Source organism: Biomphalaria glabrata, chromosome 7 (genome assembly GCF_947242115.1).
Source record: "Biomphalaria glabrata chromosome 7, xgBioGlab47.1, whole genome shotgun sequence".
NCBI lineage: Eukaryota > Metazoa > Mollusca > Gastropoda > Planorbidae > Biomphalaria > Biomphalaria glabrata.
The window spans coordinates 1,958,210-2,075,244 of record NC_074717.1 but is presented as its reverse complement, the minus strand read 5'-3'; the positions used below and the strand labels follow the sequence as shown (position 1 = coordinate 2,075,244).

Here is a 117,035-nt window from a genome sequence, read left to right as displayed (position 1 = left end):
TAAACTTACATTAATTTAGGGAACACAGAGAATCTCGCAAAAACAGATGACAACACTTGGATTTCTGGTAATGTCACAAATTTATTCCATTAGATCCTACGTTACGAGTAAATATGAGACGCAATAGTGATAAAAACAATGTGTAGCCTAGGCCACGAAATACGAAATGAAATGATCACTTTGATGGCCGAAAACAATTACCGATCAAGTGATTTTTAGGTTAAAAGAGTGGACAGTGGAATTAAAATTCCACCCCCATTCCGTAAATGTCAGGTCCATTGGGCCGGTGCACGCAATTTTGGCGCCGCCGTTAAGTTTTGGCGCTAGCCATTCATCATCATCACTCCTTTGAGTTCCTCATGGAACATAGGGCCTCGACAAAAAAACACGCCACTCTCCACGGTCTCTTGCTAGTTTTTTGATGGTTTCCCAGCTCTTCCCGGTCTTCTCTGTTTCTTCAAGTACACTGCGTCGCCATGTTCTTTTTGGTCTTCCTCTGCGTCTTGTTCCCAGGGGGTTCCACTCTAAGCCCTGCCTAGCTCTGTTGCTGGTATCTTTTCTAAGGGTGTGACCAATCCACCTCCACTTCCTCTCTAAGATCTGCACTTCTATATTTTTCGCTAGCCATTAAGGCGCTATAATTTCTGGTGATGATTCATAAAATAGTCATAACTATAATACTCAAACATTTTACTCAATACAAAAAAAAAAGGATATGAATATTTCAAAAAAAAAGCAACCACAAGAATTGATAAATAAAGGTGAACTTGAGTGAACTATAGCGTGCCAGATTCATATCTGAGAACACGATGAATAGACTAACCTCAACTCTGAAGGAACATCCGAAACATGTAAAACATTTTACAAACATTTTACAAGCTTCTTCCCTCATCGGGCACCGGGCAGGATGTTTTGGTGACGCCGTTTTGACGCCTTGGTCGTTGTGGCGCTGAATGTTTTAGATACTTTATATATGCTTATTTCATCGACCACCTGCAGACAATGGTTGTGCTTGCCCTGGATGTGGCAAAATATGTAGGTCACAGCTAGGGCTGCGTATCCACGGGAAATACTGCATTCATCATTAATCTTCGGACTCGAAGACAAGCCTTATTATAAATAGGTAGATAGATAGATAGATAGATAGATAGATAGATAGACAGACAGACAGACAGACAGACAGACAGACAGACAGACAGACAGACAGACAGATAGATAGATAGATAGATAGATAGATAGATAGATAGATAGATAGATAGATAGATAGATAAATACATAAGTAGTAACTAACCCTAACCCAGGCTCTATACAGTAAGCATAGCCAGGCCATCACTTCGGAGATTTAAGAATAAATCGTATTTCTTAGCTTATAAATAAGTTCCATTTCATAATGAAAACTTTACGTGGCTACGCTGCCCCAGCTGCGACCTACATATTTTGTAGCATCCAGTTCAGACATAACCATTGTCATTCGGAGGTCGATTTAGATTTTCCTTTCGCCGTCTACGTCTGTCCTCGGCTAGGATTTTCTTTTGGTTCAAATGTGTGTCCCGAGGCCACTGGCGTATCCAGGGGGGGGGGGGCGGTAGGGGCGATCGCCCCCCCCCCCCACTCGGCCGACCCTCCCCCCGAAGGGGGGGGCGGACGAACTTTAGTATAGGATTCACACAATTTGTATACGAATTTATTACTTATGTTAAAAATATATACTAATTATTTATATTTCAACCTATTTTTAGATTATTTCGCCCCCCCCCTCTAGTATGTTGGCCGATTTGGTGGGGTCGGGAGGGGGCGATGGTATCAATCCCGCCCCCCCCCCTTACACTTTCGAGTGGGGGGGGCGGTCCAATTTATTGGTAGAAATCACAGCCTGCTAACAAATCAATCAAATATCTATATCCTTGTAACTTGTTATTGATATTTTAACCGATCTTTATATTATGTCGTTCCCTGTTTGCCGATTGGTGGTGGGGGGGGGGGGGAGGGACGAATACCTCTTCTGCCTTTCCCACCTAAACCCTTTGAGTGGGGGGGGGGCTGTCCGTTTTTATGGAGAAATCATAGTTTGTGAACAAAATTAGTCGAATTAATATATACATTTTATATTATGTCGCTCCCTTTCTGGTGGGGTGACGGGGGGGGGGGCGATTGCATGTACTGCCCTCCCCACTCTAGCCCTCTGAGTGCTGGGGGGGGGGCGGTCCTATTTTTGTGGAGAATCATAGTTTGTGAATAAAATTAGTTGAATATCTATATAATATAAACTACGTATTGATATGTGACCCATTGTAAATATGTCGTACCACACTCTAATCTCAAATTGTATCATTAATAAATTTAAATGAAAAAGGGTTGTACCAGGTGGGAGGGGCGATACATGCAATCGCATTTCCCTCATCGGACAAACCAATGCTTTTTCTTTTTGAATTATAGTTAAGAAATTACAAAATTTAAAAAATCTGTCACTAATATAATTTATATATACTATAAATTAAATTCTTATATCGAGTCGCCCCATACCTATTCTTTAATGCCAAATGCAATCTTTAGCAGAAAGGAGCGAGGATTAATCGTTTTCACTCTACCGCCATTCCCATTTCCAGACAGAGTTTTTGTAATTTCACATGAAGTTATCATAAGTATTTTAAGAAAGACTTTGCATTGGAAATGTTAGAATTCAAACGAAATTTTTCAGTATAAGAGTCATGATTGAGATGAGTTCTAAACTCAAATAACGTTTTCATAGTCACCTTTTCCCAACCTTTACTCAATCTGATATTTTTCTAGCTAAAAAAATTTGGGAATATAACTCACAATTTATACTAGGGTTTTCTTGAATACTATTTATCGAATAAGTTTATTTTCGGCGGCGATCCTCAAAGCAAAAATCTAAATACGTGGGGTATCCTATCTTTTCAAGGAACAAATCGGTTTTATTTGCAATGTTTTATGGGCCTATAAATTCAAATTAGAATATTTTTCAAGTACAATATTATTCAAAAGGTCGTTTATTAATAGTATGAATAATGAGCTTCAGGTCAGGAGAATGCGTTTCTGCAATGAAGAATGTAAGAAAACGCTTTTGGCGTCGGGGCTTCGCCCCGAACTTCATTTATGGGTAATGAGTTGTAGATGTCAGGAGAATGCGTTTCTGCAGTGAAAAAAGCAAGAAAACGCTTATGGCGTAGGGGCTTCGCCCCGAACTTCATCAGAGAACCTTATAGCGCTGCCCCAGTTGTTTTGGTTTTCGCCGAAGGTTGAGAAATGCTGCTTTTTTTTATTCTCATATTTATATATATATATATATATATATATGTGTGTGTGTGCGCGCGTGTGTGTGTGTGTGTCTGCGCGCACGCGCGCGCTGTATGCACGTTTATGCGTAGGGTTAGGGTTTACTGGGCGTTAGGGTTAGGGTTTGGAAAAAAATCGCCCCCCCCCCCCACTCCAAAGTTCTGGATCCGCTAGTGCCCGAGGCTCTCGTAAGTGATCACTAAGATACCATTTAATAAAAGGCATATTTCCTTTGCATTCCTCATGGAACATAAGCCTCAGTAAAAACACGCCACTCTCCACGGTCTCCTGCTAGTTTGGCTTCCCTGCTCTTTCAGCTTCATCGAGTATGGCTGACTGGTCGTGCGGTTTGCGCGCTGGACTGTCGTTCAGATTTATCGATGGTCCAGAGTTCAAACCCTGCCCGCTCCCATCCCCCGTCGTCCTGCGGGAGGTTTGGACTAGGAAGTAATTATCTTCAACTCTGAATGAACATCTGAAACATGTAAAACAGTACACTAAGTCGCCATGTTATTTTGGGTCTTCCTCTACGTCTTGTGCCCTGGGGGTTCCACTCTAAGGCCTGCCTAGCTCTGTTATTTGTATCTTATCTTCTTGTATTATATTATCACAGACGTTACTTCAACAAAAGAAGATAATTAGGCCCTACGCATTTCATGTGAACATCTAGTCATGCATGTAAATCAATGACTTAAACTCTGCTAAGTCGTTGGTTTTCTTGGCTGAGTCAGGCAACCCATTCCATTCTCTAATGGCACTAGGGAAGAAGGAGCAGTTGTATGATTTTTTTTCCTACGCATTGAATAAGAAATATGTCTCTATCTTTGTGTCTTTCTTAGTATTTCATTAGGTTTTGTTTTTCTATTTGTAAATTATGGTTTAGTAGGTTTTATGTAGCTACTTTACTTTCTATTCTTCTGTTCTGTAGTGTCTCTAAGTTTAGTGATTTTACTAATGGTGTTACTTTAATCAAACTGGAATATTCGTTTGTTATAAATCTACTGCTCTCTTTTGTATTTGTTCTAGTTTCTTAATGTTTCCTTGAGTTGAGGCATCCCAAACAGAGGAAGCATATTCTAATATTGGCCGAACTAAAGTTAAATAGCATTTTAGTTTTATGTTCTTGTTGGATTTGTAAAAAAATTCTTTTAATAAGCCCTAATGTTTTGCTTCATTTTTTTAAAATAATGTCCTCAATATGGAGACTCCAAGATATTGATTTCTGTGTGACCAATGCATCTCCACTTTCTCTCTAAAATCGGCACCTCTATATTTCTTTTTCACAACCCATCTCCCACAGTTTGGTGTTTTCTATTTCTATGCAGTCAGAGAGAAAAAGAAGAGAAAGCAATATGAAAAAATATGGTGGCGATATAAAGAAAAACGCAAGAAAAGGAAAACGGGAAATTGAAACAGACTTTTCAGAGAGAGAGACTAAACAAACAATTTTAACGACTCCATATTGAGAGATCAGTGTTGCCAACTAACTATTTAAAATTACTTTTTGTTACAAGCTAAGCAGCTTAGAAATTTGTTTCTACGTTGCTGAAAAGTGAAAAAAAAAATCTTCTGGTGTATAAAAATACTTCGCTTATCAATGCTTCCGTGTATTTATATATTTGCCTTTATGTAAAAGCAACCAACACTGTGTCTCTACAAATCTTGGAGAGGCAAAAAAGACTGGCCAGTCTTGAGTCCAATCTCAATTCAGACTTCACTAATCTCTACCAGCTCACTCGCTAATCCTATTTCTTACCATCTGTGTGTCTATGACCTTACGTGAAGGAAGCTTTAGCTAGGTTTGTAAAGAATTAAATTCAGATCGATAAGGGGACGGACTTTGGATGTCGTAAACTTGTCGATTGTTGAGAAAAAAAAATTGTGAAAGATGTTGACTTTGTTTTGGAACAAACCACTTGACTCTTTCTAAAACAGACTCAGGTTCCCTATTGTAGATGGAAATGAAACGATCATCTCTTGGGGATTGAAGAATATATCATAAAGCTCTAAAAAAATATGTAAATTTAATACTATTTATGTATTTCTGTTTATTATTGTATCATATAATATTAGAATTTATATGATATAACCTAATGTGAAAAAAAAATCAATACAAAGAAATAGAATGTTTGTCTTACTTAGAATCAAGAATGACCTATATTGTAAAAAGTGTTATTTGGTAGCTCAAATGTCATCATTAACAAGGAAGTATTTTAAAATAGAGTTATATACACATTATAGCCACATGAAAATATGGATGGCTGCCTGGTCGTGAGGTTTGCGTGCTGGACTGTCGTTCGGATTTATCGACGGTCGAGGGTTCAAACCCTGCCCGCTCCCATCCCCCGTCGTCCTGCGGGAGGTTTGGACTAGGAAGTAAACTATCTTCAACTCTGAAGGAACATCCGAAACATGTAAAACATTTTACAAAATAGTAGGCCTAATCTACATTGAAAGTTTTCACGATAAACTAAACAATATCAGGAAGCTAAATTGAAGTTCAAAATTGCCAAAGATGAAGTGACCAGGTATGAATGACCGAGAACCCATATAGATAGGCCTAGTAGGCGTACTATCATCGCTGCTTTAAGATATTATTACAAAAAGTTACGATAGAGCCAATTGAGGCCTACTTTTCATTGTCTAGCTAGTCTAGACTCTAGAGCCAGCTGTATCAATATAAAAAAAAAAACCCGCTGTGAAAAACTGTGGCCATTTGTCAGCTGATTTATGGCAGCACGGTTAAACTATCCACTTCACGATAATCTGAAGTAAAACGGTTAGGAGCAGGGTCTAACTCCGCCCGCCCCCGCAGATTACATGCTGAGAAGTTTTATAGTCACCTTAGAATTCACACACACACATAGGCTACTAACGCGTTAGTCGGCTGTTGGTTTCAGAGCAGAAGATGAAACAACACAGTTGTTGTAATCAATACAAATAAATATGGAAAGTAACGGCTTATACATGAACACTGACATCAAGCGCAGAGAAAGATCAAATCCAATGGTTTATAGTTTTAGGAGTCTAGGACTCTGTGGCTCAAACACTGCGTCGTAAACGTGCTGTATAGATGCACTGCTTATGTTCTCCTGTCTTTTTGGTCAGTAAATGAAGAAAGAGATATGTCCTGACGTCCAGCCAAGGCCGACCGTAGGCATATGCAAACTTTTAGGGCCTCCGATTGCTGGAGGCCTCTCATAGGACTAAAAATATTTTTTTATAGAAAAAAACAACAAAAAAACATGAATCAAAGCTCAAGCATAGCAATAGCTCTATTGCTGTCCGTCTGCCAGAGTAGCTCTAAGTTTTTTACCACGACTCTGGGTTTTTGTTTAAAACAAAAATTAAGATTTACTTGCTAGACCAATAATATTATTTCCGAAGATCTTTTTGGTGAAAATGTCAAGACGTTATTTCGAGTCTGGTGCATCAAAAGGCAAGCGAAAAGCGGGGTGGCTTTACAAGAAGTGGTCAACGAATTGGCTAATTTGCTGGAAACATTCATGAACACGGTCAAGGACGCTAACAGGTTCAAGGAAAGAAGAGGAGAGTCAGCAGATTGGCTTCGATTGGAAACATCTAGGCTTAAGGTCATCTTTAATTAGCAATAAAGAACGTGTCAAAACATATTGATTGATTTGGATCTAGATACAGATGATTTTAATAAATTGCGTGATTTTATTTTCGTTCTTTTAAATTTTCATTTGGGGCTATATCAAATTCACTTCGCTTAGGGCCTCCAATTACCTGAGGCCGGCCCAGCCCTGGTACAACTTTGCTTATTATATCTTCTTATCTTATGAAAATTGTTGGCCTCCTTCAGTCTAGATTTACCATGGCTCATCTCATAGAAGCGAGATAAAAGTCTGGATATTATTTATGGTCGGAACGATGTCACCCACACAGCTCCTCCCTCTCTACGCAGATGATGTGCCCAAGTGCCGATACTGTTTAGAATCAGCGGCGTCGCAGGTTCTGACAGGTTGTAGCACAGTGTGCCGCATGCTGCCTTAGGGTCACCAGCTCCAGCCTCCTGCACTAAAGCTCCGTGCTGGGATTAATCCCTTACAGCACGGTCCAGGTATCTGGCAGTGTTCTGTAGGGTCTGTCTGTCTGCGTACAGGGCGAGACGCCCGCGTGTACCAGTTCTATCTGCTCCAAAACTAGCCGTATCTTCGATTTTGTTTCTGAGCAGCCAGCAATCGTATAGGATGTAGTCTACTATCTCGTCTTCAGTGTGACATGTTTCGACATCTGGGATCGTGATTCTCTTGGATCCTAGCGAAGTAGGCTCCTATCGGACAGTGTCCCGTACAAACTCTTGCCCAAATTGCTTGATCCTTTCTGTACAGCGGCCACCATTGAATCACCATTCATCCTTTCTGTTTGGACGTTTGAGAACTTTCCAAACTACCCGTCCAGTGCTACAATGGTCCCAGCTATCGTACCACTTGGACTTGATCCATTCACAAATCTTTTGCACTCTCGTATGTTTGCGGCTCATCTGGTGGGTCTAAAAGCGTTCCTAGCAACGCCCAAACTGTCGGCCTTCTCGTTTCCTTTGATTGCATAATTGTCAGGGAATCCATTGCATCACCATACGTACCTGATATTTCCTTTCGAAACACGCCATTGTTTTAGCCGGTTGGGTAACTCTCTATCACCATCACCTTTGAACTCTCGAGAGCTTGCAGGCAGGAGAGTGAGTCTGTAAAGAGGATTACATTGGCCGGTGCGCAGTTCCTTCCTCAATACGCTGTTCAATTTGACTCTAGGGCGCTTTTGATTCTTCCATTTCCGCAGCATAGTTGCTTTCTCCTGCTATGAACCTACCAGTTCGTCGCTTTCTGTTGCACCGGGGAAATTGAGTACCGCTCTATAGCCCGAATTCATTCTGCCTAGGACTTCTCTCATGGATCCGTCCGTTTAGACCTTGATGGTATCTTTCGGGAACTGGGCTATGGTTCCTCTCGCAGTGCTGTTTAATAGCACTACCTATAGGCCTTAAAAACCTCAGGAAAAATCAGCAGCTGGTGAGTTTAACAATACATTAGTCGAGAAAATGTAAAAAAAATAATAGAAAAAAAACGAAATCCAAACAACTTTGTCTCATTGTCTTGTCTTTATGATTATATAATAAACTTGACAGAACCAAATGCGCGTCCATTATAGACGTTCTCTTATGTACTAGCTGGCCTTCACATTTATTTACCAAACAAGACCCTGACGAAAAAAATCTGGCATATATGAACTAAAAGTAATACGGCATGTCTTAATTTATATAAAAGGCATTAATAAAAGAAAAAGAGTCTCAGTAAATTGTAAACTTAAAGACACTTCAGGACAGAAGACTACAAAGTAAACTAGCACAGTAACTATAATACATAAAACGCTGAACCCTAATTACAAATACTAAACCTAATACTTAGGCCTATAGGGCCTACAATACTCAGATTCAAAGATAAAGGCACGTTTCATATTCCTTATGCTAGGACAAATTCGCACAAGTCCTTCTTTTTCCATGGTGGTATTAGACCATGGAATGCATTGCCTGAATCAGTTAGGAAAACCAGATAATTAGGAGAGTTGACGTCTTTAATTAGCATGTGTAGGGCATAATTCTATTCTGTTTGAAAGGAAGGTCTGTACTAAGAAGTTAAGTAAAGTTTCCCTTTCAGACCTTGTGGTCTATAGGGAAGATGATGTAAAGGTCATCTGTTTCTGTGGCCTACGGTTAACGAGGGTGTCATGTGGCCTGTACAATGACCACCTTTACTTTTCCCCAACTAATGTCAGGAACCCATTAGAGCTTGGTGGACTCAGAGGTGTCCAAAGATCGCTGAAATTCAAACCCAGCACCCCTGGTTTGGGAGCCAAGTGCTTTATCGCTCAGCCACCTCCCCTCCTACTTTATAAGAAGTGATCAATGAATAATCTTGATAAAAACAGCTTGTTCTTTAGGAAGACAAACAAATAATTAATTATTTTTTAGGATTATGTAAAAATAGTAAAAACTCTGAAACAAAATATTATTTAAAGTTTTCTTTATTCCTTTGACAGTCTGGTTGTGTAAAAATTACATTTATATTTAATATTATGCTGAAATGTGAAATAGAAATAAAACATTGGCAATAATGTAAAGTTATTTGATTAAGAATATTCAACATGTAACTCACAGCTTTAGAAACATAAAAGTGTTAAACATAAAGGAAATATTTGGGGAATGATTATCATAATAGACAGAGAACAACAAGCAATAGAAAAAAATAATACTTTTAATAAACAAAGCTTATCTAAGGCAAAGAACTGTTAAATACTATAATTTATCTAAAAATTATGAGGGGGTTTATCTCCCTTTCTGCTATATAAAAACAAAATTAATTGATTAGTACTAAATGATTAACTAATTGGTTAATTTAAGATTGATTTGTGTATTGTTATCAACCAAATAATTATGTAAAATTTCAACTTGGTCGGAGGATGGGATGTGAGAAAAAAAAATGTGTCAAAACCTAATATGGGGAACTAAATCCATATATATTTATATCCACAGTTGTCATTAAAAAGCATTCATTTCCCTCAGGTTTAATTAATAATTGTGCAAAGTTTTAACTTGATCCGAGAATGGGAAACAGGAGAAAAACATGTTCAAACTTTTTACCAGACAGAGAGAGTGAGTTGATATAAGCTTTGTAAAAAAAAAAAGATACAAAATTAAAATTGTAACATTATAGTATATGCCTCCTACATGTCACATGTGATCCAATTGAAATAGTTTCTGTTAATGCAAATTATTACGGTGAAGGAATATATTAATACATTATTATTATTTTGAATTCAACAATATTGTAAAAACATTTACTTTTCATCAACAAACAACAAAAGAACAGTACATACATTTAGTTCTGTATAACTGCAAGGGAGATTAGCACCAACAATACACAACTGTCCCTTGGTATTCACAGACATAAAGTGCATTCTTTTCACAAGGGAATTCTCAATTTCCAGATCATGAACTAATGAAAAAAAAAAAAAGATCTCAAAGCTACAAAATGGTTGCTTTTGGCATTGACCTCAGAAGGTCATGATTTGGAAAGTGAAGGTTGCAATACAACAAGAATTTCCATTTCTTACAGAATGAATCACTGCAGATTACAGTTGGATTCAGATGAAGAGTTGGTTAGTTTGACTCCAGCTCTTATTTTAAGTCACAGATTTACATGCTAGCAGTGGCATAGCTAGGGATTTAGGGACCCCCTGCATTTTGGCATTCAACATCATGACATGACATAATGGATTAATATTTAATGTAAAAACAAATTTTGGACACTCATTTGGGGCCAACCTTCAGGTGGGGGATTTTTAAACTTGGCCCCCCCCCCCTCTCCTTATTTTAAGTCACAGATTTACATGCTAGCAGTGGCATAGCTAGGGATTTAGGGACCCCCTGCATTTTGGCATTCGACATCATAACATGACATAATGGACTAATATTTAACGTAAAAACAAATTTTGAACACTCATTTGGGGCCCAACTTCAAGTGGGGGATATTCAAATTAGGCCCCCCCCCCTCTCCATCACCCTAGCTAAGCCACTGCACGCTAGACTAGATTGACACATGAAATGCTTAAGATGCAATTATCTTCTCTTTTGAAGTAAGGTCGCTGTACCAAACTGTTTCAATGGCGGATAGTTGATAAGGGTGTCATGTGTCCAGCACAATGACCAATTTCCCCCGCCCCTCTCTAATGCCAGGTACCCATTAGAGTTGGGTGCAATCATACCTCACCACAATTCCAATTTTAGACCCGACCCCAATTCAGCCCTGTTCAAAGCCAAGTGTGTTACCACTCGGCCGCCATGCCCCTGAAATCAAGTGCCATTTTTTTCCCTTTGACCACACCTCTTGTTAAAGCAATTAAGGCCCACAATAATAATCTTGATAATATTGGCTAAGCAGTTTTTAAATGCCTTGTTATTTTGTTATGTGAAGTGTTTGTAGAAGAAGCTACATAAGCATTGCCATATTCTTGAAGGTCTGTGATGATGTATGACAGGTTGAACCAATCTGCAACAATTTGATGATGAGTAGATCTCCACACAAAGTATTTATTGTTGAAAAAACTCTTTATCATTGTAGCCAACCTATAGGGCAAATATACAGGAACAAAGGCAAAAATAACCTTAAAAGTTATTGTCATAATAGCTGAAGTTAATTTTTGTGTAAAAATCATTGGTAAAATATAATTAAAAAGTAACTCAACTGAAAACAATGACCAAATAATAATAATAATAATAAAATCACTGTAAAAAAAGAGAAGTTGAACATGAAGCAACAAAATCCTTACAATATAACATTGTCCTGTAAGATGAATTAAGGAAATAAAAATTAAAGATCTAGAAAATGAAAAAAAAAAAAAACATAAAAAAAAAAGCATAGCATTTAATTTTTAAATACCTGCACCTATAAGATTAAATCGAGGTGAAACCATATTTGCATATTTCTACTATCTGCGATACTTTGAAAGCATTAACCTGACACTTATTTACCAATCAATTACAGCCCATAGCAATTTAGATAGTTAATTAATCCTCTGCTGTCTATCATATAAGTGATATCTAAATTTTATTATGTAATGACTTAAGACTAATTGAATGACCTTATTATATAATCCATTTATAGATTCATTTTTAACCTGCAAGACCAATGGTTAAATTTTGAGCTGCAGCACTGACCATGTACTACATTCAGTGATCAATACATCTCAATTCTTTCCTTTTCCTCAATAACCATTGAATTGAAAAGAAGTATTTTTTAAATGCAACTGTGACTAGAAAACTCAAATTGGTCTTAATAGTTACATGAATGTAGAGATCTAGTAATCCTAATTTTGTCTAACACATTAAAACTATATGCTAAAGAAGCAATGATGTCAGACTTTAAAAAAACCTAAATAAGATGTGGAAAAACAAAAGTGTAACTCCTCTAAATGAGGAAACAAAAAAATAATTACTTAAGTAAATCCACATTAAGTTAAATTACTTGGTATTATATCACTTAGGGGTATTTTTTTCAATGCAAATGCTCCGAGAGTCTGTGTCACTCTTAACAAAGAAAGTGCTGTGAGAAAAATCAAACTCTTTAAACTGCCAAACGTTTGTCGATTCAACAAACCTTAATAAAAAACAAGTAAAGATTTAAAAAAAAAAACATACACAGAATATTCTAGAAAAAAAAAACAAGAAAAACACAGCAAAATATAAAAAAATCCTTTAAAAAAAAACAACAAAGCTTATCTAAAGGGGAGGTATTCTGTCTTTAAAACTATATCTAACAATAATGTACAAGATATTTCCCTAATTCAACATCAATCAAAATAATAAATTAACAATAATTAATTCACTAATTGAGTATTTTTGTTTATTGATTCATGTTTTGTTAGGTATAATAAATACTTGTTTAAAGTATCAACTTGATCAGAGAATGTGTGAGGGAGAAATAGCATAAATAATTATTTAAGGGGACTAAACCCAACTAATTTACCCATTTAAGTGAAAACTGAAGCAATAGTTTCCCTTGCTGCTATTAAAAAAAAATTACCAGTAATTAATTGTCTAATTAATTAGTTTTTTTCTATTAATTTATGTCTTATCTATGTCTATGAATAATTTTGCAAAGTTTCAACTTGATCTGAGAATGGGTGTGGGAGAAATAACGTGTACACACTTTTTACCAGACAGACAAACAAAGTGAGTTGATATAAGCTTTGTAAAAACAACAATTAAACCAATAAAAACCCAAACTTGTTCATCTTTTGATTTAAAGTAGAAACAAAAAGGAAACCTCTTTTTTATGAAAAAAAAAAACTAGCTTAGATTTAATTCTTGACCTCTCGTACATTTCCCAGCAGTCAGTTCAGAGCTCTTTCCCAGTAAATTAACCATCTTTAACCCACAGTATGTAGCCAGCCATTGGTTAGTATATGTTGAATGGACATAACTATGTCTGTTATAAGTCATAATAAGTTGTAAACTTTTAAAAAAAATCTAATGATGAAGTCTTTTGTTGATCTGATTTTTCTTATCACAGAGATTTACAACACTTTCGGCTGACAAAATAATCCACAAGAAATGTGTCTAACTGCAGCAACTAGGGCTATCGGGCATTTCAGTCTCCGCTGACTTTTTCTGGATCTGGTCATCAGTCACACTACTTTCATTTTCCAAACTATCAGATGACGGCAAGTTCAGATAACTCCTGTCTTCTGAGTAATCAAATATAGGCAACAACGAGTTATCTCCCATAGGAGTCAAGAGCTCATCGTTGTTATTGTTACTGTTCCCTACAACGTGGTCCATGCTCTTGGATTTAAAGAGCGAGTACACGTGAAGGGGGTCTGCTTTGTCTACAGATCGAACCTTCCGCAGGGTATTTTTGTTGAAAGACAAAATGGAATGCTTTCTGACCAGCCCGTCAAGGCGTGGGAGGCTGTGGTCATGGGTCACTGTCTTACGAAGCTTGGATTTGCGATCAAAAGTCCGAATGGATGCTGCGAGAGATTGGAGAGTATGAAGGTCTTTCTCCTCAAAAGCAGCAAACAATTCTTTAATACTGATGTGGCCATTCTCTGGGGAATGCAAGCAAACAATATTATTCACTAGTGACTATTTAGTAGTTCATTAAAAAAAATGTTCAGATTTGAACTTATAAATTACAGACGTTACTTCAAAAGAGAAGATAATTACGCCTATGTGTATCCCTGTGTGTCAATCTAATCATGCATTTTAATCAGTGACTTAAACTCTGCTAAGTCAATGGTTTTACTGGCTGATTCAGGCAACCCATTTCATATTCTAATAGCATGAAGATGGAGTATTTGTATAAATTTGTCCTAGCATATGAAACAAGAAATGTGCCTCTATCTTTGTGTCTTTCTGTTTTGTTTTTGTAAATTATGGTTCAGTAGTCTATGTATAATCTTTACTTTTTAGTCTCCTGTCCTGAAGTGTCTCTAAGTTTAGTGATTTTACTAATGGTGTTGCTCTAATCAAATGTGAATATTCATTTGTTATAAATCTAAGTTTCTAGTACTAACCAGTAATAATTCACTGAACAAAGTAATGCAACAAACTCTCGGATATATAAAGATTTTGATTATTTCAAAATCACAAATCTCTTTTGTGGACATGTGAGGAAGGGGATAGCAAGGAAAAGGTTTCCATGAGGCCTTAAGGTACACATAAATCAACTCGAGTTAAGGCCAACAAAGTACAAATCTAATCTCATGTAATACAGACGTTACTTCAAAAAAGATGATGATTATGTCCTACACGTGTTCCTAGGTCGATCTACTCATGCATATTAACCAATGACTTAAAATCTGCCAAGTTATTGGTTTCCTGGCTAGCTCAGGCAACCCATTCCATGCTCTAATAGCACTAGGGAAGAAGGAGCATTTGTACAAATTTTTCCTAGCACATGGTACGAGGAATGTGCCTTTATCTTTGTGTCTCTCTGAGTATTTCTTTAGGTTTTGTAGGTTATGGTTATGAATAATTGGTTAGGTTATGAATAATTGATACTTTAGAGTCTTTTCTCCTGAAGGCTTTCAAAATTTAGTGATGTTACTCTAGTAAAATGTAAAGATTCGTTTGTAATGAATCTCACTGCTCTATTTTGTGTCTGTTCCAGTTTATTAATGTTTTCTTGAGTTAAGGGGTTCGAAACAGAGGATGCATATTCTATCAGCTTGAATAAAAGCTAGACAAACACAAATCAACTCAAGTTAAGTTTTTCAAGTTTTTCATTAAAAAAATTCTCTTAGTCTTCACCGAGATTCTGACTAGAGCTACCTAAGTATTTACAAAAATATCTCCACCTACCAGGTTTGAAGTCAGTCAAGATCTGTTTGTTAGCGTTAGTATTCTGTTGGGCTTTAGTTTCTTCTTCCAGTCTAAAGCTGGCCGCCACAACAAGGCCTCTCATAACAGGATCCTGTTTTTTATTGAAATTAAACATAAAACATCAAACATTTGTTATATAGGGGGGGGGGGGGGGGAGGGAATAAGCTGGACATTGGTCAAAGCTATAAGTAATTCTACAGAAAGAGCCTAGGTATCACAAACAAAGATCGCATCACAAACCAAGAGATCAGAGACAGGATTAGTACCTCAATTAGACCCCATGATAACCTGCTTACTACTGTAAAAAACACAAACTAAAACTCTATGGCCACAACACAAGGTCTTCAGGGAACAGTACCAGGAAAAAGAAGAAGAAGCAGGCAGAGAAAAAGATGAGAAGACAACAGAGAGGTGGGTCTGCCAATGAAAGAAATTCTATCCAAGGCAAAAGACAGAGACAAATAAAGAAAGACATCAACAGATCTTGTGTGGTGCCCCAATGGTCAAACAGACTAAATGACAGGAGAAGGTGATAAGTGATAGCCCTTGGAGTAGCAGTACAGACCTGTTTTTACAAGTGCTTTCATCAACTGATTATAGCTTTGTAAACCTTGGTTTAACAAACTTTGAAGTTATACAATAACAATAGACAAAAATATAAAGGGCTGCAGAACTAAAAGTTGGACAGCAAAAAGACAAGGAACTAATTATTAAAAAAGACAACTAAAGGCTGATTGTTAAAAGACAAGAGAATTAGCTAAAGATTAATTATCCATTAAAAAAAAATAGGACCGATAACTGATTGCTAAAATAGAAAAGAAGGTTGACTTATCAGGAACACATTTTCAAACTTTGAAAGAGTATATATATTCTAAAGCTCAATAGGAAAAGTCAATTTGAAATAATTAAGACATCTCAACCCTTACATTAGTCTCGTCTAAGGGAAGTTTTCCTTGGGAGTTCTTCATCCTAGGGTCAGCTCCGGCAGCAAGTAAACAATTAGCAGTCTGGAAATGCTTCCTGCGTAAAGCTTCGTGAAGTGCTGTGTTACCTTTCATGTTGGTCATATTTAGATCAGCTCCGCCCTGTGGACACATGAGACAGATATGAACAAACTCAAGAATGTTAACCATAGAAAAACCCAAATAATTGTAAAGATGCACACAAATTTTATTCTCATGTACAAACTGTGGTATATAACTCAAGAATGTTAACCATAAAAAAGCCCTAATAATTTGAAAAACATTTCATTCTTATGCACAAACTGCGGTGAAGTTTGTTGCACTAGAATAGGCTTGTCAAAACTGATTCATGGAGACGCAATCAATAACAATTACTCATGTGGACACATAGAGGGCATGGTGGCTGAATGGTTAAGCGCTTGGCTTTTGAACAACGGGTCCTGGGTTCGAATCTTGTTAAAAACTGGGATTTTGAATTTAGGGATTTTTTGGGCGCCCCCGAGTTCACCCAACTCTAATGGGTACCTGACTTTAGTTGGGAAAAGTAAAGGCGGTTGGTCATTGTGCTGGCCACATGACACCCTGCTCATTAACCATTGGCCAAAAAACAAATGACCTTAACATAATCTGCCCTATAGAAGGTAAGGTCTGAAAGGGAGACTTTACTGTGTGGACACATCTATTGTCTCAAGAAGGCAGGAGATATAAAAAAAACAAAACAAAGTTCAGTCCCCTACCTACAACTGTTTCTCTTTTAAATACATCAACGATTTGTTACTCAAAATAGATTCTTTTACGCATGGCACAGAAAGTATAAGGATATTTAAAAAAAAAACAAGGGAGGATAGAGGCCTGACCTTGATAAGAATCTGTACTCCGTTCAGGAAGCCATTGGATGCTGCGATGATTAATGCTGTGTCGCTGTTCATGTCCTTGACATCTGTTTTCGCCCCGGCTTTGACCAACATATCTGTTATCTGTGAGGAGAAAATGTCCTTACACAAATGCTCAACAATGATTATCTCATGGTATGTCTTTTCAAATCAGATCAAAAGAGGTCGTGCAAGTTTAACAACAGACAAAAAAAATGTTTTAAGATTGCGTCTTGCAAGGACTTTGCCTTAATATTTGTCTGACTAATTAGGCGCGGCGACTGAGCGGTAAAGCGCTTGACTCCCAAACCAAAGGTCCCGGGTTCGAATCCTGGTGAAGCCTGGGATTTTCATTTCGGGATCTTTGGGTACCTGACATTAGTTGGGGAAAAGTAAAGGCGGTTGGTTGTTGTGCTGGCCACATGACACCCTTGCTAACCATAGGCCACAGAAACAGATGACCTTTACATCATCTGCCCTATAGACTACAAGGTCTGAAAGGGGAACTTTACTTTTTTTTTTTAATGATGCAAACAGGTGCCACAGGAGTAAAAAACTGTTGACATTAAATCCTCTTTATATTAAGGTCTCGTAGACTCGTAACCTCTACCTGAGTGGCTGTAGTTATAACAATGCATCATGACTGGTGTGTAGGAAAATTAAGAGGTCATTTCCATAAGAGATTTAAAGAGGGTAATTAAGTTAGTACTTTTATCCTCTAACTTACTGGACTGATTCTTTTTAAAAGCTATATTGTCAAAGTCTCTATAGATCATTATGGTTGCTGAGTAATAACATTCAAGGCTTCAGAACCAATGGGTTGAAATCTCAGTTAAAAATGCGTTTGTTTAAGATATCTCTAGACTACCCAACTCTACTGAGAAAAGTGGTTGGTCAACGTGCTAGCCACATGACACCTTTGTTAAATGTTAGCCATACAAACAGATGAGCTTTTCATCACCTGCCTAATGGTCAAAAAATGGTTGCTACAGATGAGCTAAGAAGTCAAATATTGTTAGAAATTCTTTCATTCACCAAAGAAATTCTTTCATTCACCAAAGAAATTCTTTCATTCACCAAAGAAATTCTTTCATTCACCAAAGAAATTCTTTCATTCACCAAAGAAATTCTTTCATTCACCAAAAAAATTCTTTCATTCACCAAAGAAATTATTTCATTCAGCAAAGAAATTCTTTCATTCACCAAAGAAATTCTTTCATTCACCAAAGAAATGCTGGATTCAGTTTCAAGGCTCAGCGACGTCACTTACCAGACTGCTGCGGACACAACATGCCAGATGGAGAGGAGTCATGCCTTTGTGGTTCTGGAGGCTGACATTGGCCTTCAGGAGGATCAGCAGCTCCACGATGTCACTGTGGTTGTGTAGCACTGCCATGTGGATGGGGCTGTAGCCAGTGTTGGTCTTGACGTCCACACTCATTTTGTCACTGGACTTGCGGGTAGCCTGTGAGTAAGCATCAGACATTATAGGATGACATTGTGCTGTTTGTAGGATTACCAAATAAGACAGATGATTCAGTAATGAAACCAGTCTCTTACCAACTCAAACTTAAAATTCATTCTTTCAAATGGGGGAAGACAAAGTGACTTGAACTTCTCTTAGGGTTAATGATGATAACGCAAAGTGAGATATCAACAAAAATGTAATAATTTAATAGTAAGACGTGTAGAAGTTTGGGTTTAATTGGGTTTTTCCTTAGTGACACAACAGTACATTTAAAAGTTAGAACGGAAATAGGTTAGAAAAATTAACAGACGAGAGACAAAGAGACTGCTTGTAGTGAATCTTGACGATGTCGACTGTGCCCTAATTTTTTTTTTATAAATTGGTGTTTGTTTAAAAGGCTGGATTATTTCATTCTATACTGTTTGTTCTGTGGTGAGTTGAAAGCTACTTAAGAAACTCACAGGTAACATTCCAAGTAAATAGATGAATCAACATCATCTACACTCCACTCAACTAGATCTAACAACCACCAGCAAGAAAGTAACACAAATGCTGTTAAAATTGTTTAAAACTCTCCCTAAACTAAAAGAAATGTAAAAACTGAATACACAATCTAAAGCTAACCAATCCTTACCACTTAACCTTGAACCAACAGCTTTGAAATAAGCTATTTTTTTTGCTCTAGTACCAGCATTCTGTTGTTTCAAGAACAACTGTGTGGCAAAGTTATTTATGTTGCTATTAGCAACCATTGACTTATTTTTATTATGTGACAGATCGGTTGGCTCAGTCCCATATTTTCGTAACCCTAACCCTGGTGCTGCTATTCATTTATGTCTAATATATGCTTGTATCACATTTGTTTCAGCACCTAGCTTCAACTCTAAATCTATAAGATAAGATAAGATTAGTAATCAATGGGCGTGATAATGAGAAGGTCAGCTGTTTCAAAGGCCAATGGTTTATAAGAGAAGCCTTCACTTTTCCCACTATATCCAGGTAGGATCCATTAGATCTAGGTAGACTCAAGCACTTGATTAAAACCTCAAATAAAAGATTTAATCAATATTCAAACTTGAAAAACTGTTCAGAAACTGAAAGTTTCATTCCCCAGCCACCAATATTTTTTTTTCTGGGAAAACTTTTTGTTTTTCTCAACTGACACTCAAATAACAACACAGTAACTACACAGCTACTGCTGACACCACATGTAGAGCATCTTTTACCTTTTGAACGGCAGCACACTTGTCACACTGACAAAGGGGGTGACACATCCCTGAGGATGAGGTCACAACCGCTGAACCAGGCAGGTCATCGTCATCATCTATATCACCCGAGTCAGACTGGAGGCCAAAATAAAACTTCACCTGAAAAGTACATGTATTTGTAGCAAAATAAATAACAATAAAAATACAATATTGTCAGAAATAAGTAATTTTCACAAAAAAAAACACTATAAGCTCAATCTTCACTTAAATCTAATAAGAAATTGTTTATTCAAAGTTCATCTGCCGAGTGTTTTTAAATAAATGTACAGTAAAACCACGTCAAACTTAACACAATTATATAAAACAATTTATAAAGTTCTTTTAGAATCCCACTAGAGCTCTAAGATAAATCAATTCCAAATACTAGGTGGATATATTAATCTTGGAGAAGTTAAAAGATGTCAGGAGTTCAAAGGTCATTTTAACTGAAACTCATCAGTTCTTTCATGTTACATTATTAGGTTCAAATTAACTTAAAAATATTGTTGTAACTCTGACCCCGCGCTGATATAAATGGTGCGCACTAGCACACTGTTCCACACGAAAGATAAGAAAAAATAGATCTAAGAAAACCTGACATCCTGTTAGCTTGGTGTGTGTTATTTGTTTTATTTATTAAATCACTACCACTGTTATTCTTCCTCTGTTGTGATTGACTTGAATTTACAACAATATTTAACCTTACAGATGTGGTTAAGAAAAACCCAGTTTTTAAAGAAACATTTAGACTTTCAGAAACTGCTGTGACATCTTTACTTAATTAGACATAAATGAAAGTTAAAAGATGTCAAGAGTTCAAAGGTCATTTTAATTGAAACTCATCATCTCTTTATGTTTCAACATTAGTTTCAAATGAATTTAAGATTAAGATATTTTAATGTTTTCTTTCACACCTCCATTGCATTCAGGTCAATCTTGTGACATCTTGAATTAACTAGGCAGAAATGAAGGATTATGGATTTCCAAATACAAAATATTTAACCTTAGAGATGTGGTTAAGAAAAAACCCAGCTTTTAAAGAAACATTTAAACTTAGCAGAAACTGCTGTGACATCTCTGCTTAATAAGACAGAAATGAATGAATATGGATTTCTAAATAAAAATATTTAACCTTAGAGATGTGGGTAAGAAAAAACACTACTTTTAAAGAAACATTTAGACTTTGCAGAAACTGCTGTGACATTTTTGCTGAATAAGACAGAAATGAATGAATATGGATTTCTAAATAAAAATATTTAATCTTAGAGATGTGGGTAAGAAAAAAAAACAGCTTTTAAAGCAACATTTAGTCTTTGCAGAAACTGGTGTATATACCAGTAGTCTTCAAAAGCCTAAGCTTAGAGATATGGCTGAGAAAAAAAAACAGCTTCTAAAGAAACATTTAGACTTTGCAGAAACTGATATATAAACTAACCAGCTGTATATCTCCCTCAATGATGGCCTTGAACAGTCTCTCTTTCTTTCTCCTCCTCTCTGCCTCTGAAGGGTCCTCCAGTGAGACCGAGACTGTGCTGAAGCAGGCTGCCTCCTGGTTGAACGCCTCAACTTCCTTAGAGTGGCTGTCAGAGTGTGAGTTTGACAAAGATCCTGCAGATGCAATGGATGATGACCTTGACCTGGCTCCGGACTTTGGACTGACAAACTGAAACAAAAACAAAATTTAAAAAAAAAGTTGATTACACTGTACTGAAAGTGTTTGTTTTTCACATCAACCAAATAGATGCTGATATTAGATGTGTGATTTAATGAAATCTATAGTAACACAAGATTAGTCTTGGGGTAACTGAACTAGCACATAGTAAAGTAAAAGAAAAGTTTGCCTTTCAAACCTTGCAATCTATTTCTTTGGACAACTGTTTAACAATCAGGGTGTCATGTGGCCAGCACAATGAACAATCGTCTTTACTTTTCCCCAACGTAAGTCAGGTACCCATTAGAGTTGGGTGGACTCAGGAGTGCCCTAAAAATCACGAAATTCAAAATCCCAGTCTTCACCAAGATTTGAACCCCATGACCCCAAGTTTGGTAGCCAAGCGCTTACCACTCAGCTACCACATCCCCTAAACTATCGTATACGGACTGGTAATGTACATTACATGTGGTGAAATAGGATGAAAGTCCAGGCCTTCAGCGGCCACTTGAAGCCATCTCTGCACTACCACATTCTGCGCCAAGGAAACAGGAGTTTGTTGCTTTTTATTACGTATATTAGCACCAGCCCCATTCTCTAGTAAAGTCTTCACGATATTATCTGCAAACAATACACTTTATATGTTATGCATTGATTTTAAGAATTCATCATTCTGATATGTAAAAATAAAATATATTTCCATCATAAGTATTTAGAACCTAATTAATGTATTCATTTTAACTTCTCATCATTCTGAATACAACAACAATAAAAATTATTTCCATCATAAGTATTTAGAACCTAAGTTATGTTATTAATTTTAACTTCTAATCATTCTGAATGAAACAAAAAATAAAAATATTTCCATTATAAGTATTGAGAACATAAACTTTTATTTTTAGTTTAAAATAATATTTTCCAAAAAAGTGTTGCCAATTAGGCTACTAATCACATACCATAACCCCATTTGGCTGCAAGATGCAAGGGGGTGTTGCCCAGCTCATTGGTTGCATTGATGTTGAGCTTCTTTGTGTAGGCATCATAAAAAACCAAAGCCTTCACACACTGGACAAAACAAAACATCATTAGAGAATACATGATCATCTGGCTGCAAACAGCCTAATATAATTGTCACAATTATCTATTTGACATTGAAACAGAGAGACATTGAAAAAAAAAATTAGAAAATAAATTTAAAAAAAAACAACAAATATACAAATACAATGACTAATACAAATATAAAATGTTTCAGGACTTTTGGTGTCAGCAGCGAAATGCATAAAAATTATGATTTTATCCTAACAACCAATGCATAGGGAACAATCAATAATGCAAAATACAAACTTGAGAGCATAAACATTTTTTTTTTACAGCTAGTCAAGATATTCAATTTTAAGACAAAGTTATGTTATTAAGATTATATGGCCTAGCACAGACCTGTCAAGTTACACTTAGATGTTTCTATAAGATGCAGTCAAGACTAAGTTGTGGTCTTCTAGCTTTGAAGTGGGGCATATGAGTGGGAGGAATGGTCAAGGTTGTTTGGTATTTTTGGGGGCTGGAATGTTTTTGTGACACATGGTTAGTCAGCCAGCAATTTTTGTGAGTGAAGCAGAAACCGGAGAGTATTGTTTTATCTTGCTGTTTAGAGGACTTTTTCATTATTGATGTTTTGAGTCCCGTATGATTACAAATGGACTTAATCATTCTTGTACGTAAATAAACTGTTTTGACGCAAACTGGAGTTCAAAGTTTGTAGTTTGGAAGTAGTCAGAATGATAGAACAAGAGACCTCTAAAAGCAATAAGTTCTAGTTGAATGTAAAAGAAGCAGGTAAAAAAAAACCCACCAATGCTGAGACATTTTAATCATTTCAATGGTTGGCAGGTCTATCAGGACCACTATCAATTTAACTGGCAGACTATCAATTAAACTGGCAGACGAAATATGTTTTTAGTGTTAATTCAATGACCCCACAATGAATCTACAATTTTGGTAGGTAGAAACAAAATAAAAACAAATTTGCCAACTCACATCTTCATGCCCATTAGCACAGCTCAGATGTAAGGGTGTGTTGCCTTCATTGTCTGTTACTGTGATGTCAGCACCAAAGTGAAGGAGAAGAAGCTGAGATAGGAAATTAAAACATAGGTAAGTGATTTCATAAATCAAAGATGGTTCAGACTTTTATGCACTTTACAAAGCTCAATCAGAATTTTACACTAGACTTTTATGCACAATTTAAAATTTGGTCAAAATGTGACATTAGACTCCAATGTGCTTTAAATAATTTGATGGTTATCTGACTTTAGTTGGGGAAAGAAAAGGTGGTCTTGCTGGCCTCAGGACACCCTGTTTGTTAACCATTAACATTATCTGCCCTATAGACCCCTAGGTCTGAAAGGAGATGCCTCATGACACCCTGTTTGTTAACCATTAACATTATCTGCCCTATAGACTCCAAAGTCTGAAAGGTGCTGACCTCATGACACCCTGTTTGTTAACCATTAACATTATCTGCCCTATAGACTCCAAAGTCTGAAAGTTGAACTTTTTTTTTTTAGACTTATATAAGATAAGCATTTGATAAGAATGTTTCAATAGATTATTATGTGCTGCTCAATATTTAATCAGAATGTTTTACAAGAATTATATGCGCTTCACAAAGTTAAAATAGACTCTTTCACAAGACTTCTATGTTAAATCTGTTTTACTAGACTCCTAGCAAATTTTGATAACAATGTTTTACTAGACTCCTATGCATCTTACAAAGTTTGATCAGAATTTTTCATTTGACTCCTAAGCACTTTACAAAGTTTGATAAGAATGTTTCACTAGAATGTTCACTAAACAATGTTTAATCAGAACAACTTTTCTCGGTTTACTCAAAATTCAAGACTTTTTACAACTCTGAAACTAAAATAAAGTCTTATTGTTTACCATGACATTTTGATATCCTCTCTGGCAAGCCAAATGTAGAGGAGTAAGTCCCAGATAGTCGGTAGCATCCACCACAGCATGGTTCTTGACCAGGAGATCAATCAACAAACCCTGGCCATAATAGGCAGCGATGTGTAAAGCTGAAATAAAGAATCACAAAGTTAGCTTATAATATTAAAATATGTATCTCTTATTCCTAAAGCACTCTGCGTGTTCGAATCCTACAGAAGACTGGGATTTTTAATTTTGGGATCGTTAGGGCACCTCTTGAGTCCACCCAGCTACAATGGGTAACTGATAATAGCTGGGGGGAAAGTAAAGACGGTTGGTTGTTATGCTGGCCACATGACACCCTAGCTAACTGTGGGCTACAGAAACAGATGACCTTTACATCATCTGCTCTATAGATCGCAAGGTCTGAAAGGGGAACTTTATTTTTTTTTTACTTAGTATCATTTAGTTCTAAATTTTAAAAAATTATTTTTTCCTTAAACCCATATAAATGGTAAACACCTTTAATGATCTCGAGCATCTTATAAGATAAACAATATATAATTCTAGAAAATCTTTAGGATCGCAGGACCAAAGTTGATACTCCAGCAAAAAAAAAATGTATTTGTTACCTGTGTATCCTTTGTTGTCCCTCGTATAGGCGGTCACCAGTTTAGAATTGGTGCGCAGCTCAGACACCAACTTGTCGCACCGGTCACAGGAGCACAAGGGATGGCACATTTTCATGGTTATCTCCTCACTGCTCTTCTGCGGCTGCTCTAACATCTGGATGACGGCTCTCTCATCCCCTTCTTGAACATACTAGTTGAATAAACAACAAGATGATGTCAACAGGAGGTGTGGTGTATGAACGGTGACATGCTTGGCTTCTGAACCAGGGGTTTGAATCCTAGTGAAGACTGGGATTTTCAATTTCAGTATTCTTGGGCACCTCCCAGCTTTAATGGCTACCTGGTTGAGGAGCCCTAATATTGCAGAAATTTAAAATCTCGGTCTTCACAGTGATTTAAACCCAGCACCCTGGGTTTGGAAGCCAATCGCTTAACTCAGCCACCGCCTCCGTCATTTATACTTAAGCATTACAACAGATCATGGAAGTATCTCACTTAATTTTATAATGAGTTACACAGTGTCCTTTAGACATGAGAAACACAAACATCAGTCACACTATTTAGCCAGATCTAATTACCTTAAAGAATTCGTCTATAATTGAATTATAAGACTGAGTTGATGCAGAAGATGCTGGCGATGGTGGTGTGTTTGGTGTCTCCATGGACTCTGTCAGAATAACTGTGTTCCACCTATCTCTCTGTCCAAAAAAAAAAAAAAAGACATGCACACATTATGAGTTGAAGTTACATCCAATTTGTTCAAATACTCCTCAACCTTATAACCAGTCAGTGCAAGCTGAACTTCTATAAATATTACCAAAACACATTTCTATTATTATTAATATTGCTTTTATATAGCCCATCTTTCATGCTTATAGCATGCTCACAGTGAAATCTCTTTTGTGAACTGGCAGGGGTATCTGGGAGAAGGTTTCTGAGATGCCTTTAGGGGCTCAGCAAACACAACTCTGCTCGAGTCGGGATTCAAACTCAAAATTCTTTCTTGTTAGGTAGCCATAAAGTAAAAGTTTCCCTTTCAGACATTGTGGTCTAAAGGGCAGATGATGTAAAGGTTAGATGATGTTTATGGGGCCTACGGTTAACGAGTGTGACATGTGGCCAGCACAATGACCAACCTCCTTTACTTTTCACCAACTAATGTCAGGTACCCATTAGAGCTGCAAGGACTTAGAGGCCCCCAAAGATTCAAAAATTGAAAATCCCTGTCTTCACCAGGATTCAACCTGGGACCCCCGGTTCGGAAGCCAAGCACTTTGCCGCTCAACCACCGCACCTCCAGCAAGCCATAACCATAATGAAATGTTCATTAATAGATAGAATGCCAGAATTTTCCAAATTCCTCCATCATTTCAGCTATAAATTATATTTTATATAGATACTGATTGAGCTGCAACTGACCTTCAGTGGTTTGATATCTTCTTTGATGTTTCCAGTTTTGATGTGCTCTAAGGCTGCCTCTATGGAAGCTAGGTAGAATCTACAAAGTAAACACCAACAATGATTCAATGTCAAGCAAAAGGCAATTCAAATGGTTCAATAATTTTAAATGATGTAATCGTTTACATTCAGTGGATTTAATCTTATCTCATATATTAGAGACGCTACTTCAAAAAAGAAGATAATTAGGTCCTACGCATTTCATCAATCTAGTCATGCATGTTAATCAATGACTTAAAATCTGCTAAGTCGTTGGTTTTCCTGACTGATTCAGGCAACCCAGTCCATTCTCTAATGACACTAGGGAAGAAGGAGCACTAGTAAAATTGTTCTAGCGTATGAATATTGAGACAATTGTTAAAGTAAAAATTTTTAGAGCAGATTTAATGAGTTAATATGTATGTGTGCAGAGCAACATTAGCTGGCTTTTGTACAGTGTTTAGCTTGTATATAATATTAGTTTTAGCTCATAAAAGGTTATATGCATTTTATTAGCTACATTTTTTTGTGAATCATAAGAGTTGGCAAGAAAAGTTTTGTTTATTCTTCTAAAATTCTAATATAATTTTAGTAAATTGTACTTAAATCTATTCATAATCAATTTTATTATTACCTAACATGAGTGGGCTATTATCTGTGTCACAAGCCCATATCAAAGCATTATATAACTGATTTTTTAAACACGAAAAAAAAAGATTGTCCTAAAAAGAAAGTTTATTACCCGAATTCATCATCATCCGAAGACTTAGCAAAGTGAAAATGCTGCATGTAAACAAGATTGGCCATCCTGAAAGAAGAGAGCATTTAGTTTTAAAACTGTAGGGAAACAAATCCTTGTAGTTTTTTTTTTAACCTAACAACTAACAGTTAGGAACCTGAACAGTTATAAAACAATAATAAAACATTACGACATTTTTACAAAATTTAATTTTTATAGTACTATAATAATTTAAACAAAAGATTCCATCTTAATTGCAAAAACATTAAAGGAAAAAAAAAATTACCAGTTAGGAACTTCAGATTTGATAATCAGAAATATCAATATGGGTAACAAGTCATCACTGGTCATCATTGCGGTACCATCTAGAGTGATGTTAAACATTTAGGTAAAAGTAAAAGGTAGCCAATAAAAAAAAATCCTCAAGCATTTTTAAGACAGTAAATATAACAAACAGAGAACTTGCATAGGACATAATCATTTTTGAAGTAACATCTGTATTATGTAAGATAAGATAAAAAGTAAACTTCCCCTTTCAGAGCTTGTGATCATGGGGCAGATGATGTTAAGGCCATCTGTTTCTTTGGCCAATGGTTATGAGCAGGGCGTCATGAGGCCAGCACAGCGACCTACTGCCTTTACTTTCCCCAACTTAAGTCAGGTACCAATTAGAGTTGGGTGGACTCAGGGGCGCCCTAAAAATCCTGAATTTCAAAATTCCAGTCTTCCCCAAGATTCGAACCCAGGACCCCAGGTTGGGAAGCCAAGCGCTTAACCACAAAGCCATGTGCCTCCTTATAAGATAGAAAGAATTAATATATTGAAGATGAAATAGCAAGTTGAAACTACGCTGTGGAATCGAATATGAGAATAAAGTAAACCAGTAACCTGTGGAAGGGTTACAAATGAGACAAGTCAGCAAGTAGTAGCAGTTAACAGTACTAAGGGACTAGCAATGGACCCAAAGAACAGTGCGCTGGTGTGAACTAACCCTGTGTGAATCACCAGTGATATAGTCAAGGGATCATGTAGAAAGAGCTGGTGTTTTCTGTGATTTTTCAAGAAAGCCTTGAGGGTCCCAATATAAAGAGTCAAGATGATTCAGTCCGGTACTGTTAGTCCACAGTGAAATCAGTCTGGGACAGTTGAGTTCAGTTGTGAGACAGAGACAATGAGTGAAGTACAAGTTGAATACAATGGTTACAGTTCAATATTTAGTAATTGTACAGTATTTGCCTGTTATTAATTACATTCATTAAAATATTGTTATTTGGACCCTGTCAAGTTCTTGAGTTGGCTGTTGTGTTGAGCGGTGTTTGCAGAGATCCTAATAGAGAGAAGAGTAACTAATATAGTGAACTTTTCATTTACCTCTGGAAACCGAAGAAAGTCTCGGAGCCTTGGTCAAGGCAGCAACTACTCTTTTAATGCAGAACAATCGTCCGACAGGTGTACTGTACCGGTTAAGCTGGCTCAATTCTTTTTTAGCTGGGAGAATGTTTTCACTAGGGATCCAAATGTAAATGAACTTTTAATTGGAAGTTAACATCAACAGATTTACAAATAGAACAAACCAAGTGAGGAACATGAAAAATAGTTTTTAACATATTTAGAAGTTACTCTGAGTTAAGGCATTGAGGTTAAGAAATGAATGGAGGTCATTGGTTAAAAGTATTTGTAAGTCACTGCTATAGTCCTTTCATTAGCCGCTAGATCTGTTTCCAGATTGAATAATGTTCATAGCACCCTAAGCAAAGAGAGGTAACTTTAAATTAAAAATTCTAAAAACAAAAGTTCTGAAAATGTTTTTTTTAGATCTAATACTAATAAATAAATTAACAGCTTTAAAAAAAACAAAAAAAAACCAATGTGTCTTGTTTAAAAAATATATACTTACAATACCTTTAGAATTAAAAAAAACAAAAAAAAAACGTTCAATTAACAAGTACTTGCTTATACATGGGGGTATGGGCACTTTTGTTTCAAAAATTCTAATTAAAAAAAATATAGTAAAAAAAGCTATGCACATCTGATTGTCACTAAAAAAACAGCATCCACTAAAAACAGGAATTGGAATTCTCTGGAATTTCATTAAAAACCATCTTAAAAGCATTATAGAAAATCATATACCAACTAAATACACATCAAACAAAATAAATAAATGCTGGTTTAATAATAGACTAAAGAAGCTTTGTAAACAGAAGGAAAACCTATATAGAAAATTTAAAGAAACTAATACAGAAAGAGTTTACAAAAAGTATATAAAAATTAAACACTTAACCCAAAAAGTAAGCAGACAGCTGCAGAGTGAATACATAAACAATGTAATATCTAAAGATAACAACAAAAACCTATGGTCATACATTAAGTCTAAGAAAATGGAAACAACAGACATAGCGCCATTAAAAGATGAACATAACATAATACATAATGATAATGAAACTAAAGCAAACATCCTAAACAAATACTTTGCATTAGCATTCTCAGCCCCAGGAGACAAAGACATATTACTGAATTTGAACCAAGTAGACAACATAGAAGATATAGTAGTACAAGAAAATGGAATTCAAAAACTATTAGCCAACACCAAACCAAATAAAGCTTCTGGACCTTATGGTATTCCAGCTATATTACTCAAAGAACTAAGCAATGAGCTAGCCCCAAGGTTCAAAATACTCTTTCAGGCTTCACTTAACCATGGCAGAGTACAAAAGGACTGGAAAGAAGCTAATGTCACCCCCCTATTTAAAAAAGGAGAAAATCTGACCCAGGAAACTACAGACCAGTATCACTTACCAGCATCACATGTAAAATCCTAGAACACATAATATGTAGCAACATCATAAACCACTTAGACAAACATAATGTCCTCACACCATACCAACATGGCTTTAGGAAATATAGATCATGTGAAACACAACTAATAGGACTAATTGATGATTTTTCAAAAGGTTTAGATAATAGTGAACAAATAGATGCTATCTTACTAGATTTTTCTAAGGCTTTTGACAAAGTTCACCACCATAGTTTGCTTAAAAAATTAAAATATTTCGGCATTAATGGTCCACTGCATCAGTGGATTAAAGATTTTCTGATAGGGAGAGAACAAACTGTAATAAAAAATGGCTCTAAATCAACACCGATAACAGTAAACTCAGGTGTACCTCAAGGAACAGTCTTGGGTCCACTACTATTTTTAATTTACATAAATGATTTACCAAATTGCATTACTTCAGGAACAAAAGTCAGATTATTTGCAGACGATTGCATAATATATAGAACAATAAAAACAACACAAGACAAATATTTTACAAAGAGAATTAGATGAATTACAGAAATGGGAATCAAATTGGAGCATGTCTTTCCACCCAGAAAAATGTCAGTTGTTAAGAGTAACAAAAAAACTAAAACAAATTAATTCCACTTATCTTATTCATGGCAAACCAGTAACACAGACTAAAAATGCAAAATACCTAGGTGTTATAATAAATGAAAAACTGTCATGGAATCCACATATTGATGAAACTACAAAAAAATCAAACAAAGCATTAGGATTTATTAAAAGAAATTTCTATAAATCAAATAAGAACATAAAACTAAAATGTTATTTAACCTTGGTTGGGCAAATAATAGAATACGCATCCTCCGTTTGGGACCCCTCAACTCAAGAAAACATTAAGAAACTAGAACAGACACAAAATAGAGCAGTGAGATTCATAACAAACGAATATTCACATTTGACTAGAGTAACACCTTTAGTAAAATCACTAAATTTACAAAGCCTTCAGGACAGAAGGCTCAAAAGTAAAGTAGCAATCATACATAAAACACTGAACCATAATCTTCAAATACAAAAACAAAATTTAATAAAATACTCTGAAAGACACAAAGATAAAGGCACATTCCTCGTCCCATATGCTAGGACAAATTTGTACAAATACTCCTTCTTCCCTAGTGCTATTAGAGCATGGAATGGGTTGCCTGAGCTAGCCAGGAAAACCAGTGACTTGGCTGAATTTAAGTCATTGGTTAATATGCATGACTAAATGCATGACGCGTAGGACGTAATCATCTTCTTTTTTGAAGTAACGTCTGTATTATATAAGATAAGATAAGATAACAGTATCCACTAAAAACAGTATCCATTAAAAAAACAGTATCTACTAAAAAACAGTATCTACTAAAAAAAACAGTATCTACTAAAAAAAACAGTATCTACTAAAAAAAAACAGTATCCACTAAAAACAGTATCCACTAAAAAAACAGTATCCACAAAAAAAAAAAAACAAAAACAAACTCTTCTTATAAGAAAGTAAAAAAAAAACTGCTACTAGCATCCCAACACAAAATAATGCATCCTAACACATTATGAAATGTATCGTAAACAACGGATCTTACTGTGGTAGGAGCTAGTTGGGTAAATAAATAGCAAAGTGAATTTAATTCTTTCTAGTTAATATAATTTTTTTTGGTTTGTTTCAGTACCACAATGCCACCAACATTTTGCTGAAGCTTCTGCATGGAAATAAAACTATATTGTCTGATTCCTGCAACTGTTTTTAAAAAGGGAATATAACAGCAAAACCTTTCATAGTCTTAAAAGCTGAAAGCTCTATAAGGCCTATCAGGCACTACTTGGCTTCTAGTAAGATGTGTCTCCAATGACTGAAAGATTTTTAGAATGTGAATTATTCTCTTGGTCAGCTATTAGGTACACTAGCACTGCTGATCAACAGAAGTTTTCTCATGACAACCATTACTGTTTGTTTTTATAATTTAACTTTATACCTAGAAAATTAATTTTAAAATGTGAGAGATATATTTTGAATACAAGAATAAAATTCAAGTAAAGTTCCCCTTTCAGACCTTGTGGTCTGTAGGGCAGATGATTTAAGGGTCATCTTGTTTCTGTGGCCTACGGTTAACGAGGATGTCATGTGGCCAGCAAAACGACCTCTACTTTTCCCCAACTAATGTCAGAGCTTAGTGGACTCAGAGGTGCCCAAAGATCCCAAAATGAAAAAATCACAGTCTTTACCAGGATTTGAGCCCCGGACACCGGTTCGGAAACAAAGCACTTCTACTGCTCAGCTACCATGCCTCCAATACAAAAAATAGATTCAAGAAAAGTTAATGTAAATCAGCTTTATACAGAGAAAATTAATTTTAAAATGTGAGAGGTATATTTTCTTTACAAGAAAAGATTGAAGAAAAAGTGCACTCACTTAAATATTTTCCGAATGCCCAGGTCAGAAAGTTGAAGGTCCCTGAGGTTGCGTGTGATTTTGTTCAGCTCTGCATCTTGCGAGGCAACAGTTGCGATGATGACAGGAAACAGATGTTTGTGGACAGCGTTCATCATGTAGGTCTGTGACAAGAGTACGAGTATAAATATTTCTACAGATGCAATCAAGTTTAATTTTAAAAATACAATGGCATGATAGTATAGATTGTCAGGGGCAGGTATGGTGAGACTGAATATGTTACTTTGTTGGTATTTTGTTTGTGTACTGAGCTACTCCCAGGTTATGAATGTGAATAGTCTTGAATGTGATGTGAACTGAATGGTTTAGTCTTCCTTGAATGTGTGAGAAAGTGAGTTAGTCAGTGAGGTCTTGTTCCCAGTTCAGGAAGGTTGGATAGTTGTTTCCTGGATTGGTGTTTGTGCGATTAATATTTTCTGAGAGTGTTGCTGTTAGTGTGTATTTTTTTAGGCTATTAAAGTTATCATAATTTTCCTGGATAACTGAAGTTTCTTGTGGAGTTTATTTACAAAAAAAAGGAAAGTTCCCCTTTCAGACCTTGTGGTCTGAAGGGCATAGATAGGGTGGGGGAAGAGTGGTTCCAAATTTGAAAATCCCCCAGGGCCCCTAAATGTGTGTCCAAAATTAGTTTTTACATTAAATATTATGCCATTATCTCATGTCATGATGTCTAATGTCAAAATGCAGGGGCCCCTAAAGAGGTCAAGCCCCCCCCCCCCCCAGGCCCCCAAATCCTAGCTAGTCTCAGTGTAGGAAAGCATGACTCAGTAGACCATTGTGCTTGCTATACTTCACCCCCAAATACCACTGGCCATATATAGAGATTAAACTATTTTTCAGGTTACAACTTTAAGTCACAAACTATGTAGCTGTTTAGGTCAGTGACAAAGTAATTAAACTATTTTAATAAGTAATTTGATAAAATATAAATATCTTACTTCAACAGCAACTTTTAAATTCTCCATGTAATGATGATTATATCTTGCAGATTTACCCTGTGGGAAATCGGAAAACAAAAATTTACACATGCAAATACAATTCAAAGAAACAACTAAAGGGCAATAACCACAGAAACAAAATGTTAATTACAATATTTAGATTACATACATCTTTTTGATATTAAAAGGCACATTATATAAAAGAATTTAAATATAAAATAAGAATTCTAATAAAGAAAAAAGTAAAGGTTCCCCTTTCAGACCTTGCGATCTATAGGGCAGATGATATACAGGTCATCTGTTTCTGTGACCCACAGTTAACAAGGGCGTCATGTGGCCAGCACAACGACCAATCGTTAGAGCTGGGTGGACTGAGAAACGCCCAAAGATTACAAAATTTAAAAATCCCAGTTTTCACCAGGATTCAAACCCAGGACCCCTGGTTCAGAAGCCGAGCGTTTCTACCGCTCAGCCACATTAAAAAACACATTATATAAAGAAGTAAAATATAAAATAAGAATTCCAATAGCTAATCAATAAAAAAAAATTTCTGACATTAACTCAATGTAATAAGCTTACCACAACAGAGTCTTTAAGTAACAGCTGCATGGCCTTTGCAAAATGAGCATTAGCAGCATCCTATAATCAAACATCAACATTTATGTACAGTAAGATTCAAGATACAAACACATTTTAAGGTCAATATTAAAAGAACAATTTGTTTAATCTATAATAAATTTCCCTACAGCTAAGAAACTTTGAGACGGTTTCAAATGGTCATGTGTACCCAGCAAAAAAAATTCAATGTCCAACTAATTTTACGTTGAGTAATTTGGCATCAAAACAGACCCATCAGAACTGGCTGGAGATGTTCACGGAACAAAGATAAAGTTGAACTATGAGACCTTAGGACCACCGACAATGCACTGCACTACATAAGCACACATACCTTAACAAATACTGAGAGCTGAGACTTCATCAGTGGTGCTCAACTTATTTTGAATAGGGGTCATTTAAATTAACAACACAAGCGTCACAGGTCACAAACGGACAAAAAGAATATTGAGTTCAATGGAACCATTCCTGTGTGGCTTTATTATGCATTGAAATCAGAAATTTCGAGGAGCCCGATGTCATGGGTAGGATATCAGCATCAGTGTTGGACTTTATTTTTTTTGTGTTTTTTTTTTGCTTTGAAAGTTAAAATTTCCTGGCATAATTTCTAAGTTACTATAGGAAAGATAACTCCTTAATACTTACTACAATACTTCTGAGGCTTTCTCCTTCCAGCCTGTCATATGTTGCAGCAAATGTGTTTAGAATTTTATCTAGAGACTCTCTCATCTTTTGGCCACCTGTTCACATACACAAATACACTAAAATATTTTATTTAACTCTTTCTCTCCGAACTGACGATACCATTGTTGATTCCACCAAAATGTGGTAAATAATTACGGAGAGAAAGAGTTAAACAAGAAAAAAAAAAAAATAGAACCTGCCAATCATTTTGTAAGGGGTTGTATTGAAAGTAAAAAAAGCTATTTTAACTTATGTAAAATTCCCACAAAGACAATTAAACATAGTCTGTAAGGTTGAGTTGGTCCTTTTCTAAAGCATGTGGTATGCACTTTTAGACTGTCATCATGAAGGTTTTTAGTTCAAACCCTGCTCACTGCCACCCCTTGCCGTCCTGAAGGAGATTTGTGGTGGTTGTGAAAATCTGAAATTGTGTCCAAAACTGACAAGTCAAAGCATATGCTTGGCGAGACCTCTGACAACATTTAGTATGGCTAGCTCAATTTGTTTTTTTAATAAGTTTTTTTTACATTTCATAGCATGAATAAATATTTGTAAGTTAATAAAAAAAACACAAAAATATTGCAACTTTTAAAAAGAGAATTTTTTGTGTGTTGTGAACACAGAAGAATGAAGTGGTCTACCTGAGTGTGACCAAAGCATGTCCAGTACTTGCACGTAACTGGTGGGCGATACATTCTTGAGGGAACTTTGAACTTTGTCCTTTTCTGATGAGAGAATGAATAATTTGAACATTCTTGCAAGTTGGAACTTAAATGTTCATTAGTGAGACTGAGTGGTATGAAGAGCTTGGTTCTCTAACAAGGGGGCTCTAGTTTGAGTCTTGATGTGGGCCAGGAATTTTTATTGGGACTTGACTCGAGCTGAGATGTGTTTGCTGAGCACTTAAATGAAGCACAGAAACCTTCTTCCAGATACCTCCACATTGCTATGGCACGATAAAGAATTAGTTATTTGTTTCATAGAAAGGGAAAGTTTTGAGTCAGAGACAATGACGCGACTAGTAAAAACAAGAAAATGATTTTAGGAAGAATAGTGAAATATAAACAGACTACTTTGGATGGCTTTAAGAGAGGGCCAGGTTTTAGGAATGTAGAGATTTAGCTTGATGACATTTGATGGTTCCCTTCATTATTATTAAACTTCTTATTTGACATTTGCTATCAGTGTCAACTAATTTGTTAGCTTTTTGCCAGTGTTAATTGATTCAGTTGTTTTAGAGTTACCTCTATTTGACTTATCTGCATAAGACACAGTGAAGAAGTGCCTAACAAATGTTCTATTATTGTACGAAAAAAAGTAAGAAATTTAGTATTCTACAATATGAAGGACTCTTTTCACAAAAACAATTTAAAAGAAAAAAAAATGTATTTGATGAAATTATATTTCAATCTTCTACCAATGAACATAGAATCATAATAGCTTGTTTGTGTGTGTGTGTGTGTGTGTTAATAGTGTTTTAGGTCTTCTTCTTCTAGCCAGCTTTATTGCTGCTGAGCTGTGAGCTCTTTTGCAGACTGTGCCAAGGAAAAAAAGTGTGCTGTTTTCTTCAGTTGTTCAGCACTGCCGTACAGGGTGTTGGTTATGTTGGGCTGGAGTGGTAGTAGGGTAGGTCACAAACAGTAACAATAACTTATTAGAAGACTGACCAACTTCTCTGTTAATAAGTCCATCAATGCAAAAAACTCTGTAACTGCCGTTGACGTCACCATGAAATGTCTCCGCAAACAAAACAGAAATCTAGAGTTCAAGCAAAACAAATTAATTATTATTTCTTTTGTCAAACTTGTGCTTACTTTGTTAACATGTGGACACTAAACAACATTGGTTAGATCTACAAGACTGTATTGTAAACTAGTTTCAATTACCTCTGCTGAAATTTGAAATCCACTTTTTGTTGTTAGCTTGTCTTTGTCCACATGAACTAACTACATAAAAAAATATATAGTTTCAATAGTTACATTTATAAATAGCAAAGAATAGATCCATTTCAAAAACTAAAGAAAGTTGAACTAAAACAGCTTCCCTCAAAAGGATAACTTTTAATTTTCTGGTAGAGTATTACAAAGGAAGAGTAAGGGAGAGAACACAGGGATTATACTACCGTTATAAAAAAAAGGATTCTAGACATTTCCCAGACTAACATTTAAACCACAGAATTTATTTTTTTTTAAAGTAAAAAAGTCTATCATAAAACAGTGCTTTAATCTAAATAAATAAATTTATATCCACTAAATGCAATTTACAGAGGCCTTTCTAATTGTAGAATGAAACAGAATGACTAATATGGTAAGAGAATGTATTTTCCCAATGTTACAAGACATAGAAAAGTATCAAAAAATCACACAACAATGCTACCCTTATAAAGCCTTAACAAGCTACTGCCTTGATTTAATAATGAATGAAACATAGAACATTCTGGCATTCCTTTTTAATTCAGAATGTATCTTCCTGATTTCCTGCACTTTTAGAACAGTGTATTTTCATTTCTTTTCTGCCTCAATAGCCAACAACATCAGCCAGATAAGTTCACTATAAGCCTATTCCATCTTAAGTGTTTGTTTTTTTTATGTTTGTGGCAGGAGAGGGCTGTCATGAACATATTGAGTTCGTTCTTCATTCTGTATTTCTCTTTTATATGCACCACATTATTTTATGGGCTGTTTGCAAAGACGTGCTCTGTAAAAGTCATTGCTTCTTGTGTTTTGGCTTGGATGGCTCATTCTCTGTAGTAGCCTTTTTTTTTTGTTGGTCCAAGTATTGGCTAAGTTAAGTTTAATGTACTATGTTATGACATGATTAGAAATTAGTTATTTGTTTCGGGAATAGGGTAAAGTTTTACTTAGCGACGATGACGTAAAGTTGGTTAAAAAACAAGAACACTCTAAGTGACGCTACAAAGAAGACGCTTCGTGTAGAGCAGTACAATAGATATACGGATTTACGGACATGGCTGACATCGGACGATTCCCTTCTTGATTATTAAATATATTTGTAGAACAACATCAGCGTCGACTACATATTTGATTTGTTTCGGCCTTTCGCCAGTGTTACTGAAGTAGTTTGAGTTCAGTGTTACTTCCAGTCAGACGTAGATCTACACTAGTTAAATTTCAAAGAATCAACACCGCGCAGAGGCCTTAACAACTATCATCTTTATTTTGTTGCTTCAAATCGGTTCATCATTATAGTGATGGTGAGTAGCGGTCACAAGGAATTGGTCTTTTTCTTGTTTATATATATATATATATTTATTTATTTATTTATTAATATGTCTATTCTCTTTCTTCTATATAACAATGAGTCAAACAAAACATGCTATAGTCACCTTGCCAGATAGAGTTTTGAAGACCTCATTAGCTCCATCCTCTGAGCCTTCAGTAAAAGGTAATAAAATGTGGTCCTCTGCATCTTCTCTAGTCACAGTAGTGTGAGACGCAATAGAAATCTTTGGAACACAAACCTTTACAAATATGTTTAAAAAATTATGGTAAGATGTAATTACTGACGGATTCTTAAGAGTAATTCTACACTATCATTAGATTTGTGTTCACTCCCAAGGGCATATTTTTATACTAGTTCTTTTACCAGTTACCTCAGCCTAGTAAAATTAAAAAGCCACAAGCCTTGGTAAGGATAATTTTCATCAATTTTAAAGAGCACTAAAAACAAATCCAAGATCAGTAAATGTTAGACTTTGTATATAAATAATAAGCTAATAATAATATCTACCATATTTATACTATCATTTCTCTAGGTTTCAAATACAACAACCTTACAAGGAATCATGTGAGCTAAAGTAGTCATGCTTGAGTTTGTGTCTGATAATGAATCTTCAATCAGTATTTCAAGGCCACTAATATGGGACATAAAGCTGAAAAGGACATTTGGAGAAAGAAACATTTTTTAAGGGAAATCAAAAGAAAGGTGGCCAGAAGTTTGCAGTGAAAGAGAGAAAATTCTGTGTATAGTGCAATGAGTTGTTTCTTTTCTGTGTGCATCCAGTCTACTGCAAGGTCATGACTATTGTACTCGAGCCATCGGTCATGTGAGATGTGTGTTTGTTTTTTTCCGCCGAGATTAATCTTGTTGAAAAAAATAAATTTCAAAACTACAGCCTACAGGAAACAACTCAGCGAAAAACAACAGAACCCGAAATCAAACAAAGCAAATGAGTCTGGATTAGGCACACAATGCCAAGAACATCAGACAATATTGCAAGAAAGGATTGTAGACAGGAACCCATGGGGCAAGAGGAAGGCTGGAAGACCAAAGCAAAACATGGAGGAGATCAGTAGACCAAGAAGCAAAGATGGAAGGATGCACATGGACCCAACTGAAGGGGGTTCCCCAAGAACAGAGTCTGACGATGAAGTACTGTTGTGGCTCACTGGGAGTCAAAACAACTAAGTCAATCAGTCATGTGAGACGCATGTGTTTGTTATGACTGTTAAGATTAAATCTAGTTGAATAAAGATTGAATTGATTAAATACATTTTTTATGGAGTTATTCCATTGGACTCAACAAGCCTTATCATTATTATGATTATTATGAATGGTCCAAGGCAACACATTCTAGTTATTTTAAAAGTCTATGGGGGGGGGGGAAGAGAATGGTAAATATTGAAGCCCATAAACACTCTCTTATTTCATGTAAAGATAGGAGTCTGCTTATTACTATAGGTATAATAAGTTTACTTACAATGCCTTCTGCAACAGTCACTTTTTCAATAAGTTCTGCATGGCTGGACATCAGCTTCATAAAAAATGGGTTCTCCGACACATCTTCATCATACTTGCTAGACATAAACATCTTGAGGCTGACTCTAGGTCATTTTGACCTACCCAATTTCAAACTGGATTTTGATATGACTATTATACTGCAATGAAATGTGATATATATATATATATATAAATATATATAAAAAGAGTTTTAATTTTAGGGAAAAGGGGATTTTTTCACTTGGGATTGAAACAGTTCTTCATTTCACTCAATGCCAATGAATGACCACCAAATGCTGATTGAGTGGCTTGGGAGAAAAAGCAGTTAATTGTTGCACTTTCCAAAACAGTTGAATTATGAGCAATCTGTTTTGTGATTTAGAGTGAAAATAAAATTATACAAGAGCCACAGAATTCTCTTTTATTTTGAGCAGTATCTGTAATATTGAAAACTGTGCTGGTAAGCCATACCGGTGCGTGGACCATCACAAAAAAAGTACACACACACACACACATATATATATATATTATATTTCTAACATATAGATCTTATTAGATACTCAAATTCATTCAAGCTACAATTGTACTACTGTTATTGTGTAGTGTGACAAGTCAAAAACTCGCTGTCAGAGTCACTCAAATTTATCACAGCATTAATTATTATTTTTCATTATTTATTTATTTTATTTTAATTATTTCCCCATCCTACCCCTAAATTCTCCACCCGCACCACCTTTTCCCCTCCAGGCTAGACTTAGTTGACCACCTTGGAGATAGCTGAAAGGTAAACACACGATCTCTTTTGTCTTACCCGCCGGATGTCTGAAGGACGGTCGCGGTTGACACCACCTTGGTTGGAATGCAAACCAATCTTTCTCCCCCCCCACCCTTTCTCCCACGTCTCTCCTTGATCTAGGAGATCAATAGAGTCAACACACCGCGTGATACTCCAAGGTGCGACTCTTGTCGGACTTCACCCACATGTAAGATAATTCTTAGCCTAGGACATTTCCTGTTTCCGCCCACATTTTCCAGGCCTATATAAAGTAGATCCAAATCAAATCAGACCCTCTTATTTCTCTATCGCTGAGCAATTGAGTCTGGACTACTTCATTTATCCTTTCTCCTAGAGGAATACCTGGTGGTAAGCCGAACTTAATCACAAGTTCCATCTTAATTACTTTTGTGCATATTTCTCACTGGAGACTATTATGTGTATTTTATTATTTCATTTATATTTAATTAGTGCATTGTGTATTTCTCACTGGCGTAAGTAGAAAACATAAACATGCCTTATGTATTTATTTAGTATTGCATTAATCTATTAATGCTACGTTGCTCAATTGATCGTTGATGCGACCGTGTATATATTTGTACACCTTATTTTATTTCCTTTATCTCGGTTGGCGGCCTTGATAATTTTACTAGCGCACTGATACTGCGTCTAGAAAAGAGATATGAATTATCTCCCCTGTATTGAATTATCTCCCCTGTAGTCATTTCACTCTAATGAGAGTTGCGCCGCTTGAACGGACACCCTCTCCATTCAAGCGCGCTCCATTGTTCTCGACCTACGGTCATATGTAAACAAATCGTCTTGGTCGCTGATCACCGCCCAATTCAACCCCCCCCCCATTTCTTTCTCTATCCACCTGTGTTGTTTATTTGAGATTATTATTTCCCCTTCTATGTACATTTTTATATTGCTATTGTCAGCCATCTATTGTCCCAATCCCATTTGTCATCATCTCCCTATTGTGCTCTAAAGCAATTTCACCAATCTGACGAATGCACCTCAGTAGAGGGCATCGATAAGATGTATGAGAGACATGTCCTAACTTGTCTTTGTTTATCCGCAGCCTCCCTCAGGTGTCTGCCTATTGCCTATTTGCTATCAAGAATTATTTACCTGCCTATTTATTGGATCAACTATCTACTTACCTGCCTATTTATTTGCTATCGAGAATCACCTATTGCCTATTCATGTGCTGAGTGCTATTCAGCACTGCACTTTCCTACTGAGATCTGCCTATTTATTTGCTATTTGCCGCTTAGTGTCTACTCGACACTACTCAAGTATTTGCCATTTGCTGTTCAGTGTCTACACGACACTACTCAACTCTACTACTTGGCGCTATCGGCCTTGCCCGCCTATCCGACAGCCCACCTGTCAACTTGTTAGGTGCGACGTACCTATAGACCCAGATCTGTGTGAGACGTCATAGCTACGCCAACCCTCTGCAACTCACTGGACATATCCTGTCAACCACGCTGCCCACGGCAGATCAGCTCTGCCCGCAGTAACCTTGTGCCCACGGTAGCCGGCCACCCGCCCTACTGTGCCCACTACAGATATTAGAACTTGGGATTGAGACTCCACAAGAACTATATCACTGGCGTCCCTCTATCCGCTAGAGCGCCACCTCCAGCTGCAGAACCTCAAGCCAGGACACAGCCAGCTGCGACATCAACAGGACAACCAGCTAAGTCAGAGGACAAAGTGACATACTCTCTTATTAGGTGCAAGAGTGATGATTAAATCTAGTATTATTTAGAGATAGATGCAAACCCTCCCCCTTTTTATTCTTATATGTATATTTATGTGAATAAATATTCTTCATTTTTAACTTTTGTATCTATCTTTCATTGCTTGTCTCGTTGCGTGTCTGCTCCCGATTCATATGCTGATAGGTTGGGGTGTGATAGCTTTAAAAATAATCATCCCCTAGACATTAAACGCGCCAAACACACGTCACATTACCCCACCTGTCACATGTAGTTTTATAAGATACTGCCAATACTATATATATATATATATTCTAGTTACTGTGTTGTTGAAAATGCCTTACAAAAACAAGTAAAAGTACTTTACTTTTTTTAGTGACTCTCTGAATGAATGAAATTTATTTATAATATTGTTTTATAAGATACTGCCAATACTATTATATATATATTCTAGTTACTGTGTTGTTGGAAATGCCTTACAAAAACAAGTAAAAGTACTTTACTTTTTTTAGTGACTCTCTGAATGAATTAAATTTATTTATAAGATTGTTGGTGGCATTTATCATTATTTTAACATAATGCATACATTCCCTCATAAGTAAAGTTACTCTTTCAGACCTTGTGATCTATAGGGCAGATAATGTTAAGGTCATCTGTTTCTGTGGACCAGGTTTACAAAGGTGCCATGTGGCCAGCACAACGACCAACTGCCTTTACTTTTCCCCAACTAATGTGAGGTACCTATTACAGCTGGTTGGAGACAACCTAAAGACCCTGAAGTTAAAAATCCCAGTCTTCACCAGAATTCAAACCAGGGGCCCCCAGTTTAGAAGCCAACCATTCCACTTTACCACTCACCCACCGCACCACCTACATTCCCCCATAACTGGGGATTTATTGTGGTTAAATGATGTGATATGGACATGGTGCGAATGTTTTTACTTTTATAACATGTTCATGTTGACATCAAGAGAAGATTTCTATTTCAAAGAGATAGTATACTATTAGGCTCAGCAGACAATGAGACATCATCCATGAATGATGAATTTATTCTTGGTGTAGATCTAATTAATCTAGTTGTGTAGACCTTTAATTGTTATTAATATTAGTGACATTATTCTATATGTTCTATATATATTATATATTGACCTAGCCTAGTTATTAAACTACGTCTCAGTCTCAATTATCTCAGATCATGAGATTTCTAGCCTACACCTAGGCTAGACTGTCCTAGACTCAAGACAAGATTGAAGATCTATAATAATATATAAAATATATATCATTATATTTTATATTTATCTGCTAATCTTAAATCTAGAATAGTAGATCTACTCATCTCTAGAGTTAAAACTATTAAAAGCAGTTAGTTAAGTCTAACTTAAGACAGTTAACTTTTAGTCACCATTATAAAAATAAAAGTTACGAGTCTAGACTCTAGACTTAGCTTAGTAAGTCACTGTGACTGTAACTGAGTGTAAGCACTGTAATGAGTGTAAGTGTAAGTCTTAGACAAGTTAGACTCAAAAGACTGTCTTAGTCTTAGACTACTACTATCTTTTCTTAGAGTGAGAGACACTCTGAACTTTTGAGAGTAGACAGAGTCACAGTAGAGTAAGACTAGAGTTAGAGTAGAGTGAGTCTCAGACCAGTTAGTAATTAGGCAGTTACTAAAGTAAAGTAAAGTAAAGTTACTCAGGAGTCAGGTTACTCAACTGAGTTTATTCAGACTATTCAGAGTTCACTTCAGAGTTAGACTACCAAGACTAGAGTCTAGATCTAGAGTAGATAATATAGGCCTATTTAAATAGAAATAGATCTAGAAAAAAACTTTTCAGAACAATCATTGAATTAAAACCTAGATCTAATATCTGTTATATTCGATTAAAGAGATCTCTAGATCAACTTACATCGTAATTGCTGTAAAACAATGTTTACATCGCCATTTTGCATAAAGGAAATGTGACATACTTATTTATCTTTCAAAGAAGAAGAATATGTAAACAAAAGATAGGATTCCTACGTCACTAATGTTTCGGGAATTTTAGGTACAATCGGTTTTATTTGGTAACAAGATTCTGAAGATGGCCGACAATCGGTAATAATGATTTAGATCTAGATCGAGAATTAGATCTAGATCAGTAGATCTATTAGACTATTTGAAGCACTGTTGCTGAGTTAATATGTACCTTTACTTTTACTTAAGAGTTCTAGAATAAATCTAGATCTACTGACTACTCTACTTTAGGACGCTAGTAATATAGTAAAACCAGTAATACTAATAGTTAGTAATACTAGTAATAGTAATACTTACTTACCTAGATCTAAAAAAAAAAAGGGGGGGGGGGGAGAAAAACAGACACTGTATACTGTATTACTGTATCAAGACAAGAGTGAAGAGAGGAGACCATCAATAATTGATCGACCATTAAAATTTGACGTCAAAAAGAGACATCTACTAAAGTTACTAAACTAGATATTACTAGATCTAGATTAGTGACTAGTCTAGAGTAGTAAACTAGAATTTCTAGATCTACTAGTAGATCTACTGAATCTACTCATGATTTATTCAAATTATTGTCTCATAGGATCTACTCTACTAATCTAGATTCTAGAGAATCTACTATCTAGACTCTACTAGGACTCTAGACATTTAATATTAATAAAACATTAATTCTTCTATTGTCATTATACAGGTTGAATCAGATGTCAGGATTTGCTGGCAGTGGCTATCAAGTTGGTAAGTTTTTGAAAGGATTATAATTATGTAGAACAATTTTTGGTGGATGTTTGACTTAGAGACTTAAACTTTGAAAATAGAAATAGATCACTGATCAGTGTCTTCAACTCTGGTTTACTGTGTTTTCAAATTCATTTCACATTGTGATACTGTTGTGGTGTAGAAGCATGCTTAAAAATGTAACTATTTCACCTGCAACTGTTGATTTTTTTTATAAAAACGCTTTTGAAATAATTTTTTTCATGTGAAAATTCTTATGATTCATAAATTCATAAACTAAAAACGTTTACCCATAAGGTCATTAAAATGTGTATGTAGAATATGACAGTTATGTTACAATTGAATTAAAAGAAAGATCATTGTTACATTTTTTTAGATATAGGGTCAAAATTAAATGTAGTTATTAAAAATCAAAATAATACATAATGGTTATTTTAAAACTCTTTTTTTCCAAGCTTGAGTTTTTAACCTTAGTTACTTTAAAAAAACAACACTATTCATTTCTCCTTTTCATTATTACAAATGTCCTTTTGTATCTGCCAAAATATATATTAGCTTTTTATGTATATTATCTTTGTGGGTTTGGTCAAAACCACCTCAGAATACTTTATATCTGTGAGATTTAATGTTGTTTATTTCTAGAGAGATATTTTATTAAAGTACAGTAATGCTTATCTGATAGTAGCTGTTGTTGATTAAAATTGTCTAATTTAAGCCAATTTCTTTGTTTCAAGGCCAGCAAAACACTGCCATGAATGTTCCTGGAATGCAAGCTTATATGCCAGCTGGTATGCACATGACTCCCATGATGCAACAGCAAATGCTGATGAACCCTGTCATGAGATTTCCAATGCAAGTACGTTCAAATATTTTTTTCTATTCTGAACTCTGATCTAATTAGATTAATTTCTATCTAGATGTTGTGTTTAGTTGATTTGCTCGTAACATTATTATATGTAAACATTGAGGTATTTTAGAAGTATGAATTCTTGGAATATTACATGAGATAAAAATTTGTCCTTGTTTCTCTGTAGAGCCTGCATATGGGACCACCCAACACTGCACCGCCGCCTTACCCTGCTCATATGACCAGCAATATCAACACAGTCAACAACCAGCAAAGGTAGCTGTCTATTCTATAACAATAGTCTTAGATGAAAGTTGGTGTATAAAAGAGATATCAAATGTTCGTGTCATTCACACAGTGTCACCATGGCTAGGTTTAAAGTTGGTGTAGCACCATAAGTTAAAAAATATTACAATTTTTAGATTTCACTCTGACAGCTTCACCTTAGTTAATGTATTGGTTGTTCCAACAATTAGATTTTCATAAAGAACTATTAATTTGACTAAAATGTAACAATACACTTGAAGGAAATCAATCCATAAACAAAACAGCATGAGCTGAAGTTATTATAAATAATCATAGTTTTTTTTTTCTGAGTATGATATTCATACTTATGTATTCTTTCTTTCTTATATTTTTTGAGGAAAATTGTCAGTAAAATTTTTTGTGTTACATTTGCTTTCTTTAAAATAATTTTCCATAGAAATTTGTATTTATTTTAATAACTCATAATATATATTATGACAACATTGACAATGCACTTCACATTCATAACCAGAGCATCGCTGAGCAAATCAAAACAGAACGGCCCACAATCTGAAAAAGAAAAGTTTTTTGAGGAGCAGAGACGAAAGCTCAAAGAATTTGGAAAGCCAGGAGCCACCAAGGTCGACGAGGGGAAATTGATTGGCTCCATTTTTGCAGGAGAGACGAAACCTAAAAACATAAAGCGTAAGGAATCCAAAATAATTTTTCTTTTGTTAATAGTCCATATTTGTTCTGAAGTCCAATCAAAATAGTCAGGTTATTGGAAGATACCTTCTAGCTATAAGCATGGTAAAGGTAGTCCTCTGTCAAGTTGTTAAATTGAATATTTGCTTGGGCTGAGTGTAATTCCAATGTAGTAATAAATTCCTTTGGTTCCATGTCATTGACTGTATAATACAACTTGACTTCAAATTGAATAAAACATAAAAAAATCCAGGAATAAAAATTCAGAACTCTTTAATCCCATAGACCAATAAGAATAACTTCACAAATCTAAATAGCAACAATAGATACAATGAATATAATTGTTAATCCCATTCTTTTGGTTTATTTTTTGAACAAATGAACCATAACTCCCTAATAGTCTGTTTGAGACTTCTCCAATAGTATTTCCAAAACTCTTGAATGAACTAGTAAATACAAGGTTATAATGTGATCTAATAAGCTAATAATAGAATATGCATCCTCTGTTTGGGACCCCTCAACTCAAGAAAACATTAAGAAACTCGAACAGACACAAAATAAAGCAGTGATATTCATATCAAATGAATATTCACATTTGATTAGAGCAGTGATGCCCAAACTACGGCCCGCGGGCCATATCCGGCCCGCGACGTGGTTTCATCCGGCCCGCCGAAAAAAAAGGTTGAAAAATGTATTTTCCCTAAGTTAGAGATGAATGGATTTCATTGTGATGTAATGTATAATATTCATATTACTAATTTTTTACAGAACGTGTATGTTTGGCGAAAAAAGTTAAACAGATATTATTTTTTTTTGGACTATGCCACTGCTTTCAAGAGCTGGCCATGTCCTTGACATTTTGGGTGTGTAGCACAGGGCATCATTTCTGCATTCTTTTGGTTTGTGTTCTTTTGGTATCAGTGCAGAGTAAACTCTGAGTGTAGAAAATTGAAGAAACAGTGGACAGTTCTTAGAAGATATGGGTTCAAATCTCCAAAACTGAATGATACAACGCATGTTCCAACAGAGAAGCAGATTTCGAAATGTTTTTTTTTTTTTTACTGACTTACAAAGCCAGACGCCCCTGCTTGAGAAATTTTGAGCGATGCAGACAATTGTTTTCTACTCCAAGTTGCCGACTAGAGCCACGAGTTTGTAATAAACTATTTAAAATAGTTTATTCTCTATTTCATTTTTTTAAAAATCTTTTCATTAATGTGGCCCGCGACACGAGTGTCGGAAATTAAAATGGCCCGCAGACCGTATAAGGTTGGGCATCACTGGATTAGAGTAACACCTTTAGAAAAATCACTAAATTTAGAAACCCTTTAGGATAGAAGACTTAAAAGTAAAGTAGCAATTATACATAAAACACTGAACCATAATCTTCAAGTACAAAAACAAAACCTAATAAAATACTCAGAAATATACAAAGATTAAGGTACATTCCTTGTTTCATATGCTAGGACAAATTTGTACAAATACTCCTTCTTCCCTAGTGCTATTAGAACATGAAATGGGTTGCCTGAGCTAGTCTGTGTTTCATAAGAAAAGATCCAAGTTTTCAGTAGACAAATCTAGAATGGAAATTTCCCTTCTTCATTCACTCACCTATAGTAAAGTGCGAAGTTCGAGCACATTAAGCCCGCTGGCAGCAATTTTCAAGTTTCGATTTTTATAGCACTGTAACGGTCTGACCTATGAAAAAACTGATGGTATCTCTGAATTCCTCGTCCTTTTTTCTATAAAAATAGATTGGATTTAATGTATCACTAGGCTTAGTTAAAATTAAATACGAAGTCAAAGAGGTGTAGGGTAAGTATCGCCAAGCGTACTTTTCCTCGAGCGGATTTTTCCCCAGTTAGTTATCTCGATCGGGTTGGTGGAAGGTTCGAGCAGATCAAAGAAAATATATCTAAAAAAATGTTTTAATATTTAATTTTTACTATAAAGTCATTTTCTTTTTACTCCAGCGCAAGAACACCATCCATTGCACCATTTCTCACCCTCCACAACTTCAAATAGTCTCTTTGAGCTGATGAGCCATCAGACTTAAAAATAGCCTTAATCCCATTACCCATTTCCTTCACTACCGGGTAGTAAAAAAGAATAATTCCACACCTCCTGAGTTTGACCTCACCATGAACTTAGCCTTTACAAGGAAAAGGAAATAGTATGTGTCGGAAGTAAAGAAAAAAGGTGCATGCGCAGTAGCAATATAGTAGTAATTTGGTAAACATTCAAATAAAAAAGTTATAGCAATAAAAAGTGAACTGTTCGAACCTCTTGTCAAATCGGGACTGCTCGAACTTCTCACTTTACTCTATATAGGATGTCACTTGTCCCCTTTATTGTTTTTGGTTACAATTTTATTGCAATAGATTATTTCTCTTTGGATATAGCCGCACTGCTATGTTGACATCCGCATTGAGTTTATGTTTATAAAATGAAAATTATATATTATAAAATTATGGATGAAATGTTTATACTAACAAATTTAGAAATGGATTTTAACTTATTGTTATGTGGTAATGTTGATTTTTGGCTACTAGTCTTTTTTTTATTATTATTATTTCTTTACCTTATGATATACCTAGCATACATACATTATCATTATATGTATATATTACTAATCTAAAGATGTCCAGAAACCACTAACTTACTTAGACATTTTTTTTTAAATTTCTGAATTCCAAACTGTTGTGTCTTGTAATGCTTTCTGATTTTATTAATGACTTTATTTTTACATAGCATCAACAGCATTACCTGTCTCTGAAGACGACAGTTTCGGTGACTTCCTGCAAGGTCCATCCACAGCTGCCTCGGATCAAAAGCCAGAAGAGGTGAAAGTAACTCATCAGTCTGTTGAGATGTTGGCACCTGGACCTGAGCCCAAGCACCAGGAAGAAAGAAAAGGTTGAAAAATATTGAATCATTTTTTTTTTGTGTAAAACATCTTTGTTTGTTTATAAATATAATGGATTTGTATTAAAGTGTTCAGAGGCATGGTGGCTGAGTGGTAAAGCGCTTGACTTCCAAACCGGGGTCCGGGGTTCGAATCCTGGTAAAGAATGGGATTTTTAATTTCGGGATCTTCAGGCGACTCTGAGTCCACCCAGCTCTAATGGGTACCTGACATTAGTTGTGGAAAAGTAAAGGCGGTTGGTCGTTGTGCTGGCGACATGACACTCTCGTTAACCGTAGGCCACTGAATCTCATGACCTTTACATCATCTGCCCCAAGCTCTGAAAGGGGAACTATACTTTTTTTCTTTTTTACTAAAGTGTTCAAACCCAAAGATATATTATATAATGGAAAGATACAGCAGACGTCTCTTTGTAGCATTAAGTGCAATGTCTACTAAAAGTTACTAATTTGCTACTTGTAAATGTCAAAATAATTGGGACTATAATCTCTGTAAGAAAACATTTTTTTTAGTTCGCTTTAAAAAAAACAACACATTTTGTTTCTTGTCTATTGTAGATTTGAAATCTATCATGCTTGAATACTCTGACTTGAGTGCACCCAAAAAAGCCAAAGGTTTTCACAAACCTACTTTGAATGAGGTCCAGAAATCTGGCCATGACCAGCATAAGAACAAAGTGGCAAGTTTTCACGAAAGTGATCATGCTAGAAGGTGGAAAGGTCAAAGTGAAGACTTGGATGGACTTTTCCAGTTGCCAGGTAATAAATAAATTTTGTTGCTAATACCAAAAAAATGTTGTGTTTTTTTTTAAAATGAATTCTGTCTTTTGGTTTTCATGATTAACACCTAGTTGTCTGTTTTACTTTATATGATCTGTTTTAGTGAATCAAGTTTTTAGGTGGCATTGTCTTAACATTTTTTGGGTCTAAATTATATCACTGTAAATGAACAAATAAGGACAACTGAATATATTTAATCCCAGATCTAATGTGGGATCTTGAACCCAAGGAAGCAGACATGAACAAAACATAGTTTTTCCACAGATGCATTTTATTATAGGATGATCATTAGACTTCGTTAAAACCTGTAGAGGATTTAACATCTTTTGATTGCTTCCCTGGCAACAGATAAACTTAAAAAAAACAACAACTAAACATCCTAATAGTAATATAAATTATGATACTTAAATATATTACGAATTTTAAAAAACATAATGTAAAATTGCAGAATATTTTTTTTTTTGTAACAGTTTGAATATTAATTTGATTATTTTGATTTTATTTACAGTTGTTATGAAACCTGTCTTAAAGCCTGAAGCCTCCCCACCTTTGGTTAGTCACCAAGCCTACTCAACGCCATTTGTGACTCCTTATCCAGGTATGTCATTCGTAATTCTTATGAACTTTTATCAAATATATAAAGTTTACAAAATTAGCAAAATCAAGGATCATTAGATATCCATTCAATAGAGAATTATAGCAGCCATCTTTTGAGTTCTTAGGAAATGAGATTGTGGTCATCTGTGACCATGTAGGATGAGCCTTTTAAGTGGACTCAGATGAGAATGTATTGTATAGGAATCTTTTTTTGTTTTAAATAGCATTAAAAAGGGAAAAGGTTTAGTTTGCATTTAAAAGATAATAGTAAATACTTTTTTTGCAATTAGAAGTACTTATATGTAAACCATTCCATTAAAAAAGGAAGTAAATTCAGTTAAAAAAAATATAATTGAAGACTTAAGAACAGTATTAAAGACAAGACACATAATTGAAGATGAATAGAATTTTAGAGAAGACATAATTGAAGACATGAAATAAATTAAAGACAAGACACCTAAATATCAGACTGTAACAAATTCCTGTTTTATAAAAGGCCACTATATGAAATGCTCAATTAAAAAAAAAAGCGAAGTGAATAGAAGTTTCATTAAACTTTAAGTAACTAGTTGAAAGTATTTTTATAGGTATTAAACAACACACTGTACAACTCAACTGACAAATGTGTTTTGCATCATTGAAATTAAAAACCATTGTAAACATGTAGATCTAATTTTTAAGTTTTAATCGACACAATCAGGCCTGTAAATATTGTAATATTTAACGCCAATAATCCAAATAAGAAAGTAACTTGAGCTAAGTGTGGTGTGTTTTGAAATATTAGAAATAATGTGTTAACGTCTTCTATTCCCCAGCGATAAGCCCACCTGTAGGTCCACCCCCATCTTACACAGAAGTTGCTGGACATCCTACCTCTCCAGTCACCCAGAGTTTCCCTGCGATGGCAGGTGGTATGATGGCTGGTGCTCCTGTGGTCTGTAGCTCATCCGAGAATCTCTCCATGACTCTACCAGATTGGTGCACTTATAATGAAGACCAAATGCCTCCAGTGTACAAACAAGTCTGGGAGGCTTCACTAGTGTTAGTATTCCTTATGTAATGTTTACTTCTGGCAGATGTTTACCATATTTAGCTACCATATTTATCAGCATTAATAATAGTTGCATCTGTAGGTTGAACTTTAATGGTAGTTTTATTCATTATCTGACTTAGTACCTTAGTTCGTTCTATTTGCTTAACTGGACATTTTTGTGGTCTGCAAATACTAATCCTAGGAAAAGCTACCACCACATCTGTTGAACTTGGTTATATTTACATTATACTAGTGATCCTGGGGGCTTTAATTAAGTTAATCTATATCTGATAATTAATTATTTCTTTAGCTCTGAAATGACTTTTGACCTCTTGTGTATGTCTTACAAACTGTTACTTAGTTTAAATGGAATCTCTGGCGTCAGTTACTCATGCTGTATTTAATGTATATAAATTCCAGGCAAATTTCACCTTCATCTATCCCTTAGTTTTTTTGACCGTTGGGGCACCACACAAGATTTGTTAACCATCTTTCTCCATTCCTCTCTGTTTTAAATAGAACCTTTTTTTTTTAATGACAATGCTGTCCATTCTTTAATGTTGTTTCCCCAATGCTTTCTCTGTCTGCCTCTTCTTCTTTTTCCTGGTACTATTCCCTGAAGGAAGGTCTTTGCAAGCCCCATATTTAAAAAGCAACAACATAATGCTGTACTTAAAAGCCTCTTTGCATTGCTCCTGCCAAATTGCCATTCCTTTAATACTTGGAATTTCCATAGGTATAACTTTGTCTGGAATTTGGGACTGTCATTGCTGTATTACCTTGTAATGTGAAAATACCAGATTTCAATTTGATTTTTTAGCCATAGTTCATTAATACATTTTCTCTTGCTGGCTCTTTCTTTGATTACTTCCCCTTCATCTTTATTATAAATTGACAACTGGACTTCATAAACATATAATAAATAAAAATTAAATGATAAAATTCCTTTTCTTTTCTCTTAGTAATAATAAAATTACTACAGAGCGCTTGTATCCAATCTTGCTGATGAGTGGACTGGCCAGGGAGAAGCTGGCTGAGATATGGTCGCTGTGTAACACGGCCACGCCTGGTCAGCTGGTCAAACACGAACTGTGGCTCATGTTGGCACTGATAGCATTAACCCAGGTAAGAATGAGTGTTTGTTGGAAGGAGCTGCACCGAACACAGGGTAGTTAGTGGAACTAAATAAAAGCTAGTGGCCATTAGGTTTTGCTAAGAAACAAAATTGATTTTGGTTAGTTTTAAAAATATTTTATTGAAACTTTTATTATCACAGAATTTGTTGATAAGATTTGCAAAACATGGAATTATCCCTTCCCTTTTTTATTATCTTATCTTATAATATAATTAATCTTAGTTGGTGAGATTATTGAAGGAGTGGGTTACAGGGGAGGGGAGATACTGTAAACATTTTAAAGATCAGCTTACCCTTTCTGGCATAGAGAAAAACAGCCGACAGCAACAGGCTTCTGAAAGATACCTGTGAAGGTATTTCTTTGATATGTGAAGTATGTACATTTGAGATCCAGAGAAAAGCTGCAGCAGAAGACTGATGGAGATGGTAACAAGGAAACTTGAATAGACCCTGGCAAACAGTGGCTTTGTCAGTTGTTCACTGATATATTGGAAGTGAAGCATTCTTTCTTAATCTTCTATTTCTTAGTATTCAGTTGGTTACATACAAAACCTTACATTCTGATCATCCCTAAAGCATTATTTTAAAGGAGGCTTTACTTTGAAATATACAATCAGTAACTGTATATAATTTTGTGTTGATTTTTTTTTTCCCATTTTAAACTTTAAATGACACTTTTGAAATTTCCAAGATATTAATAACATATTATCATGGTTCAATGTTTATGTACAGACCTATATGAAATAACTTGATGTTTTTCTGGACTCATCCACATATTTATTCCTAAATCAATCTAATGTAAAAAAAATTTAAACACTGTTTGGAGTGCTGACCTGAATTCAAATAACATATATAAGTCTTTTTAGTCTAAGATAAAGTCTTATCTACTAAATTCTGTGACTTCCAAACTTTGTGAGAACCAGGATAAGATAACATTATCAGGAAAAGATCTGACCTTTGACATGATCAAACTTTTCCATTGAATCCTTCTATTATTCTATTGTGTGAGCCAAGAGGAAAGAAAGAGAAAGTTGTTTGAGACATGGGTAACCTATTTCTAAGTCATGTTTGTTTTCCAGCATAATTACAACACAAATACTTTGGACAATCTAGCGCGCTGCCCTGTGGCTCCTGTTCCGCAGTTTAACTACCCACAGACACAAGGTAAGTCTACAAACTTCTGGTCAACAAACTTCTGGTCTAAATCTTCTGTCTACATTCTTCTGGTCTACAATCTTCTGGTATACAAACTTCTGGTATACAAACTTCTGATCTACTAACTTCTGGTCTACAAACTTTTGGTCTACAAACTTCGGTCTACTAACTTCTGGTCTACAAACTTCTGTTCTAAAATCTTCTGGTATACAAACTTCCGGTCTACAAACTTTTTGTCTAAAATCCTCTAGTTTTATCATAATTATAGAATTAGAAGAAAATGAATATTTTTAAAAGAAAAACATTTTTCACTCATGAATATGTTAATCTTCCTTTAAAAAATATTTTTAGTTGCCAAAAAAAATGAGATCATGCCTTTTTTTTTTATTTTGGTAGATCTCGATGGTTTTGAAAAGTGTAATGTGAAAAAGTGCTAAAATTTCTTAATAATTTTCTCACACAGATTCCAACACTCCAGCCACCTTGCTGACAACTCCTATTCACCACCAAATCAGCACACCACACCTGACACTAGGCCAGCAGCTTGTCCCACCCCCTGGTGCCACGCATTCAATCGTTGCCCCAAGCGTTGGGGTAACCCCGCAAATCAGAGCCCCACAGCCACACATTGTGCAGTTTCCTAGGCCGCAAGCTCCGGGTAAAGGAACATCAGCGGCCCCTGGACCCGCACCGTCTTTGCCCCCTACCGAAGATAATGATTTTGCAGAGTTTCAAGCAGCAGCGCCCTCTGGGTCTGCAGGAGCTAAAGGTAAAACAACTCTGGATGAATCGTTGGCATTAGCACTTTGACTAACACAGGTCTCTACTAATCTTATGTATTTACCCAGCGATTATTTTGTCATCATATCCTTCTAACTGTGCATTCAGTATATAACCTTTGTGTGTCCAACAGATCTCTGTCTCATGTTCATTTAAATAGGCTTTATTGAAATATTTTTTGAAATACATTTGACCAATAGATTTTTATTTCAGTTAAAACTGATTGAAGAAAAACATTACCATCCCTTTTTTTTTTTTAAACTTAAGAAATGTTTAAAATGAATTCTATACTGAATATTTAATTTCTTTTCCAAATATATTTATAATCCTACTTTTAAAAACTTTTTTTTTTAAATAAAGTTTATTATTAATGTCAGTGTCTTCTTCAATTTGGAAGAGTATGTTGTAAACATAATTTTTAAAAATAATGTTAAATCTATGAAACACCATGACATTTTCTTTTCATATGTTTAAACCTAGAAAAGCAAAAACCCAAAACTAGTTCATTTATAATTATCAGAAATCAGCTCTTGTATATTTTCACTGATTCGTGCTCTGAGTCTTCTCTTTGATCCTTATTTGGTTTAGTGAAATCAATCCTTACAATAATTATTGTGCTAATAATTGGTTTTCTTAAGTTTTTTTTTATTTGTTTCTATTTGGTATGGAAGGGACATTTTTCTAAACTTTCCATCTTAATCCACCATTTTTGTTTGAAATGTAATAATTTGGATGACCTTTATTGTACTTATTGACTTACACCATTTAACTCATAACTGCCTGAAACCAGATGAAGGCTATGGAGAGTTTATTGGTGGCGGTGGCAGCAGCTTCACAGGAAGTGGTGGTTTTAACATGCCTGCTCACACGACCGGCTCGGGGCAGCTGGGCAATGGGTTTGTAAGCACTGGCGTCATCACTGCACAGCCCCAGCAGCAGCCTGCCTCACAGACGTCTAAGCCTGCGACTCTGTCTTTGGCTTCCCTGCCGGTGGACGATAAATATGGAACAAATGTGCGCTCTTTCTTCTGCAGCAGCGACTCGTCAACAGGCAAGAGCATTTGTAATCAAGATTTATTTGTAGTCCCAGTAGTTGAGTTGAAGATTTCTTTGTGATCAAACTACTCATACTAGTTCAATTCGTTAAGATTTTATAAACTAAGAACAGTGGCTTACATTTGGTTTCTATTATTTGCATGTTTTTTTTTGTTGTTTTGTTTTCATTTTTACATTTCTTTTCGCTTGTATTATTTCCCTCTACTCTCAAAAATGAATCTTTCAATTGCAAAATCTTTTTTTTTTAGATTTAAGATTTTTAAAAAGAATTTTCAACCACTAATTTTTACATAATTTAAACATTTGTTTTTTATTTGCAAAGATGTTTTTAAAAATTTCATCTCTACTTTGAAGAATAAAAAAAAAAAAGGATTTATACATACTATTAATGTAATATATTGTTGCACATCTCAAATGTGACCCAATGCTTTTCAAAAAAGGCACAAAATACTAAGCAGCATTTTACTAAATGCCCTAAATACATTGGGATAATGGCTCTGGGTCACGTTTATGCATGTTAACGAGCCGACTGTTATTTCAAGGTGTTTCTGTCGTGATCAAATTCACACGACCACCACCCAACATTGAAATGACAGTCCTCCACATAACATTGTCTAACACTAAGAATGTATGCTTATCCATTGTCATTGTTAAGTCCTAGATGTAACAAACAAATGATATATAAGATAAATAATATTTGTAAACACTTTAACGTTTAACTCTATCCGCTATATCTCTCCTCCCCCCCTTCCCCCTTCTTGTTTGACTATCAATTTCATTTGAGTAATGCTTTAGTAGCACATATTTGCCTCTTAGGATTATTAACTTATTTAGGTTTCAATAAGATCTTCCTTGTTACCTAGAGACTAACATATGTATTTCTTGATTGAAAGTAGTTTTTTTTTTTTTTTTTTTTTTTAAATTTCTCAACTGATTTTAAATATAAAAGAATGTCGGATAAACTAATCAATGTCAAGGATACTAATTTGAACTTCACAGTTGCCAACTAAATAAAAGCTACAAATTGTAAGAACTCAGAAAATTTGATTCTGCAGTGCTAAAAAGTGCACAAAATGATCATTTAACTTTAAAAAAAAAAAGCCTAGCTTAGCGACACTTCCTTTAGTCTGTACACCAGATACACCAAAACGCTTGCTATTTATGGATTTGCTTCCATTTATGAAACTCTCCAATTCAGATTTTTTCCTACTGAAGAATGTATTATTTCCCATTGGAAGATTAATCAGAGAATTCTAAACATTTATTCATAAGCTGTTTCTTTAGTGTTAGAATTTTTTTTTTTCTGAATAAGAATTTTGCGAGTTATAATTTGGATAATTAACATTAACATTTTTTTACTTAACAAACGCCTCTTAAAAAAAAAAATGAAAAGTGTGATTTAAAATCATGAAAAGAATATCTAGCATTAATTTATATTTCAATTATCCCGAATCTATTTTCCCCCTTTTTTTTTAGTGTATTTCAGTATTATTTCAGTATAAGTGCTATTTGTTTCAAATATTTGATGTACTTTCTAGATTTATGGTTGTAAAAAAAATGTATAATGTTGCTTGATGTTGCTGTAATCGTACTGTCCCTTTTCCTTTGGCTAAAATATCTTACGGGTGTTATAAAATAGCCCAGAACAATATGCTGCAGTGAAAGATTTTTCAATTTAAAAGTGTTTTTTGTTAAACTTTGAAAATCTTTGTTCTGGAAATCGGATGGACATCTTTTTTCTATTTAAATTAAAAAAGGAATAGTAAATAACAATATTTTATGAAGATATATTTTACCTGATTATGAGCGAGTCAAATCTTTTAGGACTAATTTTGATCTTTGACTCAAGTTTAGAGAGTGATTTATGAAATAAATTTTAAAAATTGTAAACCTTGTTAACTGAGATTATTGATTGCAAAGCTCTCTTCAGGCTATGAATATTAATAGATCTTTATGTATAATTTGTATTTTTAATCGTCTGTAAGATTACATACTATTAGGCTTTCATTGTTTTTATAAACTTTTTCTGCCACTTCTAGGTCAGACGTCGCCCAGCTTTGAAGATGACGATTTCACTGATGGCCGAGACAGCTTGAGTCAGGTCTCCACATCAGAGCAATCAGAGAATGACGACTTGCGGAATTTTGAGTCGTACGTGGAGGAGTTCCATCAGAAGAAAGAAAATCCAGATGGGAGTCCCTTGCACTGTCCCTTCCCCACTATGCAACAGAACCAAGCTTTGAAAGGGGTTCAAAATATGGCCCAACCTACATTAAAAAGTGTTGCTGCCACCACATCGCAAGGTGTCATTCCAAATATAAAAATGCCTCCAAACATAAACATACATGTGAACCCTGCCAACGCTTCAAGCTTCACAGCCAAGAATAATGCACAAGTGTCTTCCAGTCTCCTTGCAGGTACAACAACATTTCCCAAACCTGTTGTCAGCGAGGATGACTTCACAGATTTTAAATCAGCGTCCTTTCAATCCTCTCTGCCTGCGACTACAACCTCAGTGAATGATGGAAGTTCACTCATTGGTGAGGAGGATAAATATGGTGCTCTGAGAGTGATTCATCTTGAGAATGACTTGCCACAAAAGTCTATATTTGAGCAACCTCCCCCCGCAGCTCCAGATGATGATGAATGGGCTGATTTTTCTGCAGCCACACCAGTTAATGACATCTCCAAACCAGCAACCTCAGTGATTGGTCAGCCCGCATCAAGGGGTAATAAAGATGACATTCTACAACTGTATAACTCGACATCCAAACAGCCAGAGCCATCATACACTTTCGGCAGTTCTTCCAGTGTTAATAGTAGAGCAAGTAAAAATGGTATTTCATTTTTGTTGTTGTATGTAACATATCGTATAGTTTATGTATGTAACATATTGTATAGTTTATATATGTAACATATCGTATAGTTTTTGTGTAGTTACCTCTACCTTCATGTCATTGGTTAATTATATTCAATTCCTACTTTTAGATTGCACTCTTTTCATAAGAAAATTTTGGAAGTTGGTTTGGTGGGTGGAAGTCTGGAAATTCCTGAAACCGGCAGCGAAGCTAAAAATTTCATTAATAATGGGAATGTCATGGATTGGGAATATCCTGGATTTTTAAATTTTTTTTTTCAATCTTATCTGATCGAATCAAATCTATGGTCAGATATGATTTCATACAATCCTAATTGATCTGCTCTGCTCTGTATCCTACCATCTTCTCTCTATTCCCAATAGTGTATTCAATAAAAAAGGAGATAATTCTGATCCCTATATTTGGCTGCTGTAGCAAGTCTATCATACCCAACACAATAACAACAAAGTTCACTTTTATACTCAAATGTACCGAACATCTTTGTCATATCTAGGACATACCATTCTGCAACCCTTATCTTAGTAGAGCTCAAGTAGTAAATAATGCTGTCTAATGATCTACTAAGTGATATATTCAAGAAAATGTATAGTCTGCCTATAATGAAGCTTAGCAGCGATGCATGTATAATATTTTCTAATTGTAATAAACATGAAGATTGTATATTATAAGCAAACAAATTTTTTATTTTCCTAACACACTTCCGAACCTTCAAGGGAAGTAAATACTTGTTGATTTTCATTTTGGGTTCAGGTTCCTTGTCAGGAGATGATCAAAGTGCAGCATCCACTCCGTCAAAAACTAGGGGATCGGATCTTCACTCGTTTGCTGACCAGCTGTCCTCTGGTAGTTTCTCTGAACAGGATGCTACACTTGCAGGACCAACTTGGTTGCCTGAAGACTCCAAGTCATCGGAGAACTGGGCCAGTTTTGGTGGCGGCAGCAGCATCACCCTCAGCCAGTCTGCTGACCAGTTGTCCCTCGCAGTCAGCCCTAATGACAGCAGGGTGAACAAGCGAAGCAGTTCTGGCTCAGCTGTTAACATGCTGTCCTCAACAAAATCTGATACTTCCCTCGGCAGGGAATTTGGGAAGATGAAAGATGGCTGGGAAAGTGGGTCATGCAGCATCTCTGCCGCCAGCAGCAATGCATCCCTTAGCAGCTCTGGGGTCCAGAACTGGAAGAATGATTTGCAGCCGCCAGCATTTCCCAGTGTACCAGTGGGTGACTCTGAGGATGAATGGAGCCACTTCAGTGGTGTGAACCTGCCCAGCAACTCAGCGGTGGAGGAGTCGCCGACTCAGAGCGAGCCAAAGTTTGTAACCATTAAGAAGCAAAACTTGGGGACCAGTGAGATCATGGGGCTGTTCAAAGTGCGAGACGACCCAGCCACCCTGTCCAGCTATCAGCTATCTCCTCAGAAGCCAACACACATGCCCACAGCAAAGTAAGTACCCACTGATATTTCAGTTTGTCTATGCATGATTGATTGGTCTCATTAAACTGCGTTCTTGTTGCTAAGTAATGCTAACCTTTACCTTACCTTTACCTATACCTATCCCTTAGTCTGTTTGGGCACCAAGCAAGATTTGTCGACCGTCTTTCTCCATTCCTCCCTGTCTTTTGCCTTGTTTAGAACATCTCTCAATGGCAGGCCTGTCCATTCTTTTATGCTGTCCTCCCATCGCTTTTTCTGGCTGCTTCTTCTTCTTTTTCCTGGTACTGTTCCCTGAAGGAAGGTATTTGCGAGCCCCGAAGATCTTGTAATGTGGTCATAGATTTTAAGCATGCGTTGTTTTTTTTACGATAGTTAGCAGGTCATCCTGGGGTCCGATCGCTGCAGTAACCCTGTCTCTAATCTCTTGGTTTGTGATGAGGTCTTTGAATGTGATGTGCTAACAGTTTAGTTTAATTAACAAAGTTTAAAGTATTACAGTCCTCTTTACCATCCATTTGAACATGAAACATTGAGTTTGAACTTGGTTTTCTCTTTTCTATATTTTTAACCATCTTTAACCATCTTTAAGACATCTTCCTTCAGTCCCTTTTTATTTTGGTGTGTTTTGGTGGACTTTTACTGGTGACCTTTTACTGGATGGCTGCCTGGTCGTGCGGTTTGCGCGCTGGACTGTCGTTCGGATTAGTCGAGGGTTCAAACCCTGCCCGCTCCCATCCCCCGTCGTCCTGCGGGAGGTTTGGACTAGGAAGTAAACTATCTTCAACTCTGAAGGAACATCCGAAACATGTAAAACAAACAAACAAACACTAACCTACAAAAAAATGTGTTGAGATCTGCTAGTACACCAGACAAATGCCACCCTTCATTCACTTTGAGATACAGTTGTCCATGGGGAAGATTAGTACATGATGTGATTCTATCCTATGCTTGTCAGATCTAGGGTATTAGTTTCTTGTAATGTTTGCAACACTATATTGTTATGACCCTATTGGCGGCGCAAAAGGGTTAACTATAGGCTCAGCTGACACACACGTGAATCACTCAGGTCAGCAGGGCCATGGACAAGGGACAGTACTACGATTACATGCAAATATGACCAATGTTATGGTCATGTGATCGAAAGCCTGCGTGTATGAGTGAGACAGTGTGTAAGAAAGCGGCAGTTCAAGACCGGAGAGCGTTGCGAATGGGACTGTTAGTCAGCCATGAAGTCGGTCCTGGTGGAGTCCTGAAGTGAATGTACGAGTCCAGGAAGAAATAGAGACAGTAGAGTTTATTAGTTTAGTACGGTGATGTACAGTTTAACATTCGTAGTAGCTTATTGTGTTGCCAATTGTGTCATATTGGCTGTTTATTTGACCCTTATTAAAGTACCCGATATTGTGGAGCTCTTGTAGTCAGGTTCTTGATGTGTTGATGTATTGTATTGGGTTTAGCAGTGTTTACAGAAAGCCTGATTAGGAGAGAGGATCGAAACAATATTGTGGGCGCTCACACTTGTGTTGGATTTTATTCTCTTTATTTTTTAACATTCAGTTGTTCATTTACTTTTTTTATTACTTGAATTCTAATCTCTTAAATAAAATGATGATAATGTTCATTATAATATAAATACTTCTATTTTTTTATCTGCCCCTGCCTCCTAGGAAACCTGCACCCAAACATTCTAATGCAATACACAGCCCTTCTGATGGTCCACCACCTTTGGATTTTGGCCATGATGATGAGGAAGACGAGCATGCTTACTCCAGGGGTTATGATTTTGATGACCACATTCACAGAGGTCCCCCTGTCACTGTGTACCCGGCCTTTGGTGGGACACAATCCAACTACATCTACAGTACAGCTGGCGGTGGGAAGAAATGTAAGTGTGGTCTTGTTTTTAACATGAGCTAGTGAATAGGTTGTGAGTGGGCTGTGTGCAGGAGAGCAGTAGCAGAATCACCTCTTTTTTTTTTTGCGTAAGACTATCAGTGCACTGCTGTTTAACTTCGTCATTGGGTATAACTGCTAGCATAGCGTTGCTTGTTATGTAGAGAGAGAGTAGTCCTTAAGGGACTGCAGGCACGACATGGCCTAAATTGGGCCGATGTGCCTAAAATCAAAATCAATCAATCAAATCAACAGCAGTAGTCAAGGTGAGAGATGAATATGAGTATGGGAGGCGTGGTCAAGAGGCTAAGTACGCTTGAATTTGGCTTGGCTTGACTACCTATGAAGGGGGTTCGAGGTTCGACACCCGACTCGAGCAGAGTTGTGTTAACTGACCGCCGAAAGGCAGCATGAAAAAACCTTCTCCCAGATACCCTTACCCCCCTCTGGTCCACGATTGAGATTGGACCATAGCGCTTTGAGCATGCTATAAGCATGAAAGTAGCGCTATATAAAAGTTATAATTTTAATTTTATGAATTCCCTAGCTAGCAGCTCAGTGCACAGCTTTATTTCAGATGATGAAGCTCTCCATAAATTTTGTTATAAAGGGATGTTTTGTGGCTAGTATCTTGTTCCTGTCTCTTGTTAAGTTATGCAGCTTTAGTGTAAGTGAACAGCATTTTCTGGAGATGCTCCACTAGGGCATGTTTCGCTAGAGATAACTTTCAGCTTCCAGAACATCTGTTGTCTCTTTCTGCTGTGTCCTTCTCCGAGGCAAAAGATTATTTAGTGATCGTGTCAGATAGTTTGTAATATAAGTAAAAAAAGTTCCCCTTTCAGACCTTACAATCTATAGGGCAGATGATGTAAAGGTCCTGATGTTAACGAGGGTGTCATGTGGTCAGCACAAAGACCAACCGCTTTTACTTTTCCCTACTAATGTCAGGTACCCATTAGAGCTTGGTGGACTCAGAGAAGGCCCTAAAGATCCCAAAATTTAAAATCCCAGTCTTCACCAGGATTCGAACCCACACCCCCAGTTCAGAAGCCAAGTGCTTTACCACTCAGCCACCATGCCTCCTAGCTTGTATTATACATCATTTTAAAATCGATTAGCTTGTCCATCTGATTATATAAAGTATTTTCATTTACACCAAAGTTTCTTTATCAAAGTTGTGTATGATTACATTGTTGCTCATTTCATTGTTTGTGTAGATAAAGAGAACAAAGAAGACAGTGGCTCGGTGCACAGCTTGGATCTGCCCTCTGCAAGGCCAGTTGACACCTTTGGCAGTGACAATGTGTCCCTGTCCAGTGCTGACTACAATAACGGGGACACATTAGGGGGCAGCACTGGTGGTGCAGCCAGCTCAGAATCAAAGTCTCTGGAAAGCCTGGACTTGAGAAATGACCAGGGTGAGACAGACAATGGATATGTTACCAAAGATGGTAAGTTTGAATGATGTCTAATAATATAGAAGACTTTCCTTTTTTGAGTGCTGTTATAGAACTAGAGCCTCAGAGTTCTACCATTCTGGTCCTCACACACCATTCAAATTGGCTTTAGCCAAGTGAAGTTGAAAATGTTACCACACCAGCTGGTCACTGGCTATTTATAAAAAACAATTGTTTGTGGCTCTCTGTAATGTTGCTTGCAAACAAAGTTGAAATATGAATATAAAACATATAGAAATGTTTGCAGATTTAAGAGAGTAAAAACCTTTTTTGGGCTAGTAACTATTGTTGATTTAGTTGCTTGCCAGGAAGTCATTTTTTTTTAATCCTTCTTAGATTAATGGGAAAAAAAACTAGTCCATCTCTAAGACATTTCATGGAGAATTGTCTAATCAGAACACCATTGTCTAATCAGGACATCATTGTCTAATCAGGACTCCATTACCTAATTCATCTCAGATATGGAGATATTGATTTGGCCCCTCTAATGTGACAGATAAAAGAAATTATTTTTATGAGATGGGTAGCAGTGACAGCTTTGCTGCCTATCAAGGGGGCTAGAGTTAACACATCTTGGGCTGAGTTTTTGCTGAGTGCCTAAAGACAGTATGGTAACCTTCTCCCTGATACCCCACTCTCTCCCTCTCCCCACATGTCCATAATATCATTTTTTTTTCTACCGTATCTGTCATGTGACATTGAAATGCTGATTCTTTAAAGATATTAAAATATTAGCAGATGTATATAGTACACATACACATTCCAGAACCAAAAGCTAAGAGAGTCAATAGATGCATTGGTTGAGGGGATTTACACTATAATTGATGGGTCTGACTCAGTAGCAAGAGAGTTAACACAAGCATTGATTTATAATCTTAAACACACAACACAGAGTGAAGGGGTTAACACAAGCATTGATTTATAATCTTAAACACACAACACAGAGAAGGGGTTAACACAAGCGTTGATTTATAATCTTAAACACACAACACAGAGTGAAGGGGTTAACACAAGCATTGATTTATAATCTTAAACACACAACACAGAGAAGGGGTTAACACAAGCGTTGATTTATAATCTTAAACACACAACACAGAGTGAAGGGGTTAACACAAGCATTGATTTATAATCTTAAACACACAACACAGAGAAGGAGTTAACACAAGCGTTGATTTATAATCTTAAACACACAACGTAGCCAAGGGGTTAACACAAGCGTTGATTTATAATCTTAAACACACAATGTAGCCAAGGGGTTAACACAAGCATTGATTTATAATCTTAAACACACAACACAGAGTGAAGGGGTTAACACAAGCATTGATTTATAATCTTAAACACACAACACAGAGAAGGGGTTAACACAAGCATTGATTTATAATCTTAAACACACAACACAGAGTGAAGGGGTTAACACAAGCATTGATTTATAATCTTAAACACACAACACAGAGAAGGGGTTAACACAAGCATTGATTTATAATCTTAAACACACAACACAGAGAAGGGGTTAACACAAGCATTGATTTATAATCTTAAACACACAACACAGCCAAAGGGTTAACACAAGCATTGATTTATAATCTTAAACACACAACACAGAGAAGGGGTTAACACAAGCATTGATTGGTGTCTGGTAGCAGCTTGCTCTTGATCCAATGTTGACACTTGTTTTAGTTTCCTTGTCCAGTTGTTGATTGTTTCTCACCACTGAAAAGAGTTACATTATAATTTATTTGCTTGTAGTTGCCAAGCAAAATTTTTTTAATAATAGAAGTAAAGTTCCCCTTTTAGTCCTTGTGGTCTATAGGGCAGATGATGTAAAGGTCATCGTTTTCTGTGGCCTACGGTTAACGAGGGTGTCATGTGGCCAGAACAATGACCAGCTGCCTTTATAGGCTAGGCTAGGGTATAACTCTCTTGGGTTGTTTTCTACTAAATTAGTATAAATTAATATATCACCGAAAAATTGGTGTTTTTTGTTTGTTTAATTGTCAACCATGTTGATTGCAACCAAGTATGTGTATGCACTTTTTTGTTTGTTGTCTTGACAAAAAAACAATAGGTGAACATAATGTCAAAGGTCCTTGACCGTATCAGATGGGAAACTGGCTTATGACAGCGTTGGTTCTTGAGTAATAAATATAAAAGTAAAATCAGGAAGTAGTATCTATCATTGAAATAAAAATGGTTTTAGAAATTGTCATATTTTATGCTGAAAACAATTTATCTATTTAATGGATGGGCTCAGCTCAGTTTTCACTCCAGGTGCAGTTCAGAGTCTAGAGGACACACACACACACCAACCACTTTCTTGTCATCCATCCATGGTACATGAACATAGGACATAATTTATGCCTTTAGTTAAATTAAGTTGAGAGATCAAATCCATAAAGATGAAACTTGATATAAATAAAATTATAGCTTTTATATAGTGCTACTTTCATGCTTATAGCATGCTCAGAGCGCTGCGGTCCAATCTCATTTGTCGACCAGTGGGGGTAGGGGGTAGTGGCTTTAAGGCACTCAGTAAACACAACTCTGCTCGAGCCCCCTTTTTCATAGATAGCCAAGCCAAACCAAGTTCTAGCGCACTTAGCCTCTCGACCATGCTTCCCACTAATTAATGAAATCTTATACAGCGGGAGAGGATGTTGAATTGTGTTCTGTTCAGTTGTTCCTTATTTGAATGTTTACTAATGCTGATATTCTTCAGAAAATTGTTAGCATTGTGTTTGCACTTGTCTGTTTGTTGCCTTGGAAACAAAACAACAACATCTCATGAATTCAGACCTGTGTGTGTCTTACAATATGTAGTGTACAGGGATATAGTGTACAGAGATAGTTGTACAGGGATATAGCATAAGAAACTCATACAATGTGTAGCTCATTTAATGTGTTTTTCCTTTTTATGTGTATATCAGGGGACTGTTTTCATTGATCCCCTTTGTGTTTGCACTTGTGGACAGCTGAAGTCTTCTGTTGGTTTAGAAACATCTGGCATAAAATCTATAACTTTATTCTCTACACCAACGTCTGTACTATCAACAGGCTTATCTCACTGACCTACATAACAGTCTCTGTCATAGATCTTTTTGAACAGGACACAATGAAGCTATAAAATAAACAACAAAAAAAACAACAACTGCCAGCTGTTTGATCCATGGGTCAGCAGCTATTGTGAGATGTGTTGTGATTTTGAGCATGTATCAGATTGTCAAAATGTTCTTTTTGGACAAGAAATTCATGCGCCAAAAGAAAGGTTTTTTGTTTAGATTTGCTCTATTTTTGTTTTAAATGAATCAAGTTTTAGATCAATACTTGCTTATTCGTAAGATGTTTTTTATGAAACTAATAGTGTTATCAAAGTCTTCTCTTCATATTATTTCCTTGTTGCTCGCTGGTGTAGAACACTGCCTCCCTCTTTTTTTTCCCACCTCTCAGCTAAATGTTTAGGGGATGTGTGTCAGTTTTAGCACTTTCGTGCCATTGCTTGCTCATGTTGCTACAAGGCCTATCTAAGTGTTTTTACCAGGCCTGTCCATGCATCACTTTCAGGCCTATCAATGTGTGCTACCAGGCCTCTCATTGTTTTCAGGCCTGTCAATGTGTTGCCTCCAGGCCTGTCCATGCATAGCTTTCAGGCCTGTCAGTGTGTGCTACCAGGCCTCTCATTGCTTTCAGACCTGTCAATGTGTTGCTTCCAGGCCTGTCAATGCATCACTTTCAGGCCTATCAATGTGTGCTACCAGGTCTCTCATTGCTTTCAGGCCTGTCAATGTGTTGCTTCCAGGCCTGTCAATGCATCACTTTCAGGCCTATCAATGTGTGCTACCAGGCCTCTCATTGCTTTCAGACCTGTCCATGTGTTGCTACCAGGCCTGTCCATGTGCTGCTACCAGGCCTGTCCATGTGCTGCTACCAGGCCTGTCCATGTGCTGCTACCAGCCCTGTCCATGTGTTGCTACCAGGCCTGTCCATGTGTTGCTAGCAGCCCTGTCCATGTGTTGCTTCCAGGCCTGTCAATGCATCACTTTCAGGCCTATCAATGTGTGCTACCAGGTCTCTCATTGCTTTCAGGCCTGTCAATGTGTTGCTTCCAGGCCTGTCAATGCATCACTTTCAGGCCTATCAATGTGTGCTACCAGGCCTCTCATTGCTTTCAGACCTGTCCATGTGTTGCTACCAGGCCTGTCCATGTGCTGCTACCAGGCCTGTCCATGTGCTGCTACCAGGCCTGTCCATGTGTTGCTACCAGCCCTGTCCATGAGTTGCTACCAGCCCTGTCCATTTGTTGCTACCAGGCCTGTCCATGCATAGATGTTGAGTGATGGACTAGGGCTGAGGCTTGACATTATCTAACACACTTCTGCTCTGTTCTTGTTAACAAAGCTTATGCCAGTCACCAGGTGTCACTGTCAGAGAGATGCTCTAACTTTTTTGTTACTTAATCCCTGATTGTATGTTTATTACCATTGCTAAATATTTTGTTTGTTGTTTAAAATCTGTCAAACCATGGTTTTGTTTTACTTTCAGATGTGTCGCATCAAGCCCATCCCCACCCCATTCAGCCGCAGGAACTTCTGGACTCTATGCCAGATTTTGCAGACAAGTATAACATAGAACATGAGGCTCAGGTGAGTGTAACTGGCAGGAACTGAGGGTTATTCATTATTGTCACATTGTTTATAACTTTCCTGCTTCTACACTATATATTTAGTAATTTTTTTGGAATGGGCCTGTAGAACCAATTTTTTTTCTGGATTATAATGTTTATAAACATATAATTATTATTTTTATTGTCATTATAGTTCAGGAAAGACAGTTGTAGCTTCACTTGTGGGACAAAAAAATTACATGCAAACACATACACCTCGCAAACTTATTAACAAAAATATTGAAAGAATTAAAGAAATAACCTTTAAGTTTAGGCTTCAGTGAATTGAAAATGTATCAGATTTGTGATGCATTGAAGCTCCAAGTGGAAGTCACTTCATTGCAAATATTTACCAAGTACTCTCTGTATTTATTTAGTTCTTGTACATCACATGAGCTCGTCTGATTTCCCTTCGTTTTTCCACCACTTGTATGGCAGGCTTGCCAAACTGATTTAAAGCTTATGAGAAACAGCAAGGTGGATAGTATGCTATCAATGAGCTTTTTTCATGCCTCAAACTGTCCTATATTGCACCTCATTAGGAATCTTTTTATGCTTTTCAATGGGCTCTATCTTTCCCCTCATGTACTTCCGTCATTCATATACAGCTCACAAGGGGGCTGTCTGGGGAATGCAGGAAAGCCACATTGACAGTTCTTCCATGAATACTGGCGGTAACATCAAAATGCCCAGGGGTGTTGGGATCAGGCATTCTTAGGATGGGTGATATGAAGGAGGGTTTAACGAATGACATGTGGTAATGTATTATGACCTAAACCCACATTGGTCAGTACCATTGAGGAATCTTCAGTCAGAACGGGGGGGGGGAAATTTTCATAGTTTAAGATGCTAGTCAGTGAGTCTATTGGTCCACAAGTTCACTTGGATAGTCTCCATGTTCTTTAGTTTATCCTTTTCCAATCTGCAAAACAGCTCACAGCTCAGTAGCAAAACGCTGGCTAGAAGAAGAAGAATATCCTTTTCTAAATGTACATTTTGACAGTTTTCATGTGAACAATGTTGCAAGATATAAACACGTGTTCAAGTTTAAACTTTTGTTTCCAGGGCAGTGACCGCTATGGCCATGAATGGGAACGCTGCCTCAGCAACTGCTACCGGGTGATCATGGAGGCCAACACTCTGTTCAACACAATCAGCAGCAGTTCTGTCTGTAACGAGGTTCTCAAATCAACGCAGGGGTCACAGTACGTGACAGGTGAGACTTTTAAATGCCACCTAGTGTAGTCTTTCAAATATGTGAGTTGAGAAGTACCTCAATTTAAACACACAGAAGAAACACAGTGTAGAAAATCTATTATTTGAGTTGAATAGCTTCAATGTATATATTCTTTAAATTGAATCATACAAAGAATCACAGTGAAAATACTGTTGAACAATAACTTCTGACCTATGAACAATGACCCCCCCCCCCCCCTTTGCTTTCCTTTTATAGTCTCCTAAAAAGATTTTTCTGGAATGTTACATTTGGTGTTGGAAAATATACAAAGTAGAATTTTAAAAGATTGCAAATGAAAAAAAAAAAAGAAAATCTGTAAATTATGATGCATATTCAGTACCGTACATAAATATACAAAATGCATAGAGCAGTTGTTCATGATCAATATCATTTTTATTCTTTCGTGTTGAAAGAATTCTTAATGGCAACATTTAGCTAAAGAAAACAGTGAAACAAAATGGCTTTGCACAATTTGTATATTTAATTAATATAAAAAAGAGTAATAGACTGCTATGCATTAGAAGTCTTTATCTGTTTTATTTATAGAAATTCTTTAACTTCTAAAGTAAAATTATGTTTAAAAAATGTCTTTATGAAAGACAAAATTGTTTGAAGGTTATACTTTTGTACATACTGAAAGAATTCTTGATAATATTTTGTCTCTCTTTTCATCTCACTGATCAGCTGTAATTGAAATCTATCGTGTTGTGTGCAAGGTCATGACCTCTATGAGGTCGACTGGTAAGCTAATATTGCTTTAGTCTGTAATCATAGTCTATAGTGCTAGTTTATTAACATACCTAGGGACTCTTCTTTAAGTACTGTAGCTGACCTTACTTTAGACTCAGTCTAGTAGTAAGAAATACTCTATCAGAATTCACAGTAGGTCTTTTCTACTAATACATAGTTAAAGGCTGTGATCTTATAGAAACTTAACTGTTGATGTGTTATTTCTAACTTCAGCCATCTCAACAACAGACTTGGAGCAGACTTTAAAGGATATTGATTTGGCCTGGAACAATTTAACTGCATTTCTTGTTGGTGCCTCCTTGTTGGTAGGTAACACACATTCTGTTAGTGGAGTTTGGTGTGCGTGTGGGAAATAGACTGAAAACTAAGAAAGGGAAAGATTGTTTGAAATACAAAGAAATTACCTTTTCAGTTATAGCAATTTTTCCCGCTTTTTTTTTTAATTCTTAATTTTATTTGTTTAGTCTTCTTCCTTTTATTACTTTGTGTCATCAGACCTTGTTTTGTTTTTTTACAAAGCTTATATCAACTCACACTGTCTGTCTTGTAAAAAGTGTGTACACGTTATTTCTCCCACACCCATTCTCTAAACAAGTTATAACTTTGCAGTATTGTTCAATTGCATAGACAAGGCATGAATCAATACAAAAAATTAATCAATTAGTCAATTAATATTTAGTTTGATGCCAACAAGGGAAATTAATCCTTCAGTGTTTTGTAAATGGGTAAATTTGTAGGGCTTATTCCCCTTACATAATTGTTAACGTTATTTCTCCAGCACGCATTTTCCCATCAAGTTGATACTTTAAGCAATTAACAAAACATGAATAGCTAAAAAAGATTACCAATTTTTCAAATAAATATTGGTAATTTATTATTTTATTTGATATTAAATAAGGGAACTAACTTATACATTACTAATAGATATATTTGTAAGTGATGAATTTTTCTCCTTAGATAATCTTTGTTTTGTTTTATTTTTTTTTAAATGATTTTTTTGTACTTTGCTTGTTTTTTTAAATCTTCTTTTTAGGGCGCCCCTGAGTTCATCCAACTCTAATGGGTATCTGACTTATGTTAGGGAAAGTATAGGTGGTTGGTTGTTGTGCTGGCCACATGACACCCTGCTCATTAACTGGGGATGAAAAGCTACTTCATACCTGATAGAATTCCTTCTGACTGGTCATGGGTTAGTCAGCTGGGTACCTAACATTAATAGGGAAAAAGTAAAGTTGGGTAGGTCATTGTGATGGCCACACGACACCTTTATTAACTGTAGGCCACAGAAACAGATGACCTTTACATCATCTGCCCAATAGATCACAAAGTACTTAACTTACTTGGCTTACATCTGGTGTAAAATTTTGTAGTCATAATTTTGTTCTTTTGTCTGTCACTATAAGTATTATGCCTCGTAGTTAAGAAGATATGATGATACTGTTTTATCCTCTCTAGCCTGAGCTTGTATGATACTTGTTAATTTGTATGTTGGGATTTATCCTCTCTAGTCTGAGCTTGTATGATACTTGTTAGTTTGTATTTTGGGATTTATCCTCTCTAGTCTGGGCTTGTATGATACTTGTTAGTTTGTATGTTGGGATTTATCCTCTCTAGTCTGAGCTTGTATGATACTTGTTGGTTTGTATGTTATGATATATCCTCTCTAGTCTGAGCTTGTATGATACTTGTTGGTTTGTATGTTATGATATATCCTCTCTAGCCTGAGCTTGTATGACACTTGTTGGTTTGTATGTTATGATATATCTTCTCTAGCCTGAGCTTGTATGACACTTGCTGGTTTGCATGTTATGATATATCCTCTCTAGTCTGAGCTTGTATGATACTTGTTGGTTTGTATGTTATGGTATATCCTCTCTATCCTGAGCTTGTATGATACTTGTTGGTTTGTATGTTATATATCCTCTCTAGCCTAAGCTTGTGTGATACTTGTTGGTTTGTATGTTATATATCCTCTCTAGCCTGAGCATGTATGATACTTGTTAGTTATGTTATGATGATTCTGTTTTATTTTATGCTCTCTAGCCTGAACAGAACACACTCAGCTTCACTGGCTCTGTCTTAAAGTCTGACATGAACAATGCAAAGCAACTGGCCTGTGGTATCTGCTTGCTCAGTGTGGACGCTGCCTTACCCACTGGTTCCAGCAGCAGCATCAACAACTGCAAGCTGACTTACGCTGGACGTCAATACCATGCAACATGTGCCAACTTCTGGGTGAACTGTGTGGACCAGACACTTCCATATTTAACTCTGCCGGAGTTGCTGTGAATGCAACTTACGGTTATCAAAAAACTTTCTCTCAAGAAAGGCAGAGTGAGAAATCCTACAGTCATCAGTTTTCCCTATGATAGGACTTCTTCCAATCGAGCAAACTAGATCCTATTAGCAGAAGGCCTAAAACATTTGTGAGTTTTCAAAACACGTTTCCATAGGCGGGCTTTCGATACAACCAGCGATGATCATCAGGCCGTTGAAACACCATACTTTTCAGAAAAATGTGTGTATGGAATTCATTAATAGATGTTCATGAAATTATGTTCATGTAATATACCATTAGTCTGTGCTACTAAGTTATTTTATGTTTGAGGATTCATGAAATTCCACCTCTCAAATATTAAGTGATATAGAACAAGTGAGAGTTTAGTTTTGATTATGTCCTCCTGCCCTAGTTGTAAATCCATTCAGTTTTGTTGTAACCAGCTCTCTGGATAAAAGAAACCCATTTCAAGTAGTCATTTACTAGTATTAAAAAGGTGAGGGTTGGTTACTAAAAATGTGTGAATGATAAGGACTTCAGTGTCCATTCCAATTGATCCACTGACAAAACTATTGAACAAAAAAAACAACATTTCTGTTGGTTCTCTCTCCTACTCCTCACTAGCTCAATGTTTACTGCAGCCATTCCTGTCACCATGGTAACTGTGTTGATAAGCAGACTGTCCCTGTTGATGTTTATGCAATATGTTGTATTATTTCCTGATTGTTACATCATTGATGTCATGCGTATGATAACCTTTTTCTCGCTGGATTATAAGACTTGCTATGTCATTGATGTGGGGTTGATACAAGTTTGCTATAAAGTTAGATATACCATCATCATTCAAAAGTAGATTAACATATATAAACTCCTTTTTATGATATTCTGGTTACATTATCTACAGTATGTTCCTTTGTGATAGTGTCTTGCAGGAAATTACCAAATATACTATTCGATTACTGTCATGATTAATATTTGCTTTGACCACTAACATCAAAAGAAATCAAACAGCTAATCTATTTCAGAATAAAAATCAGTTGCACCTTATAAAAATACAATCACTGAACATGATTCTTGGTTTCCTCGTCACGCATTATCATTAGGCTGCAGCATTTAGCAGTTGTCTTTTTTATATGATTGCTGTAGGTGACTAAGAAATCGTTATTGACTGTATTTTGGAATATCTGATATGGTCCCTTTAATTTATTCACAGACAAAATATATTATGCTTTAAACAAATACAATTAAATATCGCTGTAATTATGACCATCTAGACATTTAATTTGCAATGTATCATTAGTGGTCATGGTTAAAAAAAACAAACAAATTCTTGTTAAGAATGAAATTTAGTAAACAATATTGGTCAGAGATCGAAGGCATGAAAGCATGTATTACAATTAGCATATTATTAGACATGGCAATTTGTTTGTCATACTTCTTTGACTAAACAAGGTTGTGTGCTATCTATTTCTTTCTTTCATTAAAACAAAAGCTCTTGTGCTGAATTTTATTTGACATTTTTTATTGATTAGACTTTTTGATTTATTTTCATTCTGTCCAAGTTGAAAGATAGGAAGGAGAGAAGAGCCAGATTTTTTAAAGTGTGAAGGCCATCCAGTTGTAAGTTATTGTCAGGCTGTAGTTGTATTTATCAGACAAGTTGGCGTAGTGACAAGTTTTTTTTCAAATCCAATTCCTAAAATCTGTTAACTCCCCTGCATCTTAAATCTTCTCACTCGCCGTTTCTACATGCATTCTGTGTGGATTAAGAAAATGAGATGCATATTGGACCAATTAAATGACTGAAGACTGAACTCTTTGTCTACCATTCCCATATTTGATTGGTCACGTCTGCTTTCTAACCTTGTCTGTAATTGAATAGGAAATTTCATGAAACGTTCCCTGGCTTTATCTTGTCCAGTAGATAGTTCTATAAATGTAACATATTTGTTTCACTTATTGTGAAAGTTGGACAACTTTTTAACAAACTTTTTATTTATTCATCCAATTATAAGCATTGTGAGAATATGAATGGATCAATTCATTTGTAGAGTGACATCATTTCTGTTTTGTTCAAAGATGAATTACTAGTGCACTTTTTCATGTCGCTACAAAGACCCAGCTTTGACCTACATTTTTAGTAACATGCAAAACTGCCAGGGATCAGTTAAGTTTTCACCATCTGCACCTCATGTTTTGTTTGTAAAACATCCCATTTTTATAAGCTGCGAACTCTTGTCTTTTGAGGGGAACACTATCTGCCAGCTGTTTTATCTGTGTGATAGTAAGATGGGACATCATAGATAGTTTTTAATATGTTTCCTGAATCCCTTATGTTAAGCCACCCTCCTTTAAGCTCATAAAAAAATATTGCTAAGGTTTTGGATGAGTTGTTCAATGGCTTAGTGAAAGTATCTTACAATTGAATGTTGCAACAATTCAGAGTTCAGAGGATCTTAAATATTGAGTCATACGTGTCAGTGTTAGCTGAAGGTTACAATGAGTTTTCCTGATAGAACTTTTTAAATATCTTGTTACCTCAACAAAATACTAAATGATACAAGAAACTGCTTCAGACTCAGTGTCCTACAGGCTGGCATCAAATACAGTTCAATTTCACTTTGGAAGTTGAATCTTGAATATCTGGGGTTTTTATTTGCTCAGCAAATCTCTTGAAGACGTATTCCAAACTCTAGTCATTGTAAGATTGTCGACAAAATTAAGTTTTGACTGAATGTTGAGATGATTTGTATCAAAGGCTTAACTTGTGTGTGTGTGTGTGTCTTGCCCAGCAATGTGTTTGTACTGTACTTGTGGAGGAGAGTCAATCATAATTCTAGTGATCAATTTTCATCAATCTAAAGATAAAAATGTTCCATATTGTCTGTATATGTTTCTAACGGTGAATTTCATTATAGGAATATTTGGCTATTCAGATTTAACTGACATCAATTATATGTAGCTATAAATAAAATATGTTTTAGATTTACATATTTAATAATTATTATGAATCTGACTTTTTTTTTTTTTAGAATTATAAAAATGACTACCTAATATCTCTGATTGACTGTGCCAAGACCAACTAGTATTTTAGTTGTAAAAATGGCAGCATGAAAATTTGGTGAAGTCCTCTCTTATTGGGTAGTCCTTAAGGAAGTTAATTTATGCTCAGCTGGTCTTTGTGATTAATTTCCTTTGTACAACGCTTATAGTATCTCGCTGTCTGTCTGGTACAAACCTTGTACACATTGTTTCTCCCATTTCCCTTTCTCGGGTGAAGATGAAAATTCGCACAAGTATTAATTGTTGAAGACAATACAATAAAAAAAAAAAATTAAGCAATTAGTTTATCCGTTAGTCTAAATTAATTAAGTTTGTTTTATGTAGAAAAGGGAAATGGATCTTCCAGTGCTGAGAAACATGGCAGATATTGTGCTAAGCTTTATTTTTTTATATTTTGCTTTTTATTTATTGTGTACTATATTATTATCTCCCTTCCAATATGATCCACACATTCTATCCAAAGTTTATAGAATAACTTAAGAAAGTTTATGAATCCTAGATTAGTAATAGCTTTTTTTTTTTTAATTTAAGGTTAGTGCAAAAGTGAACATATCAGAATTGACTGGTTGAGAATAAATATTTTAATTACTTCCCTTGATCTAAGGAACTCTTTTTGACAAAAACACCTGTAGAATATTTCAAATAATTAATTACATGCAAGAATGGAGACTTACACCGAGTCTTGATTTACTAGAAACTTTTAGCTTCAAGAGGAATGTGAACAGTGGAATTGATTGAAGACTTTTTGTTTTCGTGTTTGTTGATTGAAAAACCACAACATTATTTGTTGAATTTATCGCTAAGACATTGAAGCTTCAGTTAACCCCTATGTAGAATTGTTGACATCTATGTGTAAGTATGTTGTTTATTTATAGAAAAAAAAATCCAGCACTACTTTTATTGTATATCATTTTCTGTTTGCATTTATCTGTTTTTGTTTTTATTTTCAAGAAGTTGTGATACAAAGCCATGATGCCATCTTAGTTGATTTTTTTTTTTCTGTCATATGTTCTCCATGGAACCGAAAGGTTTTGCTTTGACAAACATTCCTGCACTATTAAAATGGCAGGGGGTGGCTTTAAGTTTTAAAGAGCGAGGGGGTGGGGGTAGATCAGTAGAGAACAATAATGCATTCTTGTGTTTATGTCAAGAGTTATTGCCACTCTTCTTCCATCACTCATATATTATTGTCTTGAATGTCCCTGAAGTTGACATCATTGATTATATATATATTTATATTTAAATGGATCAAAATACTGGAAGTTTTCAGGTGGTCCAATTTATAGAGATGTGAGCATTTAAAATGTCTATCCTTAAATCTGGAGTGGTATATTTGCCTATCTGTAAATCTGGAGTTGTATATTTGTCTATCTGTAAATCTGGAGTGGTTTATATGTCTATCTGTAAATCTGGAGTTGTATATTTGTCTATCTGTAAATCTGGAGTGGTATATTTGTTCTCTTTTATTTCTGCACTGTGGTAGAAATATTGGAAGAAGTAGCAGACGTGAGAAAATAGTTTGTCTTTTTGTATTTCATTTCTTTGCTTGATATTTTATTTGATAGTCTGATCCCTTTCAAAAAGAAAGTTTTATTGATGAAAAATGTATTTTTAGTTAACATATTGAAGACTATAATTAAATAAATTCTCATTATTGACCTTCAAGAACAAAGTTCTAAATTTAGCACGTATAAGTATAGCGTCTTATATATGTTACAATTATACATGTATTTTTTTCAGTTGTTTTTTCCTTTTATTATTTTCTTTGTTAAACTATTTTATAATATGTTCCATGTGATATTGAAAAGCTCAAATCAGAAATGAATTATTATGGAATCATTTCCAGATATTTACAGAGCCCTATGTACAACATTTGGTCCAGTTTTCAGTGTACAGACCCTCCCCTACCCTATGTTGTACGTGCTCTGTGTCTCATGTTTATTTATTGAAGGCTCTAAGTCCTTATTTGCGTATGTATATTTGGCTTTTAAGAAACAAATTTTTTGTTAACATTTTCCATAGTGTTGTGTCTATTTTTTTTTCTTTACACATTTAAAAACAATGTTCTGTTTTTTTTTATGTTATGTTAGTGCTGTGTTATGTAAATGTTGTTTTAATGTTTTGTTAATGCTATTTTATGTTAGTTTGATTTCATATTAGTGCTGTTTTAGTGTTATGTTAACGCTGTTTTCTGTTAGTGTTATGATAGGGCTGTTTTAGTGTTATGTTAACGCTGTTTTCTGTTAGTGTTATGATAGGGCTGTTTTAGTGTTATGTTAACGCTGTTTTCTGTTAGTGTTATGATAGTGCTGTTTTAGTGTTATGTTAACGCTGTATTCTGTTATTGTTATGTTAGTGCTGTTTTAGTGTTTTGTTTGTGCTGTGTTATGAGTTTTGTTATGCAAAAGATAGTGTCACTTGATAAAAACTTCATTCAAATATCAAGTTAAAAGTCTTAATGTGTTTCCTAAACCTGGCTCTGTCATTTATTTTTCTAGCTGATTGTTTTAAACTTTTCTGTAACACCAGAAGCAGAATTATTTGCTAATTTAGTGGCAGGGGGGGAACAAACAGGACTCTAGTCTAGGGCCACAACAGAAAGATGGGGGGGTGGGGGCGGACCTTCACTCTTTTTTTATGCATCTTGTATTGAAGGTTTTTCACATGAACCTAAATTGTGAATCTTGACGGATATTGGTTTCTACGCAATGAAGTTACATAGGCTAGGGAATTAGGTTTGAAAAGTAAAAGCTGACAATATGCAGGTCAGTTCATTGAAATAGTTAAAATTCCTTATAGATATTACTTTTTTTTTTAAAGTGCTTGTTTATTAAATGTCCATATGCAAATTATAGAAAGTTAAAGAATATATCATAGATTTTTATTTATTTTAATGTCTATTGTGTTCTTGTATTATGTGACAGAATTTAATTTATTCGACTTTAATACTCCTCCTTCTACGATGATCAAATAAATAAAGTGAAATCATTGTTGAAGTAAAAGGGTAAGCAACTCCGACAAGTTTAGACGGAATTTAATTTCTCCTAATATCTTCTTAAAGTTCTAATAATATTGTGTATTGATGCGTATTGTTTTGTCATTGTTTGAATCTGTGCATTAAGAAGACAAAATATGTCATGGGATTGTGCTTTGGTTCATGAATTATTACAAACTACCAAATATTTTCACAAAAAAAGATATAATAAATTATGACAAAATCTTAGTCTGTTGTTTCTACATACAAATATATAATGCGTAGTGCAATAGGCTCCCATAATTATGTATTGGATTATTTATCAATGCATGTTGATACAACACTTAGTTTTTCACAAAATTACTCTATTTAAAAAAAAAAAAAATGTAACATAATGATACATACTACTTATTTTTCAATAATATTTGAACCCATTCTTATGAGTTGTCACATCTATCTCTCTTCTCCTGCAAAATCCAAAATTTATTGAATACTAAATTTAATAATTGAATAAAAAAAAAAGGTGTATGGTTCCAGTGTAAGTGCTTCAGATCTTGTGCAACCTCCCTTACCCATAAATCTAACTTTTAAATAATATGCCAATTGATGATTAATCTCACACATTATAAAATTGTTATTCCTTGGTTGGTCACTTTGTCAAATTTAGCCCAAGTAAAGACTTTGTGTGTGTGTGCAATTTAGAACATTGAAGTGGGAGTTTCATAAATAAGATGTTTTAACCCCTTTGTCGCCCTGCATGAAAATCTCTAATTCAGATCATTGCACAGACCTATATATACCAAATGTAGAATGGAAACAGAGCAAGATTTCATATTAGATTGTTATGTACGTAACTCTTTTTTCAAGCTATGAGGAAATTCGCCAAATGAGTCTTGGAAATCGCTCTTCTGCCCCAGAAAAGCAAAGATCTTTAATATTCAAAGTTTAGAAGTAATACAATCCCATTCTGTGGATTTTAAATAGAAGAGGCTATCTGTCACAGAACTATATATTCACGCAAATCTATGATATATAGAGCGTATTTCCTTTACTAGTTTTAGTTTCTGTAGAGATAAAAGAAAAAAATATATCACTTTTCGACAATCCTAAATCTAAATATTTCAAGACTGTTGAAATCATCTTATGAATTAAGATTGTACAGTTAAATAGATCTTTCTAGATAAATATAAAACTTAATGGTATAAAAGTTTTGTCATAATTTAGATCAATATCATGCATATTATAATAAGGCTTGCCTTCAAGTCCGAAGATTAGTGAGGAATGCAGTATTTCCGGTGGCTGCGCAGCCCCAGCTGTGACCTACATATTTTGCCACATCCAGGGCAAGCATAGCCATTGTCCGCAAGCTTGCATATTATATTGTAACTGTATTGAGGCGATAGAATTAATCGTGTGTGCGACCAACTGATACACGTAACACAAGCAAATTTTACATGCTGCATGGAAGTCAACTGTGTCAAGGGACTGTACTATTATGAACATTACACGAAAATATCACCCATGCTTTGGTCCTGCTTTGGAAAGCCTTCAGGAGAAACATAGAGTGTGAAAGGCAGTTTAGAGGAGACCGGGACTGTGAGTCTACCATGAAGTCCTGGTGGAGTGAGTCCTCGAGGGAAGCAGTACGAGTCCAGGATGAGTGAGACATTAGAGTTTAGTAAGACAGTGCGGTGATTTACAGTAAAGTATTTGTAGCCAGTAAATCGTGTTGCCAATTGGGTCGTTTTGGCTGTTGTTGTAGGCTACCAGTAGGCCCTATTTAGTTATTAAACGACCACATTATTATTTGGAACTCTTGTGGTCAAGTTTTTTTTTTATTTCGATGTGTTGTGTTGCGCGGTGGTTACAAAAGGCATGATTAGGAGAGAATCGTAATGGGTTAGGTTTTAATAGATTTATATCATGCATATGTTATATAGGTTAGGTTTTAATAGATCTATATCATGCATATGTTATATAGGTTAGGTTTTAATAAATTTATATCATGCTTATGTTATATAGGTTAGGTTTTAATATATCTATATCATGCATATGTTATATAGGTTAGGTTTTAATAGATCTACATCATGCATATGTTATATAGGTTAGGTTTTAATAAATCTATATCATGCATATGCTATATAGGTTAGGTTTTTATAAAAACAACACTTGAAACAAACCACCCGAGGTGTGAGAGAAATAACGTGTACAAACTTTGTACCAGTCAGACAGTGTGAGTCGATACAAGCTTTGTAAAAACGATTGTTCATATTGCCTATAATGGTATATAGTCTCACGTTGCTTAACACCACCAACCCGTAAGCTAGGGGGACTTGATCTCAGGAAACATAAATCACATTCACGAAATAATACTTTATAAATTTTAGACCTTGGCGTCAATTTGTAATGTTACATGTCAAAGAGTCTAGCCTTAAACTTTATAAATTCCTATCCTAGTACTTCACCCCTTTGTTCATTTTTTGTGAGTCTTTTACATCGTAATTATACTAGAGAAAGGGAGACCATTACGGAGATATAATTTCATTACATTGCAGTTATCAAATCACGTCTTAATTCTCAGCTCGCCCCAGAACGTGATCAACAAGGATCGAAACACATTCCAGGGTCTTGCCCCCAGCTGATTCATTAAACCGATAACCTGTTTCAATTTCTGTTGGCAGTAATGAGTTATGGGCCTTTCTTGTACTTGACACGAGAACTATGTATTATAATAAAAAAAATAATAAAAAAAAAAAAGCTTATATTAAGCATATTTGTATCAATTAGTTTGGATCAGTCATGTAATACAATTTGTAATAGCTCTACTCTAGTTTAACAATAAAAAGCATTTATAAAAATAAAAAAAAGGGGGAACGACCTGAATTCAAACTTGTGGCTCAAGCCTTCTCAGGATTCTCAAGCCAACGCGATAACCACTCTGCTAGCGGAGAGCCTATGAACATGGAAGACTGTATATCTTATCTTATCTTCTATAATTCAGACGTTACTTCAAAAAAGAAGATGTATTGTTATAGATATTTATTATTTCTATAGCCTCGTTCTGTTTTTCATGTTGGGTTCGATAAGACTCAGATGACGACAAATAAAGAGGAATAATTCAGCTTATACCACCACTTCAGTCAAGTGCTAATTCTTTCCATGTTTGAGATACCAAGTAAAATTCCCCTTTCAGACCTTGCGATCTATAGGGCAGATGTTAAGTTCATGTGGCCCACTGCTAAGGAGGGTGTCATGTGGCCATCACACTGACCAATCACCTTTACATTTCCACAATTAGAGTCCTGAATGTCCTGAAATCGAAAATCCCACTCTTCGCCGAGATTCAAACCCATGACCCCCAGTTTGGAAGGGAAATAACTTGTACATTATTAGTAGATATTGTCCTTCCTCTTTATATACGCTTTTTTTTAAAATTATTACTTTTTTATATTTTATTTGTTTATCATCTAAATATGTGGTGTACGATTATAAATTTAAATAACCATCATGAATTCACAATGTCCAATAACTTGGCGGATTCTCTTCTGCTTCAAGTAGAACCGCTACCATCAGTCGAGATGCCTGGATGGCTGGATCAACTTTTTTGTTGATTCAATGTGTTCCTGAGCTTTTTGTTTTCTTTTTATAGTGACTTTCACCGTAGCAGACGTCAGTTCCCGCCACTTTTTTATGTGATTGTCTTCACGTGACAGTCTGTTAGATCTGTGGAGTAGGCTCCCCTACGCCAGGTGTAATATGATTTCCATTTGGTCGATAATATGTTGACGTCGGTATTTCAAAGAGAGCTTTACAAAAACGTTGGCCGACATTCATAAGAAAAGAACCATTTCGAAATTAGAGGAGAATGAAAGAGGAGAGTGAGACAGATAAACAGAGGGAACGGGAAGAGAAGAAAGAAGCAAGAGTGAGAAGAGATAAGATATCTGTCCGAAAGTGCTGCTTCTTTTGCCAGTGCTTCTATGTAGTTCCATCTGTCTGGTCTGACATTACGATTGATTTTTCAATCCGCTTCTGTATAGTCTTTTTTTAAATATTTTTTTTTACTTTTGCTTTTGCCGCTCATGTTTTCCTGCTGTTCACGTCTGCTTCTCTTTTCTTTCCTCGATCTTCTGAAGAGTTCCTGGTGAAATCCACTCCTTGTGGATGTATGACTTGGTAATCCAGCCTTTTCAACACCAAACTTTATTACACAAATTAGGGCACAATCAACGTGGTCAAAATTCACTACGAGCAGTCTCTTCGTCTCTCGTCCATTATTCCGTTCTTACTTTTAAAATGTACTGTCGCGTCACTAAGGAAATACCCAATTAAACCCAGCTTCTTCGCATCTTACTATTGAGTCATGACAAGTCTTTCAATGCACGGGTAACAGAGAAGGGTATTCAAGTGCTGGCGTCGACTGGTTCCTGCTGTTCAACTTTTTTTCAACTTCCGTTTCACTCGGGAGAGCAACATCTGCTCCTCGTCTGCCAGTACATTCTGAAGAGATCGACGAACTTCTTCACAATACAGACATGGTCTATTTGGTTCTCTGTTGATAGGTCTGGTGATATGGTCTATTTGGTTCTCTGTTGATAGGTCTGGTGATATGGTCTATGTGGTTCTCTGTTGATAGGTCTGGTGATATGGTCTATTTGGTTCTCTGTTGATAGGTCTGGTGATATCCATGTTGCTTTGTGTATTCGTTTGTGTGGAAGACAGTTCCCCCAGTCACTAAGTTGCTTGTGGCACACAATTCTGCAAATCTCTCTCCATTTTTGTTCATCTCACTTAGTCCATGCTTTCCCACGAGCTCCTTATGTCCTCTGTTGTCATTGCCAACCAGATGGTAATTAACCTGTTGTTGATTTGCTGTTTGGTGTTTCTGTAGCTGTTTCTTTTTCAATAGCGTAGCTAAGCTTACGCCCAATCCACCTCCTTATTCAGCCGGGCTAGGGAAAATCCTCGGCGGAGTTGGACGACTGTATCCCAAAAGGCAATCTTTTTGGAGGAGATAAAAGATGGTTGGCGTAACAGAAGTGCACCTCCCTTTCCCCGGAACGCTTCAAAGACCAGCTTAAGCTGGCCAACTTGCTTTAACTGACAGAGAAGAGAGCACATGGCTGCGGCTTCTGAAAGATATAGCTGGGATTTCTTACATACGCCATAAAAAATTCGTACAAGCGCTTCTTCTTCTTCCCTAATGCCATTAAAGAATGGAACGGGTTGCCTGAATCAGCCAGGAAAACCAATGACTTAGTAGAGTTTAAGTCACTGATCAACTTGCATGACTAGATTGACACATGAAATGCGAAGGACGTAATTATTTTCTTTTTTTTAAAGTAACGTCTGTAATATACAAGATAATAGAAAATAGGGGCCGCGGAATACACATAAGAGACCAAAATAAAAATGCACTGCCAAGGACAGATGTAGGCTGCGAAAGGAGAACCAAAACTACCACCGGCGGACAACACTAGATGTGGTAGAAAATGTAGGTCACTGCTGGGTCTGCGTATCCACGTGAAATAGTGTATTTCTCAATAATCATCGGACTCAAAGACAAGTCTTATTATTATTATTGGTGTGTAAAAATAAAGCTTTTTAGATTTAGTTTTAAGTTTATGATGAGTGATTTATAGGCGGTATAGATTTAAACTACGAAATGTCTAAATAAAAAATTCTTCAACTCGAATCGCATCCACATTGTAGCTAATATTGTGGGGGCTTATAGTGTGTATCTTGTATTCTATTATTTGTTTCGCTCTATGAACTGTGGACAGTTTTGTAAAATCATAGTTCTAAAAAAAACAACTGTCGACAGAATTTTGTAACGGCACAACTAGCGATCCGGCCTCTCTCTCCCCCCCCCCCCCGCGCGCCCCTCCCCACTCTGTTCCACTTTCACACATTTGTATGACGTCTAGGAGTAATTTCCCTTTCCGAGACATTTGATACCCCAGTGGCGTACTGCGCCATTATTTGCTGCTTCAAAGGAAAGTCGAACGCATAAAGATATATTAAAATGACATTCGATAGATTCATGCGCTTCTGTGTGGGAACTAGATCCAAGACTTTTGGGATCTAACGACTTGAAATAGATACAAAATAATTTGATTGACAAACAGACAGCTGGCTAGATATAAAGTATACAGCGGCGTCACATTGAAGAGTCAAAAGACTTCACAGTTAGTGCTATTGTTTGAAATGCAAGTGAAAAATAATGATTGGGTTTTGAAAAAGAAAATTAATTAAAATTTGAAACAAACAAAGAAAAAAAAATATAAAAGAAATGTACAAATACATGAGTGAAAAACGGCATTAATAACTAATTATTAATAAGGACAGCCATCCCTTGCAAAGGTGGAGTCCCTGAGCTGTTTTGTTGTTGTTGTTGTTGTTGTTGAGGCCCCTATCATCTTTCAGGACAGTAGAGCTATTCTGTGGGGTTGTCAAGACAGTGGAGATATTCTGTGGGGTTGTCAGGACAGTGGAGATATTCTGTGGGGTTGTCAGGACAGTGGAGGTATTCTGTGGGGTTGTCAGGACAGTGGAGATATTCTGTGGGGTTGTCAGAACAGTGGAGATATTCTGTAGGGTTGTCAGGACAGTGGAGGTATTATGTGGGGTTGTCAGGACAGTGGGGGTATTATGTGGGGTTGTCAGGACAGTGGAGGTATTCTGTGGGGTTGTCAGGACAGTGAAGGTATTCTGTGGGGTTGTCAGAACAGTGTAGGTGCTCTGTGGGGTTGTCAGGACAGGAAAACGTCTGAAACAGCCGAAAGGTCGTTCCTGTAGACTGGAGGTCATTTCTGGTGTTTAAGTATGACAGCTTTCCTGGGACAACCGCAGAGTGACACTCATTTGTAACCCCCTCAGCGGAGATAGTAGTGGGAAAGAGAAGATCTGATACCAAGACAATTTTGTTGGGTCCTATCATTTACACTCTTTCTAATATAGACATAGGTTGCAGTGGCCTAAGGTAATGGTCCTGCAAAATAGCGGCGTACGCTACGCCGCCGGTCGACTAGTTATAGATAATCGTCTTCCGACGTTACTCTTTCGTCGAGATGTCTTCCCTTTTATGGGGTCCCGGGTTCGAATCCTGGTGCATACTTGTTCTTTTTATTTCGGGATCTTTCGGCGTCTCTGAGTCCACCCAGCTCTAATTGGTACCTGACATTAGTTGGGGAAAAAGTAAAGGTGGTTGGTCGTTGTGCTGGCCACATGACACCCCCGTAAACCGTAGGCCACAGAAACAGATGACCTTTATTATCATCTGCCCTATAGACCACAAGGTCTGAAAGGGGAATTTTTTAAAACTTTTTTTTACCAGTTCCTAAAAATGTCAGTGTTTACGTGGCAATTAAGTGAACTCTCGCACTGTCTGGCACTAATTTCTGCACCTGCCAAAAGTGCGGTCACTCTGTTTAATAACCCATAGCGTATTATCACATAAAAGAAAATCATACTCCATATGACCTTGAACTATAGAAGTGCGTCCTTCATTCCTACTGAAAAGACCAAAAAACGGGGAAATTGATGCATTTCAAAGACTGACGTTTCTATTAAAATGTACACTTTTTTTTGCGACATTGAAACGTAACACAAAGGCTGTGTTGTAAGAATACACATTGGTTGCGTGTACAATTAATATATTAATGAACCTATATACTTTTTTTATTAATTAAGTCGCCCACTGCCTTTAATGGCAGTCTGGTGTACACCAAACGGAATGTAGACAGAACTCAACGAATGTTACAGGTGGCAACAAGCGGGGCTAACTCTCGTGTGCAAAATGTATCTAGCAGGCGAGACTTTTTATAGCCTCCCCTTGTCAATAGACAGATTGGGTCGATTGAAAAAAAAAATTGAGAAGTCGCCCCATGTGAAATGGCTTTCTGTTATCATTGCCTGCCTTGTGCTAGGCCTGCTTTGGACTAATGAAGACACATTAGATCTAGATAGTGGATCTGGTATTGAGTTAAATGACTGGAATTACACGGAGGATTAAAACAGGAACAAAACTAGGGTGAGTGAATAGACGAGGTAGATTTTACTATTAACCATTAGGCTTAGTCCATTATACAAACATTATCTTTGAATGTATGCATTAACAAAATAATCTAAGTGCATAACATATGAATGATTAATGAAATTAATGAAGGCCTATAAATGATCCACAAAATATGAGTAATTTATAAGAATAAATGATCTAATAAATAGAAATATGAGTGATTTATAAGACTGATAAAAATAAATGATCTAATGACCAGAAATATGAGTGATTTACAAGACTGATAAATACATAATCTACAGACCTAAAACATGAAAGATCTTAGATCTAACATTAAATGACCGTTCAACCTAAAATATAAAGGATTTCTGGGACTGATAGGCCGAGCAGGATAGAAGTATAGGCTACACGTTTTGCTTATAGCTCCCACATTCTTGGCAACCCCCCTTTCCCCCAAAACATTGACCGAATGAGTTTGTTATGAATAATAATAATGATAATGCCTTCGATCCCGAAGATTAAGGATGAATGCAGTGTTTCACATGACAACGCAAGCCCAGTTGCGACCTGCATATTTTCCCAAATTTCGTGCTGACAAAGCCGTTGTCCGCTGGCGGTCTGTTTAAGTTTTCTTTCCGTCTTCTGGTCTTCAATAATGAATCTCAAATGTTTGTCCCGCAGCCTTTGTGAGAGCTCTAAAAATTGTCTCTTTCGGAGGCCATCTGCTTCCAGCTACTTTCCGCTATGTCAGAGAGGGCAAAATGGCGCTTGCGGGGGTACCGCTGTTACGCCATCCTCCTTTGAGCTCGCCAAAGAAGATGGCCTTGGGCACTGTCAATGTTCTTGTCTTCTTCCTGTACGTCTGTGTATTCCAATGCTGACACCGAATGTCACCAAGTCATGAACTTAACCGTGACAACAAATAGAAAGACAGAAGTCACGGACATATAACTTGTTTATTGAACATATAAATAAAATACAGGCACAGTTCCGGCAAATGAAGTTTCCAGTTTCAATTAATATATAATAAAAATAGCTAAATATTTAGAGTCTATATATAAACTCTATAACTAAAATCAAATGGACCTCATTCACAAATCGTAAACAAACCACATTTAGCCACGTGGTTCTCCATGTCTTCTATGACTGGGGGCTGCCCAGGTTGAGGCGGGCGGTAGCTGATCAGTGAGGCGCGAAGACCTCTCCCACCGTCAGAGACAACCCGTGGCGTCCATACATTACGCCAATCAAGTTGGACTTATAACCCGTAACTGTTGTCTCCCGTGTTGTTTTAGCCGCTTTGCAGCAGCACCAGAGTTTCCTCTCCGGGGCGCATTCCTGGGCCTTGGATAAAGGGGTCATGGGTGGCCCATGCGTCATGATCCCTCTCTCGACCTTGCTGATGTGATCCAAAGGAACGCATCGCATTACATTTGGCACCAACTCAGTTGCAGAAGCTGCCGGAGGGAATTTCATAGCTGATAATCCCAACGCCTAAGGGGCTTCACTCCTGATTTCTCCTCGAGGTTGTCTCCTGAAGCCTCAGTACCGCAAGGCAGCGGGGGTTTGAAGTCAGAGTACCCCTCTCCTAGATGAACTGCCTTACTAGGCTGACGAGCTCCATCTGCCCGAAGCTCCCGGTTTTGTGGCGCCAGGTATCCGCCTTCACCCCTTCACCTGTTAGTAAGAGCAGTTTCGCCGGGCTTAATATCTAAGCCACACGAGCAGGCCAGGTGCTGGACTTAGTTGTCAGAGGCTATTTGAGACGCATGCCATTAGGAGTACTTTATAGACAATGGGAGCTTAACCCCATTGACACCCCTGGCCATGACAACCTTTGAAACCATGTCTTCTATACAAAATTAAATCCATTAAGGCTGTCACGTGATGCGTTTTTTTCCCCATTGTTTTATCAATATTAAATGTTGTTTGTTTACGATCGGTGAATGAGGTCCATTGTCCTAGTCTAGGGACAAAACCCCCACACTGTTTTACTATAAGTTATATTCCACTAAAAAAAACAAACAAAAAAAAACATCTCACAAAGTAAAAACGATTCAAAACAAAAACAATCTTGAAGTCAAAGACGTGAATGCCCCCCCCCCCCCACTTCCCTTTCCACTTTTTTTTTCCCAACTAAATTTAACAGGAAACCCTGACCAGAACTCAGTCCTGACAGGCATACGGTCGTCTCCCGTGCGGGATAAGTGTCCGACCCAGCGCCGCTGTCGAATAGTAATTAGTTTTTTTTATATACTGTGCACGGTGGCTGAGCTGTAAAGCGCTTGGCTTCTGAGCCGGGGGTCCCGGTTTCGAATCCTGGTGAAGACTGGGAATTTTAATTTCGGGATCCTTGGGCGCCTCTGAGTCCACCCAGCTCTAATGGGTACCTGACATTAGTTGGGGAAAAGTAAAGGCGGGTTGGTCGTTGTGCTGGCCCTCGTAAACCGTAGGCCACAGAAACATATGACCTTGACATCATCTGCCCTATAGACCATAAGGTCTGAAAGGGGAACTTTTTACTATTAGTTGGTAAAGGTAACGGCACTCGGTAGTTGTACTGGCCACATGACGCTCTAGTTGACTGTGGGCCTTAGAAACATATGACCTTGACATCATCTGCCCTATAGATCTAGAAGTCGGAAAGGAGAACCTTACTTCAACAAAATATTTTATAAAATCATACATCTTTGTTGTGGTTATATGAGAAAAGTCCCTACCTCCCAAATGAATACCAGAATATTATATAAAATTGTCTGTACTATGTCTCTCAAATTTTTCATATATATATATACATATATAAGTGTATATATTCAAAAGAAATATATAAGTAATGCACACTGCTTTTTGCAACTAATTGAAGTTTCTAGAGTTGACAGTTTTCAATTGACGCTGACAGTTCTGTCCCTTTGATTGCTGTCACAAATGGCGGGTATTCTCAGATTTTAATTAAGACTAGATTGAAACAGTTTAAAGTGCTTTAGTCAACAGAGCTCATGCTTTGCTCTCGAGATACCGTAGTTGTGGGAAGAACTGCACCCACTCGTTATATTTAAAGGATGGTGTTCTGGAGTTTAATACTTTTTTTTTTGCTAGTAATGACTAAAAATATAGGTATATATAGATATTGAAGATTTTCGCGAGTAACAATGTCAGGATATTTTACAAAGTTTGTTCGTGTGGCATTTTACGTCTCGAGAGACGATCTTTTCCCTTTGCAACTTCTTGTGTGACTAAAGAAGCCAATCCTTGATACACAGCTGCGATAGCAGGTTGGGCATATATAATCACCAGGCGCCGTTGCATTTTCATCCTTCTTTCTGCTTCTGTTGTGTATGACATCTGCAATCCGTGACCCTTCCTTTATGCTCTCTCTCCATGTGGATCTGTCCAGTGCCACCTCTTCCCAGTTGCCAGTGTCGATTTTGAAGAGCTTCATGTCGCCTTTGCATACATCCGTATAACGTAAAAGTGGGCGACCAGTGGCTCTCCTGCCTTCTATTAGATCGCCATACAGGATGTCCTGTGGGAGTCGACCTACTGACATTCTACGAACGTGGCCAAGCCAGCCAAGGCGTCTGCTGCTGATAACAGAGCGGATGTCCTGGCACCCTGCTCTTTGTAGCACTTCCTCATTGGTTATCTTATCTTGCCACCTTATTTTAAAGATCAACTCACTATGTATGTCTGAGTGGTAAAAAAATGTGTACACTTTATTTCTCCCACACCCAATCTCAGAACAAGCTGAAATTGTGCACAATTATTTCTTTTACCTGACAACACAAGAGTCAATTTTTAAAAAGTTAACCAATTAGTTAATTAAGTATTGTTAATTTATTATTTTGTTTGGTATCATAAACAAGGGAAAGAAATTTACTTGACAGATGTGGTGGTATAAGTTGAATTACTCCCCTTGAGGAATCTGGAGCCCTAAGTAAACATTCGGTATGCATTTTAAAAAAATGATAATGTAAGCGATACCCCCTTCTTCCCTCCCCCTGTCACAACTGGGCCAGACACGTGACAGGATGGGGTCATAGGGCATTGAGAAAACTAAAATCTAAACGAAAATGGTAAAAATATTTTTATCGTACATTTTTACATGTCTAGGTCTATCATACATATAATTACATGGTTGATCCAAACTAAGTGATACGATTACACTTAATATAAGCTTTTTTTTTTTTTAAAGTATTTTAATTTTTTTTTAATTTTTGGATCTATGGGCGCCACTGAGCCCACCCAGCTTTAATGGGTATCTGAAATTAGTTGAGGGAAAATTAAAGGCGGTTGGTTTTTGGTCGATCAAAAACATCGGCGTATCCGGTGAATGAGGGATAGCTCCGTAATAATTTTCCTAAAACAAACTACCAATCTAAAAATGACGAAAAAAGGGGATAGGCGTCGCCATCTTTTCTTAATCTGCGCATTGAATACTTCAAGATTGAGTGGGCGTGCTGTTGACGTGAAAGAAACAGGAACAGAAAATATCTGACGCCTTTGGGAATGTATTAACCCTCTTGCCACTAAGTCAACACTTGTTAACCCTATCTACCCTATCTTTATGTATACAATGATCAATGTTTGTTCCTCGAGACAAGAGACGGTGAGATGAAATCTACCCAGTTGATATTAACCCTTGTCCGCCCAATCATGCCCACCCTATTCGTGTCCATCCTACTCATGTCCGCCCCATCCGTGTCCGCCCCTAACTTGTCGGCACCCGAGTACAAAGTACTGGTTCGATGGCATTAAGTTTAATGTTTTCTTGACAGTATATTTTGTTTACATATAATTTTTAATAACCAGGGAAACGGATAAAAAACAGAAGAAAACTTTGAGCTAATTTAGAAGAAAACTTTGAGCTAATTTAGAAGAAAACTTTGAGCTAATCTAGAAGAAAACTTTGAGCTAATCTAGAAGAAAACTTTGAGCTAATCTAGAAGAAAACTTTGAGCTAATTTAGAAGAAAACTTTGAGCTAATCTAGAAGAAAACTTTGAGCTAATCTGATCTACAAAGTTTGATTTGGATTGACACGTCGTTAGCTTACATGTAGCAGAGGATTGTGATGTCAGTACAGTGCCGTGTTTGAATTTTTAAGAGTCTTAAAATGAAATTCGTAGTTTTATACAAATTTCGTGAAAACTGGTTTCGGTCAAATTCAAGTTGAAAAGTTGATGCGTAGTTTACTCATTTACGTCTGCTACCTTAACCTTGACTGGAAAGGTCAAGGTAAGAGCAAGAAACTCTCGTCTGACTGCATAACATGTTGGTGGATGTCATTTTGTTTAAATTTCTTTGCATTGAGTGCATTTACAAATAGACAGGAGGTTGGAAAGTTTTGCCGAGAGAGCTAGAGAGAGACAGAGACAGACAGACAAAGAGAGAGACAGAGAGAGAGAATGGCAGAGAAAGACAGAAAAAGCGTGAGACAGAAAGTGAGAGAGAGAAAAAGTGTGTAAGAGAGAGTGACAGAGAGAGAGAGAGAGAGAGAGAAAGAGAGGGAGAGATAGAGAGAAAGAGAGCGAGAGATAGAAAGACAGAGGCACTAAGTAACTAAGAGAATCAGGGAGAGACCGAGAAAAAAAGAGTCAGAATGAAAGAGACAGAGAATGAGATAGTCAAAAAGAGAGAAACAGAGAAAGAGACAAAGAGAGAGAGAGAGAGAGAGAGAGAGATGGGAAGGTAAATAGTTACAAGGTCAGAATCGAGGTTCGCAATGAAAAACCTCAACAATAGATGAGGCTGAGTTGTAGATGATGATGATGTTGTGATGTTAAGTTGCAGATGATGATGTGATGATGAATTAGTTGAGTTGTAGATGATGATGTGGTGATGTTGAGTTGTAGATGATGATGTGGTGATGTTGAGTTGTAGATGATGATGTCGTGATGAATTAGTTGAGTTGTAGATGATGATGTGGTGATGTTGAGTTGTAGATGATGATGTGATGATGAATTAGTTGAGTTGTAGATGATGATGTGATGATGAATTAGTTGAGTTGTAGATGATGATGTGGTGATGTTGAATTGTAGATGATGATGTGGTGATGAATTAGTTGAGTTGTAGATGATGATGTGGTGTTGTTGAGTTGTTGATGTGATGATGAATTGTGATGAAGTTGATTTGTTGATTTTTTTTGTAATGATGTTGCAATAAAGTTACAACTAGGCTGTATTTGGTGTTGTGATAATGTTATAGTTATCTTGTTATATTAGCGTGGGAGGGGAAAGGGTTAAAGCTTTACTAAGAAAGTGTTACGTGTTGATGTGATAGTGTGTGTGTGTGTGTGCCCTGCGTTGAAGATGAGATAATTGCGTCATAGTTATTACGCAATTGAAATATTGTTATGACTGGATACAAATTTAATACGTCATTGTAATCAATACATCCTAATCATGTGACCACCCAAAAGCTTTTCGATTTCCTGCTGCTATTGTTTACGACAGTATAGTGGCGTACATGATTGATGTACTTTACATACAAAAACAACAACAAGAACTAGGTTTTAAAACTTAAGCATATCCCCAATACTAAATGTACACAATATGAGTCCTGAGTCAGGAACTACAACCACCTAAAACTTTAGAGCATCAATAACATGTTTTACTATAAGAACCCCCCCCCCCCCAATTAAGAAAGTCAAATATTAAATGGTTTTCGTTGAGAATATTTATTTAGCGCTCGTCTGAAACTTCTCCCTCAATAAAAACACAAATGTATAACCTTAACCAGTGATTCTAAAAACTTATTGATTCGGGGACCCTTTTATATAGTAAAAAAAAAATGGAAAGTTAAGTTCCTCTTTCAGACCTTGCAACCTATAAGGCAGATGATAAGGTATTCTGTTTCTGTGGCCCACGGTTAACGAGGGTGTCATGTGGCCAACATAACGACCAAGCGCTTTTACTTTCCCCAACTAAAGTCGGGTACCCACTAGAGTTGGGTCTGGGGCGCCCTAAAAATCCCGAAATTTAAAATCCCAGTCGTCAGCGAGATTCAGATCCGGGACCCCAGGTTCGGAAGCCAAGTGCTTGACCTCTCAACCTCCGCGCCCCCACCCTTCTATATAGTCAGGACTTACCCCTGGACTTACCCCTGGACTTACCCATAGACTTACCCATGGACTTACCCCTGGACTTACCCATGGACTTACCCATGGACTTACCCATGGACTTACCCATGGACTTACGGACTTACTCATGGACTTACCCATGGACTTACCCATGGACTTACTTATGGACTTACCCATGGACTTACCCATGGACTTACCCATGGACTTACCCATGGACTTACTTATGGACTTACTTATGGACTTACTTATGGACTAACCCATGGACTTACCCATGGACTTACTTATGGACTTACTCATGGACTTACTTATGGACTTACCCATGGATACCCATGGACTTACCCATGGACTTACCCATGGACTTACTTATGGACTTACCCATGGACTTACCCATGGACGTACTCATGAACTTACCCCTGGACTTACTCATGGACTTACTCATGGACTTACCCATGGACTTACCCATGAACTTACCCATGGACTTACTCATGGACTTACCCATGGACTTACTCATGGACTTACCCATGGACGGATAGTACAGAAGTTAAGACTGTAAAACAAAGAAACACAGGTTGATGGAGTGTTAAATTGAAAGTATAACTTTGGTTTAAAAAAGACATTTAACAAAAAAAATTGAGACTTGAATGAGTTTGAATTGATTTTCTGAAAGTATTTAAGATCGGCTCCATGTTTGTAATTAGCAACCGCAAATATCCACAACTACACTTTCTAGTCGATTTCTTTTATTTGTAATGAAGCTCATAACGTCATTGAATCCACGTTCTACCAAAAAGGTGATGGAAGTCAACGATTTATTTTTTTTTCACAATAATCTACAATGCAGGATATAAAATTGTCATCTTTTTTTTAATGCAGCATTTGTGCTATCCCACAGACCTATATAGGTAATATATATATATATATATATATATATATATATATATATATATATATATATATATATATATATATATATATATATATATATATATATATATATATATATATATATATATATATGAATATATATATATATATAGGTCTGTGTGCTAATCCATGTTCGAATATTGGTGTGTGGATATTTCATCAGGTGGTACTAGTGTGTATCTGTGATTAAGACCTGAGTTTGTTCACTCGCAAAAGAGTTCAATACCCAGTCGGGAATATCCAAGTGGAGACTGTGTTCAAATCCAATGGCTGCCTGGTCGTGCGGTTTGTGTGCTGGACTGTCGTTCAGATTTATCGATGGTCCCGGGTTCAAACCCTGCCCGCTCCCATCCCCCGTCGTCCTGCGGGAGGTTTGGACTAGGAAGTAATCATCTTCAACTCTAAAGGAACATCCGAAACATGTAAAACATTTTACAAACAACATCTTTGGTTTAGGTCGTCATTAAATAGATCTAGTACGTAATAGACACATTTTAACAGTAGTGAGGGGTGAGCTGGTTATTATTAAACTTATACGATCATCTTTTCATCTTTCATCGGACCCCCAACAAACGTCTCTCGGACACCCGGGGAGTGCGCGAACCACAGTTTGTGAACCTCTGATCTAGATTAGTATTCTTGAGCTCTTAGAGAAAAATAAACATATTTCGAAAACCAAAATTTGTCTTCAGCATTCAATCAGAGTTCCTTCCCTTTTTCTTTTTCGCGTTATGAATGCGTAGTTACCTTTTATGAGAATTTATGATGTCCATAAAATTATTGACAATATTTTCCTTTTCTTCATACATGCTTTGAAATGATAATATTTTTGTTCCAATTTTGTATAAGAAAATCAAATACTTTTCCCCCCTTTATTTGCCGTCTCGTAGGTGTACAGAGAGTCGCTATGACCTCGCAATGACCTGGCTGATTATTATGCAAATGAACCCTGTCTAGATATTCAACGGAGGTAGGTGTCATTGATGTAGACATATATATTCTAGTCAATATTGGATTATGACCGTTGTGGTCGCTCTCGCCTTTTCAGCCGCGAGCATTTGGAAAATTTGATTGTATTTGAATTCCCCCCCCCCTCCCCTTCTATCTATGGCCAACTTAACCGTCACTTTTTTAGAAAGATTTGACTTGGACAAACAGACGGGAGGTGCTTCGCCGTGTAATGTCGTTGCGAAATAAGAGAAAGTAACATTTTCAAATGTATCGTCCGGGTTTTCCCGTTTATCTTGTTTCCTTTTTCCCGTGTGAGTTTTTTGAAGTTTTTCGCCAGGCGTAGAGTCTGTCATGGTGCTCTAGGTTTAATTGTAGGTGTAACTTTAACTCTTTCTCTCTTATTTGACGATGCCATTGTTGATTTGAACCCCATTAAATTAAGAAGAGGAAACCGTGCCTCATATTCTGTTTGACTGCCCCAGACTTGCTGATCTCCGTCTCGACAGGTCTGGGAAACCCAAAATTCTCGACCTGTATGGCGACATTTATGCACTACGCAAGACAGCAGGGGTTCTGTCCAGGGCTTTTGCAAGAGAGGATTTGAGAGGCCCTCACTCAAATGGAGTTTGATGATGATGATGATGATTAAATCAATGTTTTTTTTTTAATAGACATTAATTTGTGTCATGTAAAAAGATAATGCATTGCTCTTCAAGTCTATACAAAATAAAAATATTTCCTGATAACAAAGTTATAGAAGTTTAATCACAACAGGAAGTGAGCTACGAATGAACGAAATGAATAATTCCGGTGATCATGGATAATAATTACGTAGGGAAAGAGTTAAGTTACAAGTGATGGTTGCTTTTTTGCTAGAGTGTGAAACACTAAGTCATGGTACTTTGTAACTGTTGTGGCTCTTCCGCGGTGTCGGATGTAATCAATGCAATGATCATGAGGTAACCTTCAACCAAATCAGGAACGCCGGCGAAAGGCCAAACAATCAATAAATAGTAGTCGACTCTAGTATCAAAACAATCATGAATACTTTAATACTCAAAAGGGATTCGTCCAATGTTTTTCCGTAAATCAGTATGTCTATTCTACTGCTCTACACGAAGCGTCTTCTTTTAGCGTCACTTAGAGCGTTCTTGTTTTTTAACCAACCTTACGTCATCGTCGCTAAGTAAAACTTTCCCCCTTATTCCCGAAACAAATAACTAATTCCTAATCATGTCATGGTAACCAAGTACAGGCTTCAGATGAACTCACGTGATGCTGTGAGGACATGTTTTGTATATGTCTTCTCGTAAGACAATGGATATGCCCACGCAGGGCCGGCCTTTGGTAATTGGAGGCCCTTGGCGTACATATTTCATAAATGGTGACAAGTTGGGCATCTGTAATCACCAGGTGCTGTTGCACTTTCACCTTTCTTTCGAATTCTGGCGTACCGTACGCCATCTGCAATCTAGGACCCTTCCCATAGGCTTGATTTCCACGTGGATCTATCTAGTGCCTCTTTTTCTCAACAGTGTCGACTTTGAAGAGTTTCTTGTCATGTTTGCATACATCTATTCTGTATACCTTAAAAGTGGTCGACAATATAAAAGAAAACAAAGTAACAAAGACAGTTTGTGTGGAAACACAAACTCAAAATCGGCCCCCCGAAGTGGCCCACCCAGGCAGGTAAAAAAGGCAGGTTTCAATATTTTCAGAAAGAACATCAGAATGAAATTCTATCAAAGACAAATGACAGAGAAAAATGGAGAAAGAGGATTTGACAGATCTTGTGTAGTGCCCCAGCGGTCCAGCAGACCAAAGAATAGGTGAATGTGAAGTTAAATGTTAAGCTGGCCTAACTGATGTCTTATAATGAATATCTCATTGATCTAATTGTTTTGTAAAGGGTCAATCTCTTATTCAAATCATCAAGAAAAAAACATTTCCGTAAAAAAAAAAAAAATCCCCTTGGTTGAGTGTTCTATTTCCTCGGTGCAGGCGTGCAGTTCACGCGATAATATGAAAAACTACTTATTAATTGTTGTTTTAAATTATGTCCAACTTATATGCATACTAAATAAATTTTTTCTCTTTAAAAAAAATAGTTAACTTTTTGTGTAAATGTAGTAGTTAGTATGACAGAACTTACCTAACTTAGCAATACAAATGTAAAAAAAAATATTAGACAGCAGGGTTTGCATAGAACTGTATGTGTTATAGTACTAAAGAGCCTCAATGTTTGTTACTATTAATAGTGAATAGTTGTAAAATTGGTGTATTTTTATGAAAAATCTGCTTGCATAGATAATTTTTTAAAATTAGATTGTTCACTTTCGGAAAAGAAAAAAGTAGCCTTTGCGTCAGAACTTTGAATGATCTAAAATACCATGATGTCCGATTTTCATTTTCTCTTCTAGTTTCTGATATCTAAACGGGACGGACGGACGGACGGACAGACATGCCACACAAAACTAAAAGAGTCTTTTCCCCTTTCGGGGGCCGCTAAAAATCCACAGATCTTAAGATTCTGTAAGAGGTTTCTTTTCAACAGCGTGAAGAAAAGTCTAAAAACATTATTCTATTTTTGAGTTGAGGTTGAAGACTGAACATTTGAATTTGATTAATGGATGCAGTGCAATTAGAGTAAAAACCGGACATCTTCACAATTAAGTACAATGACTACCGGACGGACATCACGACCCGGAAAAGGAGGACATGCCCTCCTTTAGCCGGATATCTGGAATGCTGAGATTCACTTAGAATGAGTTATTCGATTTACTGGCCAGGTTGTTTTTTTTTTTAGATATTAAACTTTTCAAAACTTCAGTCGGTCACAGTTGCCAGATTTTTTCTCAGTTTGAACTCGTCAAATAAACGTGAAGGAGTTTCCCGCTACTAGAAGTTAGTCAGCACTCTCAAGTTCACTGCAAGCTCCTGGCCAGGTTTAACCAAATACTCACACCACCCTTCATAGGTTCCACTTCATTTGCATAATTATTTCTTTTCTTTTCTTTTTAGTCTCTTTCTAAAATAACTTACGTGACGGTGTGTGTTTGGGATTGCCCCTCTGTCCGTTTCAGCTCATGAGTATAGGATTTGCAGTTTTTAAGGAAATATTTCTCTGCCCTTTCCCCAATGAGTGTCATGTTATTATAGATAAGGTCTTCAGTTTTATGCATTTTTCTTTTACCTTTCTTAAATTATAGACTTCTCATTGTTATATGATTTTAAAATAGTCAGGTTAGAAGTAGACCATATGCAATTTGCAACAAAAAAAAGACCATACCTCCTCTATACAACTTAAAGAGCGATTATTGTTCTCTTAATAACTAATGAATGTTAGTTTTTTTTTTTTAATTTACCCCGAAACCCCCCACCCTCCGGTAGAAGAATCCTGGTTAGCGAATGAATAGATCTACTAGACATTATAATAGTTCAATGATAGAGCTTTAGATCTGGATTTAGAAGACGATGCGCACAATTTTCCTGAACATTAATTTATTGAACTCTTCAAGGAATGCGGAAATACCCGAAGATGTACAGACAGTCCGTTCAAGATACATATTTGCTCTTGCTCAAGCCAAATTCAAATTTATTTATTTTACTTTGAAAAATTATAACGGTCGATCTAGAGTATTCTAGAGTCTTCCCTGTGTGGGCCGATATATATCAACTGTCAAATTTTCTTGGAAAATCGTTAGAGCCGTTTTCGAGATACGTGTCCAGGTTCCACCCAGGTTCCATGAAGGTATGAGTTGAATAGAGGTATTGTAGAAAAGAAGGCGATTACGTCCTACACGTATCCTTGTGCTCATCGTATGCATGCTATAAACTTAACTCTTTCTCTCCGTAATTATTTACCACATTCTGGTGGAATCAACGCTGGTATCGTCAGTTAGGAGAGAAAGAGTTAAGACCCTGTTAAGTCATTGGTTTACCTGACAGACAGGGTATGCTCTACATCAGTGATGCCCAAACTACGGCCCGCGGGCCAGATCCGGCCCGCGACGTGGTTCAGACCGGCCCGCCAAAACATCGGCACAAAAGATAGGAAATAGAAAAAAAATTTAAAAGGTTGAAAATTGTATTTTCTATGTTAGGATTCACTTTTTCCTTTGATGGATTTCATTCTAATTTTTCGTCTTGTAGTAGTCACGTTAATTTTTTTTTTCTATAAGAACACAAGTTGTTGTTTTTTCGGTGACAATAATTAACAGTTGTTTTAGAGTCTTGGATAGTTCTGCGGCTGTCTTAAGCTAGCCGTGTCCTTGACATCTCATGTGAATAACACAGCGCATCTCTTCTGCATTATTTTGTGTCGTGTTCTGCCGTTCCATGTCACATCAGTTCGTTATTGTAATGGGATGGTCGAAGAAACGAAAATTGGAAGTTGAAACTTTCAGGACAAGTGGACAGATCTTTTTTTTTTTGGTAGAACATAATAAATCAATATGTTTGATCTGTACAGTAATGTTTTTAAGTAACATAACATAAAATGCATTCTAAAACAAACCTTTACAAAAATATTGAGGCATTGTTGTCTTGCGCCGCTAAGAAAAGATCGGGAAGTTACGTCAAACGTTGAGAAGAGTTTTGCGATTGGCGAAAATATTTACCAAGAAGTCTAGAAATGAGTCGACTGTAATAGAGGCTACAGAGTTGCTCACATTTTAAGAAGAGAAATGAAGCCTTAAAAGTGATTGCTGGCAGAGATGGAATACAATCGTCCAGAAAAAAAGCAACAGTTGTAGCTTTCAGCTTTTCTGACATGAAAATTGCAAAATGAGTGAAAGATGTTAGTGAAAATCCAAATTCAAAACTAAATGACAGAGCAGCAGATTTCGAAATCATTTCTATTGCCGCTGAGAAGTGACACCAACTGGAACTGATTGACTTACAAAGCCAGACTTCCCTGCTTGAGAAATTTCTAGCAATACAGACTAAAGATTTCTACGCCTTGTTGTCCTCATAAACTTTGCACATATGCAAAAACAATTGCTGGGTATGGTCACAATGTTTACAAGAACTTAATTTAGTGGAAAAACTTTCAGTTACAAGACGCCTGAAACCATTGTTACATATTGACTTATGTGTGTAAGTAGATCTACAAGCATACATGGGATTGTGATAAAACTATTTAAAATGTTTTAGTCTCTATTTCTTTTTTTTTTATCTTTCGTTAATGTGGCCCGCGACACGAGTGTCGGAAATTAAAATGGCCCGCAGGCCGTATAAGGTTGGGCACCACTGCTCTACATAAAACACTCAACCATTAACTTACACATACAAAAAACATAACCTAATAAAAGACTCGTACTAACGCAAAGATTAAGGCACATTTCTTACTCTATATGCTAGGACTAATTTGTACAAGTCATCCTTTTTTTCTTTAGTGCAATAATAGCATGTAACGGGTTGCCTGAATCAGCCAGGAAAACCAATGGCTTAGAAGAGTTTACGTCACTGATTAACATGCATGACTAGATTCTTTTTTTTTTAATTGAGCGTCTGTAATTTAGATGAAATGCGATGTAATAACATAACACTGTATACATTTTAATTGACACTAAAGATTAATGAGGGGTGGTAAAAAAAATTCCATTGTCTTTTAATCTTACATTCTTTAGTTATTAAGAGAAAAATTATCGCTCTATAAGTTGTAGGCCTAATAAAATTGTTATAGGCTTGCGAGTCCTTGACACTGACTGTAGCGCTAGAGAGGAGGATCCTAGCAACAGAATTGAGACGGTACAGAAGTTGTAGGCCTATTAAAATTGTTATAGGCTTGCGAGTCTTCGACACTGACTGCAGAGCTAGAGAGGAGGATCCTAGCAACAGAATTGAGATGGTACAGAAGTTGTAGGCTATTAAAATTGGTATAGGCTTGCGAGTCTTCGACACTGACTGCAGAGCTAGAGAGGAGGATCCTAGCAACAGAATTGAGATGGTACAGAAAGATCCAGGTATCACATTTATAAGACCGCATCACAAACGAAGAGATTAGAGGCAGGGTCACTGCAGCGATTGGACCCCGCGATGACCTATAAAAACAAACATAAACTAATACTCTATGGCTATTTTACAAGGTCTTCGGGGCTTGCAAAGAGCTTCCTTCATGGAACAGTACCAGGAAATAGAAGAAGAGGCAGACAGAGAAAGCGATGGGAAGAAAACATAAACGAAGCGATGGGCCTACCATTAAAAGAGGTTCTGTCCAAGGCAAAAGACAAGAGAGGAATGAAGAAATACGGTTGACAAATCTTGTATGGTGCACCAACGGTCAAGTAGACTAAGGAATAGGTGAAGGAGAAGTTGTATATAGGAGATATTGTCTTTTTTAAAAAGAGTTGTTTTTTTTTTCTTCTTATTGCTATTCTGAAACTTTCCCATCACCCCAAACGAGACTCCGACTCGTTTAGAATGACCCCATCATAAAGCATGTTCCAATTAACCAGACATCGAAGGGTAACACAGCCAGCATTGTTCGCCTATCAAATCTCAATTAAGACTTGACCTAAATATAGCAAATGCTCATTTACGGCCATGTCAATACTGTCGAGATAGCCGGAGGGCAACAGAGGTTACCACTTTGCTGAATAGTTGTACGGATATCACCCCCCCCCCTTTTTTTTTTTTTTTTGGTCGTGGCATTCGCCTCATGTCAATGCGCATTTTTTTAGCGGCCACCGATAGGGGAAAAGACGCTATTAGTTTTGTGTGACTTACCCGTCCGTCCGTCCCGTTTAGATCTCGTGAACTAGATAAGATAGTGAAAATCCGACATCATAATATTTTAGACCATTCAATGTTCTGATGATGCAATGGCTACTTTATCTGAAAGCGAAAAATCTAACTTTTAAAAGCAAGTATGCAAGTAGTTTTTTTCAGAAAAATACACCTTTTTTTTTTACAACTATTCACCATTAATAGTAACAAACACGGGATGCTAATTAGTAGGGGAGATAACTATCTATCATATTTTTAACATATTTATGCAAACGGTTTTAGATTTTTTGTCAAAAAAATATTTTTTTTACATTTGTATTACTACGTTAAGTAAGTTCTGTTATACTAACTACTACATTTACACTTTAAATAAGAACGCGACCCTTTACAAAACAATTAGAGCAATTATATATTCATTATAAGACATTAGTTAGGCCAGGTTCACATCTAACCTCACATTCACCTATCCTTTGGTCTGTGGACCGCTGGGGCACCACACAAGATCCGTCAACCTTCTTTCTTCATTCTTCTCTGTCATTCGTCTTTGATAGAATTTCATTCTGATGTTCTTTCTGAAAATAGCCTATTGAAACCTGCCTTTTTACCTGCCTGGGTGGACCACTTCGGGGGGCCGATTTTGAGTTTGTGTCTCCACATAAACTGTCTTTGTAACCTTGTTTATGATTTCATTTTTAGTTAGCGAACTAGTAAGAAAGAAAAAAAAAAGTCTTTCAGACTTTGGGATGTTTATTTTTGTTAATACAATAACCGCGATGTAGTGGAAAGGTTCAACGACAACTGTCCGAGATACCAGGCCACCTGGCAACTACCCAGCTAGAGCCTAGAAGGGTAGCTGAATTGAAATATTATACATATCTGCTAATATAAAGAATTCGAAATTATAATTAATTTAAATTTCTCATATCACAAAATAAATGTAGTCGTGAAGATTATGAATATTAAAAAGATATTGGACTCGTTTTGATTAGCAGTGATCGGCGTTTCTTTGTATATATGCATGTATGTGTATATATGTCCCTGAGTATGTGTGTATGTCTCTGTGAACGTGTGCGTCTATGCATATGTTAGTCTAAGTCAGGTGTTCTCAACCGTGTAGGTCGCGACCCCCTTGGGGGTCGATTGACGATTTGCCAGGGGTCGCCTAAGACCATCGAAAATATGGATTGTTATTGTCTGTTCTTCTATTGCTGTGTGGGTGGGGGTCGCGGCAGAGTGGGGGGATTGTAAAAAGGGGTCGCCGAGCATAAAAGGTTCAGAACCGCTAGTCTAAGTGTCCCTAAGTGTGTGTGTGTGTGTGTGTGTGTGTGTGTGTGGCTCTTGCTATATGTGTGTCTCTGTGTCTGTGTGTGCCCGCTATCATTAAAAAAAATCTTTCCTTTGTTTTTCCTTTCTGCTTTTTTTTTTTTTTTTTTTGTATCTCCAGAAAAATAAATTGCAACCAGTAGAAGATGAAATAGCTGAAACTGGATTAGCAAAAGAAATCAAAGAAGTCAGCTAATTATTGAGTCGAACGCAATGAAATTTTACTCAGGGGAGGGGGGCATAGTGCGGGAGGGGGCACAGACCCAGGGGCGGGTAGCGCGGTAAAGGGGGGGGGGAGGCACGGACATCTCAATCAGAAGCATTGTTCTCTCCAGATTCTGAAAGACTTCTAGCACACCAGTCCTGTCACAAAAAGAAAAAAACGATAGTAAGGAAAACAAAAAGTGATAGTTTTAGATTGAGGTTCGATTTTCTGTTGTGGTATCGATTGTCTGCTTCAAGAAAACTCAATCATTTGATGAAGTTGTTGTGTGTTTTTTTTAATAACATATATGCGTCTAGTATCACGTGTTTGTGGGTGTGTGAGAAAGAGAGAGAGGTTGTTTACATATATATGTCTAGCGTCACGTGTGTGTGTGTGTGAGAAAGAGAGAGAGAGAGAGAGAGAGAGAGAGGTTTATTACATATATATGTCTAGTATCACGTGTGTGTGAGACAGAGAAAAAGAGAGTGAAAGAGAGAGAGAGAGAGAGATAGAGAGAGGTTGATTACATATATATGTCTAGCATCATGTGTGTGTTTGTGTTAGAAAGAGAGAGAGAGAGAGAGAGGTTGATTACATATATATGTCTAGCATCATGTGTGTGTGTGCAAGAAACAGAGTGAGAGAGAGAGAGGTTGATTACATATATATGTCTAGCATCATGTGTGTGTGTGCAAGAAACAGAGTGAGAGAGAGAGAGGTTCATTACATATATATGTCTAGCATCATGTGTGTGTGTGCAAGAAACAGAGTGAGAGAGAGAGAGGTTGATTACATATATATATGTCTAGCATCATGTGTGTGTGCAAGAAACAGAGTGAGAGAGAGAGAGGTTGATTACATATATATATGTCTAGCATCATGTGTGTGTGTGTGTGAGAAAGAGAGAGAGAGAGAGAGAGAGAGAGAGAGGTTGATTACATATATATGTCTAGTATCACGTGTGTGTGAGAGAGAGAAAAAGAGAGTGAAAGAGAGAGAGAGAGAGAGATAGAGAGAGGTTGATTACATATATATGTCTAGCATCATGTGTGTGTTTGTGTTAGAAAGAGAGAGAGAGAGAGAGAGAGAGAGAGAGGTTGATTACATATATATGTCTAGCATCATGTGTGTGTGTGCAAGAAACAGAGTGAGAGAGAGAGAGGTTGATTACATATATATGTCTAGCATCATGTGTGTGTTTGTGTTAGAAAGAGAGAGAGAGAGAGAGAGAGGTTGATTACATATATATGTCTAGCATCATGTGTGTGTGTGCAAGAAACAGAGTGAGAGAGAGAGAGGTTGATTACATATATATGTCTAGCATCATGTGTGTGTGTGCAAGAAACAGAGTGAGAGAGAGAGAGGTTGATTACATATATATATGTCTAGCATCATGTGTGTGTGTGCAAGAAACAGAGTGAGAGAGAGAGGTTGATTACATATATATATGTCTAGCATCATGTGTGTGTGTGAGAGAGAGAAAGAGAGAGAGAGGTTGATTACATATATATGTCTAGTATCATGTGTGTGTGTGTGTGTGAGGTTGTGTGATATGGGATGTGTGTAAACAAATCAAATACTCTACTCGTTAGACCGCATCCGTTCAAAGTTTTTAGGGCGTGTTTAAAATGTCAATAGCGAATAAACAAACACTTACACAGAAACTCACAAAACACTCAGAACACAAACACACACGCAAGAACACAATACACACAAAAAACTCAGTGGCGTAGCTAAGAATTTGGGGGCCCGGGGCGCTTGACCTTTAAAGGGAACCACTGCATTTTTGACATTCGACATCATGGCATGAGATAATGTACTTAATAAATATATAAGTCTAAATTTCACTTCGTACAGAATATCAGTAACATTAACAAAAAATAATCATTAAGACTTTTAATGAATAATACCGTTGTTTATTGGCGAGATAATGCACACGTGACAAATCTCAATTCATATCGCCTCACGTCGTGCAGCAAAGGCATCTACAACATCATCTAGACTAGATCAATGCTGTCTAGTATTTTTGACTCCACGTGAATAGCGGTGACGTAATATTTATTACTTACTATAGACAAAAATTAGGACATTCACTTGGGCGAGGAGGACTATCGAATTAGTACCCCACTCCCCACAGCCTAGCTACGCTACTGCAAACACACACACTCAAACACACGCGCTGGTAAATGAGATTATTATAAGCAATGAGTTTATTAAGATATGGTTGTTATTTCATTCAACATTGTATGTCCTAATATAAAGCTAGTCTGGAACCTTAAATGCCTGACAATAAACGCGAAATCATCTTATCTTATCTTTTCTTGTAAATTACAGACGTTCTTTTAAAAGAGGAGATAATTACGTCCTATGCATCTCTATGCTAATGTAGTCGTGCATATCAATTAAAGACTTCATCTCTGCTAAGTCGTTGATTTTCCTGTCTGACTCAGGCAACCCATTCCATGCGCTAATGGTACTGGGGAAGAAGGAGCACTTGTACGAATTTGTCCTAGCATCATTGGCCTCCTTCAGTCGTAGAACGACTATGGTTCATCTCGCACACTTCCTCTTGTGGCTGTGGAGCCCTATTTTGGAGAGACACTCCCGTCCACAAATATCGCAAATTAAGGTGACTTTTGCTTCGCTGGTAGAGGAGCTGGCCATTTTTCGAATTGTTCGTTTTTCTCCCAGGGCTGAGGCCCATGTTCTTTCGCTATCCAAAGCTTTCTTGTTCACTGTCTCTCTCCATCTGGTGCGGCCTAGAGCTATGTCTTCCCAATGGTCAGTATTGATGTTCACTGATTTTAGGTCCCGTCCTAGCATATGGAATAAGAAATGTGCTCTTAAAACATCGCTGTTTATAAGGCAAAAGAAAATCCATGAACATTCAAAGTGTAACATTCTATTACAGACAAGAGACTTATCTCTCTTTGTGGTAGGCTACTGTAAGCCTTTAATTTAAAACGGGACCTCAAAACAATGAACATTGATACTGACCATTGAGAAGACATAGCCCTAGACCGCACTAGATGGAGATAGACGGTGACTCAAGGTGACCAAGAAGGTTATTGGCATTAAAAAAACGCGGGCCTCAGTTCTGAAAGTTCTGAAAGTTCTGAAAGTTCTGAAACAAAAGTATGTCGAAAAAATGGCCGGCTCCTCTACCACCGAAGCAAAAGTCACCTTAACCTGCGCTATCTGTGGATGGGGGTGTCTCTCCAAAATAGGGCTCCACAGTCACATGAGATAGTGTTGGAGATGAACCATGGTCGCTCTACGACTGGAGGAGGCCAATGCAAATATTGCAACCCTGCAAGCTGAACTCGGTCTTTGAAATAATAGCTTTATTGTTAGCGTTTGCTAGTTTCACACTCTTTAGCAGACGACCTGATTCTCCACACAAGGCTTATCTCCCCCTTTGCGAGTTCTGTCAATATTTAAAACAATTAATTAATTACTTGTTGATAACATGATTGATCCATTTTCGATTGATTCGTGTGTTGTCCTCGACGTTAAATAATTGTGCAAAGTTTTAATTTGATCCGAGAATGAGAAATGGGAGAAATAATGTGGACAAGTTTTTGACCAGGCAAAGGAGGGGGGGGGAGGGGTGAAGTGTGAAATTTCGGTTTTCCAGTGAATAGAACAAGACAATGTGACACAAACGAGGTCATCAAGGAACATTTGTACCAAGCTTATATCAACTCCTGTCTAAAAATCCACCCTTCCCATATGAATAGTTAATTCTTACTATAACAGAGTCAAGCATGCGTATTAATAATGAAATCTTTCTTTTCTGTTTTTTTTTTTAATTGTTAGACAACTCTTCACTGAGAGACCTATGAAAACAGTAAGAGTTATTCTCCTTTGAAGACGTCACCCATGAAGTTGTCCAACATCGGAAGCGAGGCCAAACGTGCAGACGGTGACGGAGGCTTTCCTGTTTCCATTTCTGAGTCGGTCAAGTCAGAAGCGTCACACAAATCAGACATAAAAAATGTTGCGGTTGGTAATTTTATTTTTATCTGAAAAACAATAGTAATGTGTTGTCTGTCTAGGTATAGCCTATCCATATAATATAGAGTCCTGAGACACCTTATTACTTTAACTATGACCAAGTTTTGAAGTGTAACCACATTATGGACCTACTTAGCCAAATAAATGATACCATTAAAAAGTAACAATAATTTCAAATAATAACTATTTTAGGACCATAGATCTATATTTAGTATATAGAAAGCTGCTTGTCGAATAATAAATAATTGAACGTTATCTTTTCCCAGACCCTCTTTCTCGGATCAAGTTGAAACTTTTAACAATTATTTATTGTATCTAACAAACACGAATCAATAAAAAAAAATTACCAATTGGTCAATTTATTATTTTGTTTGAATCAAAAAAGGGACATAACTTTTACATTATTGAGATATATAGTTGTAAGTGTGGAGTTCTTCCCTTCAGAAAAAACAATCTTTGTTTTAAAAAAAAATATTTGTAATATTTTGATTGTTATTTTTGAACACAAAGATGTAGTCCTGTACCGTGAGTCAAAAGTTAGGACATGATTTTATGCAATGGGAAGTAGAGTTGTCGCTAATGACAGAAGTCATATAGATCAATGCCAGGAATGTCATTTAATATGTTGGCCTACAATCACAGTGTTTTGAAGACATTTATGTCTTTACGTTTGGTGGTTTAAAACTAATACAGTCATCTGTTTTATTGGCCGAACATTAACGAGGGTTTCATGTGGCCAGCACAACGACTTGACTTTACTTACCCAACTACTATCAGCTAGTCATTAGAGTTGGTAGAATAGCCTACTGAAGAATGAAATACCAATCTTCACAGAGATTCGAACTCGTTTCCCCATGACTCGGAAGCCAAGCGCTATAACAGTCGGCCCTCTCACCAATTATTAATAACTAACAGCAATTAAATGAAAAATTCTTCCTTTTTTTAAAAACATAATTAGCTTGCATTATTTGGTATATTTGGCTTCTTTTTTTTTTCTGTGACAGACAGAAAACATGAATACAACAGGTGTTATAAACATAAGCACTTAACATGCCGTTGGGAAATTTGTTGGGTTTGAATCCCAGCTACGTGATTTATACAGACAGACAAGTTCTAGACAGTCATAAATGAGACACACTGAAGAAATACAAAACTTTTTTTTTTTTATAAGGGCAATGAAAAAAAAAAGTATTATTATTTCTTTAAATCACTTCAAATCGTGACAGCGCCAAAGTTAGCTTGACCTTTAACCTATTTAGTTAGCAGACGACAAATAGTAGCGGACAAATGAACTTTTTTCAATTTTTTTTTCCAAATATAGATCTATGTAGTTTTTGTTATAGACGGGTCTACAGCTAGTAACTTTTATCAACATGGTAGGTGTGGTTAAATACAATATTACGACATCATTTCAATATCAGGCTTGCTATTATACGGTTTGATTAAGTGATATTTATTTTTTGACCTTTGGATTTAGTCTTCTCCTATGGTTTTCTGCTTTAAATTTAACAGTTAAAAATATTACGCCTACAGTTTAGTTTATTGTTAACTCTTTTACTCCGTAACTATTTTCCATGCTCTGACAGAATTGTTCATTTTTCACATTTGTACATTCTACCCCGTTATGATTAAACTTCAATAACATTTTTGTTTGTAATCAGAAAACGTTGCTTTTATTATAGGAGAATGCGTGCTCTTTTTATGTAACAGAAATACACGTTTATAAAACCAAAAATTTGTTTACTTTAATGGGGTCAAATCAACGATTGTACCGTTAATTAGGAGAGAAAGAGTGAAGTTTCCAGGTAAACACTAAACTTTAATACTGCATTGCCTTGAGACCAAGTCACGTGAAGTGAACTTGACCTGTTTCCTGGACATACTTTAAACTCTTGTCATTCGGCTCAATCGAGCGATACTTCAACCGAGGCCAATCGTTACAGAAGGGTTGAACACTGACCTGCGACGTCGCAGCCTGCGGGCAGTTAAGACCGATAGCTCGTTGCCACGTCAAAGGTTGTGACCTCGCATGTCAGTGCTCAGGCCTTCTATAACTTTAACTCACCTTCTCCTATCCCTTAGTCTGTTGAACCCTTGGGGACACACACAGGATCTGTTTACCATCTTTCTCCATTCCTCTGTGTCTTTAGCCTTGGGTAGAATTTCATTCAATGACACGCCTGTTCATTCTTTGATGTTATCTTCCCATCGGTTTTACTGTCTTCCTCTTCTTCTTTTTCCTGGTACTGTTCCCTTAAGGAAGGTCTTAGCGTTCCCCGAGGACCTTGTGATGTGGCCCAACGGCCCAACAGACTAAGTCAGCGGGTCTCAACCTTTTAAGCTCGGCGACCCCTTTTTACAATCCCCCACTCTGCCGCGACCCCACCACACACACACACACACACGCACAGAAATAGAAGACAATAACAATCCTTTTATAGGCGACCCCTGGCAAACGGTCAATCGACCCCCAAGGTGGTCGCGATCCGCAGGTTGAGAACCCCTGGACTAAGTGACAGGTAAAGTAAGTATTGGACATTTTTCACACATGGGGTAAATCTTAAAATAGCAAGCTTTTTAGTGCATCAGGTGTACAGAATACGTAAGTATTGCTAAGGGAAGTATTTTAATTAATCATGACCTAATTTTTTTGTAAACTCTGTAGAATCGACTCGGGCAGAGTTGTGTTTACAGAGCGCCTAAAGGCAGCACGGAAAACCAACTCCTAGATACCCCCTCCCTCCACCCCCCCCCCCCAAGCGGTCCACAAATGAGATTGGACCAAAAGCGCTCTGAGCATGCTATAAGCATGAAAGTAGCGCTATATAAAAGGTATAATAATAATAATAATAATAAATAATCAAAATCGTGAGATCTTTCGCTCGAAGCATAGTGATTTGTTCAGTTGGCATCAGGGATCCTTCAAATATGACGCCCTTGACATTTTTTAGTTTATCTGTTTATCTCAAAATTTCTTCCTTTTCGTACGTTTTTTTCTTCGCTCCCACTATATCGCCACCATATTTCTTAATATCCCTTATTCTTTTTTTTTTCTCTTACTGAATTCTATTGCTTCAAGAACATAAGCGGGAAGATAAACGTCAGACATCAGATTGTTGGGATTAAGTTTTTTACCTTTACCTTTACCTATCCCTTAGTCTGTTGGACCGTTGGGGCACCATGCATGATTCGTCGACCGACCGTCTTTCTCCATTAACTTAAAGAGGAACAAACCCTAATCCCGTTGTTACATAGAACAAAATGTCAAAATTGAAGAAATATTTTAATTGTATTATGATAGTGTATGTAATGCCCACGTGCATGTCCCTTGAATCGGCGCCTTCGACATTACGATCAAAAACAATGGTCGCTGACCTACTACGTCACGAACCAGTCTTACGGCCTGGGGTCACGGAGGTCACGATTGAATCCCCCCCCCCCCTTTTTTTCGGGTATAGATAAGTGAAAATTAAACTTTTTGGGGGGTAGGGGGGTATTTCAGCGCCTTGAACCTACATTATGTTTGCTCACAGCGCACTATAAATTGAATTATTATTATTTTCGCAGATTACGCCCCTGAAAGCTCCGACGGAGATCAAGAATGCGCTCCGGCGTCAGAGGAGAATGTTCGGCATCAACTACGCTCCGCCGCCGACGGCGCAGTCTACTCTCGCCAAGCCCACGTACCGGGCGGTGCTTCCAGAGGCGTTTCAGCCGAACTGCACGCAGTACACCATCACGACTTCTCACAGCTTAACGGGAGACGCGCCCAAGGGGGAAGAGTCCAACTACATCGTCACACGTGTAACGGACAACGGGGGCTCGCGTGGCGGCGCTGTTTACGAGAGGAGACTCGAAAGCGCCAGCCTCGCATCAGCGAAGAACGCCGACATAGCTAGAGCTGCCGGTAATTTGCCGAGAGCCACCTTATCCACGAACAAGTTCAAACAAACTCCGGAGAACTACGAAACACTGGCAAGCCCAAGAAGCAACGCCCCTGACACTTCATCTAAGTACCAGAATAGCCTTCGACTCAACGGGTTTCAGAAAATGGCAATGGCGCCCAAAGATGCGTCGGACCTTCATCATGTCAGCAAAACCCTCCCTCCTGGGTTCAGGGTAAAAGCTCCCCTCGAGTCTAACAATTTGTTCGGATTCAGCAGGTCGCAGACGTCGGATCGTTTGACTCTGCGTAACCATGACAGCAACGTCGTTCGACGCATGTCGTACGACGATGACCTTGGCGTGCACAGGGTGATCCGCGAGGAGTATGTCTCCTTTGATCAAGGTCGACGAGGAAAAGCCCATCTAAACTTCCCGCCCCCGATCCGATTACACGATGCGGTTGACTCCTCAAGAGGAGGCTACCATGAAGTCATGTCTCCACTTCGGGTGGACCCAAAGACAGTCTCCGAAATCAGCGCATTACCCAAGCAGGAAACGAGTGAACCCACAGACGAGACACAAAGCCATTCAGGTAAATTCTCTGCGGTATCGTCCATGGATCTAGCAGACAGCATTATCAAAGCAGTCAACGAAAACATCAACGAGGTGTACCAGCTATGCCAAACCAAGGTCAAGTACTCAGACTTTATAGAAAAAACCCAGCCCCATCGTTTGTCTAGTAACGAAACGCAGTGGAATGGCGCTGAAATCAAATTGAAAGAAAATGCCCTCAACGAACCAAGTTCGAAAAAAAATAATCAAACAAAATCGGCCTTGACATTGCCCAAGAGGACCAATTTACTTCCGAATCTACAACTCCGGCAGCGAGGTTTGTCTACATTGGTACAAGGGTCGGATGCGAGATCGATACTGAACCATCTTCACGATTCCGATTCCAAAGAGGCTCAGGCATTGGTATCGATGTCCGCTCTGCCGGAACCAGAAATAGACTACGACAAGCCGATTACCATTATCATTGAGTGTAACCGTGAAGGCTCCCTGAAGAGCACTCGACCCATCTTGAAACAAACCAGCAAGTCAAACAACGGTTTTGGAAATTTCGAGAAACCGAGAGACGGGGATTTGAATAACAACAAACTTACTCAGCTGAGCTTTGCACTCGGCACTCAGAATGTCGTTGAGCACGGCACTAAACCGGATGTTGATACCGCTACCGACAGCAGGAGCGTTCATAAAAAGTATCAACCTGAAACGAATGAGCTAACTCTAGGCAAAGGGAGACTAGTCAGATTTAATGCGGATCCAAAAATACACGAGTTTGCTCCCACTGATCCTGTTCTTTCCCCTAAATAAGTATTTTCAATGGTTGGGGATTTCATCTCGTCATTTCCACTTCTGGTCATATAAATATCTATTTATTTTTCTGTAGGCCTACTTTTTTATTTACAAGACGAGGAAATAGCTGAGGGTTTTCCTACCAAGAGTGCGGATCCCCCAACATCGTGTTGTCATATACATACAAGCAATAGCAAAAAGATTATTAAAAAAATACAAAGCGTACCTAAGGAAAGAACCGCTTATTGCTGCCATTTACTGAAAATTACAGGGTTTGGCTACTAAATAAAACAAAATTAATTAATGAATACTAAATGTTTAACTAATTGTTAAATTTAAGGATTGATTATCAATACTTATGCAAAAGTTCAACTTGATCCGAGAATGGGAAGTGGGAGAAAAAATCATGCCAAAATGTAACAAGGGGATAAAGTCCATAGATGCATCCACATTTCTCATTAAGTAGCATTTATTCCCCTTATTTCGATAATGAACAAAATAATTAATCATCAATAATTAATTTATCTATTGTCAGGTTTATAAATAATTGTGCTGCAAAGTTTCCACTTGATCCGAGAATGGGAAATAGGAGAAAATCATGTTCAAACTTTTTACGAGACAGACAGACAGGGTTGATATAGCTTTGTGTACCTTGGCCATATGTATTTTATGGCAAATAACACTTCTAATCACACATCAATAAGGGGTGATAATCTTGGTACCCGACTTTTTGCATATTCTTGATTCCGTTTTGACATAATGCTACCAGCTCTCAAATTCATGTCTTTTTTTTTTTATATACTTCATGTTCGGTTTCAATAAAGTTATATTATTTATTCAATAATAAGAAAGTTCTATTTTTCTTTAGAAATATAAACAAACATCTATACATGTATTTCGAACAATTTATATTATAGGAATTGTTTATGAATATAAGCACTCCACCACCTATGACCACATCTCCACCCAGTTCTGACATGTGCCACAAATGGCTTCTTATAACCAGTCCAACACCTGGCTTTCGCGTGTGGCTCAGATATTGAGTTTGGCGGAATTTTTATCAATGTCAGGGGAAGAGGAGTAACTGGTGCCGAAAACAGGTATCAACCTAAGTCGACCTAGGAGAAGAGAAATTCCGAAATCAAGCGTCTTCTGCCATGCAGCTATACACAATCATGGGACAGCAGGGGCTCGTTATCTTTGGCTTCCCATCTAGAAGAAGGAAAACTCTGAATTCCAACCTCAAAACTGCCTTGCAGCTATACCTAAACACGGGAAAGGCTTCGGGAGTCGAGTCTGTGAACAAATCATGAGTTGGCGGCCTTTAGGCAGCTTGCAGTACACAGTGTATGTACACCCAGGCAAAACCTGCGACTCTGTTGATCCCAAACTGTATCTGCATTTCACGTTCTGTTGAATACAACAGCTGCGTGTAAGGGGCGGGGGAACTGATGTGGGGGGCGACATGGTTCCCGTTTACAGCTGATGTCCAGGCATTCATCTCATTTCTAGGACTGAAGGAGGCCATAGATTAAAATTAGATTTTAACAATGTTTTAAATTCTATGTAGGTCGTGTTTTGTTGCTTTGTTTCAGGGGTTGATGTACCTCACTCGGTCAGACTCTATCACCGCCACTCATTGATCAGGGAACATGAAATGCACCAAGATACCTGTGTGTAGTCGCTGAAGGAACTCTTTATGTTGTCTGTTGTATTTATGTGTATTTTTCTGTTGTGTTGTCTTTATATGAGAAAAGAGTCCTTGTAATCACAACAAATTTCCGTAAGGATTAATAAAGCTTAGTCTTAGTCTTAGTCTTATAGCGAGGACGGCTGTAATAGTTCTAGGGATATGTATTTACGTTCATAATCGTCTGACCTTTGTGTTCCTCATGGAACTTATGACACCAGTAACAAGAAAACCAGAAACAAATACTTTTTTAAACACAAAGCTAACGCGAAGTGTAATTGTATCAATTAGTTTGGATCCGTCATGAAATTAAATTTGTAATAGATCTAGACCAACAACAATAAATATGTGCGATTGATAATATTTATACCAATTGTTTTTGTTTAGCGCTATTTCACGCTTTTAGCTTTCTCAATCCGCTATGTTTGTAAAATATTTTCCATGTTTCAGATATTCCTTCAGAGTTGATGGACGATGGGGGATGGGAGCTGGCAGGGTTTGACCCCGGGACCATCGATAACGACAGTCCAGCGCGCAAATCTCACGACAAGGCAGCCATCCGCTATGATCCTATCTTATCTTATCTTATCTTATCTGTACCAGTTCGAAAATGTTGGGACGCACTAGAAAATATTGTTTGTTTCAATTTAGAGTGCGACCTATAAATAGTACTAACTCAGCTTATATCATCACTTCAGTCTACAATATCTTCCCCTCGTTTGAGATACCAAACAAAATATTTAATTACCAATAGTTAATTAAACCATATGTTGTTGTTTTTTTAAATGGATTCTTGTGTTGTTTGTTAAAAGAAATAATTTTGCCGAAATTTCAGTTTGATCCAAAATTGGGTGTCGGAGAAATATAAACGTGTCCAAACTTTGTACCAGACAGACAGACTGACAGACAGTCAGAATGACATACTGAGTTGATATAAGCTTTGTAAAATAGGCATACTCTCCACAGCCTCTTGATAGTCTTTAAATTGCTTCCCAGTTCATTTCACCCTCTGTCTCGTCTAGACTCCTCTGTGGAGCTCTACTCCAGCCCCCAGGCTATGGGTTTCAGAAGCCGTATTTTTCCCCAGGTTGTTAGCCATTCACACAATCTTATTTTATCCCTCAGGTCACGTGATATCTACAATGGTTTAAAGTTCATGTCATGTGACTTATTTAAGAGTCATATAAAACCAATTTTCTAGAGATGGATAAAGATCATCGCCAATTCTCATACCCATGATTATCCTCTCTCATTGTTTGAGCTTTAGTCTAGAATAATCTTGTTCAATAACTTTAGATAGTCTAGAAAAATCTTGTTCAATAACTTTAGAAAGTCTAGAATAATCTTGTTCAATAACTTTAGATAGTCTAGAAAAATCTTGTTCAATAACTTTAGAAAGTCTAGAATAATCTTGTTCAATAACTTTAGATAGTCTAGAATAATCTTGTTCAATAACTTAGGTAGTCTAGAATAATCTTGTTCGATAACTTTAGATAATCTAGAATAATCTTGTTCAATAACTTTAGATAGTCTAGAATAATCTTGTTCAATAACTTTAGATAGCCTAGAATAATCTTGTTCAATAACTTTAGATAGTCTAGAATAATCTTGTTCAATAACTTTAGATAGCCTAGAATAATCTTGTTCAATAACTTTAGATAGCCTAGAATAATCTTGTTCAATAACTTTAGATAGCCTAAATAATCTTGTTCAATAACTTTAGATAGCCTAGAATAATCTTGTTCAATAACTTTAGATAGCCTAAATAATCTTGTTCAATAACTTTAGATAGTCTAGAATAATCTTGTTCAATAACTTTAGATAGCCTAGAATAATCTTGTTCAATAACTTTAGATAGCCTAAATAATCTTGTTCAATAACTTTAGATAGCCTAAATAATCTTGTTCAATAACTTTAGATAGTCTAGAATAGCCTCGAAAAAAAAACAACAGTTTGTTTTATAACACACATACATAAAACAGACTCTGATGTAACCATTTGGAACCTTGCGTTTGAATAGATTTGTATCGGATTCGAACTCAACACTTTTGGCGCGGTGGCTGAGTGGTTAAGGTGTTTGGCTTCCGAATCCTGGGTTCGAACCTCTGTGAAGACTGGGCTTTTGAATTTTCAGGGCGCCTTTAAGTCCACCAAACTCTAATGGGTACCTGACTTTAGTTTAGGAAAAGTAAAGGCGGTTGGTCGCTGTGGTGGCCACATGACACCCTCGTTAACTGTAGGCTACAGAAACATCACATATTCATCATTTGCCCTATAGATCACTAGGTCTGAAATGGGAACTTTTTATCTAGGTTATGTATAACAACTCTACAGGACTTTCTGTTGAAGCCA

The 117,035-nt window shown here is 36.8% G+C and overlaps 3 protein-coding genes across 6 annotated transcripts; 2 read left to right on the top strand and 1 right to left on the bottom strand.

The window, feature by feature from the left end:
• Positions 1–12,504: 12,504 nt before the first annotated feature.
• On the bottom strand, positions 12,505–43,888 carry LOC106055081 (ankyrin repeat domain-containing protein 27-like). 2 transcript variants are annotated; one of them, XM_056035216.1, is made up of 27 exons: positions 43,798–43,888; positions 39,366–39,543; positions 37,992–38,126; positions 36,532–36,591; positions 36,313–36,403; positions 35,287–35,370; positions 34,607–34,701; positions 33,926–33,985; positions 33,347–33,403; positions 32,370–32,512; positions 28,516–28,649; positions 27,431–27,509; positions 27,148–27,213; positions 26,388–26,466; positions 25,547–25,666; positions 24,969–25,158; positions 24,346–24,485; positions 23,440–23,532; positions 22,362–22,470; positions 21,872–22,026; positions 21,190–21,417; positions 19,734–19,874; positions 18,310–18,504; positions 17,025–17,144; positions 16,132–16,290; positions 15,185–15,296; positions 12,505–13,929 (listed from the first exon to the last, which is right to left on the bottom strand). In XM_056035216.1, exons 2-27 carry the CDS (start codon positions 39,474–39,476, stop codon positions 13,439–13,441), a joined length of 3,447 nt encoding a protein of 1,148 aa, XP_055891191.1. In that variant the 5' UTR covers positions 39,477–39,543; positions 43,798–43,888; the 3' UTR covers positions 12,505–13,438. The 2 variants fall into 2 exon arrangements, with proteins under 2 accessions (XP_055891191.1, XP_055891192.1); XM_056035217.1 differs by having other exon boundaries at positions 43,794–43,837.
• An 18-nt stretch (positions 43,889–43,906) lies between these two features.
• Positions 43,907–78,755, top strand: LOC106055082 (synergin gamma-like). 2 transcript variants are annotated; one of them, XM_056035214.1, is made up of 22 exons: positions 43,907–43,985; positions 44,584–44,627; positions 45,362–45,483; positions 45,662–45,750; positions 46,253–46,425; positions 49,177–49,341; positions 49,909–50,109; positions 50,639–50,728; positions 51,543–51,768; positions 52,723–52,885; positions 53,975–54,059; positions 54,514–54,819; positions 55,621–55,881; positions 57,926–58,723; positions 59,516–60,209; positions 61,868–62,085; positions 63,311–63,544; positions 68,087–68,187; positions 69,273–69,423; positions 70,129–70,185; positions 70,408–70,499; positions 72,238–78,755. In XM_056035214.1, exons 1-22 carry the CDS (start codon positions 43,972–43,974, stop codon positions 72,481–72,483), a joined length of 4,530 nt encoding a protein of 1,509 aa, XP_055891189.1. In that variant the 5' UTR covers positions 43,907–43,971; the 3' UTR covers positions 72,484–78,755. The 2 variants fall into 2 exon arrangements, with proteins under 2 accessions (XP_055891189.1, XP_055891190.1); XM_056035215.1 differs by lacking the exon at positions 55,621–55,881 and having other exon boundaries at positions 43,908–43,985.
• A 7,579-nt stretch (positions 78,756–86,334) lies between these two features.
• LOC106055093 (uncharacterized) lies at positions 86,335–113,853 on the top strand. 2 transcript variants are annotated; one of them, XM_013211229.2, is made up of 4 exons: positions 86,335–86,541; positions 95,418–95,497; positions 107,555–107,740; positions 111,320–113,853. In XM_013211229.2, exons 3-4 carry the CDS (start codon positions 107,618–107,620, stop codon positions 113,009–113,011), a joined length of 1,815 nt encoding a protein of 604 aa, XP_013066683.2. In that variant the 5' UTR covers positions 86,335–86,541; positions 95,418–95,497; positions 107,555–107,617; the 3' UTR covers positions 113,012–113,853. The 2 variants fall into 2 exon arrangements, with proteins under 2 accessions (XP_013066683.2, XP_013066682.2); XM_013211228.2 differs by lacking the exon at positions 95,418–95,497 and having other exon boundaries at positions 86,336–86,541.
• The last annotated feature ends 3,182 nt before the right edge of the window (positions 113,854–117,035 follow it).

Coding starts and splice junctions, on each gene's coding strand:
- LOC106055093 (XM_013211229.2), top strand. CDS start 107,618: ATGAAGTTGTCCAACATCGGAAGCGAGGCCAAACGTGCAGACGGTGAC. Junction 107,741..111,319: donor CAGACATAAAAAATGTTGCG/GTTGGTAATTTT, acceptor TTATTTTCGCAG/ATTACGCCCCTGAAAGCTCC.
- LOC106055081 (XM_056035216.1), bottom strand. CDS start 39,476: ATGTTTATGTCTAGCAAGTATGATGAAGATGTGTCGGAGAACCCATTT. Junction 34,702..35,286: donor CATGCTTTGGTCACACTCAG/GTAGACCACTTC, acceptor GTATGTGAACAG/GTGGCCAAAAGATGAGAGAG. Junction 27,510..28,515: donor ACTTTCTTCGGTTTCCAGAG/GTAAATGAAAAG, acceptor ACATCACTCTAG/ATGGTACCGCAATGATGACC.
- LOC106055082 (XM_056035214.1), top strand. Junction 45,484..45,661: donor TCATGAGATTTCCAATGCAA/GTACGTTCAAAT, acceptor GTTTCTCTGTAG/AGCCTGCATATGGGACCACC. Junction 60,210..61,867: donor ACACACATGCCCACAGCAAA/GTAAGTACCCAC, acceptor CCTGCCTCCTAG/GAAACCTGCACCCAAACATT.